The sequence below is a fragment of the Epinephelus lanceolatus genome, chromosome 19 (assembly GCF_041903045.1).
Source record: "Epinephelus lanceolatus isolate andai-2023 chromosome 19, ASM4190304v1, whole genome shotgun sequence".
Lineage (NCBI taxonomy): Eukaryota > Metazoa > Chordata > Actinopteri > Perciformes > Serranidae > Epinephelus > Epinephelus lanceolatus.
In genome coordinates, this window is record NC_135752.1 from 28,970,458 (window position 1) to 29,103,252 (window position 132,795).

The following is a 132,795-nucleotide window of genomic DNA, read 5'->3' on the forward strand; positions in this document are numbered from 1 at the left end:
AAACGTTCTCATGTAAATAGGTTCAGAGTTTTGGGGGCTGAGGCAAAGTGTTCCCAGAGGAAGGGTGGAGGGCCTGGGGGGATGTAACCTGCTGAGCCCTCTTGGCAGCCAATCACATACTGAGGATAACATGTCATAACTCATGAAAACAATGACCTCTGCATGTTCCGCACATGACGCATTCTGGCATCCATTAGTAATTTATTGAGGCTCCGTCTTGTTGTTTACACAGACACAGACAACCAGAATATCAAACAGATGAGTGATGGAAATTCAAACCAGTTGAAAACTAAAATAGTCTTCGGAAATGAGTAAATGCAGAAACTCATGGACACACACAATGCTTTGAACACAGGCATGACTATTTCCGATCTTCTTCCTGATCACTGTTCTTGACAAAACTATTTATATGGTTTGCATTGGCACATTAACATGATTATTTTACGAGTCAATTTCTCTCGAAACTCTGATCCTCTTTGTGTTCTAAAGAAAAAACGTATAGCTGCAGTAAAGCTTTCCGGACAATTCGTCCCCCCATCTGGTCTTAAACTCTTTATGGCACCTCGTTGAAACGCTCATGACCAAAAGTGAGAGGAAGTAAAGGGATGGATCATGTAAGACTACTGCAGAAAGGGAGAAAAACACTGCCTCAGAGAAAGCTGGTCTCACAGATGGATCACAAATGTGGATAAGAGTGTTCCCTCTGAAAAAAGAAAAAACAATTACAACAAAGTCTGGTGTCCCGTATCCAGCATGCTGAATTCTTTTCTGCTCCACCTCCCTTCTGCAATGATAATGTCCATAATTCAAATAAAATATATTTTTTCTATCAATTGCTGATCAAAAAAGTTAATTTTTTGCACTTGTTTGAACACAGTGGGAACGTAAACAGTCACGTCCCAAATTATTAGTCTTTGAAGATCCTGTCTTTGTTGTGGGGAGATTAAAATTCCCACATGGTGTATTTGAACTGAAATCAAATTGGGGGTAGTTCCATGAAAATGTTTGTAGACTTTTGTTAGTTGCACATGTAGGATTACAGCAGCTTAATGTTCACATTCACAAGAAATTCAGAATGGCTACAAGCTGTTTAAGGCTGAAGCCAGGGAAAATATTTTAGATGGTTGCAAAATGTTTTGACTCTGCAGGTTTGGTAAAACAGTGTAGATCAGTTGGGTAATCAGGCCCTCTCTTTAAACAGTGAAGCATCCAGATAGGGTCCTAAAGGCATCCTTCCATCCATTTTCATCCGCTTATTTGGGCCCGATTCGCTGGGGCAGCAGGCCAAGCAAAGCACCCCAGACATCCCTCTCACCAGCAATGCTTTCAAGCTCCTCCTGGGGGACCCCAAGGTGTTCCCGGGCCAGATGAGATATGTAGTCCCTCCAGTGTGTTCTAGGTCCGCCCTGGGGCCTCCTACCAGTGGGACATGCTCGGAACACCTCTAACAGAAGGCATCCAGGAGGCATCCTGATCAGATGCCCGAACCACCTCAACTGACCCTTTTTGACGTGAAGGAGCAGCAGCTCTACTCCGGGCTCCCTCCAAATGTCCGAGCTCCTCACCTTATTTCTAAGGCTGAGCCCAGCCACCCATCCGGTCCCTGTATGACCAAAGTGAGAGCTGCGTCTGCATACACTTCGTAAAGTCAAACACGTTCTCCGTGGGTGTTAGCCTCTGCCAGGGTTGCCCCTTGTCACTGATCCTGTTAGTGATGTTCGTGGACAGGATCTCAAGGTGCAGCTGGGGGAAGGAAGGGGTCCAGTTTGGGGACCTCAGAATAGCGTCTCTGCTTTTTGCAGATGATGTGGTTCTGTTGGCACCATCACACCGTGACCTCCAGCACGCATTGGGGTGGTTTGCAGCTGAGTGTGAAGCGGTCGGGATGAGAGTCAGCACCTCCTAAAGGCATGTTTTTATTAAATTCAGCCGACAGTAAATGTAAACATGACCTTTACAAACGTGGGCACTTTTTGCTATAAACTCAATTGAGCGGCATTTTTAGTTGTATGTTGCTTTTTTGTATTATGGTATCACAGATATACATTATCAATTTGACATAAGCAGCTTTAGATAACCAAAGTGGATTTCTCCTTACAGGATGGATAGATGCTTGCTGTCATTTCTTCCATTGTGAAGTCATTGGTAGCTTGAAAAGCTTTCAAAGTAACTTTCCCCAGCACACTGTATATACCAAAACTATGTGAACACTCGTCACACATATGTGATTGCTGAACATGTCTTTCCAAAAACTTTCTGCTATTACTGCCTCCATGCTACAGGGAGGGCTTTCCGCAAGATTCTGGAACCTGGTTGCAGGGATTTGCTCCGTCTGCATTCCGGTTCATCCCAAAATTGTTGGATGGGGTTGAGGTCAGGGTTCTGTGCACACCAGTCAACTTCTTCCACATCATATTGGATGGACCTGGTTATTTTTGTAGTAACAGTCTGTGGGAGTTCACAGTTTTCATTCCTGATCCTCTTTATACATAAGATTCTACCATTGATGAGACCAGGATGAGGAAAAAAACCCCTTAAACTTAATGTAAACTTATTTTGTGTAATAATAATAAGGCCCTTTATAGCACTGCTGCCATACAAAGAACTTTTAAAGCCTGTATTGTTCTTTGATTTAGTTTAGATGCAGTTTACTGGGGAAAGAATAAAAACTACATAAAAATAGCCTACAAACAGTGTTTTTCTTGAGTATAACACATCAAAGCAGTGACTTTCAACCTTTTTGCCTCCATGTGCACAGAAATATTCCATGTTTGAAAAGATAACATACTGTGCTTCTCAGTAAGTAGTTAGTAAAGAATTCTGAGTCTAATAAGCCAGCATTTTGTAAGAAATGATTATTAATCATTCATAGTTAAAGTGAAAGTCTCATTTAGAAGCATATTGACTCATCCCTATGGCATCATTCACGCTCAAAAATTTAAAAACAATACTATATGTGCACCTCTAAGGGCTCGCTGGAAACCTTTAAAGGAACGGTGTGTAAGATTTAGGGAGATTTAGTGGCGTCTAGGGGGGAGGATTACAGATGGCAGTTTAACATGGTGGACTCAGCGGACGAAGACCTGCTCATTCAAAGGTAACAAAAACACAATGATTCTTATTTTCAGGTGATGAAGAATACACACTTATTATATTCCATTTCTGCCACTGTATCTCCCTAAATCCTAAACACACTGGACTTTTAAACAGATGGGTGTCATATAGTGCTAAAACAGGCTCCCCTATGATTACAAGAGTGAACAATAAAATGAAATACAAACAACAGAGGGGTCATAAAAACATAAAAACACCTGGGGATAAAATAAAGTTTAAAAAAAGGAAAATAAAATGGCCGAGCAGGGATGATAAAACCCAGCAACATATTAAATATTCATAAAGGCTTCCCTATAAAGGACAGTGTTAAGAAGGGATTTAAAAGATGCTACAGATGTAGTCTGTCCGATCTCAGTAGGCAGAGTGTTCCACAGTCTGGGGCCTCCAACAGCAAAGGCCTGGTCCCCATTTAGTCACAAGCTGAGATCTAGGAGCAACCAAGAGAGCTGCTTCCACCGATCTAAGGGAACGCCGCGGCACACAGGGGGTCAGTAAATCCTTGATGTAATTTGGGGCAAGGCCATGTAATGTTTTTAAATTGATCAGTAAGTTGGACCAGATGGTTTTCTCCTGAGAACGCTTCCTGCATTTAACTTTAAAAAAAAAAAAAAGCTCCTACTCCTCTCCCCTTAGTCGTTATCCTCTTACCGTTTCTTACTCTCTAATTTCTTTTTCTACCTCCTACTTCTTTCTCTCCACCACCCAGCCCTCCTCTCCTTCTTTCCCCTCTTTATCCTGCTCCCTCACTGGCCTCCCACCATCTCATCACTCACCTTCTTTCTCCTCCTTCTCTCCCTCTCTCTCCTCCTCCTCCCCGCTCTGCTGTCCAGACGCACACACTTCCCCCGAGGAGTGTCTGCAGTGTGCTGCCAGTCTGTGAGCTGGAGAGACACTCAGACGACACACACAAGAGGAATCTTAAAAAACAAAACTTTGGTTGCAACTTTTTGTATTTTTCCTGACTTTGGATACAAGTGTGGGACCTACTTTTGCTTTTCTTATTTCCCCTGAGGGTCTAGTTATATCCAGAGAGAGCTGCAATGCTTCCATTCTACCTCCTGACTTTTGCTGGTGAGTACTTTTTAACGGTCGTGCCAGTGCTGGTGCATGAGGGCATGTTTCTGTCAATGCCAGTTGCTATGATTCATTCTTACCATTCACTCTCTCCACTTTCTCCCTTCTCTTTTTTCTTTCTGTGTGCCCAAAGTCACCATCCAAGCCCACAACCAGCTGCTGCCAGGCTCTTGCAACTTTGAGTCCAACACCTGCGGATACACGTCAGATGCAGACTTCGCGAGCTGGACTCTGCACAAAGATGGTACTGGGAGACACCATGCAGCATCTTCACGCCTCTAATTTTAACACATTTTTAGTTGAGAGTGCTAAGTGCATGCTTCATAGTGGCTCTTTGGGCAGCAGTTGCAGGTTTAGCTGTGACGTCGCAGTTGTTTTGGTGCTGGTTTTGGCCACACCGCAGCAGCACTCCGGTGGAATAGACGCCATCTGGTCTGCATTGATTCCAGCATCTCCGAACATCTGGAGTCAGTGAAATAACACACTTAGGCATTCTCTGTGGGTTGGTACTGCAGCTGATACAGATGAGTACAGTACACACCCGTATCTGAGTTATGTCAGTCTTTATTTATGTTAAGTGATCAAAGCCAACAGATGAATTCAGATTAGATCATTTGTACATTACACTGTTGTAGAGACTGCACAACCGTTGCCAACTTCTCTAACATTTTCATTTGATGGCAGATTTCATACACGTACAGATTCTTGTGTGGAAAGCCTTGCACGAAATACTGAGAAGGGTCTAGCTGCAGATACATCTGGAGACAGATGGCTCATGTTGCACTACCAGCAGAACCCTGTCAAGTTAATTGTGACATGAAGTGGGGCCCGCTTTCAGAGCTAGGGTTTATGTTAATGCCGAGGCCCTGACACACCAAACTGACATCAAAGAGGTAGTGGCAACGAAGGCTGACTGCTGCGCCACCTCATGTCGCCTGTGTCTCGGCCAGAAAGTTGCACATGAATACATTGCAAAGACTACATTCAACAGCCAACTAGCACATACGTTCTGCACCTGCATGAAGAAATAACTCTCCGGAGCAGCAGGTAGCAGTAGTCTGTATGTCATTCAAAAATGGAAAACGGAAAACTAACAGGACAGATTCAAGATGCTAGTTTGCCAGTTAGCACATTAACAGCACAACCTAATGTTGAAAGAACAAATTATAATTCATATTTACAGGGCGCCATCAGACAATATGACAAACAATTACAAACTGTTTCTGCTAAAGAGCTCAGTGACTAAAAACATAACTTTACCTAATATAATATGTTTGTTTCAATCTCACGCCCTCTAGACTTAAGTTGTTTTTGCTTTCCTCACTTCCATTTCTCAGCTTGTCCACTGAGCTGAAGTGCCAATCAGAGTGATTTCATTCACTGATGGGCTCTGCTGTCTCTGACGTTGGTTGTTGTTGGGCCTTCACATTCAACATGTTGAATCAGATGTAAAAAAAACAACAAGGGCCAACAAAGGTCGCCAATGGCCGACAAGGGCTGGCTAGTGCATGTACATGTTGAACCTTCACATTCAACATGTTGAATCAGCCGAAAAAAATCATCAACGGTCGCCAAGGGTTGACGAGGGCCGACTAGTGCATGTACATGTTGGTTCCTTCACCTTCAACATGTTGAATAAGCTAAAAAAAAAAGAATGACAAGGGCCAACAAGGGCCGACTAGTGCATGTACATGTTGGGCCTTCAATCAGCCGAAAAATAAACGACAAGGGCTGACAAGGGCCGAAGAGTGTCAACGGTGCAGGACACACTGCAAAAACTAGGGTGACAGACACTGATTGACCGGCGGCCAACCAGCAGCTTGGAGCGTCAGGGCCCTTACAAAGCACTCATATCTTTGACCTGGCTTTAATTACCCAATCCCTATGTCTAAACTTAACATTTTTTACAACTAAATCTGGGAGACGTGCTATAACAGACTCATAAAGAATGATGTACCAGAATCTGTCCAAGTACTGGTCTGATTCCAGGCACCCTCTGACCAAAAGCTGGCCCAGGTGCTGCTAACTGGACTTTATTCTCCCACATGAAATGGGCCCACGTCCACAAATCCCATATTTGGGCAGGAGCCAGAAAACATTCGGTCCTGCAGTGCCAGAACACATCAGAGTGTGCCAACTTGAACTTGAAGGGGAACGACGGCCATTTCATACACTGATAAGAGGTATAAGACGAATAGGAACATTCAGTTCTACAGACAGTGACAGTACGTTTAAGAGTCAGTGTGTAGTGATAAGCAGTGATTAAAAGCAGAAATAAACATAGAAGTCTTTAGCTTTTTAAAAGTTGCCAGAGTTAGGACACATCTAAGATCTTCCCAAAATTTATTCCAGCTATGTGTAGTATAATAAGTGAATGCAGCTTCATCCTGTTTTGTCTCAGTCCCAGCAGCACAAAGCAGACTGGTGCCTTATGACCTGAGAGGTGTAGAGGGTTCATAGTGTAGAAGCAAGTCAGGGATGTGCTGAGGCCCTAAACTTTAAACAGGTTAATAGAAAAGTGACAATATTTTAAAATCAACTGTGTGAGACACCAGTAGTCACTGCAGAGATCTGAGAACTGGTGTAATAAGTTCAGCTTTCTTTGTCTTTGTAAAAACTGTTGATGCAGCGTTCTGAGTGAGCTGTAGCTGCCGACATGTTTTTGTGAGAGACCTGAGAAAAGACTTTTACAGTAGTGTAACTGCCTGGAAATAAAAGCATGAATTAGCTTTTCTAGATCGAGTTGTGACATAATTCTTGCTATATTTTTAAGATGATAATAGGCCGATAGGAAGTGTGTGTGGAATTTAGTGGCATCTAGGGCTGTGGACTGCAGATTGCAAGCAGTTTATACTTCTCCCATTAGAATTCCTCCAGTGTTTATTGTTCAGAGGTGTTGCAGATGTCTCTCCCTCTCCAAAACAAACAGCTCTGATGATTTAGACTAGTAAAAACACTGAAAAAGCAGTTTTACATAAAAAAAAAATCTGTTTCTTCCAAAACTGCTGGGCTACTGTAGAAACATGCTGGTGCAACAAAAACATGACGATTCTTAGGGTGCTTTGCTTTCACACCCACCCTGTGTGGTTTGGTTCAATCAGTGCAGTTTGCTTGGGCAGGTGTGAACACAGCAATCGCACTCAGGTGCGCACCAAAACAACCAGACCGAGACCTTCTTGAAGAGGTGGTCTCAGTCCGGTTACAAATGAACCCTGGTGTGGTTCGTTTGTGGTGAGAACGTGTTCTGACCTGGATCTGAACCAACTGCAGTCACATGACACATTGTTTGGGTTAAACATGAGCATGTTACAGTCCTGGAGGATTATTAATGTGCACCTCCTCCTGTACTGCCTTAATATGCACATTCAGCACATCCAATGCATCAAAACATTGTTTTCTAGTTGGAGCCGCGCCTCGTTTTCAAACTGTATGGTTTGACTAAAATGAACAATGACAGCAATATAGTCCACGATGAGCAGCACTAAAATCAACCTGCGTAGTTGTCCCTCCATTGTGACATTAGAAAGTGTCACATTTATCTTGCAAGTGTACTCTTCTTCAACGTTTGGTTTACTTCCTGGATTTTTCCCGCATGGAAATTCTGACCAATCAAGAGCAGCTTTCTCACACAAGGCATTTGATCTGGTCCGCTTGTAAATGCTGCCGTGAGAACACGAACCAACTCGAGGCAATTATGCAACTTTGTTACAAACTGAGTCCCTGATTGAGACCAAAGCAAGACAACTCTAGGTCTGAAAGCACCCACATTTTCAGGTGATTATACACTGAGGTAAACATACTTATTGTATTGTTTTGTATTTCTACTAATATATCCCCCTAAATCCTACACACTGGACCTTTAAAAAGATGAATTTGATGACTGTAGACCAACTAGTTCATTGACTATTTGCTTCAGCACAAGTGAGAGGTGTATGATTCTTTTTATCTCACTACCCCCTACCGTCTCTCATCTGATTGGTGAGGCAGACTTCCTCCAAGCATGACCTGCTGCTCCAGCAGCATCTCTATCCACAGACAGACCGCGTTAGAAAAGAATCCTCATTAAGACTGTTTTTTTTCTACACTGTGATTCTTGCTTGTACTTGTCTGAAAATTGCTCTGCCGTTGCAGCCCGTCTCGCTGTCAGTCTTCCCTCTGGGATACGTCAACTCCTTTCTCTTTTCCTGTTTCCGTCCTTGTTGCCATTGCCTCCAGCTTGTTAAAAAGGTCAGTGTAGTTGGTGCATTAATGGTGCGCTCAGTTCTTGCTCATTTGTTCTCCTCTCTCAGTCCTGTTTTCCCTCTCTGCGCTCTGTGCAGCAGAGCCGAGGCTGAAGTGAGGTCATGTCGAATACATAAAGCACTTTTTATGGACTTTTTTTCTTTTCAGGATGATTCAGTCGAGACAATATGTCGGCTTGAGTGTGCGCCAAAGTTATAATCAATTTAGTTTCAATTTGTCAATTTGTTTAAATACAAACATTTGCAAATAATTGCAGGTTACTGGCAAAAACAGAAGAAAAACATCTTGAATTGACCACATTAAAGGTGACATAAGCTCCACCCTGGTGTGTGTGTGTGTGTGTGTGTGTGTGTGTGTGTGTGTGTGTGTTAGGATATAGGAGCCCCAAGGCAGCATGGCATTCCACAGGGACAAATAATAAAAGACAGAGGAGTAAGGAGAGCTCAGAGGCCCCTGGAGCAGAAAAGAAGCTAAGAGACGCTCTGTGGTGGGAGTTGAATTCCTGATGTGTGATTCCTGATTCCCTTAATTTAAGCTTTTTGCATTTTATTACAGATAAAGGTTCCCTTAGAGGCAGCATCCTGATCTTGACTTTTCATCTAGTGCCACCATCAGGCTAAAATTTCAATCAAAAGACCTACAAAAGTAATGACATTCCCATCAGCCTAAGCCATACTGGTCGCAGCTAGATGGTAACCCTAGATCTGCAGTTCTCTCATGAGTAAGGCCACATTAAAGTAGCATGGGCCCCAGGAATAAGACTTTTTCAAGGCCCTCCCCCAAGAACCATCACGCTTTAACGATTGCCCTGTCGTAAATGTCGCCAAGGTACAATTTGAGATACAGACAGTATGAGTGTGAAGACAGTATGAAAGTCCTCTGAGGCAAAACGAGATTTGTGATATTGGGCGTTAAAAATAAAACTTTAATTGAATTGAATTGAATTTACAGATGTCTCTTTTGCAATGTAAGTCTAAGGGAAGTCTTTTTTTGGCTCCTGGCATCATGTGATGGATGAAAATACACCATCTTGCCTTCACAAAAATTGACTTTAAAGCCATACGCACTTCGGGGGGCCATAAGTGCTATATCGTAGGCAACTGGACTTGCTTGCATTTCTTGGTGGGATTCTTGCTCTTCAAGAAACAAAAGCAAGTCCAGTTGCCTACGATATGATTTGCACTTATGATTACCATGACCTGGATGACTGAGAATCTTCACCAACATCTTCCTGGGGGCAAAAAATTTTCTAGCTTCAAAGTTTACTTCCAAACTTTACATTGTGATGAAAAGGACTGAACTTTTTCTTCACAGACATCTAGAGAATTTATAGACAAAATAATGAAAATACTTCAAACAAAGAGAAACGCACCGCTGCAAACAGTGCCACAAAGGTGGGTCATATTAGTCCCACATTCCAGTTAGCCTACCTTTAATATCTCTGAAGATTAGTGTCAGCATATGCTGCTATTCTGCTGAGCTGGTGCAGCCGCATGCTTTTTTTAGAACTTCATTTTTCTTTGAAAGCTCATAAATTAAGCTGCTGACGACTGGATCTGATTTATAGCTGACAACAGCTGCTAAGTGGCATTCAACCTCCTGTTGATCTGCATTGTGGTGGAGGCACTGACAAAATTAGATGCAGTCATGACGCTGACGATGAATAATCATAATGAGTAGTTTCATTTCACTTTTTATAGTAATAGATGTCAGAGAAAATGAATGGAAATCATCAAAGACATTTAACTTGACAGCAAAAACGGTTTTTTCTAAATGCCACACACCTTTTTGTTTCAGGTCGCTTTGTTGCAGTGGAGGCAGCCATGAGTGATGAGCAGGATGGTGAAATAGGTTCAGATAACAGCCCACAGAGGGAGATCAGAGGGGTCCTGCTGAGTCCGGCTCTGGAGCAAGGCGAGTGGAGCTGCCTGAGGCTCGTCTACCAGATCATCGGGTCAGGAAGCCTGGAGGTCCTGCAGCGCACGGAGGGGAAGAGCTTTGACAGGCCGCTGTGGAGCAGCCAATCGCCCTCTGACAGCTGGGTCATCTCAAGCATGGACCTGCAGAACAATACAGAGCCGTACAGGGTAAGATACCTTTTACATTAGTATCTAATCTTTGTCAAAAAAGGGACTAGCTTGAAATAAAAAACAATCAAAATCCAAAGTTCTTCTAAGATCCCTGTTAATGTTTATTTTTCATCCTAATACAGACATTTTGGGTCAAATAAAAAGCATATAGACAATTGAACTCTTAGAGCCTTACCACCTAGCTGACATTTGTATGTGGGGCCCATTTGGGTGGTAAATGAGCTAAAAAGTGGGCCCTACATGGGATTGTCTGTAATGACCCCATGCCAAATGCGATCACATGGGTGGTTTTACCCAAGTAGGCCCAATATAAGATGCCCATTTTGGGCCCATACCCACTTGGTACCAAAGTAGCCATAGTACAACTCATGTGGGGCCCACTTAGGTAAAACCACCCACGTGGACAACTGGTATGGGGCCAATATAGAACCCATGGACAATCCCATATGGGGCCCACATACATATGTTGACTGGGCAGTGGCATTAAAAGTGTAATGATAGTCCTGAGGTACCATAAATATCAACAGCAAGTTTTATAAATCAAGAGTAAATGTGATCTTTAGTTGGTGCAATATCATAGACAAAAGGGGATTTAAATGGTTCTGAATCATGCAAAATGCCCCAAACAAAAGTACTGAAGCACAAAGTCTGTCAAAAGATTCAAACATATTCAAAGAAAGGTTTAAAAGAAATATAAAAATAACAGCTATGCACAGCTATAAATCCAGTTTTATACATGACTGAGTAGGAAACAAACAGTCTGACTCACCAGATGTAGACTGTGGCTGTATCCTCTGTGAGGGTCCAAGGACAGAGGGATGAGGCTAATTGTAATTTGTAATATTGGACTTTATAGAGCAAATTGATATTGAAATTGAATTAAAATTACTATTTGTACAGCCCTTTGAGGCACGCTTTGTGATTAGGCTACAGTGAACTTAGACTTGACTAATCTGTACAGGAATTTGGGTTGCCTTTGGGGATGAAATGTGCTATATAACTAAATGTGTCTTGCCTTACCTTGCCTATTAGCCTGCCATTGGCTGGCTATCTAGGCCAACATTCTCCCTTCCTTCCACTATCTGCATGTTACTGTTTTCAAAATCCCCTTCACTACGAGAAACAACTTCTGAGCTAACAACTTAAATGCTGAGAATGCCACATTTTGGCAGATTTGGATCGTGCAATACGGCATGCCCACTTTGTTCTACAACGAATAAAACAACTTGAGAACGCACCTTGGAGAAGCCCAGACTCTGTCTCATAGGACTCTCACGCCCGATGTTGATATGTTTTCTGGCAACAGTCAGTTGATTTGTCATGTTTTTACCCTGGCAGTGGCATCCACCGGTGACATTGGCTTCATCAATGTACCAGTCTGTTCCACTTCACACGAACTTAATACAGCTAGCAAATTGACTGTGTTTTTAACCGATCCAGTGAGCTCCTCCAGAGCTAAAGTTTAGTACAATTCAATTCAACTATATTTATCCCGAAGGAAATTCTTGTGCCAGAGAATGCTTCAGATTACAGTAACAACAATTAACCTTCACCTTTTTTACAATAAATGTTCACATGCTTCACCTCTAGGCCACCGTGATCAAATTTTGTCTTTTTTATCAGAAAAAAGTTGAATCACACAGTCGACATACATCCGTTACTATTTTTTGTGGTGTTTTCATTTGCTGAGAGTTGGCTATTTTAATGCTCACTCACTATCCATGCACAAGTGTTCTACCAACACAAAATCCTCCACCATCTCACAAGGGCGAGGCTCCTGCATCCTGAGCTCAGCACCGCCCAAGACGATTGTGATTGGTTTAAAGAAATACAAACAAGCCAGAGCATTTTTTCCCTATATCAGAATAACAATGTGGCTTCCAGACCTTTGTCTTGTGCTGAAATAGTGCTGTGAAGATACGCCAAGACTAGGAAACAAAAATGGTTTTGAGAAGGTCGAAATGTTTTCAGAATGCAGTTGTAAATTTGAAGGGGGAAAAAAAATCACAGTATAAAGAGAAACAAAGTCGAAAATGACTAAAATAAAGTGGTAATATTTTCGGGGGGAAAGTGATAATATTTCAAAATAAGGTTGTAATATAAGGAGCATAAAGTCATAATATCATCTGAACTTCAGTGATGGGCTCCCAAGCAAAACAAATAATTCGTCATAAGGGAAAAGAGGTCCAAATCAAATTGAAATAAAAAACAAATTCATTTGATTAGTTCATAAGCAACATAACTGCAGTAAGTACAGAGCATCAAGATACATCAAAAATATAAAAATGCACTGTTTTTAAAATGTAATCAAACACTACACCTGCTTTTAAAGGCTGCTTTTCCATCCCATTTCAGTTGGAGGTGCAGAAAACATTTCATGCTGCTGACAGGAGGACAGATATAGGCTGACATTACACATGCAGGCGTAAATTAAGGCCAATATGAAGTGTGTGGGGAGACACACACCCACACACACACACCTCCGCCCACACAGATCACCTAAACACTGTGTGGGAACAGTACAGCACATGTTTAGATTATATGCAGAGGCAGAGCTGACTCTGACAGGGTCGTGACCTACATAATGGTGAGACGGGTCTGTGGGCCCCTCGGTGCATTTATAATGTATTTCAGTCCAAACCAAGGTGGAAAAATGTCAGAGGTTTAAACGGCACACTGAGTAATAAAATGTTTACTCTTTATTCTCACTGAACACGAACCCACCATCTCATTCCTTTATAGCTGTAGTGCCCTTACAAAAGTGGTGGCTCTATTTTCCACATTTAAAAAATAATCGTCACAGTGAATGACCGTGTGCTGCTGATTGGGGTAAAACTGTTGTAATCATTTTTTTTCCATCAAAGGAATAATTTAACATTTTGCAAAGAGTCCATTTAAAGGCCTATATCAGTTATTCCCTCCGTGTTGCACTGAATTTGTGTAGAAAACTTTTCTCATGTCTCTGGGGAATGAAGAATCCAAAAACAGAGGAAATTCTTGATGAATTTAAGTCACAGGGGTCTAGATTTGTTTAACACCAGCAATACTATATCTAAACATTGTTTCCAAACTCTCATAAACTCTCAGAACTTGTGCAGTATAATCCAAGTCTCATTTATCCAGTCGTATGCTCAGTACTTCCCAATAAGACAGACCTTTCTGACAGATGATCTAAAATTCAAACTTATCTATGTTCTCTTCAAAGCCAGACTCCATTGACAAAACCAGTAATTTTAGCTTACTGAACACAGGAGCTGCTCATCTACTGTTGCCTCAAACAGGTAGTTTGTGTTACTGTGTGACTTTGGTGAATCTAAACTACCCTTTAAAACACCAAAGTCACACAATAACACAGGTAAACTAACTGATCAGGGCAGCCGTAGACCAGCAGCTGCTGTGTTCAGGGAGGTAAAACTACTGTTTTTGTCAATGGAGTCTGGCTTTGGAATGAGCATAGAGCATTTTTTTCTGCTCAGTTTCCCATAAGAGAGCGTCTGTTTGGGAAGTACTGAGCATATGATGGGATGTGTGAAAGTTTGTGAACAGATGTTTTGATACAGTTTTGGAGTCTTCGTTCACCGAAGGCATGCGAGAACATGCCCTCGGCATGGAGCCCACACTGTTAACTAATTGCACTCCCTCAAGAAATATCATTATATTTTTGGAAAACTGAACCAGTGATTCCAGGGAGAAGCAGACAGAGGGGTCTACAGTCTGTGTTTGAAGGATATATCCAGGATGTCAAACTGACTCAGCAGCAACAACAGGTTAAAAAGACAAAGATAGTTAGAAGCTAAAGCTGAACTATAGGCTACAGATCACAGTGTAAAAGTGAACCACCACATCACTGCTGATCGCCACACAAGACAATGAATATAAAGGGAAACTTTGCTGATATTGAACCAGCTGTGTGGCATCACAGTGTGTGCAAATGAACGGTGTTTGGCTGCTGCCAGCACCTGGACCTCCACCACTGGGCGGCCAGGGATCTCCAGGGGAAGTCAAACAACGTTCATCTGCGCACACTGTGATGACACACAGCTGGTTGAACATCAGCAAAGTTTCCCTGCTTCCCTTCCCTGGTTCCTGTACAGCAGCGTCGATCTTTGTTTCACTGTTATAATCATTAAAAAGCAAAAGCAGCATGTGTATACATTCAGTAGGCTATATCTTCAGTAGCTAGCTAGCTAACCCTACACTTTTCAGGGTTTGATTTTGGTTTTGGAACAGGGAAGAAACGTATATCTTTTTCCAACCTCTCCAGGTAACGAGTATCATTAATACACAGGCACAACATTTAGCTCCAGAGCTTTTTAGCCTATTTTAGATCATAGTTTTGATTTTACGGCACATTTATTTTATAGTTCAATTTGAGTGCTCTCTTTAGCCAACAAACTCTGGTAAACTCTGTGTGCCACCTATCTAGCACCAAACAACAGACAAAGTTAGCAACTAATAATAGATGGAGAAGAAAGTGGAACAGATAGCAGCCAGATATTTTCTCAGAAGGTGGTGGAGACCAAATCAGAGCTAAAAGGAATGAATTTTTGACAGACAGATACAAAAACAGCTCAAAATGGAGTTTGCTTTTAGTCTGCTGTACATTAAAATACACAACTGTTTGCTAACACATAAGATAAGAGATTTTTTGATGAGCCGCACACATAATAATAAAGAGTAGGCCATTTATTCATTTGAATATACATCAATTACCTCTGAGATCATGCTTGATTGCAGACAGACTCACATGTACAAGCCCTGACCTCATGTTTTAACGAGCGTGTTTCTTCTCCGCCCTAATGTGGGTTGTTTCTTCTTCTAACTGTCATTTTACATAAAACCTTCTGCTCACCAGAGCTTTAAAAGTAAATTAGATTCCTGTGCATTTCACGCCTGCCCTCTCTCTGACCCTCCATATGTTCGCTCACCTTCTATGATGTCATTCCCGTGTCGCTCCACATCACGGTTGCAGGGTATCACTGGACATGTGTTGTTGATTAGGTTGTCATCGAAGGTAAACCTGGAGGGAGCCCTGGGAGCAGCGTGGCCGTCTTTGAGATCCACATCAGCCCCGGATACTGCCTGGGTCGGTGACTTCACACATACATCACTCACACTTCCTTCTTAAAAAGACAGAAATAATCCACATATGCATTTAACTCTGGACACAGACCATCTGTGCTCTGTTCTTAAACTCGCCCACACATATGAACATATTTGGTACATTATAAAGTTAAAAGCCTTTTGCACCCACACCTATAATGTTGGGTCTGTTTCTCATTTTCTGTGTCTAGAGTGTGATTTTGAGGAGTCTCACCTGTGTGGATACAGCAATCAGTGGAATGCCAATGTGAACTGGTATGTGGGAGGAGGCGGGGCCCAGCTGCTTCACAACAACATACCAAATGACCACACGTACAACAACAGGACAGGTGAGTGTTATTCATATAAGGGTGTTTTATTCAGTGACTTAGAGCCCTGCATGTTTTCATTTTGGACAACAAGAACAGGTGGTTAAAGAAATTCATAGTTTGCATAGTTTTTGTCACATTTTCTATCAGATATGAAACTAAAATTTATTAGTTAGTCTCATACTTCTCTACCCTGTCTGTGGCTCTAAGTCCCAAGCCCATTCCTTCTTACCTGAGATGTAAAAATGGGTCATAGAGATATAGTATCACCTTTCAAATCTAGGCTTGGTAATTCCCCAAAACAGCTGGGCACTGTAGATTTTAACAAACGTGACACTAACAGGAGTAAATTGCGTATTTGTTAGGGGACTATTTTCAGACGTGGATTGCTACATATTTGTTGGCGAAGGTAAATTCATTGTGTAAAAAGCGTTTGGAGTCCATTATTAATGACCTGCGTCCTGACTTTTTTCACGTAGCAAACATAATTTGAAGGGACCATCCACCCAAAAATCAAAAATACTGTAAAACTTCAATTAGTAGCCCGGGCTTTTATTTGCTTAATCACTTAACTCAACAGGCCTATATTTGGGACAGGCCTTTAATTCCTTTTACACAAAACTGTTGCTCAGCAAAGATGGAAAATACGATCACATTGTTTATTTGTCTCCTCTGGTGTTCATGGTTTCAATAATTTTAAGTTTAAACATTTATATTTGTGTGTGCGATTTAAACAGCTAACTAATGTTAGCTCCAGTGGGTAACCAACAACTTGGTTTTAAACATCCAAAGAACGTCTATAAAAATGAACCAGACCAGGCCTCTAATTGAGACAGGCCTTTATTTGTCAAAATGTGTAGCCACACCAGGCTAGTAAAAGGGACTGGGCAGTAAATTGGGACTAGGCTTTTAGGGTGCATATTTTTCCTCTTACCTGTAGTGCTATTTATCAGTCTAGATTGTTTTGGTGTGAGTTGCAGAGTGTTAGATATCAGCCATAGAGATGTCTGCATTCTCTTGAACATAATGGAACTAGATGGCACTCAGCTTGTGGTGCTCAAAGTGCCGAATACATTTAAAAAACTCAACAGCAATGTCTATTTCCAGAAATCATGACCCGGTTAACTCAGATAATCCACAGACCTTGTTGTGTGCAATTTTGTGTAGGAACTATTTTCCTTCAACCAAACTACACCTGCCAACTGTATCACTACGCAGAAGGAAGTGTGCATCTACTGCTAGCTCCCCTTAGCACCACCAAGGATGCCATTTTTATTTGCATCTCATGCAGTCACAAGCAGGAGCCTCTTGTCCATGAGTAGATGAAGGCTTTATTCTGCTCACAAGGTCTGTGGATTATCTTGAGTAACCGGGTCATGATTTCTGGAAAGAGACATTCCTGTTGAGTTGAGAAATGTAGTTTTTGGCACCACAAGCCGACTGTCATCTCTATCCATTATATTGAAGAGAAGGCAGGAATTTCTATAGCTGATATCTTCAGCACTCGACAACTCACACCAAAACAATCTGGGTTGATAAATAGCACTACAGATAAGAGGAAAAAAATATATTTAAAATGTTCCCAGTAGGTTTTTGTTTTTCACACTGAGGTTACCAAACCATGGGATAATAGTTAATGTCAGTATGTTAGACCTGGCTCAACAGAGACTTGTTGACTCTGAAACTTCTGACTTAAGAAGATAAAATCTCAAATTTAAACTCACTCTCAGGTCACTTGATGTACGTGGACTCCATCTACGCCAAGACTTTCAAAGAAGTGGCCAAGCTGGTGTCCCCCATGACGACGGTGCCGATGTCCGGCTGCCTGAGCTTTCAGTACCAGCGGAGTGAGGAGGGAGGGAACCTGTTCTCTGTTTACACCAGGGACAAGCTCGGTCAGTACCAGGAGCTGTGGAGGGCGGAGACAGAAAGTCAGAACGAGTGGAGCGGGACACTGGAGGAATGGATCCCTGTGCAGGTGGACCTGAAGGCACCGTACTCTGTGCAGGTCAGTGTGAACATGTCATGCCTGTATAGCATTTTAAAGCTCTGTGTGATGAGTTTTTTATATCAACATCAACAGATATTGAAATGTACAAAATTTACTAAGAAAAGGAGAAAAAGCACCTTAAACAAAGTTAATACATAGGCTACTATATAGGTGATATAAGAAAATAGTTAAAGGTACAAAAATAATAGAAATACAAACCTGTAACACAAAGAAAACAATCATCCAGTGAAATCTTCAAAGTTTCAAAATTTCAGTTAAGATTATTATTGATAAATTAACCTAGAAGCCATTTTGTATGTGGTATAACTGACCCATATACTGCTGAAGGGTTAAAAACAACTACAAGGAACCTTCATTTGATGTTGATTGTGGCGCCCCCTGTGGACAAAAGCGATAGTGTTTCCATGCCTTGTGTTGTAAAGCTCTTGATCTTGCTAGCACGAGCATTTGTTTTCAGCTGTGTATCTTTTTGTGGTTATCTAAGATCACTAACTAAGCCTTGTGTGTAGCACCACAAGTTTACTAGACACCTGTGCCTTTGACATTATCTACACTAGCTTCTGCAAAATAAATAAGGAATTGTTAGTGCTCGTACCTCAAAACTTTACCTATGTCGTCTCTACATTTTCCATCTGTGCGAGGTCATACATGTGTGCACACAATGGCATGCATCTTGGTTTATGTGTGTCTGTCCATTCCTCCAGGTGGTCTTTGAAGTGTCCTTTAACAGTCCAAGAGGTGGACGTGTTGCAATTGATGACATTTCCTTCTCTCCAGAGTTTTGCAGCAAAGACAGTGGTAAGTCATTTTTATGACCTAATGCTTTCTGGCTGAACATCGGAAATATTAACATTCTTGGGATTTTAAAAGGACTAAGAAAACTTTAGAGGATCACATGTTGTGGGGATAGGTTAGAGAATGGACAGTGGGTTCATCGAAAAGGTTTCAGCCCTATGAATGTGCTCTTTACATGACATAGCTATGTGAGGTTTACATTTGAATGTTTCCTCTGTGCTGTTCAGAGGGAAAATTTTGATCATGATTTTATTGCGGCCATGAGAGGAAAGGTCAGGAGGATTCATCTGTAGGGACTATAAATATCCAAAACAAATGTCCCTCTTTAAAAAATAAATCTTAAGTACGAAAACCAGAGACACTGAAGTGCTCATCCAGTAACATCAACATTCATTCCACAGAGCCGACCTTTGACCCCTCCATCGCCAACTGTGACTTTGAGTCCGGTAACTGCCGCTACATCCAGGACCAGGTGACGGGGTCGTTGTGGAGGAGAGTGTCTGTGAAGCCCAACATATTTAGGAATGGAGACCACACCACAGGAGCAGGTGGGACTGTAGAGATGCTCATTTGTTGTGTGAGCAAGTGAAATTTAGAATGAGGTTCCTTTCTGTTTTTTCGTTGCATATTCTATTTGCCAAGGGAGAGAAGGCAGAATATTTTGTTTAAGAAGTGTGTGAAATGAAACAAAAAGTAACGAAAAGTTGGACCACTGCAGCTGTGCTTTTGGTGTCTTGTAAACCCAGGAGGGTTGGGAACTATGAGTGCACTACAAGAGAGAAAATCAATTAATCATGGAGCCAAAATTGTGGAAGATTATTTGATGATTCTGCAGCTCTACGGAGATTTTGAGCCTAATTTAACCCATTGTTTTGGCTCATTTACTCACTGGTTAGTTAATACTGTCACCAGAAGCAGGCGCTTTTATATAACATATTGATAATATATTAGCAATGCAACTTTTTAAGCCAGTGATTTGTTTGTTGCTTTGATTCTTTCTGACCCTTTTGTTGCCAAAAATGAAGCCACACTGCTTCAAAAATAAAGAACTCCCTGGAGGAGGATGTTGTGAAACAAAGCAGGATTTGAGGCTGAAAATGTTGACAACAGTAGAAATTAAGATCAGTAACAGGTGCGAGTCGTGATGGGAACTGGGAACACTCATGGCAAGCAGATTCGCGAGAACATAAAAGCTGTCTTCTCTCCTTCAGGATATTTCCTGTTGGCTCACTCCCGGCTGAGCCCACGCTCTGGTTACGTTAGCCGTCTGATCGGTCCAACTCTGCCCGGGAACATGAAGTACTGCCTGAGATTCTACTTCTCCCTGAGGGGTGAGTGGCACCCTGAAAACTCTCCGGATGAAAGGATATTTGCCAAGACTCCTGTGTGCTTAAGTCTGAGTGTGAATCTTGTGCTGTGATTTATTTTTACTGACTCACCGAGCAGAAATAACTTTGGCAACTGCAGGTTTCAACCAGACGGACCAGGCTCTGACTGTGTATCTGCAGCCGCTGCAGCAGAGCAGCAGCCAGGAGAAGATCTGGACGCAGGGGGAGAGGTCCAGGGGAATCTGGATCACCACGGACGTCACCTTCCAGACATCGCAGCCTGCCAAGGTCAGAGGAGAGGAAGTGGAAACATCTCACCACTTAGAATAACTGTGGAGAAGGAAAGAGGGAAGGAAAGAACCAATAAAAGGATGAAAAGGGGAAGGAAGGGAGGGAAGGAGAGAAACAGGGAGTGAGCCAAAGAATGAATGAATTAAGGACGGCAGGAAAGAACAAAGGAATAAATAAACAAAGCAATTAAATGTGTGAATAAATGAATGACTTCAGAAAGAAAGAAATGAAGGGAGGAACAAATGGAACATATGAATACATGAGGGGGAAAAGGAAGGAAGGGGTAGGAATAAATAAAAATAAACAAATACATGACGGACGAAAGGAAGGAAGGAGGGAAGGAAGGAAGGAAGGAGGGAAGGAAGGAAGTAAGAAAAATCCAAAAATGAGGCAAGAAATGAATGAATGATCAAGGAAGAAAGATGCAGGAAGTGAGGAACTAACAAGTAAATCACAAAATGAATGAATGAAGAAACACTGGAAGGAATAAAGATGCATGGCCCAGGGGCAGGGCTAGATATGAACAGTCATAAGGCTCAGTCCAAATTCAGGCTCAAGCCATTTGAGATAACAGAGTGCCTAAAAATCTGTACACCGTTTGGGAAAAACATGACAGTTGCCAAGGGAAAAAACATTTATCATGTAAAGCCTCAATCCTATTTTGTGTCTAACTGTTCTCCAACTATCTTCATCACTCTGAAACCACAGCACAACTGTTGAAGATGACTTGTTTTCATTCTTGCCATCTAAAAGGAGGCAAAAAATGGTCTCAAATCAGAAGAGACTCATTTTTATAGTAAAAAGAATACTCATTAACATGTGTACATAAGAATGAAAAATGTGAAAATCACAAGAGCGCAAGAGAGCAAACCTCTCTGCCCTTCCATGCGCAAACGACGAAAGCCTGAGGCAGAGAGAGCAAACCTCCCTGCCCTTCCATACGCCTACATGGAAAGCCTAAGACAGGCAGAGCAGCAGCAAAGACCCCACAGGAACAGAACAGGGCAGCATCAGTGACAAACAGAAATGACATTGATAAGTCAGACACAGCATGAAAAGGAGGAGCTGGGGTGGAGGCGGGTTGCAAAGCGGCTTGTAGAGGAAGCAGCAACAGTAGGCAGGCCAGAGGGCGCCCTGAATAAGATTTGCCAATTGGTTGCATAGACAGGAATCATGTGATCTATCAGCTGACTCCCTTCTATCAATCAGCTGCTCCATCAGGTGACTGGGCTGTTTGAGATCAGCTGATGTAGCTGGGACGTGAGCTGCCTGAACTAACACATTTCACTTAAAAACAAAAATATCAACCTCATGGTGGCACTAGAGGAAAGATTTAGAGAATCGCAAGAGCCACAGAGATTTATCCTCTGGGGAACAGGAATGTCTAAACTAAATTTCATGGCAATCCATCCAATAGTTGTTGAGATATTTCAGTCTGAAGCAGAGTGGTGGACCAACCAACAATACAGCTGTGATGCTAATATGATGGTGTAGCTGTAGTGTCAGTAAAAAGAGAAGGAACTACTCCAGAAGACCCAATTTAGGAACAATTTAAGGAACAAACAAGCAAATAAAAACTCAAATAAACCCAGGGATGGGTCAACAAAATAAGAAGAGAAGGGGGGAAACACAAGGAAGGAAGCAGGTCATGTAAGAATGCAGGACAGAGAGAATGACAAACAGCTGAAACAACAACTAAAGAAACAAATAACTTCCTGCTCTGATGTCAGAGCCTTAAAAAGATCAGATCTGTGATTTATATTATTTACTACACTCTCAGAAGACACAGTATCATCATCATGTGTTCATGTGCATGATAAGAATTAATTCATCCAGATGCCAAAGTGCTCTGAGGCTTTCTTCCACACTGGCCTTTTGTTCCTTATTGTACATATTGAACCGTTTTAAAGCGCTCAGCCTTTGATTGATGATTTCTGCTCTTCCTGAAGAGGGATTTGGGAGTCTCACAAACACCAGTCACAACAAAGTGTTGTAGCTGCTCTGCTCTGAAACAAAGTGTTTGTGGTTTTGGTTCTTTTAAGAGCTGAAATGAGGAATGGGTGTAAAGTCTCTGGGGTGGTGAATCTGATGAACTCTTGACCTTTGTTGTTCAGGTGGTTTTCGTCAGCACCTGCAGGAGCTTCTGGGACTGCGGCTCCGTGGCTTTGGACGACATCAGTTTGAGCCTTGGAGACTGTGAGCTGACAACGGGTAAATAACACAGTTATCTGTATTATTTAAATACTAACAGTCTGTACCCACATGCTGCCAACAGCCAGGGGAGGGGCTGCTTTCACTTTACTGTCAAACTAAAAACACTCAGAGAGCCCATCTCTACCAACCCTCATCTAAATGTGTTTTTATTTTAGAAATGTATTTGCATTAACATACATAAACTGCTGGACAGTCATGATGTCTGAAAGGATAACTAAATCTTGTCTGGGAGCCAAGGCCAGATATTTAACACGTCAACACAGGCAACCTCCCCGGGGCTCCATGACTGCCAGGGGCCCCTTAGAAGATGTCACTGGGTACTTCGATCAGTTGTCAGTTTTTTTAGGTAATTTGTGCCACTTAAAAGCAGGTGTTCTTGAGTGCTTTAAAAGGCACCTATAAATAAAATGCACTATAATTATTATTATTACTACTGCGTGACCCATAGCTGACCAGAGCCCCTGCAGCCATCAGGGGCCCCAAACAAGCAAATGAGGAGTTTATCAGTTGCACAAAATGGAGATTGAAAAATTGTGGAAAGTCGGTTTAGGGCCACAAAGAGGTTTGTGCTGGCCCTTGATTCCTTTGTTGTAGATTTTCCTTTATAAGGATCAGTAGGGGTCCCTGTACTTTTGGTGCCCCCTGTGTTTCTGTCTCCAAATGTGAGTGTATATTCAGTGAGTCGTCACTGAGTTTCAAGTGGCAATTCAGTCCAGTTGTAGGTGTTTTTTAGCAACACACAGACATTTCCAGTGGTGTGTCTGTCCCCAAACATGGGTGTTTTTTAGCGAGTTGATGCACCATTAGTGACATGTCGCAGCATTTTCAGCTGCATTTCTTCACCAAAACGTGTTTGTTTTTTAAGCAACCCATTGCAGCATTTCCAGCGGCAGTTAGTGCCTCCAAACAAGGGTGTTTTCAGCGACACACCACAGAGTTTCCAGCAGCGTTTAGTGCCCCCAAATATGGGTGTCTTTTTAAGCAAAGCATTGCCGTATTTCACTGTGGGTGTTTTTAGTGAGATATTACAAAGTTTCCAGTGGTGTTTAGTGCCCTTAATCACGGGTGTTTTTTGGCAATACATCACTGCATTTCCAGCTGTGTTTCCACCCCCAAATGTGACCTGTCAGTGCATTTCCAGCAGCATTTCTGCCCCTAAACGTGTGTTTTTTAAGCAAGATATTGTAGCGTTTCTAGTGGCATTTGCTGCCCCCAAACATGGGTGTTTTTTGGCGACACATCACAAGAGTTTCCAGTGGCATTTAGTGCCCCCATACATGGATTTGGATCTGCATGGTTTTTAGAAACCCGTTGCTGTGTTTCACTAAATCTGGGTGTTTTTAGTGAGATATTGCAGAACTTTCAACGGCGTTTAATGCTCCAAATTGTGGGTGTTTTTTAACATCACAGCATTCCCAGCAGCACTTAGTGCCCCCAAACAGGTGTTTGGTTTTTTTTAGTTAAACATCGACATTTCAGAGGCGTTCAGTGCCCCCAAACATAGCCCTAAAAAAGGTTTTTTTTAGGACACATTGCGGTGTTTCAAGCAGCTTTTGTGCCACCAAACATGGGTGTTTTAAGCCAAAAGATGACCTTTCCTAATCACAATCAAGTGATTAGTGTCCCTGCACATAACCACACATTAATCACAGTGTTGTTTAAACATAAAGAAACGTTAAGTTTTCCCAAAGGCCATTTAATAAGGTGACAACGGCATTCTGTTAGAGTAGCAGAAGCCTTCTAACCTATACCTGTAACACTGATACTGATACTGTTCTAGTGCTGGGTGCAGCTTTTATGCACAGTTATTCAGATTCAGTTTTACAGAGTTACCCACAATAATATGGTGAGAGGTGCGGCCAGAAACAGTTAGTTGATAGTTGTCACAATCAAGTCTTACCTGACAGAAAGTGTCTTTCATGCTGCTGTTGCAGGTTTGTTGTCGTCGTCTCTACCAGGACACTGTGACTTTGAAGCGGGCCTGTGCGGTTACACTCAGGACAAGCAGAACGATGGGGCTGACTGGGAGTGGAGGAGAGGGCCCACCCCGACCTCATACACCGGGCCAAGAGGAGACCACACCACAGGACTTGGTGAGGGCTCACAACACATGCCTACATGTGTCAATGCACACAGAACATGGGCATGTTCAAAAAGAGAAAAAAACTCTTCAGGTGCTGCTCACACATCAATAAAAGTCATTTAAAACTATCACAGCTTTAATGACACAAACCTGTTGACTTTTGGTTAACAGGATATTACCTGCACATGGAGGCGTCGCCCATGCTGCCTGGTCAGAGTGTTCGGCTGCTGTCCCGACCTCTGAGGGGCTCCAGGGGGCCTCAGTGTCTGCGCTTCTACTACCACATGTACGGCTCAGGCACAGGTCAGCTCAGCGTCCACCTCCACAAAGACGGAGAGGATGTGTTGCTGTGGCAACTGAGCGGTGAGCAGAGTGTCGCCTGGCTGAGGGCCACAGTGGAGTACCAGAGTGACAGCCAGCATCAGGTATGAGTCCAACAAAATGTCTCCTGTGTGTTTTAGATTTAAAATCTGTGTGCTAGACATGGACAACCTTGACAGAAGGACATTTATATCACTTTACAAAGACTGTTTTTAAAGAATAACTTTTCCGATAGTGCAACTAATGATTATTTTGAGTAACAATTAGTGTATGACTATTTTTATTTATTCTATTTAGTCTATAAAACATCAGAAAATTGTGAAAAATTTCTATCACGAGATCCCAGAACCAAAGGTCAATAGTCCAAACCCAAACATATATTACTTACAATTATATAAAACAAAACAAAAAAAAAACAGATCTTCACTTTTAACAAGCTGTAGAGAGAGAATGTTCTTCATATTTTGCCAGATAAATGCCCTAGTGATTAAATGATTATCAAAACTGTTGATTATTTTTGTTAATTGGCTATTTGATTAATTTACAACCACAATGTCAATTCCATAACCTCTAAAAAATATAATTAAAAAAAAGTTTACCTTTTAAAGGGGGCTGGACCCTATGTTGGAAGCCCCTGGACTAAACTGCCTGACTATATGCAAAGGAATTAAAACTAGATCTGTATGCATCAGCATTAACAAATTAATGTATTATTTAATGAGTCACAGGGGCGTTTTTTTGCAGAACAAGTACTTTTTGATACTTAAAGCAACCTTTATGGTACACAAACTTATAATGTAACGTTGGTATTTTTCAACTATTTTCCCATGTTTTTGTGTCTCAGTGTTTTATGGAGACATTTATATGTGCTGCAGGTGGCAGCAGCAAAACTCACTGCACTCTAACCACTCTGGGCATTTGTGCACCAACAATTTAGGTCCACTTAAAGTGTTTTTGCCACTGACAGGCTCAGATTATTATTACAAGTGTCCGACAGCATTATGGAAAGGATCCCTACAGAGACAGAACTTTTTGTATAACCAGAAACAGCCCCGAAATCATTATCGCCAAACCCACCAGACTCCATTAATTAAGCAGTCATTTTAGTGTGTCTAGAGGCAGTGGATTTTCACATCTCATTGGGTGGATTACTTTTTCAACTTTAAATGATGTGTATTTTACGTTTTAATTGAGTCTGGTGGGTTTTGCAATGGTGATTTCGGGGCTTGTTCTGGTTAAACAAAAAGGGATCTTACGCTTTAACAAAAAGGTCTGTCTCTGTAAGGATCACATGTATAATGGTGACACTTATAAAAACAATCTGAGCCTTGTCAGTGGCAAAAAGAAAAACTTTTACTGGACATACTCTGATGGTGCACACTTGCTTGTTAACGTTACTTTGCAGCCCATTTCAACACTCTTGCCTTGCTTAATACCAATTTCAAAAAACTATTGCCTCCATTGGTCACTTAGACACAAAAAAAATCAGTAATAATACTTGTGTACTTTTATTAAAGTCAAATTTTAAATGCACAGCTTTTATCTTATGACATATTGTCTCATTGCTATATTGGTGCATGACGGATACTTCAAAGGATCTGAGTGCCTCTTCTCCCACTGCCAATCACTTACAGTGAGAAGCTGATTGAGAACGAATGTTTTCAGGGCCTTGAAGCAATTGTTTCTCTTTGTTTCTCTTTCCCAGATTGTGTTTGAAGCGACCAGGGGTACATCAGTAAGGAGTGATATCGCCATTGATGACATTATCTTGGAAGGCGGACCTTGCCCAGGTAATCTTTAAGATATTTGGTGATCACATAGCTAAAGATTAAACATTAAAGAAAAACACGCACAGTAAATTATCTTGAGGTTTGTAGCAGCTCTCTGATTTCTCTCTGATTCCCCTGCAGTGATGGAGATCAAGGCCCCCGTACTAACCTCCAATGAGATCGAGTAGAAGGCCGGAGGAAATCAGCTGCGTAGGATGCATGAACCCCTGTTTATTTTTGCACATTACAGACTCCTGACTCCTGCGTGTCAATCTGAACATGCAGGATTGTGGGTAAAAGGAAACTTTTCACGTAGTTCTGTTTTCATGGAGTAACACATATCAGTTGTGTCATAGTCAGTATTTCTCTCTTCACTGTAGTAGCAGAGAGTGTGTTTAACTGTGTTTCTCTTCACATTTATATGCATTAGATTAATGCTCATTGCTTAAATAAAACAAGAAGGTTATTCAACGGTATTTCTGGTTTTCTTTTCTTTGGTCACGAACACATGACAATAAAAATTATTATTATGAAAAAAAAAGGAAAAATAAATATAGCTGCAAGCTGTGGTATTAGTATTCAAGCTTACACAGATCTTTAAAAGTTAAAAGCTTCGGAGGATCGAGACCTTTGACAGTTTCTGACACCTGCATTAAAAATTTCGAACAGGTTTTACGACAATCAGACGGTCGTTTATTTACAATCAAAAGTTGGGTTACGCACTTTTTTGGCAACACCATCGCCCCCTATTGGTCAGTTTCAAAAACATGTTTTAACAGCTGAATTTAAAATCATCCTCAGATTTTGGTGACATTTGGACAAACCGTAATTATTTAATGGCCAAACTGCGCCAGGCCCATGCATGTTTGGAACTAGTGGCGCACCCTATTGAGCAATTTTAAAATTATTTTACACAGATGGTTCAATGTTATTATGAAACATATCCTGCGAGTTCTGAACTGATTAGACAATCACGTTCTGATTTATAGTCTGATTTGTTTTGTTTTTTTCTTTTTCCATTTGTAGCTCCTCCTGGTGGCCAATTACAACAAAATTTTCAGGGTATGTTTCAGGTTCTTATGTGGGCATCTCCAACAAATTTTGTGATGATTGGCTTAGCGGTTACGGAGTTTGGTCTATAAATGTGCTGAGACACAGCCCTTTAAAGTTCACTGATCAAGTGTCAACAAGCTTTTGATATTTTTTGACAAGTTTGTTCCAACAATGATTCACAGAAAATTTGATACAAATCAAACCTATTCTCAAAGAATTCAAAATGGCGGAAAATCTTGTTTACTTTGTAGTTCTTGAGGCAAATTTGTAGAGTGAGTATAGATGAACATCTGTACCAAGTTTCTTTTATAGGATATATATTTTTATAGTTCAAAATTTTTACCTTTAATTATAGCGCCTCCATATTTTTTGTGCATTTGCGCACAACTTCTAATCATTGTCAAAAATTCCATCCACCTCAGAGGAATTTGCAAAAACACTTATGTAGAAGATTAGGAAAACCAAATACACACAAAAGCAACAGGGTTTCAGCCCTTCAGGCTTGAACCACTAAAAGCTGGATTTGGTCAGAAGCAGCAGTAAGCTGCAGTTACTGGATCCAGGTAATTTTAGGCCTGCAGGGTGGGAGGTGACAGCTACAATCCCCACGGATTAGAGCTGTGCCTTAGAAAGTAAAATGCATTTCTTTTGAACTATTAGACAAGCAGTCAGACAAAGAAGGGCTGATTATGTTAAGTATGACACTGATTAGTTGGTAAAGCAAACCTTGACTTTTAGCGTGACAGTGCTGCCTTTTGGTTGCTAATGTCAATACTTAAAAGTTTTTCCATGACAGTGCACATATCCACACTGCCTTTACTTTAAGATGCAGATTTGTATCCTTACACATTAAGACCACTTATTAAACATATTAACTGTAAGTATGTTGTCTTTTTACATCTCCTATTAAAGTGTTATACAGCTATTGCTATGAACATGCCATCGACCCATTTCATTGGACTTATATTTAAATGTTTTTCTCAATGCAGTGAGTTTTTAGTTTTTAAGTATCGCGACAATCTAAAGGCATTTTCTTTGTTGGTACAAGTAAGTCTGTTAAATATCGAATGTTTGGAGCAGAAAAACAAAGTATTTTTTCTGCACACAAATACAAAACGCAGCAGACACAAAAATAAAACCAATATATTCAGATTTATTTTAACCACATACATACATATACTGTACATTTCAATGAAAAAGGGTTGACTCAGGAAAGTTTCACTTGGTCCAGCAGATGGTCGTTACATGATACACGTCCCGTCTTTAAGGTATTTCATGGACTCCATCTGCTGCGTCATTGCCAGAACTTCCTGAAATCCTGTGCTAAGTCCAGACATGTGCTGGAAGTAAGCCTCCTTCTCCACCTGGATCGACAGATTGTTCACCCCTGCGTCTTTCAAAATGGCCGTCACCTATGAAGAAGAAGAAGAAGGTATACCTTATTAATCCTCAAGGGGAAATTCAATTTTTCACTCTGTTGTCATATACACACCTGCCTGAAATACACACACATGCACAAACAGGACCTATACATGCATTAAATGGAGAGATGTCAGAGCAAGGAGGCTGACTCCTGACTCTACTGTTTGTACAGACCTGCTGTATGATCCTCTGCTCTACCACATCTGGCATGATCTGGAGATGGATGGTCCCTGCGATCATGTTGGCTGAATGCCTCCAGAAGTGAGGATCTCTGTACGACAACACTCCTTCAATCTTCTCGATCTGAAATAACACTCAGAAAACTTAACACCACAAAAGCTTTTTCACTGTTGCTAAGGAAAATGATAATGCTTGAGAACCTTTTTGAATCTTGATGTGGGTACTACATTATAATAGATCTGTTGTTTCAAGAAAAAGGGACATCTTGTTTCCCAAGAACCGCTAATCTTAACTACTTCACACTCGACACTGCGCTTCCCTGGGTCAAAAACCTCTGCACTCTAGCGAATGACAACATCAGCTGCAGTGACTTCATCGTGTCTGACTCCTCACCTTCTCCAGAGCACTGTTCAGGTCCTTCTCATTTTCTGGAGGAATTCGTAGGAGCAGAACCTCGCAGGCGTCCTTAAGCAGAGGGATAACGCTGAGAAAAATGAGCGTAGCAATGAAGAGCGAGCAAATAGGGTCGGCGATTAACCAGCCGAATTGACGGATGAGGATGGTGGAGATGATCACGCCGACGCTGCCCAACGTGTCCGCTAAGACATGGAGGAAAACACCTGGAAGACAGAACACAAGGATTTTATCTGGCTACAGCTTCCTTTCTAAAAAGTCCTTTTTTTGGGGGGTATCAACGGAACACACACCTCTCATGTTAGCGTTCATGCCTCCGCCCCCTGAGCCGTGGGAGTGCCCGTGTCCACCATGCCCGTGTCCGCTGTGCCCGCCATGACTGTGTCCACCGTGCCCGTGCCCTCCATGAGAGTGGCCGTGGCCTCCGTGGCTGTGCTCGCTGTGGGAGTGGCCATGGTGAGAGTGACCGTGGTCGTGTGAGGAGCAGCTTTTGCCGCCGTGGGAGTGAGCGTGACTGAAAGCACAGATACCCACCAGGTTGACCAGTAAGCCTCCGACAGACACCGGCTGCAGGGGACAAAAACAGTTCAGAGATCAGACTGACGATGTCTAGTGACTCGATGAAAGACCATTAAGAACTGATGGCACACAGATGTTCCCTAACATCAATCTCAGAACCAATCTGTTATCAGTCCGACGACGAGTTAGCCTCTGGGGGCAACTTAATCTCCTGTGTCCTGGTCAGTTTACACACTGATTAGCAACTTGAGACGCAAGAATGGAGTTGGATTTAAGAGTGAATGATGCATGTAATTTGTTCTCAATTCAAAGCTTTTACACTGACAATAATACTCAATTCTAAACTGAAATAATATTTCCATTGTTCAGTGTGCATGTAGGAAAATCTACATATCTGAGGAAGACTCTGTATTAGCAGATACTTAACTTAAATCAGGACATTCAGTCACAAGCCTTTACATGAAGTGACAGATGCAGTTTACTCACAGTCAGCATGTCTGTGTTTATGTTAGGAGGATCCAACACTCGTGTGACAGACTCCACAAAGACAAAGAAAGCGATGACCATCAGGAACAGGCCATTGATGAATCCAGAAAGTATCTCCACACGACCATACCTGGAAAAAAACCCACAGAAGTCGATTGTTAAACATCCAGCTCAGATTTAAAGGCCTTAAATTTTTCCATTATCTCCTACCAGCCTGTCCACATGTTCTTTACCCGTAGGAGAAGATCCTGGTCGCTTTCCAGCGAGTCATGAGGGCAGCAAACAAGCCAAGGACTAAAGCGGAGCAGTCAAAGAGCATGTGGAAACCGTCAGAGATCAGTCCCAGACTGTTGGTCCAGACGCCGTAAAACAGCTCCACAAAGGTGAAAGCCTGAAACATGCAGAACATTACATTTACCCAAAATTATAAGAGAATTTAAAGTCAACCCGAGTCTAGACAAGAGTTTGAATGAGTCAAAGTCATGAATATTTTCTGACAAAACAACTAAAATTCAATTAGAACCTATAAAATAAATCTGAAATATTTAATTATCTAACAGGTCCAGTTATATCTCTGAGAAATTTGACATCCCTGTGTCTCAAAGACAGCTCTGCACTTCCTAAGGCTTTCTTTTAGGAAAACATTGTATTCAAATTTAAGTATGTTTAGTTATAAAATATCAGAAATATCGACTTTTAGATGACCATTATTTGCACTGTGTATGTAATTGTAGAATGTAAAGTCCTCTTGAGGTCAATAAAACCCCTAAAAAACTGAGGACATACCATCAGTGTCCTCTGTCACTACTGCACTGACTCAAAGTTTCTTTGAGTTGTAAATATCTTTCTCAAACACAACTGTCACTAAGATGTTGTAGGAGAGAAGAAGCATTTTGTGGATGTAATAGCTGTCTTAATTTGGTTTATCAATCTGGAATTATTAGATTTTACAAACTCAGAACTGTAGTTTCTTAAAGGCAGAACAGAAGCAGAAACTAGAACATCTTATTCACGCTTTTGTAGTCTCACAACCCCCACTAATGTAATGCACTGTTTACATTCCTCAGTAAATCTTCAGTAGCTCCGCTTCAACCAGTACAGAATGCTGCACCTTGTATTTTAATTGGGACAACTCATAGGTCACATACCACCCCAGTTCTCTCCTCTCTCTGTTGGTTGCTAGTTAACTTCAGTATTGATTTTAGGATTCTTTTAATAACTTTTAAAGCTTAACATTGTTTAGCACTGAGTTATACAGCTGAGCTTCTGGTCACCTACGCTCCCAGTCATGACACTTAAACTGGTATTATTTTTTTTCAAGATGGCTAAAATACATTTTGTTGCTGTCCCCGTCCACAGCAGCACATTGCTTTGCTTCCGTGTTGCAGTTTGCCAGTTTGCCTCCCCAAACTGGGGGTGTGCCAACTGATCTACTGTAGGTAACACGTTGAATATAGATAAATACTTCAAAAAATTCAAACTATCCCTTTAAAGCACTATTTACCATCGTAATTTTTCCTGTATGCTTAATTGTATCTCCAAAAACATGTGCTGTGCTTTCAGTAAATTGCACATCCCATTGATATCTTTGATCTTTCACGCAATGGTCAGTTGTGAGTTTTCTCTCCCTGACGCTGTACGTACCAGGTTGAGACACAGGAAGTAGAAGATCTGCCTGGAGTCGTACTCTTCCAGGATCTGTTTCAGAGAATCTTTGATGAACCGTGGGAGGGACTGCGATGTGTGCTGCAGGGCGTCGCCCATGAAGTTGTACAGAGGGGTCCCTTCAGGTGAGTAACCCACCAAGGTGCCCTTCTGACCTTTCTTTGACGGAGACGAGAGGATACTGGATGCTGCAGAGAGGATGGACGGAAAGTAATGAGAATAAATCCACATTTTGACTTCAGAAGATTAAGAGGAACTTGTTTAAATGACAGCAGAACTACAGCATGACTACAGTTTCGACTCAGCTTCATCATCAGTAAACTCATCCTGCTGACTCCTACAGCCGTTACTTACACATGATGAAGAAGATGGCGCTGACCAGCACTCCCCCAGAGAGCACATGCTCCGTGCTGACCTGCTGGGGCGGTTTACTCATGGAGCGCAGCTGGTCTGTCAGTGGATGTGTCCAGAAGTTGGCCAGCAGCAGGGCGCTGAGGAAGAGAGCGATGGCACCGTAGCGGGCGCACCTTTGCGTCTCCATCTTTGTGTTGCAGATGGCCTCGACGTAAAATTCCAGGATCATTACGGAGAAGATGACCATCCCGAACGGTAGGATGAGGGCCGACCATGACTCTACTTTACTCTGGTGGGGAGACAAAAAACAGTCAATGAAGAGGTCAAATAGATTACCCAAGGGACTGAACATAAACAGACATAGTTTCAGTTAACCTCTTCCAGTCCCCTTAGGAAGTCGGCATCTTCGACCAACATTACTGTCTTTCCAAGGTTTTTTTTTTGTTGTTGTTTAAAGGGTGTTAAATAACACTCCAAAGTGAGGCTTAATTTTGCAGAGGGAAAAAGTAGCATGGCCATTTTCACAGGGGTCCCTTGACCTCCCACCTCAAGATATCTGAATGAAAATGACTTCCATGGGTACCCACGAGTCTCCCATTTACAGATATGCCCAATTTATGGTAGTCCTGTATAATTTTGGGCAAAGGTCATGGTCAAGTTTTTTTGCATGCAGTGCAGATGTGTTATTTTTGCCTATTGCATTTGAATATTTCTGCATACTGAGGCCCATAAACAGTGTTGGAACTGCATAAACTGGGTATGACTGGAACACTAAGACTTGTGAAATCAGTGAGCCCAATTTCATTCATGTGTGATGATGTTAGCCCCCATAGAAGCCGCTGTATCGCTGTATAAAATGACCTGTTGTGGCCTTGAAGATAATCACAGCCTCATGAAAATTTACTACCACAAACTACAGACCTCGAGCATTCAGAGGATGTTTAGTTTTCATAGACACATTAACAATAAGATGGTTTCTGAGCAGTTTCCAGAACAGAAGTGTTTGGCCAAAAACGCTAGTCTTACAAAAATCTGCAAGTTTCTATAGTTTTTGATACCAAATCACTGCATGGATTTTTTGAGGTGCTCCTCAAGGTCTCAGTGTTTTAATGTGTTAATCCTTTCTATTCATCCTCAACTGGCCAAAAAGGCTTACATTTAGTACCAAATTTGTGCATAAAGGTGATATAATCTGGCATGGGAATAGACATCATATACTGTAATCATAAATGTTCAAAGCCTCTTTATACTCCAAACTTTAAATGTCTGAATAGGTGCCAAACCAAAACACAATGTTTATACATATTTACGTACACCACTTCCCACGCAAAAGTTGTGATATATAAAAACAGACTTGATGGGAGAACCTTTGCTTTGCCATGCTTCCAAACATTTTGGAGACAGGAAATTGGTGCTGCAGATGGTAAGGTGGAAGCCTGATTGCAGACATTGTCAAAAAAAATTTGCAGACACCATTTTTGGCTTTTGTTCGTACAAACATTTTTAGTATGGATCCTGTGAACTGTTTTATGCCAGGTTCCCAGCTTTCAGATTATGTCTACCACTTTTGTGTGGCATGTACTGACCTGCTATCTTCCCCTTAACATCCCCTGTGACCCCTACGAAAGACAAAAATGAGTCTATCGACACAAAACTTTATAGCAAGCTAGCCAGTAAATATCTTGTTGTGGATCAAAGTGTTGGACAGACCAAGAGAGAGACATCATTATCATTAAAACAGCACCTCTAGTTTGGTCATTTTGTTGGTTACAAAGTAAGTAAAGTTAAATGAGAATGAGAACAGCTCACTATGTCTCTGTAATTTTCTAACTTATTTTGCGTAATTCTGCAGAATTTATGAGCTTTATGATTCTACACTCTTCTCCAAAAGGACAAAACAGACTTCACACATTTCTTATTCTGTCACATGGTCTGTGCACTTACTTCTGTGGTTGCTGAGAGCACTATGACCCAGGGCAGCAGCACCATAGCAGAGACCAGGTTGTCAAGAGCATAGAGGCGTTTCGCACCACCGATTTCCACTGACAGTTTCCTGGAGGCCGTGTGGAAAGCCACCTTCAGGCACAGGGAGGCCACCAGCAGCACAACACCTCCCTGGTGGGAAGACAAGAGTGAGGAAATGAATGTAGAAAGCAAAACAAACACTTGATTATGCTTCTGTAGAAAGCAACAAATGTAAAATTTAAAGTGTGTTTTGCTTACTTTGTGATCTGCAACCCCTAAGAACGCGATGGCTGTGTAGAGGAAATGAGTGAGCGCGCTGTCATGATGTCCCTCAGCTGGTTAGTAAGACGAGTCAAGGTAAACATGAGTTTGAGTTTTGTCCAATGTGTGCGGTGCACAATTTTACATTGAATTAAGCCCTGTTTGGCACACGTGGACGAGGAATGGACACGAAGAAGAATATCCTTCCATAAGTCATTGTTAATTTCTTTACCTAAATCCTGCTCCCATGCAATTTTGATAGGAAGAATTGAAGAGTTCTGAAGAGAGAAAATTCTCTCATATATATATGAAATTGTACCCTTTAGTGTAGGGGGTGGGGGTGAAAAAGCATCTATGGGTGGGCTTATAGGCTGAAAGGGATATTGAGGGGTCATATTTTGAACAAAACTGCAAATCTGAAAGTATCTGAATAAATAATTATTTGAAAAATTGAACTGTTTTGAGATCTGTTCATAGGATGCAAATACTCCTTGAATGTACAAGTCATTAAATCACTTTATGCCAAGATTATGCCATGTAGCAAAAACTGCATCTTCTAGAGAGGGGTCAAAAGCATGATTTTTAAAAACATGATAAAAACAGAGAGATATGATGAACACAAACAGATCAGGTCAGTAACAGTGGGAAAAAAATGCCCTTTATAAGGAGCAAAGGATACGGTGCTCCGCCATCTTTGCCATGAGATCGTCATTGTCAAAGAGGAGGAGGCAGATCACAGCGATGATGAAGAGAGCAGCGCCTCTGGTCTGCACACATTTAGACAGACAAACAAATGCATATTACATATATCTTCCACACTGATAATCTGAGGCAGTATACACAGTCTAAAATTGCTGTTTCATTTCAGGCAGTGTCAAAATGACCTTGACCAAATGTTATTGAGTACATTTTACTACATTTTATCTGTTTTGTAGTGTTTTTGGGTGAAACGTTCCTTTAAAAAGAACCAAAACAGAGCTGACACCAAGGCTGTGCATCAGCAAGAATAAGCCCTCTGGGTTTTTTGCCTCTCCCTGCACTGTATTGCTTTTTTTTTTTTCATAAAAATAAGTTTCAGTTTTGTGAATTCGTGGTCTCCTACCTTGGACGGCCCCCCTCCTGAGCTTGTGAACAGGACGCCAAGGAGAGCAATGACCACCACATCACTGTGCTCAAAAAGCAACAATGTCCTGTAAAAAGACACGAGCCAGGTTTTAATAATACCCTGTATATAAGCACAAATACACAGAGACATAAACACACCCACACTTAAAACAACATGCTCACATGCATGCACAAAGCATTATTGTTTTTAACAGCTTTGAATAACACACTCATTTATGGTGACATTTTACCTCAGAGGTCCACACAGAGTTAGACCAAAGAAGCCCAGGAGGGATATGACACAGCTGAAAACAGCATGCTTTAGTAACTTTATCCACTGCAAAGAAAACAGATTGAACAAGAAGACAGTTTAATCACTATGGCAGGTCGACACCATGGCTTTACGGTGGCATTGATACTGTGTCTGTCATGAAAAAAATATATCTTACTACTACAAAGCTCAACCTTAAAATTGCTTAAAACACTACAGACAACAGATTAGCCCTCACAGGTGGGTAAAAGATCTAACAAACACTGTGTGTCCCTACTGTTAAGTCGAATGAAGGAGAAACGACGGAGGACGTTTTGAGCCAAGAATGAAGCAAAAGCTGGATCCCACACAAACAGAAGTGGAAGAAATCCAACAAACCTGTCGTTTTGAGATGACTTTGCCAGAGGAGAAAGGCTTTTGAAAGAAAAGTAGAACGACGGCACTCCTGAGAAAGGAGAGAGATCACTGTCAGCATGTGTTCACCGTCCATAAATACAAAACATACAGTAATAATAATAATAATAATACAAATTAACAAGTGCAAGTTGAACACAATGGCTGAAATGAAGCCTAAGCAAAAAACAATAAGCGTCAGAGCTCTTACCCTAATTTTAGTATGAAGATGAACTGGACGATGTGAACAACCTTCAGGATATCGTAAGATTCAAAGATCCCAAGAGCCTTGAGGACCTTTGTGATAACCAGTAAAACTATGTATCTGGTTAACCTGAAATGGAAAAGGACAAAAAAATATATTAGTGCTGAAGATGAGTGATACAGAAAAATAATGTCCTATTTAGGGCTGCAGTGGTACACGGTATAGTGTCGTCACAATACTAAAATTTCTAACTTTAATACAACACCTCGAAGACTATCGATATATGATACTATTTTCAGTATCATGGTTAAAATTGACACTGTGGGCAAAAAACCTAAAGGTTTGATTAAATACATATCAAACATGATGATGACTTCTCTTTCTTGATTAGTAGCAGCAAACAGCAGAATGACTGTATTGAACATTCACAATAAAAGAAAGCAAGAAAGCACAGCCGATATTGGTTTATCAATACAGCTGAATATGAGCATTGAAACCATTTTAAATATTCAGAATTGACATGTATCGGCAAATTTAGATTTTTGACAACACTATTTAGGCTAAAGTGATATTAATTTTTTCACACCTCTACTTTGACAAGTCTTGTTTGGTTTAACAAACACTTATGGCCCATCAAATAATGAATAGACAGAAAATAAGTGCCCTTGTTGCTGGAGGACCCCATGACACTTGTTGTCACAGCTGATAGACACACAGATGGGCTGAACAGAGACAATGTGTTGACTAAAATCATGTGGCAAACAAACAGCTTTTGTAGTTGGAAGAACAGGGCTGTTACGGGGCTGGTTGGCCGTCTTTGACCTGTCGTAGGCTCAGTCGCTATTATTTGTTAATTTATAAAGCAATGCTGAATAAACTCCCTTTGTACATTTGTACTTTGATTGAACAGAGATGACTGAAGCTGCAGCCTGAGATCTGAAGATAGTTTTGCTGTCTGTTCCTTGTGCGCGGCCTGAGCTGGGAGAGAAAGCTTGTATGTGCTCTGCTCCTCTCACTTGAAACTACATGAATTGGTCTCTCAACCTGATTTTAAAACTCTCATTTCACTCATTCATAAAACTCTCAAGTACAAGGATGAATGAGTCGGTTGGGTCTTGTCATTGTGCACAGGTGCTCTAATATTTCTACAAGTTGCTGTGTATCTTTATGTTTATATTGTGTTGTTGTGTGGCTGTAACTATTTGTGTGCTGCTGTCTTGGCCAGGTCTCCCTTGTAAAAGAGATTGCTGATCTCAACAAGACTTACCTAGCTACATAAAAGTCTAATACTAATATGGTATACCCTGATATGACAATTGACAGTTATCATACCACGTACATTTGATTATCTACGGTACTGAAAAACAAAATACAGCCGGACGTAGAATCCTTTCGTTCTGTCTTTCCACCTGTCAGAGTTTATAGATATATTTCCATTAGAAATAAATACCTAATATCTAAATCTATTAAATATTATGCACACCTAATGAGCTTTTGACCTATTTTTTGCACCAGTATTCCAAATACGTGGTGATACAATCAGCCAGTTGACTGATAGGTTGACAAAGAAATCAATCATTTACAATTTTAATTATTAACTGACAATTTAAGTTAATCATCAAGCAAAAATGGGGAAACATTCACTTGTTTCTGCTTCTTCAAATATGAGGAATTGGTTGTTTCTCTGATTATATTATTGTAAATTAAGTATACTTGTGTAGTTTGGACACACCAAGCAGCTACAGTGACCTGTCTTGACTGATTTAATGTCAAGGTAATATAAACAATAGCTCACACCAGCTGGATGAGATTAAGCTCAGATTAATATCAGACACTTACCTAGAGTTGGGCCCTTCCACCATCCCCAGTTTCCCCCCTGACAGCACGTTGCTACTGTATTTATCTTCCATCTTCAGTCACCCAGTCTCGACCAGTTCCAGTATTTATGTTCCCAGTATCCTGATCATCACTGTAACCTCAATATTAAAATTAAACCGCAGTCCGGTGAAGAGTCTGACTGGACTTCTCCTGGCTCCTATTCATTCTTCCGTTTAAATTAAATCTGTAAAATGCTCTGTACACAGGAATAAACCTACAGTCAGCTGGCAGCTTTCTCAGCCTGGTAGCATGCTAGCTAACGTTAGCCATCCGGCATGCCAGTTAAGTTAGATTTACAAACTTTTTACCCGCGACACGTCCTCTGTGTTCCCTCTGTGTCACACAAATACATGCGGTCGCCTCGTGAGAGCTAAATAATTATTAATTCTTATGTTGAGCTCGTCACAATCACAGCTAGAGTCCGTAATGTGAGGATAAAACAGCCAAGCTGGACACACAAAAAAAGCCACAGCACTTCCGGACACGGTAAATAGTCCACGTCACGTGCGTGTGTTCGTAAACGTTGCTCCTGCGCAGTTCAGGGTTCTGCGTCGGTGATGACGTCACTGGTGGATAGAAACTGAAAAAAGTTAGCGAGGTTTCCTTTAAAAAAATGCTTTAAATATATCCAGCAAAATAAGACAATGGAGAGATTTTAAATTCATGTTGAATATTTTTGTACTTTATGTGAAGTAGAAGAAGAAACAACTGTATGTACAGGCTATGAAAATATTTTGGATGGATATTAAATATTATATAAATAGGAGGACTGGGTAATTAAGTTAATAAAGATATTTTTAAGCAATGAAGTGGAAAAATAGACATTTTGTGGCCAGTTAATTTTATTCTCCTGACAATAGTACATTTACAAGAAGAGATGATTTTGGACTTTTCTATTAAAAACCTCATATGGCACCATACTAAGAGGTCTTAAGAAAAAGGAGACAATTAAAACTAATTCTGTGTGTTTGATTAATTTTATATGAACCCATCATACAGTATTCTGGATTTGTATTACTTTTTATTTATTATTATTAATATTTCTTATCATTATTATTATTATTTTATTATATTTTCCTTTATTTTTTTCTCTGTATGTAGAGTTTTGTGTGTACATTGTGTACAAAATTATCTTAAAAAAAAATACGCTACACATTTGTGTTTTACTTTATTGTTTTAATTGTAAAACAATCTCTAAAGGCTGGCCCACTTACAGACTGAATTCTGATACACAATCTTTCATTAAATTTGTATTTTCTTCGTGTTTATTCATTTATTTTTTATCAAAATATTATCAAGCTGATTTACACCAGTAAACATTAATACATGACGTGTTAGGCATGATAAAAATAAAATCAAAATCACTCAGTGAAAATTATATACGAATTCCAAGTTATGATACATTAAAGCCATGATTCTGACTTAAAATTACTTAGAATATTGACCTGAGCATCTCATAATTTTGTTTTAAGTCAAAATATCAACCTTCTCTCTAATAGTTTGACTATCTCAATAAAATGTGACTCATATCTTTCGATCTTTTTTTTTTTTTTTAAAAAAAATAACTGAATCTCTCATTTCTAAAGATTACAAACATTTAAACAATGGTGGAAAGTAACTAAGTACATTTACTCAAGTAATGTGCTTAATAACAATTTTGAAGTATACCATACTTGAGTATTTCCATTTTCTGGTGCTTTATACTTATACTCTTCTCCATCTTAGAGGCAAAAATTTTATTTTTACTCCTCTACATTTATTTGATAGCTTTAGTTACTTTACAGATTCTGATAATTAATACAAAAAAGTAATAAATTATGGTGTATTAATATAGTTTAAGCTGCCCAACAAATGAGCTTCACCTTTACCAGCTGCAACATTAAAGTGATGAACACGATAAGTATATTTTTACTTAAAGTATATTTTGATGTGTATGTTTTTGCATTTTACTCACTTACACACTTGAATGCAGGACTTTTGCTTGTAACAGCAAGTAGTAGAGTATTTCTGCACTGCAGTAATATTAATTTGACCTAAGTAAAAGATCCAAGTATTTCTTCCACCACTGGTATTTCATGGTTATTATGATTGAACTTAAAGTCCAAATTTTAATTTATTATTGCATAATTCAGACTCAAAATTGTATACTTGTGTAGTTTGGGCAGTATTCCAATGTTAATCATTTTAAACTTGAAACTCCAAACTTTCTGAGCCTTTTTTTTCTGCTGCTCCAGCTTCCTTTTCATTCATCTTCACATCTTTAACCAGTGAACCAGGAACCATGTTATGAACTACAGCTCAGTATACAAGTAGAGAGGATTCATTGTTAAAAATAAAAAGACTGACAACACATGAAAGCAAAAAGAGAAACATCAAACAACAGACAGGAAGGATATGATTATGTATCATATGGTTTTTATTGTTGGTGGGATTACATCAAAAAGATAAAACAGATTAGATACGTCATCCATAATCATTTTTGATAGATGTGAGATTTCAGTGACATCAAATGGCTGGTCTCCATTTCCAGTGAAGTGGTTTTCAGTGAGGTCCACACAGTCCCAGCAGGATGGTCTCATAATGTCCTTTAGTCTCCCTCTGTGGAACAGAGACAAAGAGTTGTTCAGGTGATATACCCAGATACTATACTGTCTTTGTGTCTGTACTGAATGAGTGAAAACAGAACATGAAGGCAGCCATTCAGGAAAATCAAATATGTCATAGTACCAGTATGTGCTCCTGTAGGCTGATGCCAAACATGGCCCTGTACTCCTGCACAATCTTCTTCAGGTCGATCTCAGAGCGGCTCACCAGCACCCTGATGAGTGTGTCCTCACATGTGCCATAGCCCTGTGAGAACGGAGCAGAGGAGTCATTGCTGAACGGGTAGAGAGCATGCAAATCACCTCCCCCTGCAGGTTTACTACACACTGTGTGTTCTTATTCAATATTTGTATAATGTCAAGGTATAGTTATGTAGCATTACTACATACTAAATCTGATTGACTGTACAAACAATCACTTCAGTTTAAGGTCAATGGTATAAGAGTTAGGGGGATTTAGTGGCATCTAGTGGAGAGGATTGCAGATTGCAACCAGCTGAAACTTCTCCCGGTTAGAATTTCCTTAAAAGTTCTTTGTTCAGGAGGTTTTTACCAGAAGTCAAATCATCCACAGAGGTCTCTTGCTCTCCAAAACAAACAGACACAGTGATTTAAACCAGTAAAAATACTGAATAAAGCAGTTTCACGTTACAAATCAATGTTTCTCTGATGCTGTTTGGCTTGTCAGAAACAGGCCATGAGCCTTGCACTTACTAATCTGTGCTCACATTATTTCTCTGATAACTTACAATCCAGGGGCCGTATTCACAAAGCTTCCTAGCGCTAAGAGTTGCTCCTTGTGACAAAATTATTAGAAAGTTGTTAGAGTTGTGACGTTTTCTTAGAATTTCCCCTTAAAGTCAAGAGTAGGTCCATGTAAAGACAAAAGTTATTTACAGAGCATCTTAGACCTTAAAAGAGCTCCTGAGGTGAAAAACTATTTAGAGCAGGGAGGAGGACTTTTAAGAGGTTTAAGAGTTTCTTATCCTGCAGGCGTACAGTGGGTGTGTCTCTGACAACCACTCACATCTGTTAAAATAATACATCATTCCTAACAATGGGGTCAACCACACCTGCTCACTAAGGTAAACCTTAGTTCAGAGCTGCTCTGAGAACTTTCCTAAATTACTCCTAAGCTAGGACTCCTTACCAAAAGTTTTTAGTCTAAGTTAGAGGCTCTCTGAGAGTGTTCTCAGAATGTTTGTGAATACAGCCCCTGATGTTCAGGAGGGTTTTAGCAGGAGCCAAATTCTCTGCAGAGGTCTCTTCCTCTCCAAAACAAACGGGCCTGGTGTTTTAAACCGGTTAAAACACTGAAAGCAGTTTCACATTAAAAAAATCAATGTTTTTCCAACGCTCCCATGGCAGAGGATGGCCGACACGTAGCTTAAACGGACCTATCTAGAGCCAGTTTGGTTTGTCTGTTCTGTGACACTGCAGAAACATGGCGGTGCAACATAGCAATCCCAGTAGAAGCTCATTCTAAGCTAACAAAAACACAACAATTCTTATTTTCAGGTGATTATCCACTAAAGAAAACATGCTAAAAATATTCAATTTCTGCCAAAATATCCCCTGAAACCCTACACACTGGACCTTTACGCAGTATTTTGCAGAGGCTGACAATTTTTAAGTGACAAGAGCTCCAAATACTGACATTTGAGGGTCAGCTGGAAAACAAGGATTCATTTACAAGCTCAATGCTGATCAGTAAAGTCAGTTTTTGCATGTTATTTTAATGCGCGTGCAGCAAATTATGACAGACATGTTAATTCTTGTCCCATTTCAAACAAATTTTCAAGGCAGGCATTTGAAAGAAAGACTCAAATGTGATAATTAAGAAATCCATGGCCATCTGGGACTCTGAGTGAGAAGGACAAACAGTGCAGTTACCCAAAAACTAAAACTAAATTGCATTTGTTAGCAAGATTACAAGCAATCTAAACCATGTTAGTGGGTAAGGATTATTCTAAATTACATAAGCAAAACAGAAAAGGAAAACTTCACTCAGCAGAAAAGTCTGTGGTACCGTCACACACACACACACACACACACACACACACACACACATACATACACACACGTGCACTCTGACATATGGTAAGAAAGAAAACACACCTCCATCGCCTTATGGAGCTTCTCAGCGAAGAAAGCCGGTGTGTTCCAGGCACATTTCACTAAACATCAAAGAGACACACAAACATTCCTACTGAAAATATGCACCGTCCAGATGTTGCTACGTCTCACAGCTCACACTTATTTGCTTTCATGATATTGTGCGTTCAGGTTCAAGTCATCCAGACAAGGTTTTAGACGCCCCCTGATCTCATGGGGTGTGAGGTCATGATGCACCACATGCTGGAGGCTAGAATATATAGATAGTAATATTGGGAATGGGTCTATCTAGTGCGCTCACTCTTCACTTCTTATGTATGCATTTAAAGGGACAGTTCACCCCCAAACCAAAAATACATATTTCCCTCTTACCTGTAGAGCTATTGATCAGATTAGTTTGTTTTGGTGTGAGTTGCCGAGTGCTGGAGATATGTATGGAGGCTGTATTTTGGGGTAAACTGTCCCTTTAAGGTGCAGTACCTTTGCTCTGGTTCTTTATGGATGCCCTCTCTCTGAACACCACATGTTGCAAGACTGAGACTTAACAGTGAAGCTATGTTGATGTATGTTTTGGAGAGTTCAGCCCTTTTGGTAAATCCGTCTGTCCAGCTGCTTCTTAAGCACGACAACGTCAGTCAGATCATCCACCCACCCCTCTGTAGATTCCCCCTAAATTAAGTGTGGAAATTCAGTGTGTTTTTGTCGCTCATTTTGTCACTCTTTCTATTGTTGACTCTTATATGGATTAACATCCCAGCCTGTAGTTTTCTTAACAGCTCCTCCGTATAAACATCAGTCAAGCAACACCGTAGTCAACACTTGCCTGTGACAAAATACGTGTTTAAAGTCCATGAAAACTGTTTAAATGTGCATTGTGCATGATTACAGTTTGGAAAAAACATCCTGAGTTATTATTTATTTGAGGATTAACACTAAGTAGCTCAACTAATCTGCGTCATTAAGACTGTGTGGGTGTGCTTTGATCAGGTTTGATTGACAGCGGCTTGGCAGCATTAGCCAACAGCCCACTACTGTTATATATAGGCTATCATATGTTCATAAATGCTGATTCATGCACTGATTTTGCCACTTTAAAACCAGTGAGAAAAGCACAGAAGGAAACACAAATGCAGGAATCTTTCTTGTGAAATAACCAAATATATGCAGGACCCCACTGCTCACAGTGAGAAGCTGATTTTCAGGGCCTTTCAAATTTGTTCTGAAAACTCAGTCCAATCCTAACAAGAGAACTTATTCACTAAAAGTAAACCAAATCTGATCAAATCATGAAAGAGATGAAGAAACCCTCCTTACCAATGTCAATGAGACAGTCTTCAATGTCTCCACTCAGCTCCAACTGCAGGGCTTTGGGTAACTTAACGTCACTGGTTGCAGCGTAGTGATGGAACGCTGACAGGTAAAAAGACAAACAACAGGTTTTTATGGGTTAAACTTGTCAGACAGAAAGCAAATGTCTCTCTAAAAAGTTCTTGTAGTCGACGTATGCAACTATTGCATTTATCCCAAGCATTTTTGGAATTTAGAAAACAGCCACAGCTGGTTTGAAAGGCTCTTTAGACACGAGCTGCCAGAATTCATACTCTAAATGAATACTGAGCTGAAGTATTAAATACGAAGAGGAATTTTGCAATTACTGTAAACACCTAAGAGGCTGTAACTGTACATAACTGCAATTCTTAAATAAAATACATGGCCATCACACATGAAGCATATTTTGGAGTTTGTTTTTAGACGTGTCATTTGCTGCTTTATTCAACTTGTCATCTAAAGTGTGCAGCACAAAGACATGGAGCATCGTCACGTTCAGAGTATGTGCTCTTTCACACATACACCAATTTTCCAAAACAGTTTACTTTATTTAGAACATTGAACATTTTAATTTATATTATTTATTTATTCATTATATTTTTACTTTATATACTAGGGCATATAAAGATTTTTTCTATTTTTATTTCAATTATTTTTGTTTTATTAATTTATTCATTATATTTTTACTTTATATACCAGGGCATATTAAGATTTTGTTTTATTTTTATTTCAATTATTTTTATTTTATTTTATTTTATTAATTTATTCATTATATTTTTACTTTATATACTAGGGCATATTAAGATTTTGTTTTATTTTTATTTCAATTATTTTTATTTTATTTTATTTTATTTTATTTTATTTTATTTATTCATTATATTTTTACTTTATATACTAGGGCATATAAAGATTTTTTTCTATTTTTATTTCAATTATTTTTATTTTGTTTTATTAATTTATTCATTATATTTTTACTTTATATACTAGGGCATATTAAGGTTTTGTTTTATTTTTATTTCAATTATTTTTATTTTATTTTATTTTATTTTATTTATTTATTCATTATATTTTTACTTTATATACCAGGGCATATAAAGATTTTTTCTATTTTTATTTCAATTATTTTTATTTTGTTTTATTAATTTATTCATTATATTTTTATTTTATATACTAGGGCATATTAAGATTTTGTTTTATTTTTATTTCAATTATTTTTATTTTATTTTATTTTATTTATTTATTCATTATATTTTTACTTTATATACTAGGGCATATAAAGATTTTTTCTATTTTTACTTCAATTATTTTTATTTTGTTTTATTAATTTATTCATTATATTTTTACTTTATATACTAGGGCATATTAAGGTTTTGTTTTATTTTTATTTCAATTATTTTTATTTTATTTTATTTATTTATTCATTATATTTTTACTTTATATACCAGGGCATATAAAGATTTTTTCTATTTTTATTTCAATTATTTTTATTTTGTTTTATTAATTTATTCATTATATTTTTATTTTATATACTAGGGCATATTAAGATTTTGTTTTATTTTTATTTCAATTATTTTTATTTTATTTTATTTTATTTATTTATTCATTATATTTTTACTTTATATACTAGGGCATATAAAGATTTTTTCTATTTTTACTTCAATTATTTTTATTTTGTTTTATTAATTTATTCATTATATTTTTACTTTATATACTAGGGCATATTAAGGTTTTGTTTTATTTTTATTTCAATTATTTTTATTTTATTTTATTTTATTTTATTTATTTATTCATTATATTTTTATTTTATATACCAGGGCATATAAAGATTTTTTCTATTTTTATTTCAATTATTTTTATTTTGTTTTATTAATTTATTCATTATATTTTTATTTTATATACTAGGGCATATTAAGATTTTGTTTTATTTTTATTTCAATTATTTTTATTTTATTTTATTTTATTTTATTTTATTTATTTATTCATTATATTTTTACTTTATATACTACGGCATATAAAGATTTTTTCTATTTTTATTTCAATTATTTTTATTTTGTTTTATTAATTTATTCATTATATTTTTACTTTATATACTAGGGCATATTAAGGTTTTGTTTTATTTTTATTTCAATTATTTTTATTTTATTTTATTTTATTTTATTTATTTATTCATTATATTTTTACTTTATATACCAGGGCATATAAAGATTTTTTCTATTTTTATTTCAATTATTTTTATTTTGTTTTATTAATTTATTCATTATATTTTTACTTTATATACTAGGGCATATTAAGGTTTTTGTATTATTTCATTTTATTTTATTTTATTTGTATTTATTTTATTTTATTTTAAGTCCTGCTGTTTTTGGATTGTAGTACTCATGTTCCATCCAGGGTGGGGTAGGGAAGAGGGAGACTTTAAAGACTGGAGGGACTAAAAACAGTCCTTTGTTGGGCAGCTGATTAATGTCATAATATACATCCAGTATTACAAATATACGTAGAGGCTGATAATTTGTTGTTATACTCACCTCCATATTAAAAAGATAAAAATTTGATCACAAAGAAGAAAGACTATGTGTGCTTAAATAAACCCTCTCTTGACACATACATCTAAGAAATCTAAAAAGAATCTATTACTAATCTATTACGTCATCCAGAGTACAGCTGTTTTTAATTTTTCTTCACATGAGTTCACAGACGACTCCAGTGATAAAGATACAGTTTAATCAAAAATTATTTGAATAATCAGGCTGACTTTGCTCCGTATTGTTCCCACAGTGCTGGGTGTGTTCAACCTGACACCTGCAGAGTGTGGTTCCACCTGTTTTTCCAGATGTGTGTTTGTGTGTGTTTTCTCTTTGAAATGGAGGATTGGCTGATTCAGCTCTGATGAGTCAAACGTAACAGCTACAGCATTCACACATTTCAAACACTCACTCCTAGAGAGCTGCGGGCCACTGCGCGTGGTCAGGATGTCGATGAAGGTGGAAACATCGATTCCATCGGGATGCTCAGCAGCTTCAAACAGAACCTACAGGAACATAACAACAACATGTCATTACCAGTTTATATTGAAGACTTTTACATCAGGATACAGGATAACTCTGACAATACTCTAAATGTTTCTTATTGTCAACAACTGATCCTACAAAGTATTTTCTGCGTATCCAAAGCCCAACATAAGCCCACCAGTGAGCCACAGTGTTGTACTGGGTGACATGTTCCTTCAAAGGCCGGGGCCAGAAGAAAAGATCACCTGCCAAGATGCAGACCACTGTTTGAGGCCAACAAGAAGCAAAACTGGTTGTGTTTTAGCGAGTCATTGCTGCATCTTTCCACCTTTTTTTCCACCAAACATTATAATTTTTTAGCAACCCCTCACTGAGTTTCCAGCCGGGATAGTGCAACCAAAATCATGTGTTCAGAGCCAAAACATAATCTTTTCCTCACCTTAACCAAGGGTTTTTGTGCCTAAACATAACCACACATTGTGCTGTTGAAATGTTAAGTTTCTACATATTCCCTACATAATAAATTAAAAATGTACCAGTCTTGGTTTGCAGAAACGTACAATGCCAACACTAATTCTGTGTTGTCCTTCATTACCATGAACACACACACTGTAGTTTATCTTTGACTCAATCACACATACATCATCCTGCTGCTGCAAATACTCACTTGAGCACCAAATCTGTATCAATCCACGGCTGGAAATAGTCCCCAACAAATGCATTGTTCACTCCTGTTTGAGTGACGTTTGATTAAAAACTACAGTGCCCAGCTGTTTAAGGAAATTATAGAGCCTTTTGTTCAAATTTAACTATGAACTTGTGAACCAAATTTAATATTTTTCTGTTCATTTGGTACCAATGGGCTTGGGGCTTCCTCAGTAGAAAAACATTTGAGGGATTTATTGACATATTAAAGATATACTATGCGAGATCTTCTCACCAAAACAATGACTCATAAAATCTCTCTCAATCATCACTGATAACCCACTAGAAGTGTATTTATCTGCAGAGACTTGCTGTATTGGGGATGTTCTGGGGCATGATGTAGCCCCCGGCCCATAACAGCACATAGCTAAGGTTACGGCTTAAGAAAAAGGTAGCAGCAGCAGCAGCACAAGGAAGCTGCTAAAATCGGGGACACAGTGCCAGAAAAATGCAAATATAGCGAGGTTAAACAGCCAAGAGACAGAGCGTGTCCCAAAGCAAGAGTTAATCTGGCGGTGGCTGTCACTTTGACTGCTGAGCGCTGAACAAGACCATAGGAATAAAGAGCAATGCATGTTAGCTTAGTTAGCCTGCTAAAATATTAGCTTTACCCATTACAACAAATGTAAAGTTCCTACAATAGTATAGTAGCTTGCAGTGCACATACAAGCAGTGTAAGGAGGGCCCAAGTTTAAATGTTGTGTTAACAAGTTGTGACGACCCCTACACTCCACTAGGTGTGTCTGTTTTCCTGACTGTTCTCCCTGTTTCTGGATGCGCATCAAGGCAGAGGGTCTTCGTTTAACTCTTTGTACACTTGTCTCGTCTCCTATCCTTGTTGCAGCCTAAGAGCCGGGTTGTTACAAAGTAGTACCTGATAATTCCTGCATAGTATACCTTTAAGAAAAACACTGAATGATGTCAGGCTTATCATTTATACATAGATTTTTTTATTTTACCTTTGCGTCTCTTTTGGCCAGATCCGTGTCGACTTCCGTGTTCTCATCTTTGTTTGCTTTCAACATGGCCAGAAGAGCCGTGGTGAAATCAGAGCTGGTCTCATACTTGATAATGTCCTCCAGCTCTGTTTCGTACTCTGAGGGACAAACATAACAGACTTTACAGTAAGATAATGGACCACAGTATGACTGCAGTGCTTAGAGCTGTTGTTTAGAGGTTTACAGTCCCCATTACAGGGTGATTACAATGCCGCACTGTCTGGGAATTCAGTGTTGTTCTGCTGCTGTGTGCACCGGAGACACGACAGAGTGTCTGGTAAACATCTTAAGATGTTGTGTAAAATGTGAAGACCTTTCAGGAAGTCAGAGCTCAACATGTTCACCAAGAAATAAATAACAGACTAACTGCACTGTATCGGGTCAAACCTTGTTTGAAGACCCGCTTGATCTCTCGAATCTCTTCGTTTGTTCTCGTTGCCAGAATCTCCGTCAGGACGTCTTCATTTGTGCCCCAGCCCTGTTGGAATAAAGCAAATGCAGGGAGTGACCAAATCTAACACATTAAAGAGTAACATTTGTTCTTCTTCTTTCAAAATACTCATCCATTTTAACAGGAAATGTACCGTTTACATACAGTCTCTTTCAAAATAAACACACTACGTCGGTACAACACCGCAATGTGACTTTTTTTTTCCCCTCCAACAACTAACGCACATGGTTGGGTTTGGGAAAAAAGAACAAGGTTTGGCTTTATAATTGTACAGGATGCGAAGACCGCTCTCCTGGGTGAAAGCTGATGTTTGGTGGGCCAATCCCTCACACCTTCCGCCCACCTTACTTGGACTTTCAGCACCTTAACTTTCGCTCCTATCCCGCCACGTTTGCACCTGACATCGCCAAACGCGATTAAACTAGAGCGGCAACTGGCCGTGTAAGGACGGCTTTCTTCATCAGTGTCTGATGCTGCAAGTCACTGCCCAATCGCCGGATTTCGACCAGGTTATCAGCTCAAAGTCCACTGTTTCTTTGATTTTGTTAATGTAGAGAAGAGGACCCAGCTATAAAAATCTCTGAATGGAAGAGAAACATGTAGATTAAAACTAGAATTACTGCCTTGTGGTTATATGCCTCTGTGAACCAGTCAAGTTGCAGTCACAGTTTATATCCATGTCTGTCTAGAGTCATATGTAGCCACGACAGTAAACAAAGCTTTAAATATAGGTGTTGCTGCAAAGAAACTACAAATTTTAAACCATCAGCTTCACACATCTTCAACCCGGCAGCACTAATGATCTGTACAATCAGTTTCTAAATTGACCCCTAAGATGAGCGTCACCAATTAAGTATCCCCGTCCGTTCTTGAGTTATACCATTGGATAATGGCCAGAAAAGTGTTTTTGCAGAACTTTATGGTGTCACAGTGAAGTTGACCTTGGTTAAAAAATGTCATCACTTCATTATCTTACTCTATTAGACATTTGTGTGAAATTTTGTCATAAGTAGTTAATGAGTTATGGCCAAAAACATATTTTGTGAGGTCACAATAACCTTGACCTTTGACCTTTGGCCACCAAATTCTAATTAGATCATCCTTGAGTCCAAGTGGACGTTTGTGCCAAATTTTGAGAAAATCCCTGAAGGTGCTCCTGAGATATTACGTTCAAAAGAATGGGACAGACGAACAACCCGAAAACATGTTGCCTACCGCAAAATATTATAGAAAATATTACTAACCTTGGACAGGCCCTGCTGGCAGGACAAACCAGTGACATGAAGAGTAACGTGGAAATCATTTTCTCTGATATTTACCTTTGTGGCCTTCCTGAGCAGGTAGGCATCAAACTGAGCGGGCGTCATGAGCAGAGCCAGAGAGATGTCCTCTAAATCTGACCTGAGAACCGACTTCAGATCGTCTTCCAGCCGCTGTAACACACAGAGAGCAGCCACACAAAGAGATGAAGTACTGCTGATCATAATCAAGCATTTCAAAATGACTGCTGCAGAAAAATAAAACCATTGTGTGAGTATTTTTTTAATGTCATCTGCTTAAGTGCCTGTTAGGACCCAGCTTGTTATGGGAATTTTTGGATACCATTGTGAAGGCATTGACTAATAATAGCACCTTTAGCTCAAAGCAGTGGATCTGGATTTAATGACTCGTTGCTCATTTGTGTTGCAAATCTGTCGTAGCTCGAAGCACTTTACATAGTGAGGTCAGAGGGAGGATTGTCAGACTTGTTTTTGTATTTCACCAGGCTTGTGTTCACCTTGTAGCTGATTTATAATCATTATAGTAATCAGTACTCGACTCTGTCTTGATGAGAAATGATGATGAGAAACTCACCTTTCCAGTGGACGCCTCATAAACTACTTTGATCTTCTGTCTCTGCTCGTTGCATCTTTTCACCAGGACAGCAACGATCACATCCTCATCCACCTCTGTAGGGGACAAGTTGTAGTTTAGCCTACTCTCTTTAAAGTGCTTATAGCCTTTAGATCAGAAATGTGCAGTGTTGAAAGAAGATCCATGTCTCCTAAGTACATTAAAATGATGAAAACCAGAGGGGCAGCTTGACTTGCATGCAATCAGGTTTTTCCACATTTTCACGGAGGAAACATCAACCATATTTTAAAGGAATACCTCAGCCTCCAAATGACCATTTGTATGTAAATTTCTTACCTTGTGTCACGCTGACTTCATGAAGAAAACTGTTTTTCTCACATACCTCCATGTTGAACAATGAATCCAAAAACTCAGAGAATTCTTGATGAATTGACGTCATGGGCAACAACGTTTAACAACAGCAAAACTATGACAAAACATATGTTTACAAATGCTCACAAAACTCATACAGTTTAATCCAAGTCTCATTGATCCAGTAATATGCTCAGTACTTCCCAAACAGACAGTCCTGTCCAACGGGGAACTGAAATTAAGACCAAACTCATCACTCCAACTGACAAAAACAGTAATTTTGCCTCGCTGAACACAGGAGCTGCTGGTCTACCACTGCCTCGATTGGTAGTTTGCTTTAGTGAATCCAAACTAACCCTTTAAAAAAAACAAAGTCACACAAATACAAAGTAACTCATCAAGGCAACAGTAGACCAACCAAGCGGGTGCCATTCGGACGATGGTGCTTGGGCAGTGACTTCCATGTCAGACACTGACGAAAAAAGCCATCCTTTTACATCAGCATCATACAAGGCTGGGCGCCAGTAGGCATCAGGGGAAATGCAGCGGGACAAAAACGTAAGTGACGGGGCGAAAAGTCCAAGTAGGGCAGGCGGAAAGCAAGGGGTGGTAGATGGGTCCAACAATCACCAACTTTCACCCAGGAGGCCAGTATTTGCTTTCTGTATGAATGTAAAGCCAAACCCTGTTATTTTTTTCTAGACCTAACCACATTTGTGTGTCTAAACGTAACCATGTGTGTTTGTTGCTGAAGGAAAAAAAAACCCAATTTGCAGTGTTGTACTTACGTAGTACATTAATTTTGAATGAGACTGTATGCAAACTGTAAATTTCCTGTGAAAATGGAGGTGTATTTTGAAAAGATGCAATGCATGTAACAGGCTGAAGTTGACACAGCGTTCTAGAACGTCAACAACCAACACACCCAGGGTACTTTGCACATCATATGTTGATGTGGAAAATCCACGACCAAGCGGCGATATGTGACGAGGTCAGAGTGAGAATGTGTTGGACCAACAGCTCCTGTGTTCAGCGAGTTAAAATTACTGATTTCGTCAATGGAGTCTGGCTTTTTCATTCCCTGGAAAATGTCTGTCTGTTTAGAAAGTACTGAGCAAATGACTTGATAAATGAGGCTTGGATTAAACTGCACAAGTTGTGTAATGTTTTAATATAGATTTAGCAGTTGTTAATTGCTCCTATGACTCCAATTATCAAGAACGTTCTTTGTTTTTGGATTCTTTGTTCGCCAGAGGCATGAGAGAAAAACGAAGTTCTCTTAACTACTTCACTACTTCAAAGTAACATGGCGTGAGTAACTGATATACAAATGATTATTTGTATGAAGTATTCCTTTAATTATTGCTGAGTTCTTCAACTTTAAACTGTACATCATCTACAAAGAATGACCCAGCCCTACAAGCATGAGAACTTTCTTAAGATAACATGAGTGAGCACACGCACCTTTACTGTCAATGGCACTCTGAAGAGTGGACGCATCACTGCTGGCGTTGAAGTTTGGATACGGGGCAACTGTTCCATAAAACTTAGGTTTCACCTTCCCCTTCACCTGTAACAAAAACCAGAAATACAAGTTTTACTACCTCCGGCTGCTGCAAGCCACCAGAAACTCAAAGCTGTGGACGATTTACAGTTTTAAACATGATTTTTGATTTGTTCCAGTTTCATCACAGGGCAGAGTGACAGGAAGGATGGAGGAGAGAACGGTAAGGTGCAGAGCTGAAGGTTGACAGAGCTACAGACAGCTGTCAGTAGGCCATTAACAGGTGTATTCACCTCATGAATAATTGTTTCTATGTGATCTGATACTCACTACGACGGTGTCATCATCTCTGTCTTTGTCATGAATGATATCTTTGAAGAATTTCTTGAAGACGGACATGTTTACTTGGATGGAAAGTTATAACTAGATCCACAAACCTATCGCTGTAGAGGGAAGAAAGGAAACAATAAAGACAAATAATGAATTTAAAGTTGATTTAAATGTTTATACATACTTTAAACATATTAAAAAAACTCACCTGTGCTACTGCAGATGGTCCTCACGTTCCAGTTTGTAGCTCTCAGGTGTCAGTCGCAGTATTTACCTCACCCTGCAGTGTCTCCACCCATTACTGTGCAGATGGTTTTCAGACAGATTTATTTTCACCTGCATCGGAGGATCAGCCAATCGTCTGCCACCTCTCAGAGACTGCATTCCTGCAAGGTGACACCCAGAGGTTCGGGTGCCTCTGACAGGTTGGGTGACTCCTCTGTACAGACTTGTATTGTAATTTGTAAGAGCTTCACCCTTTAATCAAACAACTTATCATTTACACTGGCATCGAGGGAACGGTAATAACTGAGATGAAGTTGGCTGTAGTTCGTGTCTTTAAAGGAGATGGTGAAGTAAACAAAAATAAATACTGAGCTGAGACTCCACATTGTGGTTTTTACACAATTACATGACTGAACCTGATGTTCTGCATTTTTCTACTGCTAAAGGGAAACACGCCAACATCTGTTTAAATGCCTTAAGAAGAAGTTGTAATCACATTACATCTACTAACCACAACAATTACGTCATTACTTGTGTTAGTGTGCATGTCAGGTGACGTTGCAGAGTAGCGCAAAAGTAATGTAACAAATTACTTTGTACAGGGAGTAAATAAGTAAAGCAATGCATTACTTTTTTTGCTATGTAACAAGTAATGTGTACTTAGTTACTTTTTGTAAGTAAGACCCCAACACTATTAGGGAGTACTGCTGTATAACCTCCTGAGACCCTGTGTCTTCATGAGGACATCACATTTTGGGTTTACTTAACCTTCTACTTAACTGAGACCTGTTGTCCTCGTTCGTTGTCACTTTGTTGTGCCATCTAGTGGTAGTAAGAGCACAATACACTAATCCACGTAGAAACAAGATGGCAGCCATCTCTGTCAACTCAGTCTGCAGCCGATCCCGACACAAAAGTGGACAAGGTCTAAAACCTGATCACATTTTAATTTCAACAAATTATTATTCCAGTCCAGCGTCATCTTTTTGAGTCTTGTATAGAGTCCATTCTTCCCATTTTCTTTCTGGTTGTGCTTCTTGTAGTCTCACTATGTGTGTCAACTTCTCCATTAAAAAAAATCTCTTCCACAATTGTTAGCCACTGGTCCTTTGTTGGTGGTGTTTCTTTAACCCAGTTCCTAGCGAGTAGAGCTTTGTTGCTTGCTACTAGCAATATTTTGCTCGAATATCACGAGCAATAACAATTTACTCAGAAAATTTGGAATTAGCAAGTTTTCAAGAAATCCACTCAGGTTTTAAAAGGACAAAAGCGGAAAAAATGGCGTGGAAATTTAAAAAAAAAAAAAAAGAAGAAGAAGAAAATATTTACGGTTCTGCTGAGTTGATTTTGGTCCTTTTTCAACTGCTCATTGTGAGTGACAATGTCACAGAGGTGCAACACTAAATCTGTGGGGTGCTCTTTCAAAGTATCAGGAATGTTAGGAACTTTTGGGAAAGGACTTCCTGGTTTCAAGATGTATTTCTTATTGACTAATTTCTTTTTTACTTTGATTTCTAAGTGCATCCCTTCCCTTTGTGGATTTAAGCAAGAAACAAAAATAACATACAAGTTGTATAAAATACAATAAAAAAATTAAATGGATATAAACTGTGATGCTACAAATATGTTATTAAAAGAGTTTAAACTTTATTTAACGTCAGAATTCTACCATGAATTACAAAGTTGGTGTAAAGAGAAGAGAAAACAAAAAGCCTGACCACAGACATGACCACACAATAACATGAGTATTGAATACTGAATATGTAAGTGAAAATATTGAGTATTGAATACTGAATATGTAAGTGAAAATACATAATGAGGTGTCTTGATAATGAAATTACTTTTAGTACTATTGTGCTTACAACATGGCCCAAGGATAATAGTCTGTGTTTGAATGGTCTTTTGATTCAAAGTTTATATTTCTATCTTTCCTTGCTTATAATGCACTTTCATTTATACTTTATTTATTTTTTATTTACTAGAAACACTATGTGTACAATTTATAATAAGCCTGACACAAAAAAAAAAATCAACTCAAGGTCTACTTCCTAACTTTTTCCGGGACTTTCAGCCACATCTCATCTCCTTCCTCTGCAGAATTGTTTGCTGAGTTGCCATATATACGGGTGGTGATTATGACAACTGAGAAAATTCAGTCCACTGAGAAAGACTGTGAGACGCTGTTAAAAGTTCCAGCAAAGGCATCTACATGGTTGTCAAACTTTTTAGCTCCAGTGTATACTGTGTATCTCAGGCACAGAAATTTCCTTTGGGATGAATGAAGCTCTGTCTGACTGTAGCTTATCTTATCAGAGGCACTGTTGCGATCAAAAACACAGTCTTCCTTAATACATAATAAGATACTGAAGACAAAACTGAGGTTTTTACAGAACTGTGTTGCGAAACTGCTCTGTAGGTTAAAGCTTATAGAGCTGTAGTTTTCAAAATTAACCCCTGGTGAACTTTTGAACGCAGTAAGGAAATATGAAGACTTAACAAAGGTCACAATCTCAGCAGCTTGTTTTGTGCTTATTTATGTCTCCAGCTGTGAAATGAACAGAGATTGTCTGAGGCTTGAACACAGCCTGCAGGATTTTCTCACACTGTTATCTCGGAGGGGGCCCTCTCCCACGGCCTCGGCCCGGTCCAGCACCCGGACCTGGCCCTGGTCCAGCTCCTCTCGGCCCGGGCGGCCGGTTCACTGGCCCTCGAGCGTTGGGGTTGGGAGACGCCAGAGCCACATCTTTCTGCAGGTTTACGCCTTTACCAGCCGAGCCGGGCTTTGTCTTCGTTGGCTTTGCTTCCGGCTCTGGAGGCTTTTCTGTTCAGACAGATACACAGATACTTCTCAGTATTAATTTTAACACTTTACAATAATAAAAACAGAAAATATATTTGATCTTAAGACACATAATAGCATTTATTTAATATCTGTATAGGACGATCAGCTGCTGAGGAGTTAACTGACCAGGCTCTGGAGGAGCAGGGGGGATGAGGGATCTGTTCGGCAGCAGGTCCTCCAGGTCTTTCATGACCTGGTTGGTGCTGTCAGTGTTGTTCCTCCGGTTCTTCTCCTCATCCCGAGCCTGGAGAGACAAAGAGAGAGAGAGAGAGAGAGAGAGAGAGAGAGACAGAGGTGGACATAAAAAAAAACAGACAAAGAGACGTTTAGGAAGACAGAGAAAATCATTAGGAGGCACAAAACTGTTATATCAAATGTGCTGTTATTGATCCCTTTACACCTTGCATTAAAATGCATTTTGGGTGATGGGATTGGAATCAGATAGTGCTTGACCACAAAAGTGAAAGTACAGGTGTAAATGCACTTAAAACACACTGAGGACACATTGTGATCCAAATGAGTCACATCACATTTATATTTGTACGATTTGGAACAGTGTACATTACTCTTATTCCCACACTCTACTCACCATCTGCATCTTCTTCTTCAGCTCCATGTTGGAGTTTTGATAGGCCTTAGACACTGAGTTCAGATAGTAGATGGCCAGTCTGTGAAGGAGACATGACAGGATTTGTGGGGGTTTTTTTAGCTGGTGCAAAGAAACACCCTCTAAAACAACAATCCAATGTGCACTCACACCATGAGCAGTACAGCTGGTATGATGAGGCCTGGGTTGGCTGCGTAGCTGAAAAGCGTCCCCATGAAGGCCGGCAGGTCCAGGTCAATCGTCTCCATGATCACATCAAACATCCTCGGCTTCCCACTGCAAACATCAGCATGCTCAACACATGCTCCTGTAATTCATTATTTGTCATGAGTTTTGTTTATAAGTGCTTTTACTTACCTGAAGGGTCCGCAGTCAAACGAAGGCGGCAGGGTCATGATGGTGTAGACGACAGGTAGCAGACTGAGGAAGAGGATGAGAAGCAGCAGACCCATGTAGAAGTTGTTGGACTTGGAGGCCTTGAAGACTCTCTCGTGGGGGACGTTGGTGGCCATTACAGCCCAGCACTGATAATACATGGAGCTGAGGAGGCGGAGCACGTTGATGCCGACCAGCCCGGGAGCATAAAACGCACCCATCCTGAAGAACACCAGAACATGACAGCATGTACTGTGATCAGATTATGTGTAACAAATAATTCAATATGTAAGCTTTTTTATTATGTTTAATTGATTGCAGTGCCATAATAAGTGTATAAAAATTTGAACTGAGTTTCTAATGTATTTTGGGAAAAATAATGTGTGTAGCAAGTGTCATGGCAATCCGACCAACAGTTGTTAAAACTTTTCGCTCAGTGATGCCATGAGGTGATATTAGATACAAGCAGCAACATGCACCCATACATATAAACATGTAAAACCACACATGCATACACAGGAACGCACTTGCAACTGAGCATGTGCAGTGTAAGTAGAAATAATGTTCGTACCAGATCATCCCTTGATTGAAGACCAGTCCAAGTACGTTACCACTGATGTCAAACTCTCCATATGAGGGCTGGAAGTGAACAGAGACAAGGATCACTTCCTATCTATTGAAAGCTTTACCAATGATAAAAATTAATTTGCTTTTTTTTTTAAAGATATTTTTGGGGGCATTTTTTAGACTTTATTTGACAGGACAGACAAGTGTTAAAGGGGGGAGAGAGAGAAGGAGTGACATGCAGCAAAGGGCCACAGGCTGGAGTCGAACCCAGGCCGCTGCGGCAACAGCCACTAAGCCACGATGCCCCTAATTTGCAGTTTAAATGATTGCAGTAGAAAAGTTAAATGAGTCCCCAGGTCAGTAGAGATCTGAAATTGAAGTTACTGTGTTACACCTGTGACAAGAAGAATAGCAATATCATGTCAGCAACAACAAAGCAAAGAGTCTACAGCCATGCTAGCAGTTCTGTGAGGCTGGACAGCAGTGCTTTGCACTAAATGCGAATGCACTGCAACATACTTACAATTTAACTTATTAGTGTGCTAAGATCTGCTAATTAAAAATAAAAACACAGTGCTGCAGTGGCTGATGAGATGGTCATTAATTTTGTTCTTTTTTTGGTCATAAACCAAAATTTCAGCCAAATTGAAACGTTGAACTGTAGAGAAATCACAGGTATAAACTAGAGGGGCACTTGGAGACTGCAGACCAGTGGTTTTCAAACTGTCTGCACCCAAGGCACACCAGAGGTCAAGCTTAGTGTGCAAAGGCTTTAACACCTGTGCTTTTCCTACTATGACACATCAAAATGATTGCTGTGAGAAACACTGTTGCTAAGTGTCAACACTTGTCTCACAGTGCATACAGAAATTGGAGAGCTTTTCCATCACAGCTGGAAAAACCTTCACTACTCACTGAGTTTTAGACACACCCAAAGTAAACCATTAAAACTGAAATGCTTCAGCTGTCACACTCACAAATCCAGCCTCCAGGTCCCAGCACCAGCAGTAATTAAGGAAGCGAACGATGACAGCTCGAGCAAAGTCACCGATCAGGATGGTGAGGTAGGACACCTGGATGTCCGACACTGTCAGCTTAACAAACTCCTGGAACGACACATATTCAGGAGAAGTGAAACGGGGACATAAAAGTTTGACAGCATGACGTCTCTTTCTCACTTCACACACTGTTGAGAACACTTTGGCAGAAGGTGACTTGTGGCTTGTGTTTCTGTCTCATATAAAATAGTAAAGCAGTTTTTATTTTCATTACAATGCCAACGGCGGTCTCCCAGCAAGGTCCTCTGATGACATCAGAAGGGTCCATGGGGGGTGGTGTGGCCTCGCTGTCATTGACCGTACGTGAGTAGTTGGCGTAATACTCCTTCATGGCCCAGATGGAAGCGTTCTTAATGGACTCCTCTTCTTCCAGCTACGAGACACAAAGAAGTCAAGGAATCAGCGTTGACACAAGTTTCTATTTCTACTGAACACGGGCGCTGCTGGTCTACCGCTGCCTTGATCTCTTAGTTTGTTGGTGTTATTGTGTGACTTTGGAGTCACCAGAGTCAGATGATAACACAAACAAACTAAGAGATCGAGGCAGCGGTAGACCAAATTACTGTTCTTGTCAGTGGAGTCTGTCTTTAAAGAAAGAATAGATATGTTTAACTTTCTCTTCAGTTCCCCACCAGAGAGATGTGTCTGTTTGGGAAGTACTGAGCACACGACTGGATAAATGAGACTTGGATTACACTGCACAAGTTGTGTGAGAGTTTGTTAACAGATGTTCTGATATAGTTTTGCTGTTGTTAAACATGGACCCCTTTTACTTTAATTCATTAAGAACTTTCTCAGTTTTTGGATTCTTCATTCACCAGAGGCATGGCAGAAACACATATTCTTCATGGACTGAACGTAACACGAGGTGAGTAACTGATATACTGTTACATGTGGCCCTGCATTGTACTGTGTGTACTGCCCGCCCTTGTGGGTGTGGTTGCTGTTTTTTAGTCCCCTTTCGCTAGAGAATGGGGAGAAAGGGGAGCTCAGGGACGGAGCGGGGTGGATGGTTTTCTTCCCATTTTGTTCCCAACATGGATTAGACTGTTGGGCTTTGCTATTTTAGTTTGGGTTGGAGATTACCGGTAGTTGAGTTGTCAGAATTTGTTTGGTTAAGTTTAGTTCAGTTTAGGTAGCTACGGGGATGAGCTGAGTCCGAGGGCCCGCCTTCCCCATCTTTTGCTTCTTTCGGCTGGGATCTCCAATCCCTTTTGTTTCCTCCTTTGAGTTGTAAGTATGGTTCCATCTTACTATATAATGACGAAAACTCTGTGTGTGGGTGTGTGTGGGTGTGTCTATTCCACGTTTTTCTCCTCACTGACTTGGTCAATCCATGTGAAATTTGGCACAGTGGTAGAGGGTCATGGGAGGATGTGAATGAAGCAATATTACATCAATTGGCCAAAGGGGGGCGCTATAGCAACTGATTGAAATTGCAAACTTTGAATGGGCATATCTCATGCCCCGTATGTCGTAGAGACATGAAACTTTGCACAGAGATGCCTCTCCTCATGAGGAACAAACTTGCCTCAAGAACCCATAACTTCCGGTTATATAGATTTTCCACCATTTTGAATTTTTTGAAAAACACTTCAAATCGATCTCTTCCTAGGAAGTTTGACCGATCTGCATGAAACTTGGTGAACATAATCTAAGGACCAATATCTAAAGTTCCCTCTTGGCAAAAGTTGGAAAACTTACTAAAACTGAGCTTCTATAAGGCAATAAATATTGCGGAGGGCGTGGCTCATCACATAAAGGTGTATAACATCTCAAGGGTTTCACCCATCACCACACAACTTTGTAGGCATATGACCACACATAATCTGAGGGGACCCCTCCATTATTGACCAAATCAAACAAAATGGGGGCGCTAGAGAGCTAATTTCTTATCTAGGCCAAACCGCCATATTAATTTTTACTAAACTTGGTAGATATGTAGAACAGGACGCCTCATGATGACTGGAGAAATTTAACTCTAATTGGCAACTGTGTGGCACTATAACAACAGAAAAATGCTTAAAAATGGCTAAAATGTGACCGATTGCTGTGGCTCCCCCTGTGGACCAATGGTTTTTTCTTTTCTAATTTTTGGTATGATTAAGTCATGGTATGGTATGCTGTACATAATCATAGAAACTGTCAGTGTGTCATTCTGTCAGTCCCACTTTTTCCTACTCACTGACGTGGTCAGTCTATGTGAAACTGCACATAGGCATTGAGGATTGGCATAGGTAGAAGGTGACAAAGCTACCAATGGGTATGGACTAGTTTTTGTTAATAGTAAAACTTCATTTGCTTTTTTCCTTCTGCAAACCGCGTCTAGCGTCTATTCACATGTTCCGGTCTCAGGTTGAGCCTTTGTCAGTTAGAGAGGCTGCAACATGGTCATTTGGAGAGTGAAGTATTCCTTTAAGGGGCTGTATGCTTGGTAACACTACTGACATTCCCCTTAAAAGCAGAATCTCTTTGAACACTGGGTAATTGCAGTAAAATAAACAAATACAAAAGAAGTGGAAACAGAACTGGGGAAAAGATCTTTGGGTTACAGAAATTAGAATAGTTTAAAACAATGGTTCTCGACTGGTCAGTCCATGGGGTCCAGATTTCTCCTCAGTCATTAGTTCAAGGTCCACACAGTTTCATATATTTAGCATCAAACTGGCATTTGGACATGTTTTCAAGCTAATTTGCTGTCTCTGTCAATCAGCTGTCCATTAGTCACTCACTCTACAGCAGGAAATGACACTTCAACATGAAAGCTCTGTGCAGGAAATTCACTGTACTTCAAAATAAAGTGTGTTTTTTCACAAACTTGACACGTTTGCGAGTCACTTGTGATCCATTCAGAATGGACCTGCGTCCCACCAGTTGGGAACCACTGGTGTAAAATGTATGAGAGATCCTGTGTGACATATTGGTCCATGTGTGGTACTAGAGGAGAGTCCCAAATCAGGTGCCTGGATGTGCTGAGTAAATTTCATGACATTACCACTTTTGAAGTGTTAAATACAGAAGTTAAAAATAACAATATTGGGCCAAGCTTGTCTGATGGGGTTCGGCAAAGTTATCATCACTACGGCCATCTGTGGGAAACTGTCCAGTCGGTACCATACCTTGGTGTTGACCTCGTCGAACAGCGCAAACAGAAAGGTGTAGAGGTTTCCCAGGAAGAGGGCAAAAATGCGTCCGAGCTGCCACTTGAGGGCGATTCGAGGATGGTAGTCCTCCAGCTCAGCGATGGTCTCAAACAGAGGAGGACACACCAGACCCAGCAGAGACATGATGATCTCCAACTGTCCAGAACAGTCACCAATAAAAGATTCACATCATCTATTTAATAACTAGTAGCTTCAGCATTATCAACAATGCAGAACCGTTTGAACATCATTACCTCGTTCTTCTCATACCAGCTGAGGTCGTCCCTGTTGGCGAACTCCTGAGACCTCTTCACCACAAAGTAGATGAGGTATCCGCTGCCGCCGAGGCTGCAGGTGATCAGGAAGTTGGCCAGGACTCTGAGGAACCTCCGCAGGTGAATGTTCTCATCCTTCTGGTTCTCCTGCTCGTCCACGATGGACTCCTGTTCTTGTCATAACAGGAAGAGGAAGGATTTACAGTCAGCAGAGAACTTCATCTGTCATTGACTGCGTTAGCGACGTAGCAGTGAGCTCAAATGAAACCAGGTGTACTGAAAATACAGCACACGTGCATGTATGTTTCTTGTAAAGTTGTTGCCATTGGTTACCTTGAAGCTGGTGGTGATGGAGGCGTATTTGTTGTCAGCGGTCTCTGAGTTGCCTATGAGGTAATCCCAGCTGGTGAACATCTTCCAGGCAAATGTGAACTCTCCTTCGTCTCCGTCTCCACCGCCGACATCAGCGTTCTTGGCCATTCTGGGGAAAAAAGACTTCCTAATGAGCATGTAGGCAGACAGACCTGCACATTGTCGAAATTAATTTTGATATTTCCATCACTAACCAGCAAATTCACACATTTATTTTATGCTGATGTCCTTACACCTTATGTCTTGCTTTGTTTTGTCACATTTTTACTCACGTGCGGATCACGACCATCAGGCTGTAGCCGAAGGTGCCGATCCCGACCATGAGGTAGGACAGAGGCAGCCTGAACTTCAGCAAGCCGATGGTCCTCTGGTTGTTGTAATAGCCGTAGAAGAGGACTGAATATTTGCAGTAGCCCTAAGAGATGCAGAGGTGCTGTCATTACTTACTTTTTCCTTCTCTCATCTTCCTTTAGTGCCTGTGTTCATTTGTGCATCATATTTGTGCTGCCATTTTAGCCAGGATACTCTCAAAAAGCAGGATTACATCTCAGAGAACTTTCTAGATAATTAAATGTCATTTAAAATGAAACAGTGATTTTTTTCTTTTATTTTTATTGAACATACTTCATTGATCTCAATGGGAAGTTCAGTTGTACACTCTGCCCATTCTTTTTCATGCTACGCCCTCCACAGTTTCAACACAGAAACTCCATTCAAACATCAAAATATTCAGCTCAATTAGGATATGCATGCTTGCATTTTTATTATACATATCTTACAAACTTTCACCATTTTCTAGGAAATTTTCCCCCATTCAAATGATTGGAGGAATGCTCAAATCTGACACAAATTCAAGGTTTTTCAGGCATTTTCAAAGCTTGTTTCTTCTTTCATACATTCACATAGAAACTCCGCTCAAACTTGAAAATATTCCACACCTTTTTTGTACATTCTAGGTTATATTCAACTTTAAAATCCCATTTAAACTTTCTGAAATATTCAGACTTGGATGGAATGTTTAGAGTTAGAGTTAGGGACTCAACTGTCAGAGTGCAGAGAGCTTCTTAAACATTTCTCCTTAACTCACTGTCCCGCCCACAATTTTTACTCTACATACATCATTTTTGGTCAAAACTGACTTAGACGTTTGGTACAGTGAGCCTGAAAGTGAAAGAAACACCACTAACCATTGAACTCACTGTTAACTGAGACCAGATATATTAAAATATTCCACAGCATTCATACATTAATGGTATTATTCAACATTTAAAGCGAGAATTGCAGTGTAGCATAAACTTTTCAACATGCAACATTCACACCTGCAATTTCATCAGAAATTGCATTCTCTAGTTTTTACGCTTTACACACACAAGCCTGAAATACACACACACATGCACAAACTGGACCTGTGCACATCCACGCATGGGGAGATATCAGAGCAAGATGGACTATTGAATCAGTATTAATTTGATTCCCCCTGTAGGGTGCAAATGTATATGTATACTTAATTACAAACCTATAAACTTTCTTGTAGATGTGACCCAATTTTCTTTCTTTTTGGACTCTTGAAAATATGTGCACTGACACCAGTGTGGGCTGGGCATAAAAAGCAAACAAAAGCAAACTCAAGACCTACCTTTTTAGCGTGGCTTTTCATTGAACTTAATGTCTTTTTTTATTTTGTATTTATTGTTCTTGTGTATTTATCTATCTATTTATATGTATAAATCTGTTTTCCTAGCTGGCATATTCTTCTATTTTGTTACTTATTTATTTATTCTAACTTATTGATTTACTTATTTATTGACAGATTTAAAATTGTTTTTTATTTTGAGTTTCTATCCTTATTTGTTTGTTCTATTGTTTTTATGGTGTGAAGCAACATTGCATTCTGTGTGTGAAAAGTGCTATATAAATACGTTTGATTGATGGATTGGTTGACATTTAAATCATTATACTGCACATAAGACTCACATTAAAGTCCATAAGGACAGAGTAGTCTTGAGCGGTGTCCTGCTCTGCTCTGGGTACAGTCTTCCTGGGAATGGACCCGTAGGGAAGGCCCATCAGGACCTGGAGAATAAATAAGATTATTTTATTTAATGAACTGAATTGATTTATGTTATATTTTACTGGATCTTTAATAATTTCCATTTTGTCGTGCATTAATTTTATACTAATAAAATAACATGAATAGATTTTATTTCAGCTTTTAAATTCAGACACAGGACATCACTTCACCTCAGGGATGACCACAAGTCCAAAGGTGAAACCAAAAAGGACCAGGTTCATGCCGTACATCCAGCGCAGAAAGATAAAGTAAGATGCCACAGATGACCCGAAGTGACCTGAGGACATTGAGAAGATTTTTAAGCTCAGCATCTGTCCACTGGGGGTCGCTGTTCAGCTGGTAAACGCCACCGTGTGTACTTACTTTCCACCTCTTTGATCTTCCTCTCCCAGGGGATACAGGCTGTTCTGAAGTTCTCAAAATCCCTCTGAAACTTGATCCATTTCTGGGATCAAAAACACTGAAATTTAGAGAAGGAAAACACACACACAAGAAGAAAGCACAGAGGATATAGACAGTTTGAATTTTGTGCCTAACCTTTGTCATCATCACTTTGTAGGCGTACCACTTCCTGCCTTTTCCTTTGCCCAGAGCTCCTTCAAACTTATCCACAAACTCTTGAGCCTCCCTGAGAAGACAATAAGGTCACATGTGAGGTAATTGTTCATTAAAAAGAGCTGTATTTGTGTGTTTGACAACTAAAATGACCCCAAATATGAGTAAAAATTATGTATTTTTTCACATCAACACTTGATCTACAGCTCTGTGATTCTGGGCTGAGGTGAAGAACTTTTATTTCATCTCAAGCTGGAAACCAGGACAAGTGTAAGATATTACTTTAGGTGTACGAGCCTCCGCTTCATCCTCCACGGCTTGTTCCTGATGTTGGCGATGAGTTTCTTCTTCTCCTCCACCTCCTCCATCAGCCGAGCCATCTCTCCCTCTGACATGGACTCCTCCTCCTCGGAGTCCGTCTTGGAATCAGATGAACTGGAAGAGGAAAGACAGATGGAGATGAAGACAGAAACACAGTTGTGAATTACTTGTTTCACTGCTTCAGGCCATGTCAAACAGAGAAAATGAGACTAAGAGTCTACAGCCATGCTAACAGCTGTGTGAGGCTGTACTTAGGCACAGTGGTGCTTTACGCTAAATGCTAATGTCAATATACTGATGTTTAGCAAGCAGAGTATTTACCATGTTCACTGTCTTGTGTGTTACTGTAGCATGCTAACATTTGCTAATTAGCACTAAACACAAAGTACAGCTGAGGCTGATGGGAATGTCATTCAATTATACACCAAAGTAGAGAAATTTGAAATTTGGCCTGATGGTGGCACTTAAGCAATACTAAAGAGAGCACTAAAGTCGGTAGAATTCATCCACTGGGCACCATGAACATCGGTACCAAATTATATACGATCCATCCAACAGTTGTTGAGAAATTTCATTAAAAAGACAAAATGTCAGTGTTGTGATGGTGCCAGGAAAAGTCAAGAGATCACTTAAGTCTGTAGGATGTATCCTCTAGGAACCATGAATGTCAAATAAACAACAAAATCAAACTGTCATGGCAATCCATATCACTGTTGACCAACCTACCAACTGACCAATACTGCCAACAATGCTACCTTGGCTAAAAAAAAAACCTGGGGGGATCACAAGTAGACATTATCTGACTTTGAGGGGTCACACATCAAACAGTTTGGGAATGTTAGGTCAAGAAAGTAGTTAACTGCAAGTATTGTTATTAGCATGATTGAGTAGCTTGCCGTGGAATTTCTTGTATATATTGTGGCAAGCTGGCGTCTCTTGTTTAAAAGTAGACAGCAGAAAGATGAACTCTAAACCACGAATCGCTCCATAGTAGTCCATAGTACATCTACCCATTTGACTCTGTGATACTTAAACAGATGGGAGGTCACGAACCATGTGTACAACTTAACTTGAGGTGCAATATATCTTTTACCACAACATTAACCGTAACCCATTACACCCATTGTGAAATACATAACCAATAATCACTGTGTAAAAGGTAACATATGAGTGATTGAGAACACATTCAAACACAGTTTCCTTCAGCTCATGACCTTAAACACACTGTCCCACAACATGCTGGGAAACTCCACCCATTTAGCCCCAACACACCACAATATTAATGCTCCCCAGATGATAAACCTTTCTATTTTGGCACCTGTATGAGTTTTCTGAAAGCACTCCCCTTAGACCAAAAAGTCACTTTGCATACTAAAAACTACTAACCAGATTTCCGTGAGTTATGCTGGGGGTATTCATGTTCCCCAGAGGATGACTCCTAATGATCTTGACCTTTCCATTGAGGAAAAACTGCCATTTGTGCACAGAAATATCAAAATCTAAAAGGTAGTAATCTTTGCAAGGAAACTGGTCTCAAACACACATGAAGATTGTCGAATACGTTCATGCTTCCCAGAGGATGAACAAATGTCATTATGACATTATTCTCATATTATGGGCTGTAATGAACGATGCACCCTCCAGCTAGCAAAGCTTGAATTGTCAGTCTTCAATCAACAGTTCTACAGGTAGAGGTAAGTGACATCTTACCTGTCGTCCTTCTTCTTTTTCTTATTCTTGTCTTTGTCATTGTCCTTGTCTTTCCCCTTGTCCTTCCCTTTGGCGTCCCCCTTCTTACCCTTACTCTCCTCCTCCTCTTTCCCTCCTTTCTTTCCTCCCCCCTTCTTTCCCTTCTTTCCTTTCCCATCATCGCTGTCCTCATCGCTGTCCTGAGCTTTGCCTCCTTTCTTCCTATTGGCTGCTCCTTTCGGCTTTCTTTTGGGCGCTTCATCTTCACTCTCATCATCATCATCTCCACCTCCACGCTTCTTGGCTGGCTTCCTCTTGTTTGCCCCCCTGCGGCCCCTGGGAGCTTCATCCTCATCGTCCTCATCTTCATCTTCACTGGCTGGTTTTTTCCCTCTTCCCCTTGCACCTCCTCTTCCAGCTCCCTGTCTTCTGTTTGTTCTCCTCTGGGTGGTGCCGTCTACGGTAAGACCAAATAAAACACAAAAAAACTATTTGGTATTGGAGTTATTAGATTAGATAATTATTCCTTTTAAATCAGTTCCATGACATGTGGTTTTATCCACTCACCATCACTGTCACTGTCCGCGTCAACCTCTATCTCAACTGAGAAAAGACACACACACAAAAAAACATTAATTCTACAATAAATCATAAAAAAATAATACATTTTCAACAAACTTGTTCCCTATTTTATTTAGCCACTCTACTGCCGTAGCTCCAAGGATGGCAATGTCAATCGGTCAGTCAGTCCACCACTTTGGTCCAGATTGAAATATCTCAACAACTACTGGATGGAATGTTAGGTAATTTTTGTACAGACATTTATGTTGTCAACAGGATTTACTGTAATAACTTTAAAAATTTTAAGCAGTTAGTTTGGTTCAGAAATTCCTTTGCATTTTCTTTCGCCTTTCGCAAGTATTTAAACCTTTGAACCCTGAGTAAATTGGTGTGATTTGTTTAAAGAAAATATGGGGAAAACAGTATTGAGCTACTTGGGAAGAAATGTCCCACAAATTGCAAAAAAAATTAGATTTTTTTTTTTTTTTTTTAAACTGGTGGAAAAAGTCAGGAAAAACTACAATATATGTATAATGATCATTTTTATATTTTGTTATTTTGTATTAGAATTATTAAGCACTCTTTCCTTTGTTTATTTTTTAACTTTCTTTCTTTCTGCGTATTTTTTTCTACTATTTTTCTTGTTTTTAATTTTTGCAAATTTTTTGGGTCATTTCTTCTTTAGTTGTCCATTGCCTTCTTTCCATGTTCTTAAAATAAATTTCCATGTTTTTTGTTTTTTTTTTAAAAAAAGTGGTAAACAAAGTAAACACTAACTGCCACATATCTACAATATCGTTACTGAGTATATAGTTCTGTAGGTCTTTTTCACAGCAAACATTTTGACTTGTCACAAAAGGTGTTATAGCATTACTGTGACATGTTTAAATGCCATGAACATTGTACATCTTTTCAGAAAGACTGATGAAAGAAAGGCTGGAAATTTCAACGTGTCTAATAATTTTGCTCATGAACAAAACCTGAGGAACTAATACCATTCCCGTTAGCCATGCTGTAGCCTACTTTGCGTACAGTGCTAATTAGCAGCATGCTAACACGCTGAACTTGCTGAAGCATGTTAGCAGTCACTGTGTATTCCCTGTGGAATTTTTCACATTTCATTGTGCTCCGGAGCAGTTTTTCTGTAACTGGGTACTTGTTTGTTAAACCCTAATCCCCTTAAAGTACCTGGAACCTGCATTTAGTATCATCCTTAACTGTGCCCAAATTTAAGCTGCCTTCAAATGATGTAGTGTTCACCGTGTTCACAAGATGAGTCCCTATGAACACCCTCTTCTTGTGCTTAAATGATCTTGTACAAAGGAATTTTCTGAAAGCTCCAAGTTCACAAGTGTTTACTGATGTTTTCAGAAATGGTGGAAACCTTGACAGTTTATTTTTGGTGGATGGTGTGTTATGATATTTTCATTTTTGACATATAAAGTTTTTCTTTGTAATTTCATAACACATCTGACTAAAATGTGATTTTCCCAGTGGCCCCTTTTTTTCCATTGTCATTATGCTGTTGGATTTCCTGCGTTACCCGCTTGCTAGCTTGCTAAATTCTTAGCCTTAGTGGCTTCTAGATGCCATTGCCAAGCAGTGGTGTTCTCACAGCTTAACCACCTGGACGCCAAGCATATCATGTATACGACCTCTAATAACCACAAGTTCACATTTCCATTAGGTCCTGGAACTCAGCCCACCATAGCCCAGTGGAAACAAAAGCAGAACCTGTAAATGATGGCTATGTTACAATTCATTAAGTTTCTGCTTGTGGAAAAGTGCCAGAAGTCACATGACTTGAATACACCTCTGGCACTGAAGCATATAATGTTGTACAAAGTCTGTAAGTAGCAGGGGTGGTTTAGTGGGGGGAAAAGTGGGACTAATTACACAGGGCATCAAGAGGAGGGGGGTCCTTGGTTTTGTTTGCAGTTTGAAAACGAGGCGCGGCTCCAACTAGAAAACAATGTTTTGATGCATTGGATGTGCTGAATGTGCATATTAAGGCAGTACAGGAGGAGGTGCACATTAATAATCCTCCAGGACTGTAACATGCTCATGTTTAACCCAAACAATGTGTCATGTGACTGCAGTTGGTTCAGATCCAGGTCGGAACACATTCTCACCACAAACAAACCGCACCAGAGTTTGTTTGTAACCGGACTGAGACCACCTCTTCAAGAAGGTCTCGGTCTGGTTGTTTTGGTGCACACCTGAGTGTGATTTCTGTGTTCACACCTGCCTACTGAACTGCACTTAGGGGGCAAACAAACTTGAGTTCGATTGAACTGAACCAAACAGGGCAGGGAGGCTCAAAATGGCTTAGTCTGCCCGTGCAATAGGATTCGTCTCTGAATGGAGCTAGAGCCGAGTGAGCGACTGCTTCTGCTGCCGGAGCACCAACGCACACTGTCATGTCTTTCCCCAAGAATGGGAAACAGACAGAAAGTAAAGGTGCTTGAGAGACGCATGGATCAAGAGAGGAAGGACAGGGGCCCACAGAGACTGCTTATGCATAGGGCCCTAAATGTGTGGTGCTAAAGATCAATAACAAAGTACTAAAGTGATTTATGCCCATATCAAAGTGAAGTTAATGTTACAACACAAATAATACTTAAAAATTTGTTATGATAAAAACAATTTTCTACACCTACACAACTTAAATCATCAAAACCTACAGAACAAATGAATCCTTTAATCTTCCACTCACCATCATCCGTGTCTCTTTTTCTCGGCATGATGAAAAATAAAAACTCCTTTGAGTCCTCTGCAGCGTTCACCCAGTCTCACCCCCCAGCAGGTCGTTTCTCCTCTGCCTCGGCTCCCCGCCAGCATCCAACTCAGGTATCTGACGGTGCCGTCACTATGACGACTGCTGCATGTGACCCTCTCTCAACAGGTGTTCTCAGATAGGTGCAGTGAATTCTGGAAACTGAAGGTGATCAGCTGAGGCTTAAAAAGTAGAAAGGCTGGGTTATTCTCAGAGAGCTGGGGCATTTATATTTTATTCTGAATTACATTAGAGGTGTTGATATACAGCTGTGGGTCACACAGGTGGTTCATATCAGGCCTTTGACTCTTAGAAGTGAAACAGCAGTCAGTGTGGCTTGATTAATCTAGGCTTCATTTTGTAGTTCCTAAATGACCAAAGGAGCACATCAAATGAAGTGCCTGTAGACACTCTCACTCATCTTGTTATTGGAGACTACACACACAGACACACACAGACACACCAGAAGAAGACCAGACGCCCTAAAGATTTAATGAAGGTATAGGTTTCTCTATGCGAGCCTCATTAGGCAAACAGTAAATACCCAGAGATGACCTTGCAGTTGCAGTATTGTTCTGTTTAGACGTTTTAAATGGAAACCCAGCAGGTGTAGCCAACCTGCAGCGGAGACTGACAGCAGCTAACTGTGTGTGCAGAGCTGGAAACTGTGCAGAGAAACACCTCACAGCCTCATTAAATAATAGAGTGGAGCTCATTTTTCACATCCAAAATGATTCCATTACACGGTTGGCAATTCCCACAGGTGAGACACGGATCACACCTTCTAGACTTGTGCTGGGAGACAGATGAGTGTGCTCGAGGTGATACACCTGTCGTAATAAGTTTAACATATTTAGATCCTTACGTACTTCTGCAAATCTTGGTTTTGGTGAGCATAAACACACAGATTATCATAGATCATCATAATTTATTGGCCATTACAAGCTACCGTAAGTTAATACATTTAGATGACATGTTTTAAAGCAGTGGTTCCCAACTGGTGGGTCGTGTTTCAAAAGTGGGTCAGTGAACACAGGAGCATCTGGTCTATCGCTACCTCGATTGGTTAAGGGCCATACACATGCCATGTTTTTTGCATCCTCAAATTCATTGTTTTCAATGTAGATGTGCAGCAGGTGTGCTCAAACTTAACACGGTCACCACTGTGCCCTGGGAAAAACTGAGTTCAACTTCTGAAGCACAGCAGCATGCACCGCATGTCATGTGAGGAGGACCAACCAATCACAACCGACAGTTATCTTTCCTTTCATCCATAAATATCAGTTTGTGGTAAATATGGAAAAGAAGTTGATCATTTTAGTGCAGGGCTACCTTGAGACTTACATCTGTCTCATGGACAATATTTTAGGCCTACACACTTACAAACAGCAGCTAGAAGAAGATCAGCTCTGCACTCAGGATTTCAGGTAAATAGGCTATAATATGGTGCTTGTTAAAGTTGCTTAGCAGCTTCAGATGCAACCTGCTGCTGCGCTCTTGAAAGCTGGCACAGAAAAGGCACACGAGTAGCACTCAGTGCCCGACCATGCGTTTTCTAGGAAACTGAAGACACAGCATGTGCACAGCCCCTTAGTTAGTTGACATTATCGTGTCACTTTGGGGCTATAAGGGTAACTATACAATATTACAATCTATTGATCAAAGCAGTGGTAGACCAAAAGCTCCCATGTTTAGCGAAGTAGAATTACTGGTTTTGTCAATGGAGTCTGGCTTTAAAGAGAGCATAGATAAGTTTTACTTCTAGTTCAGTTCCCCATTGGAAAGGGCTGCCTGTTTGGGAAGCACTGAGTATACGACTAGATAAATGAGTCTTGGATTATACTGCACAAGTATAGTATGCAAGTTTTTAAACAGATGTTTTGATATTGTTTCGCTGTTTTTAAACACAGTTGCCTATGACTTAAATTCATTTTTGCATTCTTTATTCATCGTAGAGGCATGCAAGAAAAAGTTTCCTCCAAGAATTCAACATACCACAGGGTGAATAACAGATGTACAATGATCATTTCACGGATGAGGTATTCCTTTAATGCAGTAAACCAATAGCGTCCCCACAAGAGGGCAAAACACATGAAACAGAGTGTGCATTAAATACAACACTGACCTATATTATCACCTTTTGAGATGATATGCACGCTTGTTAGCAAAGTGTCGCGTATTTACACATCCAGAAGATACAGAGCAACGTTAACATTCATTTGGAGTCGTGTTTATGTCCACGTAGTAACTGTCATATTCAATATTCCTTTTCCTTTGACTTTTTAAAGCTCACTGAAAACTGATGAGAGCTGTGAGAGTGAACCAAAACAATGAGTTAAGAGAAGATGAAAAGCTCCACAGAGCTGAGGGAAAGTTCAGAGTTGGTGATAATTATCTGTGGGTTAATAACTACAAGCAACCTCTTTCATATTAGAGATAGTCATCATCTGCGTTGACAGATTGTTGATTATTATTATTATTACTATTATTATAATTATTATTTAATTAACCTACTATTTAGTCTATAAAAGGCCAAATGCCCTGAGTGATGGTTCTGTTTACAAAAACTAACCAAACAGCAGGACATTCACCATTTTCTCTTCAAATCTGGACCCATTTGTGAACTTGACACAATTTTCTAAACAACTACACATCTAAAAACCTATCTGATGTTTTTTAAATCAATATTTCATGCATGACCACCATCAAAGATGCATGAGCAATTAAAAGTTAATGGATCAAGTCTTAGGGATGCTGCCTTATTACTGCACATCTGTGGCACGGCAAGAAAGTGTGTGTGTGTGCGTGTGTATGACATAAGGACTAAATAATGATTCTGACAGGAAACAAAACTTAAACTAATAAATGCTACGTTATATTTTTGTCTGTTGCAATTATATACAGTCATAACTGTGAACATTAACCAACTGTGAATGTAATTAATAAATAAATATAAGAATGTAACTTTGTCTGTATAAGCAATATACATTTATTAATACAGAGTGTCACAATAGCTGCACAATATGTCTGACAGTGCATCAGTGTTTGGACTTATGCTGTTATTCTACATAATGGAAAATGGGATTGTATGTCTGTTGTGCCCCCTAGTGGCTATTCCCTAGATAAAATAAAAAGTAAATTGACATACTTAACTGTATATACTAAGCAATAACTACTGTAGCTTGGCTGTGTGTTACTAAATAAACTAGCTGTCCAATAGATATTGAGCAGATGAGCACAGAAGAATCCAAAACTTTAAATGATATCAAATAAGAGTCAGTAAGATTGTGAGTTTTTTTGTTCAGATCTGAATGACCCAGTGCTGAAAGTAGTTTTAGGATCCTACATGTCAGAGTTTAACAAAGATAATATATCCAGATTATATCAGGGTTTTATGCACACGCTACAGGAAACGCTCCCAAGTGCTGGAGATTGTGCGGGAGCCAGGGATGCAAACACGGATATATTTTGGGAGTGTCCTGTAATAAGACAGTTTAGGTCTGAGATGCACAAAATACTAGATACTTTCTATTGTATACTTTTATTTAAAGAAAAATCTGACTTTCAACCTGGACACTTCAACTAAAACTTCTGGGTTTTGATATCCGCTGGTGAGAAAACCTTCACAAGACACTGGCGGCTTTCTGACCCCCTACAATAAAAGAATGGACGGATATAGTTAATGAAATATACATGATGGAATAAACTGGCAGTATTGTAGTAGTATTGCAAATGGGGGGGGAAAATACTTACTTTCATTTGATGACAGTTTCAGACAATCATCTTTTTTTGATTTGTTTCATTTTCAAAATCTTTTAAATATTTCCGTATGTCATCTCAAACTTGTAGATAGCGAAAAGTTATTATTCTCCAGTCCATATTTCCTCTGTTGTTGAATCAATGAAGCAAAGGCACCTTCTATATAGTAGGGAAGGCTGTGTCTAGGTTGGAGGGGACAAAGGTGGGATTTCTGGTAATGGGCAGTACAAGGGATACAGGTTTAAGACGAAATTAGACCTAATTTGCTTCCAGGTGCGAATTATCTTATGTATAATAGGGTTATTGTAATATAACTTGTTAACTGTAGTTGGGGCTAGTAGGATTGCGCCTATGGACTACAGTTGGCAGTCATCCTACTCTGGTTTTCACTAATTAGACAGTGGTGTTGATGTGTCCAGCTTGAAGGTAAAGGTCCGAATCACTGATGCTAAAGTTTGGGAGCGCTAATCCTCCACCAAGTTAAGGCCTACAGAGATGTTTTTTACTTATTCTTTGGGATTTGTATCCCCACAAAGGGAACTATTAAGCAGTCTAAGTGCTTGAAAACATGATTTTTTTTTTAAAGAAAAAAGGAATGTTTTGAAATAAATTTAATATCTGTGGGAGGAAAATCATCTTAAGGCATTGATTCTCCCAAATAAAGAAATTGGCAGTGTCCCAAAATGCTAATCTAGTCCGTAATCTGTTGATTAGAGGGGGGACGTTTGCCTGGAAGAGAGAGGAGTATTGCTTTGTCACTTCTATGCCCAAGTAGGCACATTTTCTGAAGAGATTTCAAATGGCAAATTAAAATCATTGTACGCGCACAAGATTTTGAACAAGGAACATCAGAGGGGGAACACCAAGAGAATGCTATATTAATAATAGGTAATAATAAAAATGATTGACACAAAAGGGTTTGACACAGAACCAGAGCTGAATGTTTCTGTACGTAAGCAGTGAAAAGATAAAAGCTCTGCGTGGTCAGCGTTTACTGTAAAGGCGGGGGAGCAGGGGGCTGAGTGGCTGAGGAACTGAAGTGCTCATGACATCATGCGCTACTCATGTTGATGAATGAGTGTACTCTGCACGTGTGTGAGTGTGTATTGAATCATACAGTGCTCATGGTGAGGCAGGGGAGCAGGTGTCACGTGACCCGAGGCCACGCTCACTGCAGCAGATCCTGTTTCCCTGCAGAGACACGAGTCACATGGAAACACACTGGATGACCTGACTGTCAGCAGCCTGGACCTGTCAGCTGGATGCTGCGCTGAACATCTGAACCTGTTGAAAATGTTTCACATACATATGCAGAGAAAATATATTTTAACACTGGACATTCTCAAACAATATATATTATTATTTATTTTTCACTGCTTTACTTTGCTGTCTGACAGAAGCCGTTATATCCATACATCCATTTTCAACTGCATACCCAAAGCCGGGTCACGGGGGCAGTAGGCTGAGCAAGGATTCCAGACGTCCCTCTCCCCAGCAACACTTTCCAACTCCTCCTGGGGGACCCCAAGGTGTTCCCAGGCCAGATGAGATATGTAATCCCTCCAGCGTGTTCTGGGTCTGCCCCGGGGCCTCCTACCAGTGGAATGTGTCAGGGACATCTCCAGCAGGAGGCACCCAGGAGGCATCCTGATCAGATGCCCGAACCACCTCAACTGACCTTTTCGATGCAAAGGAGCAGCGGCTCTACTCCGAGCTCCCTCTGGATGTCTGAGCTCCTTGCCCTATCTCTAAGGCTGAGCCCAGCCACCTCACAGAGGAAACTCATTTTGGCTGCTTGTGTCCCTGACATCATTCTTTTAGTCATTACCCAGAGCTCATGACCATAGGTGAGGGTTGGGACGTAGATGGACCAGTAAGTCGAAAGTTTTGCCTTTCGGCTCAGCTCCCTCTTCACCATGACGGTCCTGCACAGCGCCAGCATCGCTGTGTCTGCAGTGATGCTGGCGCTGTGCAGGACCGTTATGGTGAAGAGGGAGCTGAGGGTCCTGCACAGCGCCAGCATCACTGCAGACACAGCGCTTGGCTTTAAAGGGCTAGTTCTGATTCACCAAAGTCACACAATAACACAAAGTCACTTATCGAGGCAGCAGTAGACCAGCAGTTCCCATGTTAGGCAAGCTAAAATTACCGTTTTTCTCAATGGGGTCTGGTGGTTTTGACAAGAGCGTAAAAGGGGAACTGAAACTTTACCAACTTCCCCATCAGAGAGGGCCGTCTGCTGCAATGTTAAGCTGTGAGACTTTTCTCTAAAGTACATAACTTATCTTGAATGCCAGTACTCTACAGTCTGCTTCTCCAAATTCATGACATGCCGATTGTCATTTACTGTATGCAACATATTGACTTTGGGTAAGTATCTTGTATCACCCCACTTCAAAAGACCCGAACTATCCCTTTGTGATAAAGTAGAATCATAAAACAGAGGTCAAATGTTCAGGAATGAAGGCCAAGCAGCTCTTGGATTTTATATTTGTGAACATAATTTATTTACATCATTACAATTATTCTTTATTATTGGAAGATTACGCGCACTGCAGTATATAAATAAAGATGTTTGTACAAACTTGCATAACTAAAAGGGTAAAAAAACGAAACACAGGTTAAGCAGCCAGAAAATTCAAAAACTGAAAATGATTAATAACCTACGACCACAGCTCTAAGTCGCTATGGCACACGACCACTCAACCTCATACACACCAGCCATCCACATTTACACCCACAAACACACATACTTGTGTTTGATACACACAGTATGCAACACTCCAACACTCCCAACACTGTGACTGTCAGCTCACATTAAAAAATATCAAGGAAAACATTCAATAGTGAAGTAAAAGATGAAAATATTAGTGGAGCTAAACCCTTCCAAAGGCAAAACATTAATACAAGTTTAGGCTACTTGTCATACAACAACACACGGCATACACACTTTTCTGGGGGGGAAAAAAAAAAGGAAACAAACAGTCAGGTGATTTGTATCCTTGTGTGACTTCAGTGGATGGTTTTAAAGACCTGAAAAGCAGGAAGTCCACATGTCTGCTCTCCAGATCTCTGGCACAGTACGGGTCACAGCATTCAGCCAAATGTCAACAGAAGAAGAACAAAGCAAACTGTCAAACCACAGTGTGTCAAGTGCCGCACACACAGCAGGGCAGGAGTATGAGCCGGCAAGAAAGGGCTAAAGTCTCTTTTTCAAAGTCTCTCTAGTAATATGTCTGAGCTGTGTGTTGACGAGGGAGGGGGAGGGGCGGGGTGGATGTGACTCTGGCGGCACAGAGAAGCATTTCAGGTTGATAAAAACTCACCGGGACGCAAATTCTGACGACTAAGGAGGGTTAAACTCTGACCTCACAGAGTTAAGCGGAGGCCACAAACAGAAACAGACAATCATCCATTTTGCTACTCAAGCCAGCAGAGAGCAAGCACGGCTGAGGTGGCGCCATCAGCCAACAGCAGTAAAAGTCTGAGAGTCCAAATAGGCCCATGTGTCTGGGCTCTTTCCAGGCAGAGTTCAGGCGATCTCAGCGGGATCGCGCGACAGCCTGCACAGCCATCGACAGCATCTTCTAAAATACTAATGACTTTTTCTTCAGTAATCTCCAAAGATACGGACCCCTCCCCCCATCCTCATTTACAACCCTCCAAAAGTGTTAAACTCACACAAAAACAAGAACCAAAGCTGAAAATATAAGTGAACTTTCATGCACTGGGGGAAAAGTCTTGAACGTGTAACAAACGAGGAGAAAAAACAAAAAACAAAAACAGGTCCTTCGGGCAGAAGGCTGGGCTCGAGTCCATTTTTCTTTTTAAAGCCGATCGCTCTCAGTGTTCACAGTCAAACTGAGAGTCCTCTTCATATTCTCTGGATCTTGTCAGCGACAACCACGGGGTTCTCTTTGCGGATCTTGTCAGCAGCTTCAGCTTTGTAGTCGTACGGACAGTTGTGCTTATCGGAATAACGGTGGATTCCGCAGAACAGATTCCCACAGCGGCAGTCAAAACCTGGAATGCCACAGCAGAGGACAAATCGAGTCAAATCAAAAACAAGCGCTTACAGCGGCTAAACAGTCCCTGACTGTAGACATCCTGGGACACATGCGACATAATGTGAAGTGAGTAGTAGAGGCATATATCAACATTTTGAGGTAAAAACACTTAGATACTGGACCTAACTGTAACCTTTTGCAGGATCTTTCAGGCAAGAACGTTCTGTAAAGCCCACAAAATAGGTACTTAAGCTTCTGAGAAAACTTTAAATCTGATATCATTGACTTTTTAAAGGTTTTTTGGGGGTATTCTTGCCTTTACTGTACAGTTTGACAGTGAAGAGGTAGACAAAAATTGAGGGTTAAGAGGGGGATAACACGGAACAAAAGCCCCCAGCTGAAATCAAACCGGCGACGAAACTACTCTAACAAGAGGCTCCTAGAAATCAATAACCCCTTTTACACTTCCTGTTTAAGACAAGACTGTTCGACGTTATTCCTCCTTGCTGCTCTGTCTAAAAGGTACGAATACAGAATGAGGGGACAGAGTTGTTCTGCTTTTGAGTTGGCAGCAGAGGTAGTATGGAGCCAAATCAATGTCTGTGTAAAAGGTGCGAGCCGCAACAACGGGACAGCTCTGACATTTTGCTGACGTGTGTCCACCAGCTGGAGATTTAAAAAGCAGTTAGCAGCAGTTAACGGCTAACTCAAACAAGGATAAATGGGGAGACAATGAGGTCTGGGAGAGCCCTACACTCCAAGCAGAGGACGAGATCAGCCAATATATAACAGGGATGGTAAATGATTGTTTACAGCTTAAGCTTGACCAAACAGAACGCCGACAAATCTGTGATATTCTCTAATGACATTAAACGTGCTATCTGTGTCCCTTCTTACCTGTAAGGCCAACCTTTTTGCGGCACATAAAGCAGCGATTCTTTTTGGGTTTGGTGGGCTCTGGAGCTCTGGACTCCTCACTGCCAGCAGTGGAGGGATGAGAGGCTGAGGATGTGGGTTGAGTCAACACTGGAGACGCACAAATAAAACACTTAATTCAGTAAAGTATCTCTTACCAACCCACACAGCAGTGTTGCACATCATTATAAGTATTTATCTGACTAAACCACACACACCCACCCCTTATGCATGAATGTAATTCTATATCGCAATGTTAATGTATTTTAATGTAGTACATTTTACTCCATCACACTGATGGACGACGTACCCACTAAAGCCAACCCACCTGGTTCTGTGAGCTCTACTTTGCTTGCTGATGATCCTTTTTCCTCACAGGAGAGGCTCATTTCAGTCATCTGTTGTGTTACAGAAATGGCAGTCGAAACTCCACTGCAAAAGATAAACAGAACATTAATAAAGCTTAATATTTCAGGAAAGTAAATTAATTACATAACCACATTTTCAATATATCCAACTGTCTTTATCTGCTGAAGAAACTCATGAGATACTACCAAGGATGTAATCATTACAAATTTAATGGTGCCTTAAAGTGTTGTGTTTACAAGAAGAATCCACATGAATGAGCCACTAATGTGGCATTCATGATTTTCTAAAGCGGAAACATTTTGAAAGCACTGAGTTTGCAAATTATGATGTTTGTTATTGTGATTAAAAATCCCAGAACCTGTGGAAGATGCTGAGAACTAGCAGGAGTGTACTCAGGACTCAACCCCCTTACAGCCAAAATGCTTGTGGCATGGACATGGTGCCACATGTCTACCACAGCATACCCACAGCAAAGTGGTCCTTATAATTAACTGAAGCTGCTACACTGACCACAGAAGCCACAACACACTACTCATCTCTATTTTTACACAGCTGGCTTATTTTTTTTCCTCTACGGGAGGTTCGGCAGCTCTCCAACAGGTTTAAAACCATAACGAATTGCCTAAAAAATTAGTAAACTTGGTTTTAAATTATTTTAAAACAGAGACAGAGCCTGTGTAGCAGGTAAAAAATCCAGCACTGCCTCTACATCATGAAGCGTCATATGTGTGCTCCATGTATTTCAGCCATTAGAAGCTGAGCACATATTGCATCCTCCACTTCCCATTTCAAAACTGTGACATCACAGGATTTGTTTGAAGGCAGTATAGTAAACCCTGATGGCTCCCCTCACCTGAGAGCTTCTGCGGCAGCAGCCTCAGCAGAGGCAGCGGCCTCGGCTGCCACCTCTGCAGCAGCGACTGCAGCCGCTGCAGCATTATTCAAGGTGGCCTCTAACCTCTGGATGGCAGAAGCCTCAGCTGTGGGGCCGCTGCTGCTGCCTGGGGGAGAAAATGTCACCGCATGTTACAGTCAGATACAAAGGCTGAGAGTTTTGTCCTGCGTGCACGTGGAAACATGGGAACAAAAAAAAACTGTGACGGACACAGCGGGTCTTACCCACAGTACTCAAAGTACTGACTCCTCCATTGTTCTGCCTTGACAGGTGCTCCTTATGGCACACGGAGCACATGCCATTAGTCCTAGGGTTGCCATAGAAACCACAGCCATTAGCACAGAGCATAGGAACTGGGCTCTGATTGGTCTCCTGGGCCATAGCGATGTCTGCCGCCTGGTGAGCTGACAAGAGGAGACAAACAAAGACACATGCTGGAGTGATGAGTGTCTGTGTGGGTACAACCAAGGTACAAAGTAGAAGAAACCTGGCCTTAATGATAAATAGACCTCCAGAACTATTTACTGAGTGAAATCACTTTGTACAAAGACTTAGACATACCCACAAGTGGCTAAAACATTTTTTTAAAAAACCACCTGTTCAATACTATTCAGATGGCTCTTTGTAAAGCTTGTTAACAATCTGTTAACCTGTGTCTCTTGCCTGGAGTTTGGGGTATATTGTGACTCAACTAAACTCACAGCAAACTTTTAATACCCAGGTTAAGAGTCAGGAAATATTGTGGTTTGATTTTGTCATATTTTGCAAATGCAAGTAAACAAATGAATAACTGTTTCACAGGTCAGGACAGTGTATTTTCACCCCTGCCAACTAAATCACACAAGTGACAGTCAACTCCTCTTAACACATTCATATCACACTGTGCATTACCAGGTAGCAATCATTAATTAATCACTCTTTATTAACACATGACCACATCTGGCTCTGGTTTATTTAGCTGCTGAGCTACTTGATGCAATTAACACATCATTATATTCTACTTTGCACAAGGTCAAACAACACTGTAAAAGAGTGGAGAGACTGACCAAATAATCCACTTATTATTTTTTTTAACATTTAACTCATATCTCACTCTCTGTATCAGCAGATGAGACCGCTCAGGTGCCATCACATGACCTACATGTGGAACATCAATGATGAGATAACAGTTGGAGATAAGAATCATAACCTATCTTGATTCAATGATTGGTCTTTTGCATTGTATGTGACCAGCAGTCTTGATCTCATGAAGACTGAGATGTGGTTTAAAGCCCTGGCAATACAGTAGGCGACTTTGTTACAAATTTTAGCCTGTTTTATTTGGGCAAAAATGTTGTTGGGCTTCTGGTGTTGAGACGGCATTCGACTTTTGAGAACTCTGACTCCTTTTGTTAAATAAGGGAACACTTATATTATCAAAAAGTCTTTTAAAAGAGTTTCAATGTTGTTGTTGATACCAATCTTTTAGGTTTTTGTATCTGCATGAGTATCAAAACATTCCAGCTGTAATGGTAATGAGATGATGAGTTTACATTTTGACTGTAAAAGCTTTAACATACCTATTTTGTCACAAATGCGCCTGCGGGAGGAAAAACATGTAGGTCTTAAAACCAGATTGTGAAGCTATTGACATAATTACTGCTTCCTTCCTTCCTTATTTGAACACAGACTGAGTGAGTCCCCTCCTCTCTAACCAAACTTAATCAAGTAAATATAAGCTTGCATCAGCCTCATGATTACATTAAAGGAAGTTATGAAGATATCTCTTGAGAAGAAGGTTGTTTATAGTCACCGGCAACACATGGGGGAAACGAAAGGGGAAGTATTCACCTCACTAAGTTCAGGTTCTGGTGCCTCCTTCTCTCCCTCACACTGCCATCACTACACCCCTGCAATCTGCACCTTCACGTGTTTGTGTCTGCAGACTGCAGTGCTTCATGCAGACTCACATGGATCTGTGTATGACGGCTTTCCTCTGTCACAAGAGTGCAATGTGACACTGATCTCAGAGGTGCACACTGCTGAGGTACCTCAATACAGTAAGGGCTAAAAACACGTCTATTAATAGATAACCTCGGGTGCCCTGTAAACAGAGCTGGCATCATGCAAAAATGCGTATCCTCATCAGAGCAGGTTTCCCCTCAGATCACCCTCAGCTTTCTAACCCATGGGAGGAAACACATTGTGAGAACAGAGCTGCCAAATCCTACACAATTCAGACTGTGTTAGGCAGGGGGACTCGTGGGAATAGACCCTGACATGGGTACAAAAATCACCACATCACCTGTAACGTTTATCGCATAAAGAGTCGAGCACTTTTATCACTGAGACAAAAGCCAAAATCACTCACTGACCCCAAGATGCAAGTTAGTGATAGTGGCAGCATGCTAACATCAAACTCACCCCAAGGCCCAATAACCCCATCTCTACTTAGATGAGCTCAACGAAGCAATCAATACCATTTATGTAGGCTGCAGTCTTCAGTTGCTTCCTGACAAACACCGGGCCACAGCCGTACCACTTCTACAAATCCACTGAGTCATGCTAGCAAGCTAACAGCCGCTGCTAACGCCTTTCTCTTAAAAACTATGCCAACAGTCACCCGGCACGGTGAATATCGCCACCTCGGAGTCGAGTTATAAAAGTTTCTTGAATCAAGCGACGCAAACAAAGCGCAGTTTAGTGCTGTATGGTTTAGTTTGCTTGCTAGTAAGCTAACCGTAGTTAGCCACAACAACCGTGTGAGCAGATTCTCGTGATCTCGCTAACGCTAGCATGCTACATGTTAGCCGAATCGGAAAACTGTTAGCACACTGTTGTTGCCTTTGTCTGTTCTTTGTTTTTGTTCCCACCAGAGACGAACTAAGTTACTTGACAATAACTTATAATAAAGTAACTTTAGGAGTATTACCACGGGAAATAAGCGTGTGAATAAAAACTGTTAAACGGGGACATAAAATAACCGTTAAACATTGATGTATGTTAGCTAACAAGATACAGTTGAGTAACGTTAGTTAATGGATATTTAAACGCTGTTGGTGCTGTTAGCAGATTAACGTTAGCCACGTTAAATACAGACCGTCTTTATTTATAGTTAGTGGACAACTAGGTGTTGAAAAACATGATAATATCGTGATAATATTGGTTTAGTCGCTAGCTGGTATAAAATGCTAAAGTTGTACTTAATTTACAACCTCACAGTTTGAGAAAAGTTTTCACCGACACGTGTTAACCAAACGGAACATTTCTTTAATCCTCGAATGCACATTTACATTAACGTCTACATTAATTTTAGATTGAAACACGATTTTAACACTGTTTGTTACTGTTTTATCGTCCACTTCAGGAACTTCCCAACCACTTAAGCTAGCTGGCTATGGTTTCAGTAGTGAACTTACCTTCCGTGTCTGAGAAACGTCGTTTTTTCTTGATACTTTCTGGATCAGCGAAGTGAATAAGTTTATCTTGGAGCTATATTAACTAGGGCCGTCTAGGTGGGTCGTTGTGTGTGCCTCTCTCCAGTCCTCTCACACAAGACTCCACTCCGCCTAGGAGAGCTGGTAGCTAATTTGGTTGACGTCCTCTCTGTCGCTGATTTGTGGTGGCATCTGTTTTGTTTTACGTGCTGCGTTTGCGTCCTCTCCTTTTTCCGGTGGACGTCACGGAAAGTGTGATCCTCTGATTGGAAGGCAGCGGAGTTGGAGTGAAGCCATCAAAGATTTCAGGCTATTATTACAAGGCAGTAAACCCGCTTCCTCGACCGACTAGACAGACTATACCATAGCCTTCTTCGGTGTCTAGTTAGAAATCAATGTTCATGTAATCAGGAAGGGTCACCGCAGCCGTGTTGTCTGTAGATCCGAGACAACAAGTTTGATAGGATGTGTTGCCTTCACATGCTCCTCGTAAGCTCCAGCTTGCCTGTAGACTTCTGTGCGTTCATTAATCAGCTTAAAATTGCCAGGGCACCATGTCTGACCTTGTTCTTTGTTTTATTTGTATCTCACTATGGACAGGTCAATGAGATGAACAGTCCTCAGAGTATAGGTCCATCATTCATGGATGGATTACACAGGGCACAAGCTCGAGGGCCCAATGGGTCAGGGGCCCTTAAAGCGAAGTGCTTCTGTTTTAAATGCATGTTGTTAGTATTTTTTGTTTAAAAGCTGCAGAGCTTAGGCAAAAGTACCCATGTCCTGATCAGTTTTTTGTTTGTTTGTTTATCCTGAGCCTTATTAGCCCACTAGATAGATAGATAGATCCTTTATTGTCATTGTATGTTATACAAGGACACTTTATTTGAGCAATCCATTACCAGCATATAAATGTTACACATGCACCAACACACACTCGCTCAATGCATAAATCTCACAGTCACATATACACCCATTTATATGTATATTTGTTGAAAAATATATGATAAATGGTAAGTAAGAGCAATAAAAACAACCAAGCACAATTAGGAGGCCTATCTGCCGATACCTGATCTGCTAGATACTTTTATTATGTCAGTCAAAATTTCCCTTTCTCTAAATGAATGAAGGAATAATAATAACACAATATATAGCATGGACTAATGCCACATACCACAGCATTTATAGCCTACGCTCTTTTACAGTGTTCATTCCTATAGCTGTGCTGTTATACAAATACACAAACTCAAAGAAAATACAAGCAAAATAGTAAAACACAAAAACAATTCTCAAAGAATAAAACAATAACAATAAAAACACTTTAATTTTTTATGATAAGCACCAGAACATTCATGACTTCATGACTGATCCCTCTTTAAAAGCTGTGTTAACTTGAGTTTTGAGTTCTGTAAGTTAGAACTCCAATATACAGATCCACTAAACACAAAATAGAGCTGCAAACTGCATACTTTTACCTATATTAAAATAAGTAGAGCAATTTGCAGATATGTTTGACAGCAGAATAACTCTAAATTGGGAAAGTTTTGGTTGTCCTAGTGTCCAAGAGGAAACATTTAAATCAGAAATTTAAAATAGAAATTAAGAACGCAATGGGCATTTATTTCTAATGTGTATGTGCTTGTGTTTGGCTGGATTAAAATGAATTAAATAAATGTGTGAAATCTGGGTTTATCCAAAAAAAAAAGAAAGAAAAGAAAAGAAAAGCAAACCGTGATGCAAACGGGTCAACTTCCGACTGTTTTTAATTTATTTTATTATTTATTTTTTTTTACCGTAAGCCAGTATAGTTATTGTTATTTCTATTTTTGAGTATCTAAATGTGCTCATTAATATATTAGTTTATGTTAAGAACAAGTTCAAATTAAAGAAAAGCGTGTTAAAAAGTGTGAAAAATAAATAGCAACACGTAACAGGAAACGGAAGAGAAGAAAAAAAAACTACGTCATGTTACCACTGGTTGTCCGGGGAACGCATTCGAAGCAGATGCGCTCAGCCAATCAGATGCTCGGAGCGTTCAGGGCGCAGCGAATCAGCTTGTAGCGTGCGAGGATTTAAACCAAGACGCTGAACCTTGGAAGTACGCTGCATCAGTCTCCATTACGACTGGCCGTTTTATTGTTGAAGCAACGAACTATCGAAATGGCTCTCCGAGTAACCAGAGTACGTACTTTAACAATTTTATATTTCCTTTTTGATACTTATAGTTGTTAAAACTTGTGGAAGAAATGTATTTATCGTATTTTTTAATTTTAAATAACTACAGTGTTAAATGCCCTCGTGCTTCGCTGTGGGGTGTGCTCTCGCGCAACAATTCCACAATAGGAGTTCGACTAAAGTCTAAGCAATTATTTAAAAATAATAACATGCAATATATTATAAATGCCTTTTAAAAATATTTTTCTACAGAACCGCTTGGCCTCTACCAGGAGTGACCTCGGTGGAAAGGCCTGCTCGGTCACAGGGCCCACCAAGCCTCGAGCTGCGCTGGGAGAAATCGGAAACATCGCAGTCAACAAAGAAGTACAGAAAAAGGTAAGAGTGCGACTCTATTATTAAAGCTCCACTTAATAAAATCAATGAATTCAGCTTATTAAAGTCAATTCATTGTGCTACAATGCAAACCCACTGTAAGCATGCATTTGCAATCCTTACAAAGCTTCGTGGGGCTGATAACTTAAAATAGACTTGAAAGAGGTCTATTTGTGGGGATTTTACGTCTGCATGTTGCATATACAGCCTCATATGCAAAACCATTACCAAATGTGCCCATTTAAGGCCTTTAAAGTAACTTTAAAGGAGCAAAAGAGTGTTAACCAATGTGAAAATGCACCCCAGTGCCAGTATTGCTAGCTCCTAATGCAGCCACTTGAGTAAGCAGGGGTGCATCTACTGCTTATATTAACCAGGCTTCTGAATAATTAGTAAACCTTAAGATATTAAATACATTGAGAAAGTGGAATCCAGAGTTTTCCCTGTTTTTGTTGGAATTTAAACTAAAGCTGCCATTTTAAATTCACCACAGCAGCTCTGACTTGACTACAATCCACCCTTTTCATTTTAGAACATCAAGACAGAGGCCACCAAGAAGACCAGAGCCACCACCCAAGTTGAAAATGCAACAATTGTTGAAAAACCAAAGCCAGAAAATGTTGCTCCCGTTAAACCAGAGCCTGAGGTGCAGGTGAGTTACATGCCAAAGGCTATCTGACCATTAAGACACAAATGAGACTGCTGGGTGTGGTGCTTCTGTTTGTTTGCACTCATGTTGGGATTTCCACCGTTCCAGGTTATCCCTGAACCAGCATCCCCCACTCCAATGGAGACCTCTGGCTGTGCACCCGCTGACCTCTGCCAAGCATTTTCTGATGTCATGCTCCACACTGCTGTCAGGGATGTGGATGCAGATGACTATGACAACCCCATGCTCTGCAGCGAGTATGTGAAGGACATCTACAAGTATCTCCGACAGCTTGAGGCAAGCAAATTCCTTTTGTGGCTAAATTATCTACTATTCTCCCCCACTCTTTTTGGTTTTAACCAGTTTCCTGTCTTTTCAGGTTGAGCAGAACGTCAGACCCACATATCTGCAGGGTCAGGAGGTGACTGGCAACATGCGAGCCATTCTCATTGACTGGCTCGTGCAAGTGAGCCTCAAGTTCCGTCTGCTGCAGGAGACCATGTACATGACTGTGGGAATCATTGACCGCTTCCTTCAGGTAACAGACTGCATATGAAACACAGCCTCTGTATGGCTTAAACTTCACACCTTCTGACTTGCCAGTTTCTAAATCTGCATCTGACTGCACCTCCTACAGGACCACCCTGTCCCCAAGAAGCAGCTGCAGCTAGTCGGCGTGACCGCCATGTTCCTTGCTTCCAAATACGAGGAGATGTATCCTCCAGAGATCTCAGACTTCGCCTACGTGACGGACCGGGCCTACACCACCGCCCAGATCAGAGACATGGAGATGACAATCCTCCGGGTGCTCAAGTTCAAACTAGGCCGCCCTCTTCCCCTGCAGTTCCTCAGAAGGGCCTCAAAGATTTATGAGGTTTGTGGCAGATTTGGTGACACCGTTAAAAGAGCTTTGGCATAATTTCTCTACAGCTGCTAACTTCTATTCCTGACTTGTCTCCCCTCAGGTAACGGCTGAGCAACACACTCTGGCAAAATACCTCTTGGAGCTCACCATGGTTGACTATGAGATGGTTCACTTCCCACCTTCCATGATGGCAAGTGCTGCTTTGGCTCTGACCCTCAAGGTCTTGGACGCTGGCGAATGGGTGAGTTTAACGTCTGGTCTCAAGAGGCTATGTTAAACATGTTACAAAATTGACCAGGCTAGACCAAGAGGGATGTTTGATTAATTGATAAAACTGACTTGGCCAATCTTGACCTGGAAAAAATGCTGAGGTCTTTCTAATGGAAACTGTAAAATGTCTCCCCTCAGGATGTGACACTGCAGCACTACATGGACTACACAGCAGAGAGTTTGATTCCTGTGATGGCACACATTGCCAAGAATGTTGTGAAGGTGAACGACGGACTGACAAAGCACATGGTAAGTGATAAAACTTCCTAAGCTGGATCTCTAGATCGTAAACCAATTTAATGTTATCTTTTTTTCTGTACGTCTAACTCGACCTTTCTCCTTCCTTGCAGGCTATTAAAGGCAAATACTCCACTTCCAAGCAGATGAGGATCGCCACCATCTCGCAGCTCAAGTCTTCAGTCCTAAAGGATCTTGCGAAGCAGCTCACACAGTGAGACGACAATGTTTTTGGCACTGTGTGCTGATTTTGTACAGTTGTAACTTAAAGGTTTTAATGGGATTGAACGAACTACACGCCAAGGACAATGTCAGTGGTTGCATGTTTAACCACCTGAAATCGTGTGTATACTTTCACTGACCCTTTTCAAACATGCCACAAGTTTTTAATTTCTTAGTCATAGCTTCTTGAAGTTGCATCCGGCAGGTAGATGGCGAAAGCCAACAGTCTTTGGTGCTCCTGTCACGGCCCTTGACAGGCTGAGGTGGGTCTGGCGGCTTTCTCCTCTACATAACTGCTCCAGCTTGACCACATGTCAAACTGTTGCCGTTTCCCATTAGTGTGGTTGGTACAGAACTAGTCAGCTAACACTCCAGTTAACGGTTTCTCAACTTGCAGACTAAATGACTGGGTACCCTTAAATGCAATATTGCTACACTGTACTTGTACCAAGTCACAAACGTAAGTCTAAGTTATTTTTATAGCTTGATGAAACAGCTGCCAAGTGACTGCAAATCTTAAACAGTGGCATGCTTTAAAATGGTCACCAATATAAAGGGTCCAGTGGATAGATGCAGCTTTTTTTAAAATGGGATGTTTTCTTAATGTGTGAATGTGTAAAATGTACAGCAATACTCTTAACCTGATTTTACATTCTTGTTCTTAAAGCTTCTATTAAATGGCTCAGACCAGACATTTGTGCTCCATGACTGTTTTTCACCACTAGAGGTTGCTCTAAGCTTAAAGTTGCCCCTGTGAGCTTCCACTGTCTCAGATTGAGCAGAGACTAGAAGTGATCTTACAGGTTAGTTAACTGGTAATTCAGGTGGAGAGATGTTTACCTCACTGAGCTACAAAGACTTCACTCCAGGGCGAGACTGGCTTTGACTCTTTGAAGTGTTTCAAACATTGCAAACTTCTGTTCCATGTTGATTTAACACTCATTCCTGGTCATGCATTTTAATGGTATGCCCCATGCTCTTGGAAGTTCTGCTTTTACGCTACACTGAGACCTGTCTTGGTTTATTGTGGACCTGTTGGCTGAGAAATGACAAAGTTGCAGACCAGAAACCTCAATACTCCAGATTTTTGTAACTAAATCAGTATCTGCCTCAGAGATTAGGTATCCAGTGGGCTCCACTATTTGGTATTGTTCTAAGAACATTGTGTGCAATGTCAAGCAAAGGGGCTTTTTCACAGCAGACATTTTGACCTGTACAAGTAGGAAAAGAGGTGTTGCTAATAAAAGGTTCTGTTCCAGTGAACATGCAGCATAGCAGATTACAGCCATTAATTTTGCCTGTCCTCCCGTGGCATTCAAAATGTTTTCTGTGAGCAGGAGGGCTTTGTTTTTAATGCTGAAAATTGTCTTGGTAAAAACACTCATTCTCAATTCAAACCCCAGAAACTAAACTGTATTATAATGTGTATATAATCCACAGCCAATCCCTTCAACTGAGTGTTGTGACCATCAGTGTCATATTTAATACTTGCTGGAAGCAAAGGCCTCATGTAAGCTACAACTTCAATTACATCACAGTAAGCCACGAGTATTTAAAGCTAATGGACAGAGCAGAGTGGGAGCTATTATCACTTCAACCCATTCACAGCTGAGACCCCGGGGGGAACCAGCCCGCCTCTGTCCATCCTCCTTCCCCCAGGGGGACGCCAGAAGAGCTCTGCTGTACGAGACCACCTGCCATCTGCATGACGTGAGTCACTGTGAACATCATCAGGATCATAAGGCCATCATGCCTAAAGGCCTGCTGGGTAACAGCTTGGATGCATCTGTTGCTGGGTTGGGTCACATTACTGTGAAATGGAGTCAGTTACTACAAATACATGGACATTTATGTAATGAGTAACATTATATGCTACATTACAACATGTAATCTGATTACTTCAAAATAAAATACTGATCCGCAGCCACAAAAACTGAGTTCCACAAATATTCTTTTTTCTCTTTAATCATCTCAAAACAGACTTGAGTTTTGAGTCCTAAACAAGTCATAATGTGCATTTTAACAAATGTAATGCCATTTTAACAACAGACTAATGGTATATTGATTCACAAAAATCATGAATGCTTATTGAATTTGTATTTAAAAGATGTTTTTTGGAAGTTATGTATTTCTGACTTGAACTTTGCATACTGCTGTTTCTTTGACCTTGAAGTGGTCTTTGTACACAAATGAAATTATCTTTGGTGTCATTTTTTTCCATCTGGCGCTCAGTAACGTAATGTTAGTTCTAAGTTTTCTCCTGCAACTTGACTGAATGCTGTCAGATTGTTTCAGACAAAGTGGATCTGGGAATGAATAGAATAAAAGTTAGTTTATTCAGGAAATTAAGGGAATTTAATCTACTTGTGGCACACTTTTAAATATCTATTTTTAATCTTTTGGCTTGGGGAGTACTTTCAAGTCAAAAGGCTCAAGTCCATAATATTATTTGTAACCCTACTACCATGTAGATTGATATTATCAAATTGGAAGCAAACACAGGCTCCTGCCCATTCTGCCCACGTGAAGGATGTGATGCAACACCTGCATTTGGAAAAGATTAAATTCTCCTTAAGAGGGTGTGAAAACAGATCTGGCAACCCTTTACTGAGCACTTAAAGAAAGATGCACTATGCTCTTCCTCTAACTAGTTCAAAGGACACAAAACGTGGTCAATCTGGCATCCTTCTAAATCCTCCCAGTCCCATTTTTATTTTTATCATTTATTTATTTATTTTATTGTTTTCAATAGAACAATACATTTGATCTGTAAATATTACATTTATATTATATTATTTTTTATATTTTTATATGCAAACTTGTGTCTTTTTCTATACATCTATGACATATTTTTGACTTTTGACTCGTTGAATATTTTCGAATTTTTGTATCGGAAATTCTGCTTTCACTTCACTACTACTGCCACTGTTTGTTTTTACGTTGAAAACCCCAAATAAAAAGAGTTGGGGGAAAAAGTTCAAGTGAATTCATGAGACATCACTGTTAAAGTCAAGTTGCAAGTCTTTTTTGACTTTGTAAAGTCAAGTTTAAAGTCATCAAATTTGTGTCTGACACAAGTCCACACCTCTGCAAATTACTCTTACAAAAACAGTACTGGCATCAAAGCTTTATAAATGAACAACAATAATCAAATTTCCATTTCCGTTTTCCTTAACTGTCCCAAAGTGGACAAATTAAATACCTTTGCCTAAAAAAACAGAACTTCTTTGTCTTTCTACTTCATTAAAATAAAGTTTTATCAACAGCTACTGTTTTTTCGTCATTCTGGACTAACCCACACCCTTAAAATATCAAAATGCAAAGTAACTTGTACTTTTACTAATTTATTAACCAGGTACTCCACCCACCATTGGGCTGATTATAGTTCCTAATTTTTTGTAATCCGATTACATAATCCCTTACTACACAACCCTGTCTGCTGCTTTGTAGGCCAGACCAGAAATCATCTGCCGCTGAGAGGGGAATAACATTATTTGGCACACTGGGACTTTGGGTTCAAGCACAGAGTTCATTCAGTGAAACACGAGGAGTAAATTCCACATAAAAGATCAGTGGTGCTTTCACTGTCTTGCGCCGTAGAAACATGGCCAAACCAGGCTGTGATAGTTTCAAAAGTTATATAATGTTAAATTGTCCAACACAACACTGATCTACGAATCTATTACCTGACACACTGTCGTACAGGCTGTAATGCCGACACCTTGAGAGCACATCCCTTTTATAATCCAGCTCTGAGCCTTCTGTTGTTTTCCACAGAGACACATGATAATTAGCCTCAGTTATCCTGGAAAGCTGGGCTTTTAAACCCACAGATCATACTGAGAATTCATACTTGAAGGCTGAGGTCATGACTGGGCAGCCATATCGGTTTACAAGACAGATTCCTCCTGTGCGGGGCTCCAAACCATACACTTGCAGCTGCCTGGAACACTACTTGGCCTTTCTGATGACGACTCAGCTGCGTGACATTTATTATGATGGAAAATTGAACATAGTGGCTCTGCAGTTCAAGACAGCTCAGCAACTGAACACTGAAACATCACATTTGCGAATAACCTTAAAACGCTTAAAGGGTCAGTTTGACTAAGTCACAAAAAATGATTTAAAAACACGTTTCATCACTCGACCTTTGTGGTGTCACGCCTTGCAGATAGTTGTGATTTTAAGCGCAGAGTCAAAGTTTTTGGATAAATGTTTTTTGACTCAGGATTGGTCCTGGGTTAGGTCTTGGATTATATGAACTGAGTGAACCCTCCGCACTGACCTTGATGATTCCATCACTTCTCCTCTAGTGCCACCTGATGTTGACATCTGTGGTTCACAGTGAAATATTTCAACATCTACAGGATGGATTGGGACATAATTTTGCACAGACATTCATTGTACCCTTATGAAGTTGGTGATCCCCTGAATTTTTATTTAGTGCCTATGAGGTTGACATTTTAGATTTTTGTTGAAATATTTGTCAAGGCTAATAAGCTCAGTGGCCTGTTATGACTGAGTTATCAGATTACACAGGGTCTGTCAGGCTATTCAAATAAGCTCTTGGGCATCAGCCTTGTAGTGACGGAGATGACGTCTCTAACAACCATTTCCAAATCCAGTATTATAGACTCATCAAGGCCATGCTCTGTTTTGCAAGCATGCACTCAATGTGATCAGTCAGTTAATTCAAAACAGAGTTAAAAAAAATCTTTCAAATATGATTGACAGTTATATTCCCCTTTACCTTAGAATAAAACAGGAGAAAAAGTAAAATCAAACACAAGGCATTAAATCACAAGCCAACAAATAAATTATCTCTTCATCTATCACCATTTCAAAACCCACTGTTTATAGTGTGCTAAGTTAAGCAGTTCCCAGATGGTTTAGGGACCCCAGTATGCAGAAATATTCAAATACACCATTTTATCCCTTGCCAAAACTTTGGAACGTTATTTAGTGCCTTCCTGACAACATAGCATGACATGGAGATGTTGAAAAGATAGTATCACCTGTCTCTGTTCAAAGACGGTCTCTGGTGTTGAATGTGACTATCCTTAATCTTTCTCTGGCTGTCCACTGACTCCTGATCAATGACTTTAAAGGTCCAATGTGTAGGATTTAGAGGGGTTTATTGGCAGAAATGGAATATAATATAATATGTATGTTTCCTTTAGTGTGTAATCACCTGAAAATAAGAATGGTTTTCTTTTTGTTACTTTAGAATGAGCTGTTTATATCTACATAGGGAGCGAGACTTCGTTTATGGAGTCAGCCATGTTGCACCGTCATGTTTCTACAGTAGCTCAGAAAAGACAAACCTAACACTGGCTCTACATAGGGCCATTCACATTTTTGCATCAGTCATTGTAGGTAGGGGCACCTCCATGACACGTAGCGTTGGGAAAACATAGATTTCTTAACCTGAACCTGCTTTATTCAGTGTTTTTGCCCGTTTAAATCACCTGGGGTCTCATTTATGAAACAGTGCGTAGGATCCATATTAAGAATGTACATATGAGGGGCGTCGGTAGCTTAGTGGATAGTGCCGGCGCCCCATGTATAGAGGTGATGCCTCGCTGCAGCGGTCGCAAGTTCTACTTCGGCTTGCAACCCTTTGCTGCATGTCGTCCCCCCACTCTCTCTGTTATGTACATGTATATGCTCCACTTTATTTGGTGTTTTTACTGATGTAAATCAGCGGATTAATTTGTTCTGGAGAGGAAGACACCCCCGCGGATAATTCGGCTCCTCGTAAAAACCTCTCTAACTTCTGGTTCTGAAATATAATGAGCACACATTAAATTATCAGAGAAAATGAAGACATACTGGGCACTGGGCAAATGGCCCGTCTGCGACATGCCAAACAGTATAGAGGAAACATTGATTTGCAACAGGTTTTTACCTGTTTTAATCACCTGGTCCATTTGTTTTGGGGAGGAAGAGACCTCTCCAGATAATGTGGCTCCCAGTAAAACTCTTAAACAATAAACACTGATGGAATTCTAATCAGAAGAAGTTTCAGGTGAATAAAATCTGCAATCCTCACAGCTAGACACCTCTGAATCTTACACACTGCTCCTTTAACCCATTCTCAGTATATGTGGTGACATTTTATGGGCTTCGCCTTTGGTAATAATAATAATAATAATAATAATAATAATAATAATAATAATAATGCATTTTATTGATAGGCGCCTTTCAAAGCACTCAAGTACACTTTACAAGACACATTTAAAAAGAAAACATGCAGCAATGTATCCATGGATCATAAAATCAAACAATATCGTAATATACAATAAAAGTTAATAAAATGACTGGACAAAAATCATCATCACTATAAATATTAGGTAGAAAATCATCATTATATCACATTATTGGTCTTTAAAGATATACTATACTGTGGAGGATTGTTGGTTACTATTTTTAAACACGCTCACCAGCGAAACTGAAAGTAAAAGCCAACTCCAGACTCACTCTTGTTTGGCATTTCGCCTCACTATATTTGCATTTTTCAGCGCTGTGTCTCTTGGATGCCTGACTGCTTACAGTCTGGCACCTGGTCACTAGCTTTTTCTAAAGCTCTGACCTCACCTGCGTGCTGTGGGAATACACGTGCATAAATGTCCTGAACACAGAAAATAAAAAGTAAACAAGAAAATACAGGCAGAGGGCAGCGTCTCTGCAGAAAAATACACCACCACACACTTGAAGTGGGGCATAAGTGATGATTGAGAGAAACTGTGTGAGATGTTATTTTTAGGAAAAGCCTGTATAGTATATCTTTAATTATGTCATTTAGTTTTCAAAGGATCTAATCTTTTGGTAAAAAGTGTTTTTGCTTGTAATAAGGTTTGTGGATTATCCAGAGTAATTGTTTCAGTGATCTTTAATGGATTTCCATTCACCTCCTTTGTTTTGGTTTCGCAATAACCTCAGAGGCAGATATCTCAAAACCTATGTATGCAAATAAAACCACAACTATCCGCGTGGCTAGATACCACTAACACTGAAAGATAAATATGTGGCGTAAACCGACCACTTAAATGCCAACAATGTACGATCACACAGACTTGATGTCCTCACAAGATCTCCAGCAGCATTTAACACACCCTCTGCGACAACAATTTGAGAATGTTTCTGCACATTTCAACGTCTTAAAGCCCAAAAGCTTCTGTCCTTTTCCATGTTTGTTCAAGCTCTCCCCATTAAATGAATTTGCGAGTCAGCACTGAGGTCCAGAAAGAATGCAAAGCTTGGCTTCAGACCTCTCAGTATTCCAGCAATACAGATCTCACCCACAAGTGGATCGTCCAAGACCAGAGTCAAAAGTTTGGAACTCCTTCCCAGTCTAAACATCGTCCAAGATGGCCAGAGATTTAACAAGTGCACCCTTCAAAATGAGTCAATGCCCATTCTCACCTCCCGTCCACCGAGTCTGCGTGTCTCAATTCAATATGACAAAGTCAAACAAACAGCCGGCCCGTGGCAGCACTGTTAGGGTTTCTGTGGGGTGCTAATAGGTTGGCAGCTGGCAGGCAGAATGAGGCCTCTGGGCTTGAGAGTGGAGTGAAGTACAAATAAACACAGGGGCATTCATTTTCACAATTTATAGATTTTCAAATAAAAATCATGTGCTTCCTGAACTTTGCTGACCTCGGACGCTCGGTGTCACATGAAGGAGAGAAAGGCCCCCATTGTGGCCTGAACAGTGGAGCGTTTGAGCCAGGTGCGAACGGGATTTTCTCCAGACCACCTGAGCCTCTCTGTGTGGCGAGCAGGAAGTCATCCTCTCCTCACGATCGAGGTTACACTTACATGTTTGTTTAATATTCGCAGACAGGAGCGGGGCGGCGCGTTTACTTTCCAAAGACACTGCATTGTGAGAGTGCCTTGGAAGGACATTTTTATGCTGATGTCAAATGACTGAACAAAAATCAGTCAACTGTGAAGTGAAAATCTACATTTGGTGCTGTAAATCATAAATATCACCTCAAGGTCCATTTAGTAGCTATTCTGGAGCTTTTGATCATATCACATGGTCTTCATCAGCAAACTCTGCCACTTTCCTGAGCACTTTAAAGGGACAGTTCACCCCCAAATCAAAAATACTTATTTTTCCTCTTACCTGTAGTGCTACTTATCAGTCTAGATTGTTTTAGTGTGAGTTGCAGAGTGTTGGAGATATCAGCCGTAGAGATGTCTGCCTTTTCTCCAATACAATGCAACTAGATGGCACTCGGCCGATGATGTGTGTCAAGTCAACTTTATACATATAGCACTTTAAACACAAACAAAGTTGATCCAAAGTGCTCTTACAGCACACACAAAAGAAAAGAAACAGAAACAAAACAAAGAGAGAAAGACAAAAGTTTGAGTGATAATAGCAGTATAATAGTAAAAATGCCTGGTTCACACTACACAACATTTCTGTCCGTTCCGACAGTCACTATGCCAGATTAGGCGACTATGGTGTCATAAAATTGTGCTGTGACTAGGCCAACAGACATGACAGACTACATGATGGTCCAAAACAGTTATGCCAGGTCGTCTTTCACGACATGCACGATGTCATTGGGATTTAATGTCATAAAGGCGGTTATTAAGGTCACTTAGTTTGCTGATGTTGTTTGGCTCTAAGGGGAGGTAGATCTGTGTGTCATCTGTGTAACAGTGAAAAGATATATTATGTTTCTGAATAATGTGGCCTAGTGGAAGAAAATAAATAGGGAAGAGTATTGGCCCAAGTATGGAACCTTGGGGTACACCACAGGAGATGGGAGATGAGGAAGAAATGAGTTACTGACTAAGACAAAGAAGGATCCATTGGATAAATATGAAGAGAACCAGTTTAAAGCAGAACCCGAGACCCTCGCCCATTCCTTTAATCGGTGAATGAGAACAGAGTGACCTATTGTGTCAAAGGCTATGGAGAGTATGGAGCTGTTACCTGCGTCAGCAGCTAGGAGATGGTCATTAGTTATTCTCAGTATGGCAGATTCAGTACTCTGAAAAGCTCTGAAACCAGATTGAGATTTTTCAAAAATGCAGTTTTGAGCCAAGTGCGACAACAGTTGATTAAAAACTACTAAAACCGCCAGCTCCACAACAGCTACTGAAATAAAAACAAAACCACAGTTGTAGTAAACTGAATTTGTCCTCACCACAGTGTAGATCAAGTGTCAAACATTATTTTTTCTTCTAAAGAGCATTTCAGGACAACACTGCTCCATGTAAAAGAAAAAAATGTCCTATAACAACCATTTATTTACTGCACACATAAAAAAACACAGCCTGGATACACAAATACAGAAATTAAGTTATACCAAAAAATAGCCAGTGTAGAAATCCAAACTTTTATTACATGCATGCTTTGGCAAGAGATGTTGTTTTGGGGGAGACAAAACGAAGTTATTATCTTGTTTCGGCTTTCAGAGGTTATTTTTGGCCACTGAGCAGCTCCACTGGACCAGCTCAGAGTACAGTGTGGTTGAAGAGAAGTGAGGACTGTTGATTGTTCACTTCCCCAAATCTGATTTTTCCACTGGCCTTCACTACGCAAGTTCTGGGGATTAATAGGCTCGCTCCAACGATTTTAACGTGCCAGAGGACTTTCTCACTGGGAGAAACCAGCCAATGACATGCTTCTAAAAACAGGAGCAGTTTGTTGCTGGATGGTATTTAAGAAGGAAAAACCACAATGTAAGATGTGAGGTACTGAGACCATATTCATGTTGTGATCTAACTTTGACATTCTGAAGACCCATGTCTGATGTGATGGGGGCATTTTCATAGGCTGGTTCCAGACTGATTGGTTAACAATTGTCGCATTCATATTCCTATTGTTACTCTATTAGGCAATGGTTTTTGCTTTTGCTCCTTGAAAACACTTGACACTTGCCAGATATTTAATACTCCATTGTTCTAAATTGGGCCCAGTGAGTGACCCTGACCCGTGGAACCCACTGGTTGTCTGGTTGGTATTGGTTGTGGATCGATAAAATTGTTGTTACCGTACTTAGCGTTACTGTAATTTGAGGCATTCTCTAGCACAAGAATTTCCTTCGGGATAAATAAATTTCAGTTGAAGTACACTGAATTGAATTGACTTAACCTGCCTTGAATTGAATTGAACTTAATTTAATTTAATTCATTTTCATTTCATTTCATTTACCAAACTGAACTTTGTGGATGAGATAAAAAAAATGGTGATGACATCCTTTTACTTAGCAGGCTAGCTATATCCAAGAAAAATTGCGACACAAAAATGGCCACAACTCTTAAAATCAACTTTTACTTTTATGTTTGTGAATATTTTTAAGGTAACTGCCCCTACCAAACACTGACACAACTTCTGTTAGCAAAACAAAACAAAAACCTAAAACCACCCCAATAAGAAATTGGCTAACATGAACATGTTGTCAGACTGAATGAACGCAGCCTGTTCTCAACACTAGGTTGTCAAATACTGACGCCTTAGTATGCCCCTTGGTATGTTATCGACGCAAAAGGCACTCTTTAGATTCTTTATGAGATGCACCTGTAAACCCATCCGCAGTAATACTTGACCCTGAGAGCAACTGACATTGTATAAAAAGCGAGGGTCCACATAGGGTGAGAGGGAGCGGAGCTGGATGGGTCAAACAAAACCGGACTTTCACCCAGGAGACCCCAGTTCATATCCCACGTGAAACCAAATCAATAAATGTTGCTCAAGAAGAAGAAGAAAATATGCTTCATTAATCCCAGAAGGTTAATTTAAGTTTTTTTCATTCTGTCATATACACACATGCACAAACAGAACCTATACATGCATTAAATGTCAAAGCAAGGGGGCTGCCTATGGATAGGCACCCCAGACAGTTGGGGGTTCAGTGCCTTGGTCAAGGGCACCTCTGCAGTGCCCAGGAGGCAAACTGGCACCTCTCCAGCTACCAGTCCACGCTCCATGCTCGGTCCATACAGGGACTTGAAACAGTGACCCTCCAATTAACAAGCCAAGTCCCTATAGACTGAGCTACTGCTGCCCCAGGATGAGGTCCTACGGAAATGTAACATTATGTAGTTTGCATAGGGCTGTCCCACACTGACGTCATTCACGTGATGTATTTATGTCATGTTACGTTATTGTTACGTGACAAACGTACTTAAGTTAAAACATGATTTTTTTTCCAAACCTAAACCTAACCAAGTGGTTTGTTACCTATACCTAACCACAACGGTTTCACATGCTCCCTAAACGCAGAACACGCGCTGTGCGTAGGGCCTCATCTTCCATGGGGGGCCACATTTTGCGCGAGGGGACGCATTTGCGCATATGCGCAATGGATGCGCACATGCGCTACCGTGAGGTGCGCGTGGAGTCAGCTCGAGGAAGGAGAGAAGAGACCTGACCGCCCATACGTCGCTGCAATGATTGACAGCACTGGACATCTGAACAATAAGAGGGGTGTGCTGGCAGGCACTTGCAGAGCTGCAGCAGGTGAAGAGTTGCCGACGTGTCGTCCAAAAGAGCCTCAGGAGTATGTGCGGGGACGGGAGGGCGGGCGGGCTCCACTGAGGGGGAGACCCGAGCCTCAGGGGTATGTGCGGGCCGGGAGGTCGGATGCTCCCAGAGAGGGGAGAGGGAGAAATATAGCTAAGATGAAAATAGAAAAGAATGTCTCTGTATTTTATTTCTGTTTTCAGTGTTTAATTAAGGTGGGAGAGGCGGAGGGCTGAGGGAGATCGGACGCCTCCAGAGAGGGGAGAGGGAGAAATATAACAAAATAAGATTAAATAGGAAAAACCTGTCTCCCTCTTTTATTTTATTTTCAGTGTTTAATCAAGGGTGGGGGATTGAGGTGGTGGAAGTTACTTTCTTTGGATGAGTAATTGATGGCTGTTTGTGACTCAGATTTGTTTATTTATTTATTTCATTTTGAAGTTATTTTTATTTAATATTTATTTATTTATTTCAGGTTGAATTTTTTTATTTTATTTGACTCATACAGCCAAACTACTGTATCTACAATACATTTGTTATTGCCAGTAAAGGTTGTCAAGTTAAATGGCAAGTTGTTGTACGGTCATTTTGTACCTATGATACATTTGGGATGGGGGCCTCCAAATAAAATTTCGCTTAGGGCCCCAATTTGGTCAGGGGCAGCCCTGGTGTTGTGGGCATCACTGTGAGATGGGGCATGACAAAGCCTTGGTATTTGACAACCTGGGAATAAGAACGGGTTAATGAATGAAATCATTAAAAACACAATTTAGTCTTGGGCCTTTCTTAGGTGAGGGGGGATTGTATTTTTTTGTTGTTGTTGCTGTTGTTGGTAATGTTATCAAGCTTCAGTGCAAGTATCACTTATGGTTTCTTTGCTTTTCCATGCCTAGAATGTTGTTTCATGTATGTCTGAACTTGAGTTTGAGGCATTTGAAGAATGGAGAGATGTCATCGGTGGATAGGTTCAGATTTTCTTACATTACGTTACACTGCCATATGTACAAGACGCCCAGTCCGTGGATATCTTTGGAGGCAACCTCTATTTGTTCCTGACAACTCTGACAGCAAGAGGTAAAAACAAAAATTCTCTGTCAATACCTTGAGCCCCTACACAAGTTAAGTGACACAAGATTATGTTTGCATATTATACAATATGTTCAGGCTGAAAAATTAACTTATAAACACAGCCTAACAATGTTGCTATAAGAGCAATGTCGCTTCCCTTTCCCATGGAGTACAACAGCAAAAAGGGATAGATAAGGCAGTAGACATCCCTTTATAGATGGGGTACCCCCAAAGGTGAACATAGGGGTACAGAAACTGAGTATCAAACGTTCCACATTTGCTCACTGCAGCTCAGCAAGGAGACACTGTGGAATATGCAGGAAAAATTATCGCACACATTCTCAGTGGACTCGTTTAAGAATAAAACAAGTCTTCCTTTTGTCTTTAAATTGTCCTAATCTGGCTACAGAAACACAGCCTACTAACCTTCTCACCAGTGTTAACCCACAGTGCATCTTGCAGTTCACATGACATCATACCGACTGAAGCACCAGTTTGTACTCGTCAAGCTGTTCCCTGTATTTTAACGTGGCATCACTGTGCAACATAATAACCACTCAGAGGCTATTAAGTTAATGTTGTCACGCACCGTAACTATCAGAGGTTATATCACTCACTGATTTACTTGGAGGGAACTGGGCCGGTGTTTGTGTGGTGATTTACGAGATCAGTTATAATGAGAATGGGACTGCCCATGAGTCTCGTACTCGGGGCTGTGGTTGGAGTTTGGAGTGCATTATTCCCTTCTATGATGACTAGTGCTGTGGACTGGTTTATGGGAAAGTGATGCAGTACTATAGGGTTTAAGGTTTGCTTTGTTGATTCTGAATCTATTTTAAGCATTTCTATAAATAGTAAAACTAGTAATTAAGCACCATTTTGTTCTTCATTTTAAAGCGATGTAAGCTTTAAAATGAAGCTTTAACAACGTCTCCTGGTATCTACAGTATGCTGTAATTTGACCTGTTTGGTGAGTCAGGCTGCCTGGCACACGTCGCCACTGAGCTGTGATAAATCCTCAGTGTGCTTGGAGGAGGGGAGGGGAGGGGATGCACTGCCGGTCCTGCTGACACATTGTAAATCAACCTCTGGGGTCACTTGGCCATCTCCTTTGTTGTCTGTATGAGACACAGGGATTGACAGAGACCGTCTGCCACTGAACATCCAGTGCTTCTTCTTGGTACTAATCCAGCCTGAATCCATGGGCTCACTTAAAAATCTGTATTTACCATTTTTACCTTTTTTTCCTTTACTCATTGATTGGGTCTTGACCTTTGAGCCCACTCACTCACCACCCACCAGTTGACTGATGTGCCTGGCATTATGACATGAAGGAGCAGTTTATCGGTTGAAAAACAATTGATCTAATGAGCGCCGCGGAGGGGTACCAACAATTAGCCATTCAGCACCATGGGCGGGACTAATGCCATTGTTTACTGTTGTCAAGCTGTGTACGCATACAGCATGTCTTCTCAATATCGCCAATATTGTAGTTTATTTTAACTCATTTCTACTCTTAAAACCCTGGCAAAACAAATCCGACGAGGCTAACTTTATATATGTTATGATTCAAAAAAGCGTTCACAGAGAATAACAACAAGCTTGTTTGAGGGACCTCCTGGTGTCTGAGGGGCTCTACGCAGCTATATATTTTTTCAACAAGACGGAAACAACAACAACAATAAGCATGAAAGAAATATTGAAAACAAAGTACAACAAAAATCAAACCAGTACATCCTTATACCAACATAGAAGAATACTGGAACCACTGGTGTAAGGTAGTCACATTTGGCCCCAGTGCAGGCTATTACGACGGGCCCTAGTGTGCCCTAGTCACTAGTTATGAAGCACAGACACGTAGTTTTAGGCATGTGTGTTACTGCAACTTTTGTGTTATACGCGCTTGCAGATGTGCCCAGCTTGTCAGTCTTGAGAGGTTTCGCATCTAAAGTAGCTACTGTTAATCGCATCATCTTGGTGCATGATTAAAAAGAGACTTTCAGAGACTCTACGTTGTAGCAGAGCCGACACCATAGGTACGGTGTCGAAAAGTATAAAACCTGCATTATGCTACAAATGAACTACACCACAGTTGCATGACTTTAATATCGCCACAACAACGATGCTGTAAAGTCACGTTTGGCGTGATTATGTTCTGTAGTCTCATTTAGCCACTTTTTTAAGACACGTAAAAGCTTCAGTATTCACAGATGGGGTGTTAACCACAGACCTTATTTCAGGCATCTAACCAAAACACATAAAAAGAAAAAAAAACATGGACTTCAAGACGAGGAAACCAGGCGTGCTAAAATGCTAACTCATGTCCTGGTTTTAGGACTCTTCACTGCAGCACTCTATAGCGGCACTTTCTCCCTTTAAACCAAAATCTTCACAACCAGACAGCAGGAATATGATCTGAAACTGGGGAGAAATTAACAGCATTGGCACTCAAGATTACATGTTTCCGTGACGTTAGCATGTAGCTACATGTAGCAGTGTAGGCTAAGTAGCATCCCTGGAGCAGATGAGTAGAAAAGAAACAACAGAAACAGAGTACTCAGAGCGGTCTAAAGCCTGAGGTTTTTACTCACAGGTTTTTACACATGCTTACCTCAGTGACTATGTTTAATATGAACATCTGTCACTGTAAGATTATATATGACAGAAAACAGGGAGAAGCATAATAGGTCCCCTTTAACATCTGTGTACAGTGTTGTTAAGCACTTAGGTAAATTAGAAAGGAGTCATTTATTCCTTCAGCTTTTACCTCATGAAGGTGAGCTCCTCCTCTGGATGAATGAATTTTCTGAGGACTCTCATCTCACTCAAGAGGCCTCTGATAATTGCACCATTTGTCACGTCACTGTCGCCTCTGAAACAACACCGAATTCACCTGATTACAGAGCTGTTTGCTCGCTGAAATTGGTCACCTCAGACACAGAATGCATGCAGTCTGTGGAGTTTCTTTGCCTTGCCGCAGGGAAATTATGTTCTGATTGCTACAGATGGCTCCTCACTCAACACCGTCAAGAAATGAATTAATGAATAAAACTGCTCCAATTATTCATCAGCTGTTTCATTTCGCCGAGAATCAGGGATAAACTGATTTTCCTCACAGTGTAATTATATGAGGTTACTTTTTTTGGCGTTCTCAGTGTTTTCTGGTAGTTTGGTTCATCATCCCACACACACAGCAACCTCCTGGGACTCGACAGCGAACAGAAGCACAGTTATTGATTATGTTAGTCAATAAGGGCTAGTTTCCTCCCCGACTATTATACTAATGCACTTAGGGTGAATGTCCCGGCTAGCCTTGCAGGCCAGGTTATAAAGTGCACCAGAGCTCCTAAATTATTCACAAGGCCCCTCCACCAGCTCCAGGCCTCCATTAGAGACAGCAGGGGGAAGAGGGGAGAGGGGGGTGACGATGATGTCACCCGGCCCCATGGAGCCAGACAAGGGCACCTGGGACTGAATGATGGAGTCAGCTGTGGAGGACCACAGCTCTGCCGGAAGAGTCTGTCTGAGGAGACGACGAGCGCTCTGCCTCCGCAGGTCACTTCACCGACAGGCCTTGGTGGTCAAGAGGGAACACTGTGAATACTGTGTGTGTGTATATGTGTTTGTGAATACAAGCTTATGTAACCACAGCCTGTAATGACGGAGGGAGAACTGAAGATGCTGAAAACTGAAAAATTGAGACACGCCTGACGAGAAAGAGAGGCCCAACTTCAGCACAAAAACTGAAGCTGCAAATGTGCAGATAGGAGGGGGATAAAAAAAAAAAACAGCAGGAAGTGTCTTCAGCTGTGTTTCCATAAATCTATTCTTATGTGCATTTTGATGTGTGGTGTATGGAAACAGTAAAATTCAATAACATTTGATTCGATAAAGGGTGTTTTTTGCCTTTGTCGAAAAAGACTATATGTGGAAACACCTTTGCAGAATAAGTTCTGATGTGGCGAACATTTATCTCATATGACAGATTAGCTGTTTCCACTGTCGGCATCTTCCCATGCAGTAGAATCATTGCATTGATTTGTCTTTGTCTTGAAACAGCATGAAACATGACTTATGCCATGATCACACAGAAAGCATTTTAGCAGCTGGAGGCGCCTTTTTGTAACTGTTTTTACTGAGAATGAAGCCCTGTTCGCGGTTTTTGTGTTGTTGTGTTGTTGTGATGCACCTCATGTTTCTGCACTCTAGGCACCTGACCCTTTTGCCATAGCGCTCTGAACTCCTCGAGTTTGAAAAACCCTCAACTCAAAGCAGAAAAATGCCCCACGTCATCTCTTTTTCGTCATCCGATGATTTGAGAGGCGGGCCTTCTGTGGTGGTCACGACAACAAGTTTACAGTTGGTAAACAATGGAGGAGAAACTGGTGGTAGCAGTTGATAGACAGATGATAGACAGCAGGTTGTCAAACTGCCCCTGAGTCATCTTAAAATATGGCTGGAAACAGCCATCATCAAGGAGAAGCTCCTGGACCAACTGGTGGTACTCCCTGTGATCCACCCTCTTTTTAGGGTCTCATGTACCCACACAGATCTCTGTTTCCCTGTGACCAACAAACTATTTACTGATAGCCTCTCATCTTCAACCAGAGCTACAGCAAGTACCCTCTGCCTCAACATTTTAGGAACTAGATACTAATTATTGTCAAGTTCCAAAAAAAAGACAAAACGGTAGATTGATTACACAGGAAGGTCAGAATAAAGAGGTGAGTCCCTGACTGCCTGGCAACAATAAAAAGGTGCAGCACACGTTTTTTTTTTTTTTTTTTTTTTCCCCACTAGTGGCATTCAATTAAAAAAAAGGCAGTGCTGCAACAAGAGTTGAGAACGAAAGTCAAGGTGGCGAAAGTCGGAGTAGGACGTTTGGGAGGGGTGGTGGATGGGTCCAACAAACACCGAGACCACCCAGGAGAGCAGTGCTTGCGTCCCGTAAGATTATAAAGCCAAACCCTGTTCTTTTTTTCTAACCCTAGCCACGTGCTGTTGTTGCCTAAACCCAACCATGTGTGTTAGTTGTTGGGAAAAAAAGTCACTGTATTGACATAGTGCATTTGTTTTCAAAGAGACTGTGAACGGTAAATTTCCTGTGAAAACAGAAGTGTATTTTGAGAGAAGACAGTGCATGTAACAGGCAGAACTTGACAAGGTGTCCCACTACGTCAACAACGTTGATATGTGGCGAGGTCGGAGGGAGAATGGCTTTTTAGGCTTTTTAGGAAGAGTGGTTGTTCGCCACAGAGATGTTGTTGCTTTTCTGCAGGGATTGTGGCCCCAAAACCAAAACATGATCTTTTCCTAACCATAACCAAGTGGTTTTTGTTCCTAAACCTAACACACGTTAACCACAGAGCTGTTGAAAACATTAAGATTCAGCGTATCCAGTACATATGAACATGCAACTCCATGGTTTGCAGAGATGTACAATGCCAGCATGTCATCCCTTCTCTCTCTCCCCCTTTCACACTTAACTGTCCTGTCCATTAAAGGCAAAAAATGCCCAAAAAAATATCTAAAAAAAAAAAAAACACAACAGATTACATGACAAAGTGTAACATGATGCTGTATGCCACACCATACCTTGTTAATCCATCTAATTGTGTGTCAAACATTTAAAAAACCAAACAAGTAAAAAAAAAGCACAAATGCTTTGATGGATGAACCGCTGACGGAGATTACACACCATCCGCCCCCAAACTGGTAGCTTTTATCAGTCTGATAGTGACACACTGCCAGGAGAGAATAAGTATGGAAATGCAAAATGAAGTGATCCACAGTAAAGTGCAACCTTTACTTGTGTGTCGCTCCTGCTGACAGGAGTGTCAACACCACTGTGTGAGATGTGAGAAAGTGAAATCCTGATTGAACTGACTCATACTTCTGTCGAACACAGGCAGCACATACAGTCATTATCCAGGAGGACGACCACTTATTGTCCTGTTCCGCAGACTCGTATCGATGAGTTACCTCCATAAATACCACTTGACTTCAGACGTATTCCCACTGTTCTCCTACTTGTTACACTGTGAACCCGGCAAACTCTTGTGAGAGGCTATGAAAATGAAAGAAAAGGCCATTTAACACGGGCAATCACGCCAACATACAGACTGTGCACGGCTGCTGATCAAAATTTAAAAGCACATGAAATAAGCCATGCATAGTGTGAGGTATTTCCGCTCTCCAGCTGGTCTGCTTCTGTCTCATTTCTGGGAAGTTCAGCTCGTATAGAACGCGCAGCAAAAACACTTAAACACAGTGGAAAGTCAACACGGTCAGCAAAGAGAGAAGAAAGTCACCCTGTTGCCAAGAGTCATCCTTCTTTCTCTCTCTCTCTGTTTCCCTGTCACTGTGTGCGATTCTCACCCTCTGAGCAAAGGGCTTCATAGCGCCTGGAAAGGTCTTCAAATCACAGGCTAACATCTTGAGCATTCAAACTGCTCCGTCGGACACTCTCTAAAACCATTACAGCTGCATTTATCATTTAATCTGACACCTTGGACAGCTAGTCAGGCTACATGCTGAACTGTTACTCTGATTATTTAAGAAATTTAATTAGCGCTGGGTGTCGCAGAGCCCTTTGGCGCCAGATGTCATGTAGCTGGTTGACCGAACTGTCAGACTGATCATATTAGGGAACAAAGAATCGTGATGAGCCAAATTAGATTTCAGTATCAGGTTTCATTCACAAAGAGACAGTCATTATCAGTGCACTTAATGCAATAAATCTAGAGATAAAGTACGATGTTTATGGGTTGAGACAGATGGTCGAGCAGATGTCACCTTAAAATAAAGTGGACACCAGCCGATGAAATATACTGTCTCTAAAATATGATTTCTGTCAGTAACTCACTGTGAAATGTCTCTAGTCTCTTAGATTTATCTATCTTTCATCTATGTTGTATAAATATATTCTAACATCTTTTGTAAAGAGAAAAGGATTGACAAACTGATGGTATATTTTAATCTTTATGTGATCTATGCTGCGTTGGCATTGTACGTTTCGGCAAACCACAAATACGTTACATTTGTATGTTTTATCCGCGTCATATCAACATTTCTAAAGTGACATAGTATATGAGCTGACTTTGTCATCAGGAGGTCGAGGGGATGGTGGATGGCATGGCACCTTCGTGAGGTGGCTGCCAAACTGCAGACCACTGTTCAAGACCAACACACAACAAAACTGATTGGTTGTTAGCCAGTCATTGCTGCATGTCCAAACAGGGATGTTTCTTAGCAGCCTTTCACTGTTGTTCAACCAAGAATAGTGCCACAAAAAGCGGTTGTTGGGTTTTTTTTAAAGATTTTTTGGGGGCTTTTTGCCTTGATTAGATAGGACAGTCTAAACATGAAGGGGGGAGAGAAGGGAGATGGCATGCAGCAAAGGGCCACAGGCTGGAATTGAACCCCCAGCCACTGAGGCAAGGACATTGCCTTCATAAATGGGATGACTGCTCTACCCACTGAGCCACCGGGTGCCCCAAGTGGTTGATTTTTTGCGAGATATCACTGAATTTCCTGACGGGATAGTGACTGAAAAAATGGTCTTATTTTACAAAGTGTTTCCTGCTGGCATAGGGACTCAAAAGTGATTGTATTCTACAAAGATATCGCTGCGTTTCCTGCCAGATACTGACTCGAAAACCGGATGTATTTTACAAAACGTCACTGCATTTCCTGCCAGGACAGTGACTAAAAAAGTGGTTGTAATTAACAAAGACATGGCTGCATTTCCTGGCAGATAGTGACTAAAAAAGTGATTGTATTTTACAAAGACATTACTGTGTTTCCTGCCAGGATAGTGACTCGAAAAGCAGTTGTATTTTATAAAGATATCACTGTGTTTCCTGCCAGATATTGACTCAAAAGCAGTTGTATTTTACAAAGACATCGCTGTGTTTCCTGCCAGGATAGTGATTCGAAAAGTGGTTGCAATTTACAGAGACACTGCTGCATTTCTTGCCACCAAAACTGTATTTTCAAGCCCAAACATTAACTTTTCCATAACCACAAAAGGTGATTTTTGTGCCTAAACCCAAGTACACGTTAATTAATGCATTATTGAAACATAAAGAACATGAAGAAATGTAAAATTTTAACATATCTGCTACATAATAATGTACAAATGCAACATATCTGTGGTTTCCAGAAATGTACAATGCCAACATTTATCCAGGCGATTGGGTTGTCTGAATGATTTGACCGTTACAATTATATTTTCAAAGTCTGATGGTTTTAATAATACTCAGTTTTTAATCTGGCAAACATATGCATGTGTTTTAGATTGCACGCATTCTTGTATGTTGGGGTTCATGAACTGTATGTGCCTTGTCAATACAGATGTCTAGAACCACACTATGATCATATTGGAGACCTGCAACATATTGTTTACAAATCTCTTCCTGTTTGCTGCTGCACAACAATCCTCAGGCTAATATCTGACTCCCTCTCTGTGGTCTGACCGACCCCTGTCCTCCGTGCTCTCACCCTCCATGGAGAGAGGAAGTGTATGTCCTCTTCAGGGATCAATAAAGTGCACCAGAGGAAAAACGCTAAGATGACTACACTTTTCCACTGTGACCTGCTGTGTTTGTCAGGGGTTAACTACATTTGGGCTCAGGCACTGATTACCTCATCACACAAAACCTTTAAACTGATGGTGTTCTTAATTATTTTCAGGAAATCTATGGAAATTCGTAAGAAAAAAAAGTCTTGTTCAGTGTTTGATTGTACTAAAACATCCTCTAGGGAGTTGGATGTTAAGTTGTTCTGATAGGTACACTTAGTTGTCATGCTTTTAAGCCTGTTTTTTGCCAGCAAAAATTAGCATTATCACAGTGCTAATCAAACAGCTATCATTAGGGTGTGCTCCACCGGGGCTCCAAAAATCCAAGATGGTGATGGCCAAAATGCCAAACCAAGGCTTCAAAATGGGAGTCCACAGTCTATGAATGCATCTTTATATGACGTAAAAAAAACAACAACATATATATAAAATCCATGCTTCTGTATGAGATGTAACGTACAGTTTTACTCAGTTTTACAAGTAAAGTAGACAAAATGTCTCGGGGGAATAAATAAAGTAAAAAAAGAAAGAAAAGAAAATACTGTGGTTGCAATTTGGTAAAACAATGCACTGATTTTTATCTTGACGGCCCAGACAGAATAATCACTTTGCCAACAATGGGTTCCAGATGTTCTTTTTTTTCTCCAAGGTACCCCGGTGAGGGTGAAAGCCATTTGTTGTAAACTGTGCAAAACGAGCACTGTTGAGCAAACAAAAATGTGCAGGCACCATACACAGATGACTCCTTTCCTGCTATAATTAGCCATCATGTGTTCACCTCCTTTTACTGCTTTAGCTGTTTCAGCCCTTTCAGACTGCCACAGCTTGAGTGGTCTCTCTGTCCAAAACATTAGCGTGTTCAGCCCTCCCTGCTCTCCTCTGCAGCGTTAACACACCACTAATCAGAGGGCCACATCAGGAGCTGATTGTGTCAAAGGAATACTTCACCCTACAAATGGCCGTTTGTATGTTAATAACTGACCCTGTGTTATGTTGAATTTGTGAATTAAACTTTGTATTTCTTGACTCCGATGAATGAAGAATTCAAAAACAGGGAAAAGTCTTGATGAATTGAAGTCAACAGAAGAACTACAACCTATCACACAACTCATGCAGTATGATCCAAGACTCATTTATCCAGTGGTATCTCAGTACTCCCCAAACAGACAACGCTTTCCAACGGCGGACTGAATTAAAAGTTGCCTCAATCAGTTAGTTAGGGTGTTAGGTTTCAGACCTAGAGTTGTCTTGCTTTGGTCTGAATCAGGGACTAATTTTGTTCCAAAGTTGTATAATTGCCTAGAGTTGGTTTGTGTTCTCACGGCAGCATTTACAAGCAGACCAGATCAAATGCCTTGCATGAGAAAGCTGCTCTTGATTGGTAAGAATTTCCACGTGGGAAAGACCCAGGAAGTAAACAAAACGTTGAAGAAGAGTACACTTGCAAGATAAATAAATGGCAGATAGCGCCCACCTTCTCTTTAGCCAGTTTGAGCTCTTGAGCTCTGGGAGGCGCTATAGAGTCCCTGTGGAAGTCCTTCATCCCAGCTGCCATCAGTATCCTTAACTCAGCAGAATGACTGATGAGTTTTAAACTACAGACAGACAATAAGATGATTTAATGTGTCTAAGTGTTTTGTAATGACTCTATATGCCTGTCTTACTGACTACTTGTCTGCTTTTTATAATGTTGTTTTATGTTTGGTGAGCTGAAGACAAATGTCCACCCATGGAGGACAATACAGATATATTCAGTTTATGAAAAATGTTCATCCTGCTTGGACTCTGTTCACCATGGAGGCATGTGAGGAAAATTAAGCTTTCTTTCTAAATTCAAGGTAAAACAAGGTGAGTAATTAATATACAAATAGTCCTATTCTATGTTGTGATGCACTGATGACATGTACATCTACAGGATGTTGTTAATCCTGCCCTGTATGTTGTGTTACATCATGTATAAAAATGCACTCTGCATTGACGGAATGTATTTGTGGTGCCTGATTCTAATTTTCTGTGCATTCATCGTCCTCCAAAAATGCTGTCATTCCAATTCTTTCTTTAAATCCCCACTCAAGAAGTATCTCGCTCATTAAATTCCCATTCACTGAGTTCAACTGTCCGGAGGCATCTTAAGAGCCTTATCGTCCTAAATGGAATTGTTCCGGGGGAAAGGGGACTCAGTAGCATGAAGCAGACAGCCGAGCTGCGCTTTCCACCCTTTTAAGTCCAAGACAGTCTCAATGGATAGCCAACCTTTCTCCTGCTGTTCCTCGTCTATTAATAGTGCTATTCTTCCGGAAGAAACGACAGGCGAGGCAAGCGAGCATTACAATGCCTCCCTGCAGAGGATACAAAGTGCTTTTTAATCCCTCAATTAACTGTAGCAGTGATGGGGCAGAGCGTTTATTATTAAGTGTACAAAAACTTAATGGGAAATCACTAATAATTAATGGCCTTGACAAAAGCTTTAGCTGCGATTATGTAATAATTAGAGGTTTGATGTCAAGTTTGCATTTAAATTTCATCAGTTTAATTGTAGGTGTCATCTAAAAAAGAGGCTTTGAAGGAGCAGTGTGCAGGATTGGGGGCATCTAGCGGTGAGGATTGCAGACTATTGCAACCAGATGAAACTCTTTGTCATAACAACTTGACATTAACAAGAAATGCACCTCTTTTTGTGTTTATGACAAGGTGACATAATAATTATTATTGTTATGACAAAGACAACTTCTGGTAATGTCATCCTGGATAAGGTCAAGTTGTCATAATAAGGACATCCCAAACAAATTTAATGTCAAGTTGTTATGACAAAGACAACATCTCGTAATGTCACTTTGATTAATGTCAAGTTGTCATAATCAAGACAACCCAAACAATGTCAGCTTGTCATTACAAAAACCGAATGACACTTTATGTCATTATGTCATCAGTCATAAACGTTTATGACATGTACATAATGTTCATGACAGTGTCATGTCATAGTTATGACAGTGTCATGTCACCCTTATGTTGATACCTTCAAGTAAAGTGTTACCGGATTTATTCAGTGTTCATTGTTCAGGAGGATTTTACTGGGTGCACATTTATTGACAGAAGTCTCTAACAAAACAAACAGACCAGGTGTCTCATTTATAACCATTGCATATGCACAAAAAAGGGTTTGAAATGTGCTTACGCCACTTTCTAAGCATAAATTGGAATTTATAAAGAAAAACTTGACGAGGAAATGTACGTAAAAATTTAGGGAACTCTTACCCATGCATACGCACATTTTAGAGACAGGGGAAATTGGGGACACAGATGGTGTGGTGGTGAACTGACGGCAGATTGTGGAGATTAGATGTGAGAGGAATTTTCACCTTAACCATGTAAACCAGGCTAGCTGAATTAACGTTTTCGGTTGTAGTACTAAAAGATAACATCAAACAGCATTATAATTGGAGTATACTGCACCACCAGTTTTCTGTAATCTCTTCTAACACTGTGCATACATCACCAAAAACCATTTCAGTTTTCAGATAGTTTTAGTGTGTAAAATGGCTGCAGGGAACACAAGTATGCGGCCCTGTTTAGACGACAACGGTTTCTCTAAAAACGGAAAAGTCTGTCCTTTGCGTTTCAAAAAACTTCTGCGTTTATATGACGACGTTATTGAAACGATACCCGTTCACATGGAGCCGCAAAATCTACTGGAAATGCTGTAGTATGCACGCCAGGCCAATGGGTGGCAGTGTAAATTTGCAAAGCAACACCACGACATGACGCCATGCGCCTGCGCTGAAGCGCCTTCCTCTACAACGCGGTGATTACAAACCAAAACAAAGAAGACACAATGGCGAAAGCATGCACAAATAACTTTGTCTGGTTGGACAACAAGGTGGAGTTGCTATAGTAACAGATCTACACTTCACTTCAAATCAACAGGGTGAGCAGCACAAACAGAGCTCGGCATTGTTGTTGTGATGGTCGGCATGCCTAGTGACTGGAACCGTAATGTGCATGTGCGAAAAGTCTCAGTTTTCAGAGGAACTGCATATTGCAAGTTTACATGACAACAGAGATGCTGCCGTTTCCAAAAAATTGCACTCTGGAACCCATTTTCAAAACATTGCATTTTCAGGCAGCCAAAACACACCTGTCGTGTAAACGATCAGCCAAAACACAACTAAAGTTTACCGTTTTCAGTTGAAGTCGTTGTCGTATAAACGGGACCTGTGTCTGATGTGCTGCGTTGACACTGCAGTACTCCACTTCTCACCCGGCACATCTTCACCACCTGCACATATGGCTTGTGTAAATTAGCAAAGACGTCAGGGTGCAACTCTTTTCTTATTTTATATCAGGTAGTGTCCTCCTGTTTGATGCAACATGTTCCCACTGGCTGCTTTTTCTTTAGTTTGTGACCCCACTGGCCACCAAACAATAGGCTCTGTGCTTTCTAACCTCCAGCTCACCCACAAGCACCTCGATTTCTGCGGCAGTGCACTCTGGAGACACTGGAGACCTATGGTGGCCCATAGAGGCCAAACCTAGAAATGTGCAGCAGGGAATAGTTTTATGTTGCAGACTGAAGGGAAGAGGTGGCCTAGACAACTAGTCATGAATTAGGCCTTCTGGTGCTATTTCTACAAAGGGATTTTAGTAAAATATATCCTGAACATAGTAAATGGGGAGCAGGGAGAAGAAGAAGAAGAAAAAAAAAAAAGTGCGAGCATTTTATGGGGCCCCCTAGTGGTCCAATTCCAAGTCTCATTTCTCATTTAGCGTGGATTCTCCAGAGTTTTATAAGGGCCCCAGGTGATTTAAACTTGTAAATACAATGAATAAAAAAAAAGACAATGGAGGGTGCTAATATGATGGCCGATGTGAAAACGCAAAAGACCATAGCCTATCTAGAGTCAGTGGACAAGGACCCGCTGCCTGTGTAGATATTAACAGCTCATTCTCAGGTAACAAAAGCAAGACGGTTATTATTCTCAGGTAGTTATAAACTAATGAAAACAAAGTTCTGAATATTATATTCCATTTCTGCCAATATATCCCTCCTCTTTCACACTGGACTTTTAACTCAGCTTAATAAGCCAAAACTTCCAAACCAAAAACACTGGTCATGATGACTAAATGCTCTTGGTGACTTTAAGACAATGTGAGACTGTTTTATTCATCTTTCAGTGATTAAAATTTGGTATTTTGGCAACAGCAAATGTTAAAAAACTCTAAAAGAACGTGTCAGGGAAATATTAGAGATTCATCAGAGTGGTGAAATTAATGGGAAGTTTAATTAAAAACCTCATATACCAACAACTGCTTGAAAAAAAGGTTACCCTGCTTCTTGTTAAACTGTTCCCAGATGTTGCTCCCCTCAGTTATCGGTAAAACAAAGCACCTTCCCATAAAATGTTTATCTGAATTGCGTACTATTATGAGGTAAGTAAACGCCAAAAGGCTCTCCTTGTAATTTGTCATAATTTTAAAGGGAAAGGCCTTTGTATACACAGCCAAGGATTTGAAGCATTATGGCAAAGGGTTTGTAGAGCATGGATTTCAAACAGGAAAATACGCACTGCGGTAGGTATTTCTATCTGTTGGAAATAATTTATGTAGCATAATTCCGCTTACGCTACATTAGTAAATCTTCCCGACATTATGACTCATTAATTACCCTTCAGATTAATCAGTGTTAAAGTCCATTAAAACCATTTGTCAACAACAAAAAAAGACTAAGAGTCTACAGCCACGCCAGAGGCTCTGTGAGGCTGTGGCGGCCACTGTAAGGAAACTGAACTGAAGTGAAATGAATAAAGGTTTGTTTTTGGTCCTCAGCAGTTGTGGTGAAGTAAACTGATGAACGGTGGTGGTTGTATGTAAAAGGGACAGTTCACCCCAAATCAAAAATACTTGTTTATCAATCTAGATTGTTTTGGTGCGAGTTGCAGAGTGTTGGAGATATCAGCCATAGAGATGTCTGCCTTCTCTCCAATATAATGGAACTAGATGGCACTCAGCTTGTGGTGCTCAAAGTGCCAAAAAAATACATTTAAAAAAATCAACAGCAATGTCTCTTTCCAGAAATCATCATCAAACATAGACTTTTACTCGGACGAGTGGTGTTTGCGTTTATTAAGATTATACAGCCAAACCCTGTTCTTTTTTCCTTAACCTTACCACGTGCTTTTGTTGCCTAAACCTGACCACATGTTTTTCTAAGCTAAACATAACCATGTATGTTAGTTGTTGAAGGCAACAAAACACCAGTTTGCGGTGTTTTACCAATGGAGTGCGTTTATTTTGAAAGAGACTGTATGTAAACAGTAAATATCCTGTGAAAACAGAAGTGTATTTTGAGAGAAGACAATGCATGTAACAGGCAGAACTTGACACGGCGTCCCAGAACATCAACAACCAACGCACCCAGGGTACCTTGCACGTCGTATCTGGATGTGGTAAGTCCATGGCCAAAGGTCGATATGTGGTGAAGGTGGAGTGACAATGTGTTGGAACTGTCTTTTTGATGAATGATGTACAGGTGAAGCTGATAAATAAAAACCCACCCAGGGCACAATTTAGGCTAGAACCGCCATTGCTTGTAGTGCTAAAATGTATGTCTATACAAAACTTCATGACAATCATATTCAATAGTTGTCCAGACATTAACTCAAAACACAACCTAATGGTGGTGCTAGAGGAAGTGTCAGGGGTCACTACAGTCAGTAGGATTCATCCTCTGCGGACCATGAATGTCGGTACAAAATTATATAATGATCCATGGAATAGATGTGGAGATATTACCATCTAGACAAAAGTGGTGACTTGACAGACCAACCAACCAGCAGTGTAATGTCTAGAGCTCATGTTTCCCCAGGTGAATAAAATGTAACTTCATCACAATTAAAGGATTTACTTCACGAAAACTGTTCTCATGTTGTCAGGCTGGGAAATAAATGGTCTATTATAGGTTACAAAGTACCACAGTTATGAGCCGTTTTGTCAGAGTCGGCATTGCATTTTTCACATGCTGGATATCTGCCGATGTCTTCAGCCTAATTGTTTTTCCAACCCCAGAAGCTTACTCTCAAATACCAAAAAGGTGCAGACATTCCCAGAAACACATCCTCCGTTCTGCTGACTCACTGCTCTCACTCTGCATTTTGCGAGGAATGTTCTGCAGTAGTTGACTGGGGCCACTTTGACAGACCCACAACAGTCGAGCAGCAGAAACCTTTTTATTGCTTTTAACCACTGATTCCTGGCAGCGAAAGGAAGGTGTTGCAAGTACGCACAAGCTACAACTGGACCTCACACACATCCATGACTACACACCCAGTGAATTAGTAAACATTATGAACTTCCACACAAACAGATTGTTCTGCACCAACAGCATTCAGGGTTAATCCTCTCTGGTATCACAAAGAATAATGAATTATTGGTCAAGACCACAACTGAACCTCATATGTCATAAATAATGGGGTAGAAACACAATGAAAAATTGATGGTGTGCATTCAGGTGCCCCTTTTATTTAAATGTCCTGTAATGGAGTTAAGACAACAACTTCCTTGTTAGAGGTAAAAATACAGTTTCTCAAACCCTCACTGCTTAAACAAACTTCCCAGAAAGAGATCTGTGTTTGAATCTGCAGAGCTTCATTATCAAGGCAGAAGCCACGGCAGCTATAACGAGCCTAATCATCTGTAATTGATGTTTATCGGACATCAGGAAGCTTAATTCCTCTCCTGATTGATTGAAAAGCTATTTTCTATTAACTCCTGCCCGTGCTAGTCGAGGGCCGGACACATCTGCAAGGCTCAGGAAATCGTTTACTCTGATGAGCTCTTGTACGGTTGGAAATAATCTCCCAAGAGCTTTCCTTTGTTCTGCAGGCAACAAGTCACCAGCACATGTACAATGGCAGTCATTTACCAGTATGCAGGAACTGATGTAACAAAGTCTTATGTGAAAATCTGTCTGTAATTTTAGGGGAGCTGCTGAAAGTGGGGAAGTTACAGTGGTTATCAAGGCAACTCCTCCCATCACAGATGTTGTTGTTGAACCAGACCTACATTACGTCCAGAAGAAGCCAGCTCACACCAACTTGTTCTTGTAACTACTACAGCTGTTTGAAGCGCTACTGTAGGATGACTTCGCCATCTCACCATCAGCTGTTTCCTCCGCTTACCTCCGTGTAAACTGCAGGAGGGATTTTGTATCTGTATCCTCGCAATACATATTTTAACAATTTCTATACTACTTTATTTATTTATTTTTTAATAAGTGAATGAGCTTTTAATATTACCCTTAAACTGATTTGTTTTTGACACATAAATGAATTAAATTTTGACACATAACACGTTAAAATAATTACACCCCTTAAAATCAAGAGGGCTTCGCAACCTCACGTGGCTCTTTGGCGCACCCCTAAGGGGGTCGTGCCCACCTGTTTGGGAACCACTGCTCTAAGGCACTGGTTCTCTCTCTAGTGATACGCAAAGGGATGAGTGCAGCAACAACAAATTCTCACTCCGACCTTATTACCTATCAACATTTGGCCATCGACTATGGACGATATTATGTACAAGGTACCCTGGGTGCGTTGGTTGTTGATGTTTTGGGACGCCGTGTCAATTTCTGCCTGTTCAAAATAAACCCACTACATCAGTACAACACAGCAAACTGACGTTTTTTTCCTTCAACAACAAACGCATGTGGTTACATTTGCCCAACACACATACATGTAGCCTGGAAAACTTGGAAAAGCCAGACCTAAACCTAGAAAAATTTAGGGTCTGGCCATGAGTAATGCAAATGGCCCAACTCGAGGGGCGGCACCAAGCATGCATTTGAAAATATCACTGCACGCAATTGAATAACACTACGACCAATCAGAACAATACCCGGGGTGACGTATCCAGAGCGCTACCAGCGGAGCTAACTGGTAGATTAGACTCTTACTGTATCTGGTCGGCAAAACAACAAAAACATCCTTCTTGCAAAGGAAAGACTCGAGCGCCGTCTTCTGTTCCTCTTTTAGAGAAAAAGCCATGTCTAACTCATTCATTGTGGCGGCCAAAGCCGTTTCAAACAACTGCTGTTCATCCGTAGCCATCTTGCAATGTTTACTGACTGATTTGGCTTTACAGTCTTATTGGAAGTGACCAGTGAAAGTTGGTGGTTGTTAGACCCATCCAGTTCCGCCGCCATAACTTTTGCTGTTGTCTCGTTTCCACCTGATGCCACTGAGTGCCATTTAACAATGGCGACCGCCCACATATCTTGCTGACATGAAAGGTCAGCCTTTTTCGTCAGTGTGTAACACCAGAAGTCACTGACTAAGCGCCGGTTTTTGAGGACTTTGGAGTGAGACCGGGTTGGCTGCAATGATTCCTAAAACCTGGAAACAGGTTAGCATTTTTGCACCTCTGGTTCCCTTGTCTTGAGACAAGGACTAAGACTATACGCGTAACTCTCAGCATCAAATATTGTTGTGGATAGGCTTATATTGGAGTTTGTTAAAAACCCAGTGCGTCTCACAGATACACCAAAGGGTTCCTTCATCATCTGTGTCACATGCCAAAGGGACATGACAAAGCATTAGTATATGTTGACCTGGGAATGAGAACAGGCTGGGTACATGGTTGTAGAACCACTGCCCTGGTGTCTAGTTTTAAGTCTTCTTCTTCAACATTTTGGCTTTTCTGTCTAGAGGTAGGTGAAAAGACTGATACAGGCTGAAGCCTGAAGATGATTAGCCTAGCTTAGCAGAAACACTGGAGGCTGTCCAAAGTTCAACAATAAACTTACCTGCACCTCTTAAGGTCACTAATTAACACACTGTATCTTATTTAATCCATACACATACAGAAAACTACCAATGACAATTTTTGCACTACGTATTTCTGGATGAACAGTACTTTTGTGCCATCACGTATGAACAGATTTAAAAGTAGAACCCTCAATATTTCTGTTTTAGGAACAAGAGTTTAGTAGTGAAACAGATACCAAACATGCACAAGACATAAGGCAGAATTCAGTGGTTTTAATTCTCAGATCTGCAATAAGTTAGACATAGATACATAGATTTTTGGGTTATGTTGCAGCTCAGTGTGAGGCAGGAAAGGAAGTGGTGGTCGTCCTCTGTTTCGCTGCCTAGATGAGCAGAGTCCTAGACTTCCCAGCATGGCCGGTACACTCGTCCCACCATGCACCTCATTGTGTCCCTCCTCAGGATGGGGATGCTCAGGTCCTGGCCGGCGTCTCTGTGCTCGATGACCATGCTGTTGTCGTCAGCTCTCCGTTTATGAAGGGACAGTCCATTGTGCAGCACCCGCAGGTCCCTCCACAGACTTGGATCAGCGATGACGATTACCCTCGGCCCTCTGGTTTTGCCCACAGTGGGTAGATCTGCATCGCCGAGGCTGTTTTCTGGCGTTTCATCGCTCAGCAGCGAGGAGAAAGTATCCTGTTCCAAGGAGCCGTCGTCAGTCTTGCCCATGGGTAACGCCACTGACATTGTATAGCACTCCAATAAGAGTGCTGCGGTGAAGATGACGGACATGAGTGACTGTCTCATGGTGAAGATCTTGCAAAGGGCTGCGTTCGTGAAGGAGTGTCTTTCCAGAGCTCTTGCTTCGTTGTTCTGACCTCAAGATCGTATCACGCTCTTTTATACCATTTTAGATGCGCTGGATTGGCCACGTTGAATTGTGTCCAATCGTGGCGTCTCCTGTTGTGTCCAGGAAATTAGTTGAAAGCCTTAAAAGCCAATTGAGCAGAACTCTCACAGTGTTCAAGAGTGTTGTTTTGGCAGAAAGTTAATTAAAATCATCTCCAACGTGGTGAGTGATATTAGACTCCTGATGATGAAACAGTGGGATTTCTTTGAGCAGGTGACACAGAGGAAAACATTAATCCAAAATGACTGCCCTTTAAAACAACACGGAGGGATTACTCACCCGTGAGGCTCATTGTGGCATCAGATGCTCAAAGATAAAACCTGTCCTCTCATGGCATTGTTGCAACGATCTTCTATGGGATTTAATCTTGGATTAGTGCAAAAGAAAGCAAACAAATGTTTCCCGAAGTGTTTGTGTCTTTGTGGCAGCAGCTTCCTGTCGACGTGTCAAAGAGAAAGTTCGGAAATGTTTTTTTTTATAGGAGAATATTTGCTCCCAAGGCCCTGAGGTGGAAGATGATTTGATCTCTTGCTGGACCGCAGTATAATTACAATCCTCCCTAATTACGGTTGCCAGATGGGTGCTGCTGGAGCTTTGCACACCTGGGCTTGCATAAGATCCATATGAAATGTAATTTATGCAGGTGGCATTTGAGTCAGATCAAACGGGTTGACAAATTAGCGTTTTTATTTGTGATTCGGATCATTTCATGCCATCGCTGTTCCAGAAAAGGTTAAAAAAAAGAGGTTATGTCCACCAAGATGTTCAGACCAGAGGCTGTGAATACGCTCATGAGCACTAAAACTTATTACCCTTAACACGATTAAGCACTGTAGTTTGACAGTGAGGGGATTTGAGATTTTACTGACGTGATTTGTAGCACATTATAAAACTTTGATGGCTAGACGTATAATTTGATGTCATTAAATTGTTAAGGTTATTTTAGTCTTGGTAATGTGTAGCTGGGCAGTTCAGATGGGAAGTGCCGTGGACCATTTCTTAGTGAAAACCATGTCTGTGGTTTCTCAAAAGTCTGGCATTTGAGAATTATCTACACCCTGTTTTTATGACCGTCTGAAAGGCCTTGTGTGGTTTTCAGGAGACAGACGGTTTTGTTTAAATCTTATCTTTCATTCCTCGGTGTCAGATAGTCATCATCGGTGGGACGGATGGAGCTCACATGCAGATGGTGTTAATGGCACTAAAGAGCTTCTAGCTGTTTTTGGATGAAACCCATACAGATCTGTAAAACAGAGGTGTTTTAGGAATGAGGAAAATAATAGTTTTATCCCTCAAGATAATATTTTTTGGCCAAAATTTCAAATCCACATGGTAAACCTGTCAGTAAAAGGACCAATGAAAAATATCATGTAATCTCTCATCTCTCAGATTCTCATTTATTCCCTTTTATATGAACAGTAACAGCACTTGTTTGAGGTTTAGGCAACTTTAACTAGTTGGTTAGGGTCAGGGAGTAGTTAAGGTTAAGTTAAGGAAGTCACATAAATACCAAGGCCAGACCTCTAGAAGGCACTGAAAAAAATCAACATAATGACCAATTATATGTATTAGAGCTACTGTTGTGCAACAAAGCAAACGCATAGACAGAGTAAAGGTCTAACATAAGAGACTGAAATATGCAGACTGATAAAGGCAACATTTTTGGAGCTCATTGCTCTTTCAGGAGACCGTTAAAGGAAACCAATGATTGCTGCTGGTAGTAGTCAAAACTTGGTCCCTGGTGTCGATGTCACACACTTTGTACACCTTACCCTTAAAGGGACAGTTGGTCATTTTTATAAGAATACCTTTTTATGATAGTCTTCAACTCAACTTCAACTACAACTTTATTATTATCCCAAAGAAAATTTGTTCTACAGCAGGAATCAAGACACAGAAATATGTAAAAACTTCCCAAGCTCAAGTGAAAACAAAAATACTCACTCAACCAGAAACTGAAATGGTCTGAAAACAGCACAGTAAATGCATCTTCACGTCAAGTGCTGTGCAGTGGCAATAGGTAAAATACATAGTAATAAATAATCAAGGTACACAATATAAAAACTATATAATCTAGATACACATAAGAGACAGCAAGCTAGGCTAGCAAATTAAGCTTATCAATGGCGACAGGGATACAAGAAGCTCTGGCACGCCTTGTTTTTGTTCTAGCTATTCTGAAATGGCAGCCAGATGGAAGGAGCTCAAACTCCATGAGAAGAGGGTTGTCAGGACATTTAAGGATTTGTTGAGCCATACTGTCACTACAACCTCTGCCTCCTCCTAGTGCTTCTAATGGCATCTGCAACAATCCACCACACGTGAACGACAGCAACCAAGGAGCCGAGTCGTCTCTAATGCAGCTGTCAATCACATCAATCACTGCTCGTGAACTGCGGTCACACTGTCAAGCTAGGCAGCGCTGATAAAATGTGAATCAAGATCCTCTTACTGCAATGCCAACCTGGTCTCACTCACAGCTCATCAAATACTAACACTTGGTCAGCGACCCTAGTGGTCGGACACAAATGCATCGAGGCACCCTTTAGCGACAGTATGACATGGACTGGGCCGAGGCATCTTTGACGCTCTGAGTAACTGCTGTAGTAGAAAGAGTGAGAGAGTCTGCATAGGCGGGCAGAAGGGGAGCTGGATGGGTCAAACACACTTTGGACTTTCAGCCAGGGGCCCGCTGTTTGTGTTCCATGTGAAACCAAAAGTAAATTGAGTTATTTTAATAACAACAAAGTGTGCTAGTATGTGTAGCATGTGTTGCTAGTGACGAACGGGATGTGACATTACATTACGTTTGTAACAAACCCCGCCCTATTCGGACTTCCTCCACCTTAACTTTTGTTGTTGTCCCGCTGCGTTTCCCCCTGATGCCTCCCCCTGCCCCTGCCAAAGTTCTTGTTGGTGTCTGACACTGTAAGTCACTGACCAAGCGCTGGTTTTCTACGACTTCAGTGACGGAGCGGGTTGCGCCCACCAGTCGGAGCAAACTTTCTTATTTTACAGCTAAACAGTACACAAAAAATGTGTTTCTGAAAACATTTGAGGTTTGATATAGGCGATACAGTAAGAGAATCTTGATTTATATTTGATCAGTGCTGCCTAGTCTGACGGTTTGACTGTAGTCTGTGAGCCATAACTGACATGATTGACAGCTGTGTTATAGAGTCATCGGCTCTGATTGGTTGTTTTCATGATATGAGGAGGATCATGATTTATTTTTTTTTTTTCACAGAGTTACAGCGTCTCATGTATGACTGTGTAGTCGTACATGAGAACACATTGTTTTTATAGAAGGTACTATCTGTAGCTGTGATGATGTGTTCAGACTAAATACAGTTTGCTGTGGGAGGTGTGAACTGCAGCAAAGACACTGTGTATCTTCACGTACAATAAGAAGAAGATAAGTAGAGGAGTCTGAAGGACAAACGGTTTTTTAGAGTCTGAGCTGTGTTTTCTTGGTTGATCTGTGCGCTTATTGAATTACAGCTGCATGCCATGTGTCCTTTACGAAACTTATATTTTCGCAATCCTATTTAATATTCTCAATGCCAGCCTACTAAATCCCACTTTGGATACCTGTATAAAAACCACTGCGTGTTCTTTGACACTTTATTTTTGTTCCTTACACTTCTGGAAAACAGGGAAACGGAGGCAGGGAACATTTTCCATGTTTGCCCTCGGGTGTGAAGCATGAGCCGCCCACTGTCAGTGTTTGTGTGCCACAGACAGTACCACATTTCATCAAAAAGAAGAAGTAAAAATGGATCTCTGAAAGGCCAAGATGTGCTGACCAGCTGACTACACCGATGAGCGCCAACCAAAACACGACGCCTTGGCTCAGGAGTTTGAAGGAGGGGGTGTAAAAGGACCGGGTGCTGAGGGAAGATGTACATAACACCAGCAGCCCCTGCAGCACAGCGCTGCTTCTCTTTATTACGATACTGAGCGGCAGGCCACACGGCGCAAGCTTAAGTGTTATTCCAGCTAGGTAAATACAGGACGCAGATCTGACAGCGGTAAATGTATTAACAGGCACAAATTGAATTATGTTATTGAAATTCCAACACGCTGCGTTCTGCCAGCCGCCTCTGAGCTTGGGCCGATTTAAATCTAGGTTTTTGATCGCTCGCAGACAGGTTAAGGATTTCTATACCACAACATGCACAGTGGATTTCCCTTTACAGGGACAGGAAGATCTGGTGGAAAATCACTGGATGTTCTCGAGTAAGCAACCTCAGAGTTCTGATTTATACACCAAGGCAAAGCTGGAAAATAACTACGTATTCATGTAGTGTTGTATGTAAATATTTAACATGAGTACATGGGATACTTTTTACTTACTTTTAATTACTACTTATCAGAGGGAAGAGTGTAGAAAGAGACAGGAAACAAGGTGATAACATAAAGGCCCAGACACACCAAAATGAGGCTGACTGCTTCGTCGACTGATGTTGCTGTGTCTCAGCCAAATAAGTTGCACATGAACACACCACAAAGACTAGGCTACAACTGTCGGTCGACCAGCACGTACGTTCTGTGCCTGCATGAGAGAAAACAACTCTCCACACCAGCAGACCGTGGTCGTCTGTAATTGTCATTCAAAAGGGGAAACAGGAAGACCACCTTGACGCTGATGAGCCAGTTAGCACATTAACAACACAATCCAGTGTTGACAGAACAGAGCATATTTACCGTGCACCAGTGAACAATAACACAAACCATCAGAAAATGTTTCTGCTAAAGAGCTCAAATAATTCTACCCAATGTAACAAGTTTGTTTTGAATTCAATCCCTCTTGACTTTTTCCCTTTATTTACAATTACTTCTCTTTATTTACAGTCACTCCATTTCTCTTCTCATGTGCTGAGCTGAACTGCCAAGAAGAAGGATTTCATTCACCTTCAGGCTCCGCAGTTGCCTGAATCAGTGGGGTAAAAGCCAAGTAGTGCCAACCGTGTGGGACACCACACTGACAAGGGCTGCAGACACTCACCAACGGCCCAACTTTGACCAACGGCTTACCGTCTGCTTGGTGTGTCAGGGCCGTAATGTGCAACAAAGGTCCTTGGCTGGAATCAAACCTATTGTCATTGTGATAATGTGGCATTTGTCTTAACCATTAGGTTACTGGGGTATCCATGTCTGTACATTTATCTGAGGTCAAGGAAAACAGTCACCTATTTTAGTGGCTTTGAGGGTCATCTTGAATAAAAAGAATAGGAAAAGAAATATTGCATCATAATTATTAAAGGTGCCATAATGTGATTTCAATGTCTTTTTAGAAAATATCCGATATCCACCTTATTTTCAAACACGGAAGTAAATAGTGATCAACTTGTGTGTTTTTGTGCGTGACTTCCGGTCAGCCGCTTTCCCTCATGCTTTCCCTTACCGGAGCTAATGGTGCAAGCTAATTTTTTTCAATTTTCAATTGCTTATGTTAGTCAATCAGTTAGTTAGTTAGTTAGTCTGTGTATTTTATATAGATAACTGTGCCCATGTTTCCGTTATCCGGTAATTGCCAGTAAAAAATTCCCTTTAAACGCGAATAAATCGCACGTCAATCAAAAACTATGAACCAAAAAAGCACAATCTATCCCGAGTGAGACAAACTGCTTGATCCCCGTCTCCAGTGTACCAGCAGAGAACCTGCAGAACCGAATCAGCGAAAAAACACACCGGGCTACACAGCCTCTCTACCTGAGCAGCTGAAGCTGCGGCTCGCACCCTCGACACACAGACACACAGACACACAGACAGTGCTTCTGCATGCCAGCCACACGTGTGCACAACTGTGAGAAATAAATATGTGAGGTGTACACTGCTTTTCTATCTTTTTTTCCTTTTCTTTCTTTCTTTCTGTCAGCGACATACACTCCTAAGACAGGACGGGTTGTTTTTATTGATTGAGTTGATTATTAAGCCATAGTGATGCGCAGATCGGCTCTGACAGCACCCGAATCAGCATGTACGCATCAACCATCCAGCCGTTACAATATGATTGAGCTAGCAAAGCAGTTTTGTGTTGCTATGTGTGGTATTTATTCAGTTTTGGGAAATCACGATGTCTAGAAAGCATCAGTGGCTGCAGCTGACAAGGACAGCTAACACTAGCAGCAAAGCTAACATCAGGACGTCATCTGTTAAAAGCCTCCCATTGAAACTACTCCAGTTAGCTCAATCATGTTGTAACTAAGACTTCCGCTGGAAAAAAAAAACAAATTTCACGGCCCGTTTATTGAGTTATTACAGACACCGCTAACGGCTAACAGCTAACGGTTAGCCCAGCTAATCTACGATAACCATGTTATTAATTACACACACAGAAATAGCAACGTTTGTTCAATCATTGTGTTTATAGACTTTACAAACATCAGATTAGTCTAAACGGTGATATAGTGACGTGAAAAATGTGAAATATATATATATATATATATATATATATATATATATATACATATAACTCAACAAGGTAAACAACAAGGCGATTCCCATTTACACAGTGGTCAAGAGTGCTGGACCGGAAGTGTCGCACAAAAAACACGGTAGCTGGCTGCATTCTGTTTTGCCTCCGTGTTTCCGTGAAAAATAAGGTGGATAGTGCTGTATAAATACTGTTAAAGTATCAAAATGCTCAGTCAACAGGGAAATGTGCTGTAACTAGAAACAGTGCCTTTAAACGAGCTGTCAGGATTTCTGTGAATTTGGGATGTCACAGCTGTACTATATAGATATTTTAAACAAATATCTTAAACAGGTTGTTTTGTAGCCTCTCAGACATGGGGTGATTACAGGTATATTCAGGCAGACAGCATGAGAAAGCAGGTAAACAAAATAAAATACAAGTATGAACCTGAATATAAGCATAATATGGGACCTTTAAACTGTCGCTCTCCTTCAGAGGTGTTTTTACAGTCAACATTAACTAATATGCACTGAACAAAGATTTAAACATGCAAAAATTTACACTGAGAGCAGATGGCAGCATGTATGGCATCATGTAAGGGAAGGGTTTGCTAATGCATTATCTGCGCACCTCTGCTGAACCTGTTGTGCAAGACAACAGTCTATTGACAATAGATGCAAGGAAACACACCAGCCCTCAGCTTGTAATAAATGTTTACTATTAAAAAATATATTTCTTTTACAGTAGAAATATGGCCTTCTAATCAGGCCCGGGCCAAAAACTGCTGCTGTGGGTAAGGCTTGGGTCGGGCTTAGACAGAAACTGTGCAGGTCCATGGCACATCTGGCCTGATATTTTGGGCCCTATCTATTAAGATGCCAAACTTTACAGCAGAAATAAACATGCTTCTGCCTATTACAAAAACAGCTTTGGTCTTTATAGCTGATTTACTGTATAAAACCCACCCGTTTACATTTTATTAAGGCTTAAATTTACATACTATTAAGGGTCGGCCGCATTGACTGACAGGCTGTCTGCTAAATGTGTCCTCAGCTTCTCAGTCAGATCCACCCCTCGCTCCTCTCGCCAGCCTTTCGCCCAAATATGGTCACCTCTGGCTCCAAAAAAACAAGTTGGCAACAGCCAAAATGCTGAACTCAAGGCTATGAAACTGACAAATTCCTTTCAAGCATAGTAAAAAACATAGTTAATTCCTCGGATTAATAGTACAGCAGATTCCATGTTGAAGGAAATTGATGTTGGTGGGTCAGATCCGTCACTCACTTCTGATTGGGTAGGGCAAAACTAAATATCTCCCTCTGCTGTGGACATGATGCCAGGCTGAATGACTGAAAGGAAACACAGTGGTGATTCAGTCTGATTATCAGCCTGTCCTTTCACTTACAGCCTACATACTGTACATATGAGTGTTCAGTGGAGCTAAAGGCGTCTAGTAGTTCCTTTCTTGCTGTGTGAAGGGAAACTATTAGGCCACAACAATGCTGTTTCCTCCTCCTTATTTTCCTTGGATCAGTCACAGGGTCGTCACACATTTGTGCTAAAACTGAAATTCCAAAAATTCCCTTTGGACTCTAATAACTATAATTATGAAATGACAACATTTTGTCTCTCTGTGTCCGGAAGATGATAATAGTGGCACACAACCCTGAGCCTGAAGATTAAAGCCAAACACTGCTTTTAGCTATCTGAGGCTCATCCTCATCCAGAGGGTGTCAGAGTTGGTCTGGGGGTCAGGATGTAACTGCAGGGGAAGATGAAAGCAAAGAAATGAAAGCTGATCTTGGATATGCTGCCATAAGTCTCAGGGCGATTTGGCTAAAACACTATTCCCACGGGGAGTCACATCTCCGAAGTGGGCACCCGTATGAGCTGCGAGTGCAGGATTTCCAACCGAGAAGAAAGGGAGGAAAAACAGTCCGGCACATTCATGTCTCATCAATATATCTGCAGAGATGCTGGTCGTCATGGAGATGGTTACTAACATGTAATCACAATGCGATATAAAAATAGCCACATCGGCGCTTTGTGTGTTGGAGACAGAGAGAGTGAGAGAAGTTCTCTCAGCATCATGTTTTGAGGGAGGGATGGAATAATGAACTACACGCACTGCAGAATTCAGAGAATCTGATCTCCATCCAGTTCGCACTCGCCTCAGTGACCACACATAAGCCACAGAGATAATGTTGTGAGGGGGGATGTTGCTCCAAAAATCAGGAGTTTAAGCTCCACAGATGCTTAACTTGACAAGCTCCTTATGTGCTTTTACTCTGGGAATAAATCTTAAGCTATTTTGGTGTAGAAACAGATAAGTATAATATATGTTGATACTACACCGGCCTGAAAACCTACTTTCTTAATCAGCTTCTTACTGGAAGCAATGAAATCCTTCCTGAACACATTGCTGTCTGTTAAAGTGAGGAACAGACTTCGTCCATTCATTTTATTTGTGTGATTTGCCTGTGTTCTTCAGACTGGTTTAAAGGTGGAGCTCTTTTGGTAAAAGGTGATGTCAGCTCTTTACATGCACCAATAAAGAATCAGGTACACGACACTGTGTAAACTCACTCCCACTTAAATGCAGAATCATTTGTAACTAAGGATGTTTTATTTCTTTATCACGCTTTCTGCTGTTTTCTTAAAAAGTCAGCAACCTAAACCCTGCAAATAGAGTTACATGTATTAAGGAGCAAATTATTTATAAATAAGGGAGAAAGAAAATGAAGATTAAAAATTTACTAAATGAATAAACAAGATACATTTTCACACTAGGTTCCCAGCACATACATATATCTCTGTGATTTCACCCACACAGGATATACACTATGTACATACTGTACTGTACTGTACTGTACTGCGTGTAAAAGGCCCCTTAAAGGCAAATTTATCAAATTTATCAATTTATCATTTATCAAACCGTAAATGATAAGAAAATTAATTATATAATACCCAAAACCAATATGAAGTAAATAAATGTTGCAACAACACTATTTAGACGACAATATTTGTGTGTACTCCCACCCACGTAACCTGAAAATACACCTGTCTGAACAACTAAGGATGTTTTTTAACTTCTTCATAACTTAATCTTCAATTTACCCACCTATTTACTGTGTTTTTGAATTATCTTTTGTTAAATAATAAATTTGTGCACCTTTCTGTTTAATATTATCTCCCATTTTTTGTAATGACTTATGAACCGGGTCATGACACTTATAAACATGCCCGATCACCAAAAGCAAATGTTGTATCAATTATTTCTAAAGTGAAATATTTCTGGTTACATATGCGCTGACTTGTGCAAGATGGCTGCCAAGTTGCAGACCACTGTTCAAGACCAACAAACAGCAATACTGGTGGCTTTATAGCGAGACAGCGCCGCCATTTCCTGCCATCATTGTGGCATTTTAGCGAGACATCAGCAGCATTTCCAGCTGTGATTTTAAAGGTGTTTAAGGCCTAAACATGATCTATTCCAAACCATAACCACACAGCATTGTCAAAGCCTAAAGACACATACAGTTTTAACATATCTGCTACATAATAAGGTATAAAAGTAACATATTTGTGGTTTGCAGAATCTTACAATGCCAGCATTTATTCCGCCTACTTGGTTGCAGCATGTTAGCAGTGTCACATTCCCACACAGCACAATTACTACAGTACATGTGGTATTTACAGCCAATATAATCACAGATCACTATAAAATAATGGGCGGACACCTTTTGGTTTGTGTGGCATGACAAGACACAGTTTGATTTATCTGCCGTCCATAAAACATTGATTAGATTTCTCACTGTGCTCCATGCTGAGTTGGTAGACTGCTCCAGACACTCTGGCTGTCTGACAGTGAAAACTCCTCTGCTGTTTCTCGGCAACAGACTCCGTGGTTTGTTTCTGTGTCTCATATCCACGGTAACAAGCAGCAAGTGTTAAATATAACAGGGTTTGCATCAGTATGAATAAATGGTATGTGATTCTCAATGAGCGAGTGATTCAACAAGGTTACTGAGCAAATAAATATATTCTTAAATCAAGTTCTTTTTCCCAAACGATGATGTTGTGCCTTAGTTTGGCGGCAAATGATGTTCACCTTCAGGGTATGACAAGAGAGCTACGGCACATACTCAGTGAGAATGTGCTGCTTTAGACAGACACTGCAGATAGGTGAAGAGGGAACGATACAATCCAGTGCAGCTTGTGGATTTGTCAAAGAATAATTAAAGAAATACTTTCAAGATTAGCTGTTATTAGACGTTTTAATCAAGCAATGGGCTTTTATCATTTTTAAAGCTAAGCATTAAGGGCTAGACACTGTTTTTAGGCTCAGTGTAAATGTGCACTGCCTGAAACTCTCATGTTCATTTTATGAATTGATGGTAATAGCAATTTAAAGGGGGAAATATGCAGAAATACTCAATAAGTTAATGATATTATTCAGCCAAACAAGCATGGACATGTATTCTTGACCTGAGGAACAGTATGTATTACAAACTAATATATTCAAGGTCCACTTATTAGCTGTGTAGAGCTTTTCGGATGGTGGTTATGTGGGAGATCTTAATGTTTTCTCCATGTTCTGTAGTTGATTTGTGTTTATAAATGTTCACTGTTCCCTTTTAGTGTCTTTACTTTGAATTGAGCTCAGTGTTTTATCATGGAGGAAAATGAGCATTCAATAAAAGAAGAAAAAAAAATACCTTACTTGCAGTGTTCCAGTTGCCACCACAACCCTGGCTCAGCAGGATCCGTGTAACAATGGGTGATGATTGGACGGATCAATCAGTGCAAGGATGTAA

At 40.6% G+C, this 132,795-nt stretch overlaps 7 protein-coding genes across 7 annotated transcripts; 2 read left to right on the forward strand and 5 right to left on the reverse strand.

Annotated features, from left to right (window-relative positions):
- Positions 1 to 3,975: 3,975 nt before the first annotated feature.
- On the forward strand, positions 3,976 to 27,219 carry LOC117269227 (MAM domain-containing protein 2-like). The gene is made up of 15 exons (XM_033646115.2): positions 3,976 to 4,185; positions 4,322 to 4,432; positions 10,228 to 10,517; positions 15,522 to 15,606; positions 15,815 to 15,952; positions 17,662 to 17,939; positions 18,647 to 18,740; positions 19,139 to 19,285; positions 19,949 to 20,068; positions 20,205 to 20,353; positions 22,471 to 22,567; positions 24,505 to 24,663; positions 24,825 to 25,078; positions 26,680 to 26,764; positions 26,885 to 27,219. The coding sequence occupies exons 1-15, from the start codon at positions 4,155 to 4,157 to the stop codon at positions 26,929 to 26,931; spliced, it is 2,085 nt and encodes a 694-aa protein (XP_033502006.2). The 5' UTR covers positions 3,976 to 4,154; the 3' UTR covers positions 26,932 to 27,219.
- Positions 27,220 to 28,929: 1,710 nt separating this feature from the next.
- On the reverse strand, positions 28,930 to 39,404 carry slc30a5 (solute carrier family 30 member 5). The gene is made up of 16 exons (XM_033646071.2): positions 38,875 to 39,404; positions 37,042 to 37,164; positions 36,816 to 36,882; positions 36,418 to 36,503; positions 36,165 to 36,252; positions 35,742 to 35,829; positions 35,060 to 35,136; positions 34,781 to 34,951; positions 32,837 to 33,125; positions 32,462 to 32,670; positions 31,051 to 31,208; positions 30,818 to 30,947; positions 30,106 to 30,379; positions 29,792 to 30,018; positions 29,393 to 29,521; positions 28,930 to 29,208 (listed from the first exon to the last, which is right to left on the reverse strand). Exons 1-16 carry the CDS (start codon positions 38,943 to 38,945, stop codon positions 29,038 to 29,040), a joined length of 2,358 nt encoding a protein of 785 aa, XP_033501962.2. The 5' UTR covers positions 38,946 to 39,404; the 3' UTR covers positions 28,930 to 29,037.
- A 1,902-nt stretch (positions 39,405 to 41,306) lies between these two features.
- Positions 41,307 to 54,479, reverse strand: LOC117269401 (annexin A1-like). Its single transcript, XM_033646389.2, has 12 exons — positions 54,373 to 54,479; positions 54,165 to 54,277; positions 53,795 to 53,900; positions 51,980 to 52,074; positions 51,445 to 51,558; positions 50,062 to 50,152; positions 49,636 to 49,772; positions 47,898 to 47,991; positions 44,946 to 45,041; positions 43,635 to 43,693; positions 41,641 to 41,763; positions 41,307 to 41,511 (listed from the first exon to the last, which is right to left on the reverse strand). The coding sequence occupies exons 2-12, from the start codon at positions 54,231 to 54,233 to the stop codon at positions 41,455 to 41,457; spliced, it is 1,041 nt and encodes a 346-aa protein (XP_033502280.2). The 5' UTR covers positions 54,234 to 54,277; positions 54,373 to 54,479; the 3' UTR covers positions 41,307 to 41,454.
- A 1,585-nt stretch (positions 54,480 to 56,064) lies between these two features.
- Positions 56,065 to 70,951, reverse strand: tmc2a (transmembrane channel-like 2a). Its single transcript, XM_033646427.2, has 19 exons — positions 68,832 to 70,951; positions 68,286 to 68,721; positions 66,537 to 66,689; positions 66,237 to 66,327; positions 66,063 to 66,144; positions 65,870 to 65,976; positions 65,603 to 65,701; positions 63,901 to 64,043; positions 63,590 to 63,737; positions 63,236 to 63,424; positions 62,958 to 63,137; positions 60,053 to 60,211; positions 59,758 to 59,886; positions 58,785 to 58,852; positions 58,196 to 58,435; positions 57,989 to 58,114; positions 57,821 to 57,899; positions 57,358 to 57,475; positions 56,065 to 57,210 (listed from the first exon to the last, which is right to left on the reverse strand). Exons 1-19 carry the CDS (start codon positions 68,929 to 68,931, stop codon positions 56,996 to 56,998), a joined length of 2,862 nt encoding a protein of 953 aa, XP_033502318.1. The 5' UTR covers positions 68,932 to 70,951; the 3' UTR covers positions 56,065 to 56,995.
- Positions 70,952 to 77,843: 6,892 nt separating this feature from the next.
- On the reverse strand, positions 77,844 to 85,172 carry LOC117269764 (AN1-type zinc finger protein 5-like). Its single transcript, XM_033647052.2, has 6 exons — positions 84,945 to 85,172; positions 81,771 to 81,950; positions 81,505 to 81,652; positions 80,611 to 80,714; positions 80,265 to 80,393; positions 77,844 to 79,383 (listed from the first exon to the last, which is right to left on the reverse strand). Exons 2-6 carry the CDS (start codon positions 81,925 to 81,927, stop codon positions 79,235 to 79,237), a joined length of 687 nt encoding a protein of 228 aa, XP_033502943.1. The 5' UTR covers positions 81,928 to 81,950; positions 84,945 to 85,172; the 3' UTR covers positions 77,844 to 79,234.
- Positions 85,173 to 86,989: 1,817 nt separating this feature from the next.
- On the forward strand, positions 86,990 to 90,444 carry ccnb1 (cyclin B1). The gene is made up of 9 exons (XM_033646227.2): positions 86,990 to 87,140; positions 87,387 to 87,512; positions 88,042 to 88,161; positions 88,267 to 88,455; positions 88,538 to 88,696; positions 88,796 to 89,032; positions 89,124 to 89,264; positions 89,432 to 89,542; positions 89,644 to 90,444. The coding sequence occupies exons 1-9, from the start codon at positions 87,120 to 87,122 to the stop codon at positions 89,746 to 89,748; spliced, it is 1,209 nt and encodes a 402-aa protein (XP_033502118.1). The 5' UTR covers positions 86,990 to 87,119; the 3' UTR covers positions 89,749 to 90,444.
- A 30,456-nt stretch (positions 90,445 to 120,900) lies between these two features.
- pmchl (pro-melanin-concentrating hormone, like) lies at positions 120,901 to 121,533 on the reverse strand. Its single transcript, XM_033647524.2, has one exon. It carries the CDS (start codon positions 121,452 to 121,454, stop codon positions 121,047 to 121,049), a length of 408 nt encoding a protein of 135 aa, XP_033503415.1. The 5' UTR covers positions 121,455 to 121,533; the 3' UTR covers positions 120,901 to 121,046.
- Positions 121,534 to 132,795: the final 11,262 nt, after the last annotated feature.

Coding starts and splice junctions, on each gene's coding strand:
- LOC117269227 (XM_033646115.2), top strand. CDS start 4,155: ATGCTTCCATTCTACCTCCTGACTTTTGCTG. Junction 15,953..17,661: donor CACGTACAACAACAGGACAG/GTGAGTGTTATT, acceptor ACTCACTCTCAG/GTCACTTGATGTACGTGGAC. Junction 20,069..20,204: donor ATTCTACTTCTCCCTGAGGG/GTGAGTGGCACC, acceptor TGGCAACTGCAG/GTTTCAACCAGACGGACCAG.
- slc30a5 (XM_033646071.2), bottom strand. CDS start 38,945: ATGGAAGATAAATACAGTAGCAACGTGCTGTCAGGGGGGAAACTGGGG. Junction 36,504..36,815: donor AAGTCATCTCAAAACGACAG/GTTTGTTGGATT, acceptor TTTTCTTTGCAG/TGGATAAAGTTACTAAAGCA. Junction 35,830..36,164: donor CAGGAGGGGGGCCGTCCAAG/GTAGGAGACCAC, acceptor AAATGTGTGCAG/ACCAGAGGCGCTGCTCTCTT.
- LOC117269401 (XM_033646389.2), bottom strand. CDS start 54,233: ATGTCCGTCTTCAAGAAATTCTTCAAAGATATCATTCATGACAAAGAC. Junction 51,559..51,979: donor ATGAGGCGTCCACTGGAAAG/GTGAGTTTCTCA, acceptor TGTGTGTTACAG/CGGCTGGAAGACGATCTGAA. Junction 50,153..51,444: donor TGCTCAGGAAGGCCACAAAG/GTAAATATCAGA, acceptor TTATTCCAACAG/GGCTGGGGCACAAATGAAGA.
- tmc2a (XM_033646427.2), bottom strand. CDS start 68,931: ATGTATTATTTTTTTATGATTTATTGTAGAATTAATGTTTTTTTGTGT. Junction 66,328..66,536: donor CGGAGGCTCGTACACCTAAA/GTAATATCTTAC, acceptor TTGTCTTCTCAG/GGAGGCTCAAGAGTTTGTGG. Junction 63,738..63,900: donor CTGATGGTCGTGATCCGCAC/GTGAGTAAAAAT, acceptor TTTTTTCCCCAG/AATGGCCAAGAACGCTGATG.
- LOC117269764 (XM_033647052.2), bottom strand. CDS start 81,927: ATGGCCCAGGAGACCAATCAGAGCCCAGTTCCTATGCTCTGTGCTAAT. Junction 80,715..81,504: donor GCTGCCGCAGAAGCTCTCAG/GTGAGGGGAGCC, acceptor TATCTTTTGCAG/TGGAGTTTCGACTGCCATTT. Junction 79,384..80,264: donor CAAAAAGGTTGGCCTTACAG/GTAAGAAGGGAC, acceptor GTGGCATTCCAG/GTTTTGACTGCCGCTGTGGG.
- ccnb1 (XM_033646227.2), top strand. CDS start 87,120: ATGGCTCTCCGAGTAACCAGA. Junction 88,162..88,266: donor AACCAGAGCCTGAGGTGCAG/GTGAGTTACATG, acceptor CCACCGTTCCAG/GTTATCCCTGAACCAGCATC. Junction 89,033..89,123: donor GGGCCTCAAAGATTTATGAG/GTTTGTGGCAGA, acceptor GTCTCCCCTCAG/GTAACGGCTGAGCAACACAC.
- pmchl (XM_033647524.2), bottom strand. CDS start 121,454: ATGAGACAGTCACTCATGTCCGTCATCTTCACCGCAGCACTCTTATTG.